Source organism: Sparus aurata, chromosome 1 (genome assembly GCF_900880675.1).
Source record: "Sparus aurata chromosome 1, fSpaAur1.1, whole genome shotgun sequence".
NCBI classification, from domain to species: domain Eukaryota; kingdom Metazoa; phylum Chordata; class Actinopteri; order Spariformes; family Sparidae; genus Sparus; species Sparus aurata.
Window position 1 is genome coordinate 26,867,588 of NC_044187.1, and position 121,039 is coordinate 26,988,626.

At 42.7% G+C, this 121,039-nt stretch overlaps 3 protein-coding genes across 4 annotated transcripts in view; all 3 read right to left on the reverse strand.

Moving 5' to 3' along the window:
* Window positions 1-1,890, reverse strand: part of smc3 (structural maintenance of chromosomes 3) — a 30,152-nt gene extending 28,262 nt beyond the window's left edge. The window contains exons 1-5 of the mRNA XM_030413522.1: window positions 1,688-1,890; window positions 899-974; window positions 664-702; window positions 499-566; window positions 123-194 (exon numbers count right to left, since the gene is read on the reverse strand). Coding sequence (XP_030269382.1) covers window positions 123-194; window positions 499-566; window positions 664-702; window positions 899-974; window positions 1,688-1,702 — 270 coding nt within the window. The 5' untranslated portion in view covers window positions 1,703-1,890. The remainder of the gene's footprint in view (window positions 1-122; window positions 195-498; window positions 567-663; window positions 703-898; window positions 975-1,687) is intronic.
* Window positions 1,891-2,676: 786 nt separating this feature from the next.
* Window positions 2,677-7,998, reverse strand: dusp5 (dual specificity phosphatase 5). Its single transcript, XM_030413534.1, has 4 exons — window positions 7,516-7,998; window positions 6,521-6,663; window positions 5,683-5,902; window positions 2,677-3,500 (listed from the first exon to the last, which is right to left on the reverse strand). Exons 1-4 carry the CDS (start codon window positions 7,877-7,879, stop codon window positions 3,094-3,096), a joined length of 1,134 nt encoding a protein of 377 aa, XP_030269394.1. The 5' UTR covers window positions 7,880-7,998; the 3' UTR covers window positions 2,677-3,093.
* Window positions 7,999-60,084: 52,086 nt separating this feature from the next.
* On the reverse strand, window positions 60,085-91,002 carry mxi1 (max interactor 1, dimerization protein). 2 transcript variants are annotated; one of them, XM_030420226.1, is made up of 6 exons: window positions 90,628-91,002; window positions 87,932-88,034; window positions 82,479-82,508; window positions 66,349-66,463; window positions 65,102-65,300; window positions 60,085-64,237 (listed from the first exon to the last, which is right to left on the reverse strand). In XM_030420226.1, the coding sequence occupies exons 1-6, from the start codon at window positions 90,854-90,856 to the stop codon at window positions 64,074-64,076; spliced, it is 840 nt and encodes a 279-aa protein (XP_030276086.1). In that variant the 5' UTR covers window positions 90,857-91,002; the 3' UTR covers window positions 60,085-64,073. The 2 variants fall into 2 exon arrangements, with proteins under 2 accessions (XP_030276086.1, XP_030276095.1); XM_030420235.1 differs by lacking the exon at window positions 90,628-91,002 and adding an exon at window positions 88,312-88,868.
* Window positions 91,003-121,039: the final 30,037 nt, after the last annotated feature.

Here is a 121,039-nt window from a genome sequence, read left to right on the forward strand (position 1 = left end):
ATCAGGGCAACAGAGCATTTGTCACATACAAATTGACAAGACTTTACTAAAGTCAGAAAGAATCAATAAGTGTGTGTGCAGAAAGAGTAAAGGGATTAATATGAACTGTTCGCCATTCCTACCGGCAGCCGGTTGTCAGAGTTGTCAAATATAATCTCCACAAATGCCGAAATGACACGAGGACCAGTTCCCTCCTACAGTGACATGGGAGGAAATACATGTTCAATACAAAGAAATTAATGTTTACACGTATGAATAACGCTTGCCATTTTTTAAAATCTCAAACTTCTATACAAACAAACTCATAATTTTAACAGAAATGCAACTAATCATGTAAAGAGTTTTGTAATCCATTTTATATCATCAGGAAGTTATGAAAGTCTTCGTCAACGTAAGCATGTCTGACAAGGAAAATAGAACACATTCACTGCGTCAGGGGGGCACTTCATTTTCAGTCACTGGGATCTGTAGTGTGTCTGACATTTGCCCTTTACTTACATGGAGGAGGGCCAGGCGCTGTTCAGGTCGCAGGTGACTGAACTCATCACTGAGCACAAACTGGATGGCTAAGAAAACAAAGAGGAGACACAGTTTTAGAGAACAAAAATGCTGAGGGAAAAATGTCTGACAGTTGTGTTGTATAATCATTTGAGGCTATCTTACCGTAGAAAAAGTTACTTTTTCCTGACCCATTTCTTCCAACTGTAACAGAAAAGAAACACTGAATGAGGATATCATAAGGTATGTCCACAGCCACCTACATGAGACAAGTCTTTAGCGCACCAATATTGGCTGACAACTTCAATAGGTGCATTCAAAGTACATCCAGATATTATTACAAAATAAATATATCACATAAAAAAACACGAGTGGACAGTTGAGGTGAGCACATACACACCAATGACATTGTGCTTTGGACTGAAAGGGTCTACCACCGTTTGGTCCCTGTAACTTCGGAACCCCTGGATGATGACCTGCACAAGAACCCAGAGACCACCGTAAGTAAACAGTCATTCAACATCCTCATATTTGGGTTAAATATACTGTACCAAAGACGTGGTCATGTGAAGCTAATAGAGAGGAAATTTTCCTTAATGCAGCATTATAACAACCTGTGCCCCGTGTATACAAAGTCGACTCGAGCTGTACAACTTGTGTGCTAAGCGCCGCATCACATAAATCATACCCGGTGTACGACTTCCACCAGGGCCTTTACTGTCGGCTACTGTACGGGCCACTTTTCATTCAGGACGTCAACGCTTTTGCATACTTACTGACAAAGAAATAAACAATTTAACCAACCACAATACTATCAACGCTCATATTTACATGTAATGGAATTGTCTGCTAAGTGTTATTGTGCAACATTAATAGAAACGAGACAAATCCGCTAACAGAACGTTAGCCTTGTACGTTAGCGTTAGCTTAGCATCCTGAGAAGGAGAACGGGCTGTCCAATTTAAGATAGATCAATGTAGCCTTAGCTAGCTTTAGCAAGCTAGCTCTTAACCTAGTTGTCGTCTTTGGTGCGATTTTTCTTAGCTATGCATACATATCAACGTTAGAATGTGTGCAAGACCTCGTTATTCCGGTCCCAATCGCTGTCTATGATAATGTTAACATAGCCTTATTAACGATAGGCCAGTGATAGCCTGCAACAAGCACAAGTCTGATGCCGTTAGCTTACCTGTTTGATGTACATGGCTGTCTATGCAGGCTGTCTCCTTGGCTGAATTTGGAGATAAGCTCCCCTCCTCCACTAAATTGGAGAAGCCGGGTGTTTAATAACCCAAACTCAACAAAATATTCGAAATAAATGCATTCAAATTTGGTGAAACCCTGTGTGGCAACAGAGAATAACATGGAAAATGGCGGCGGGGGCGGGATAAAATGGGCAATACCATTGTGTGAAAACAGGGTTGTAGTAATAGATGTATACTACATTATATGCAATAGTGAAATTATTTAGACCGAATCCGTCAACGAAAAAGCAGTATACACATTCACACATGAAGTTTACACTTTGGTCATTATACAAATTTACATAAATAATATATTTGACACGACGTTATGTTTTGACCTCCCTATTTGTACAGTTGGTACAGTCTTCCTGTCTGTCTTCTAGGCGCCAAAGACCGAAAAGAGTGGATGGCACACTGCGTGCAATCTGAAGGGAAGTTAAAAAAACAAGCCGGTCAATAGATAATGGTAGCTTTATTAATTATTAACAAATGATACACTTTATTATGTCTGTGAATTGTATTAGCACACTGTGAATCTGATTCTAATGGGAATTTTGAGTGGTTGTTTTTTTGTTGGGTTTGTTGGGTTTTTTTCACCTGAGGCTGGTTTTCAATAATCTAATGCATTACTTTTCAATAAGTTTTCCACTTAGTCACACTAACTTGTTGACTGATAATCTTGAAATGTGCATTCTGACTGAATGGTGCTGTTCTATATCTGCTTATAAAGGCCAACTTAGTCACTGCAGGTGTCACTGTTGCCCCTCCAGTTGTATGTGTGCCTGGTCTGCTAGAAGTTCTACTCTAAATGCAAAGTATATAAAGTAGGCTATAGATTCTGTTCTGTCTTACTGTTTATGGGAACAGGCTGTGGTAACTTACATGTAACTTCTCAATTAAAGACCCATCGACTAAAATCACAATGCTAGAATGATTACATGACAACAGCTTTTATTTTCATGGTGAAAACATTTATTAAACACATATTCATATCCACATTATTGAAAAAACATCAGACAGACAGTAGTTTTCAAATAAATTAGGTTTCAATGCCTGACTGTATTTGTGAATAGGCAAATAAATCACAATAACAACCTAAGGCATGTATATTGCAGTTTATTACTGTGCTGTGTTGTTTTATCACTGCAGTTCAGAAGACAGGGAAGCAGCATCAGACTGTGTAAGCCCATAGATTTCATGGGCCCATGAACTGAATACTATTATCTTTTCTCTTTCTGTTACTGATCTCAGGTCTATCTGCTCTGCTGATTTCAACACAAGGCACACAGACAGCATTATTTTTTCTTTTTCTTTTTCTTTCAAGTAAGACTACAAGCAGTCACAGTTCATTTTAAGGCAGTGCAGTTATTGGGCTCAGTTTGAACTGGTGGTGGACCGGGGCCTGCAGGCAAGAGGTAGGGAGGGTGAACACAGATGGCTCAAAGTTTTTGCTGTTGAAGGTAGTGGTGAAGTCGTTGGCAAAAAAGCAGGCGGACTCTGGGGCGCAGGGTGTGGCTGGTTCAGGTGTGGCCGCGTGAGCCGGGGCCGTCGAGAGGACCTCGGATTCAAACTGCAGCAGCTGACCCATGAAACTGAAGTTGGGTGAGACAACTGCCCGGCGCTGCTTGATGATGTCGAAGGCCGCATCTAGCCGCAGCTGCTGCGTCCTCATGATGTAGGCCATGCAGATGGTGGGTGAGCGTGAGATGCCTGCCTCGCAGTGGACCAGGACCTTTCCCCCTGATTGCTTAACGTGATCTGGAAAGAGAAGAAGATGAGGCAAAACCAACGTTAATGATCCGTGGGGAGAGGGGGCAGGTGATTATCAGTAAAACTGTGACACAAAATCAAACAGCAGTTTAATTATTGTAAATCAATTTAAGCCACATTTCATTTATTTGTTTTTATTTGTGTTTATCTGTAATCTATGTTTTTTTTTTTAGGTCAAGTTATATGGTGAAGAGGTTCAACAGGGAGGTTTAAACAGAATAACAACAAATATGGAAAATCACATTTTCACCGTGTAATAATTGCCTACTCTTTACTCCCACTCGCTTATTTATATGAACACTTTTCACATAATATATTCTTTTCTTTCTCTCTCACACCCAGACAGCTTATGGACAAACAGGAACGCCAATCTTGTCAGTACATCTCATTTATAAGCACAGAAATGTACACACATCCTATACCAGTTTCAGGGGTGAGACTTGTCTGAGTCACAGAGTGCAGCTGCACATGAGACTTTCTTTCTCCTACACGTCTGCGGAGGCACTGGGTGCACAGTTCAATTTGTATGTTCTGAAGCCCACACAAAAATCTCCTCTCTGTCATCTGTATAAGTGTCGCTCATGACACATTTCAAGATCCTGTTAATTCTTAGAACTACTGCCAACACCTACGTGTCTCCATACTGTCTGTCTCGTTCAAGTTTGATCTACCTACAGACGCTTAATTCCACCTACACCTGTGCCTCTCTCTATCTATTAAACAGAAACATCAAGGGCCACTTCTGCCTGCTCCCAAGAGCCATTGCAGGCAGGGACCAATGATGATTTCTGATTTCATGAACCTCCCATCTGGAGCGGAGGATGCAACAAGAGAGGGAAGAGGGGTGAAAAGAAGGAGTGACAGCAGCCGTGGGTGTTTTAATAACCGACCTCAAGCGTTGGCTGGAGATGTCATGACACACTTTGACAGCTGCTTTCATCCAGGGTGTCAATAATATTTATTATCTCCTCCCTGACTGTACATCAGCCACCAGGTCAGATGAGTTTTCTGACTGCTGATTGATTTCCTTTTGGGGAGCGGCTGCAGCTCGCTGAGGATTTGTGTGCACCACATTTCTAATCGCTTGGCATGGTTGATGAATTTTGGAGTCCCTCTTTGAATGTAGGCTAAACCTGCCCCTGGAACAATTTTCGGCCTTATGTAATCGTAGACGGGCTTTACACAAAAGACACCCTAAATGTGGGCTGCATCCCCAAACAATGCATAATACCAACAATAGCAGCCACTCAGTACTGGTCAGCCAAGCTGCTCGTTGGTGAGCTTTGTCCTTGGTTATGCCTGGCTATAAATAGCCACCAGCACATTGTGTACATCTTTTGCTAGCTGCTGCTATTATCCCGCACCTCTCTCCTCTCCCACACGCTCTCTGTTCCTCTCTAACACATTAGCCTACCTGCTGCCCTCAGGCCCATCAATGATTTCCACCTGCAAGCAGCCAACAACTGTGCTTTCTCACTGTGTGTCAGCCAGCTGGCTTTTATCTTCATAAACAACTGTGTTTGTGTGTGTCAGTCAGCCTCCCCCCCCCTTCCCCAGCCTCCTCCACCCACCCATTACTGAACACGGACAGCTCACCCAGTTGTCACACTGGCCACACCCGGCAGAGTAAAGCCATTAAGATTAGGCCTGGGAGGCGATGACCGCATGGGAGCGTCTTTTCTAAGTTAAGATGCAGGGGGAGGGATGGAGAGAGGTCGGAAGGGAACGGGGGGGTGGGGGCAGTGAGCAAATCCTGAATGAAAGCAGACTGGCTGGATACGTTGGTGAGGGATTGGAGGCAGGCGATCAAGTTAAACTGATTACAGCTGGGTTTCTTATAGTCCTCTATTTGTGAATGGTAGCAGGTGAGAGGCAGCGACAAGGGGGGGCTTATTCCGACATGCAGAAATAAACCCACCTATGTTTAGGTGACTCAGCTTAGGGAGGTTTGGTTTTTTTTAAGACTCCTTGGGGTGATGTTGCACTATAAATATAGTGAATACGGGGATTCATGGTATCCCAGAAAAAGACACTCTATCTTAGTGGTGGTGTATTTATTTCCCTCACTGGCAAACTGGCTGACTGAACTCCATCTTCCTAACCCCGTCACGTTTTAGATTTCAGATTCAGTCAGACAATAGTGAATTGAGAGCCATTCCCTTCAACTCACCAATAAACTCTATGGCCTCCTGGAAGTGGGAGCTGATGTCAGCCATGTGGCTGTCCTCCACCGGGATCCACTTGTAGTCGTAGTGGCCCTTCGTCGGCTGTAGGTCCCTGCGTGACACGTTGAGCAAGGCCGTGATGTGAAGGTCGCAGAGATAGTCCTGTCTGGAGGCATGGTAGGCACTACCGAGGTAGAGGAAAGGCAGGATCTCTACAGGTTTACCCTGAAGGGCAGAGAGAGAGAGAGAAAGAGAGGTGGGGGTGTGAATTCATGTAGGTAAGGAGCACAATATACAAGATTTCACAGCCACCTGACAAGATAAAACACTGGATGACAGATTTTGTTGCATCAGCTTAGTAAGTATGCACTCATCGGTCCAAGCCACAACATCCAAACACCTGTCAGACCCACAACATTACATTCATCTGCAGACAAAACGCATGGTTGCACACAGCTGCAGGAATGACTTTACCCTAGTGAATTAACTCATAATATGTCAGCCACAGACACAACACAGCATGTGCTGTCTATCTGGGCAGTGGAGGAGATAGAAGAAAGGTCAGAGATGAAAGAGGGTTTTTCCTCTCTGTGAGGTGTCCTGGTGCTCTCCCCTCTTTTGCGAGCCACACATGAGATGGCCAGGGAGCAGCGAAGGTCACAGAATATCAGAGTATGTTGAGAAAAATGTTTTGATGCCAAATATAAGTCTGTCTGATGCCAGCAGGGCTCGTCAGGATGAGGTTAGAAAATAAAATGAAAAGAAAACTGGCTCCCTGTGTGTGTGAGTGTGTGTGAGAGAGAGAGAGTGGGAAGCACTGTGTTGTGAAGGGTGTTTCCATACCTGATCGTAATCTGGTTTGTGGTGAGAAAGCTTCTCGCTGTGGCTGCTGTTGACTCTTTTCTCGGTTTCACTTCCGCTCTGGTCGACGGTTTTCATCTCAGTGCAAAGTTCAGGGTACTGAGAGTGGAAGTTCTCGTATCCTCCTGAGAGAAGGTGAAGGGGGGGAAATAAACCGTGAGCACGTAACCGTGATAAACAAGCTTAGAATAATTCTCCACACACACACACACACACACACACACACGTACAAAGTACACTTCTTGTGAAATAGCAGTGTTTATGAAACAGTCTCAGCACCGGATTATAACCTTTATAACCTGATTATAAGCGCGTAATTAATTAGACGCAGTGGAAGGACCGGTAATCCTTTTAAGAGCAACATCCTGAGGACGCAGAGGTGACAGACGGAAATGGATGAGTTTCAAATACATTAACAAAAACACCTTAAAGAAACGTCTCGGGTGACGTGTTGTTTTTAATTTATTTTATATCTTTATATATATATTAATCAAGTCACTGCACCACCAATTTTACTTGCGTTACTCCCGCACTGACTCATCCGCTCCGTTGACGCACGCAGGACATTTATCTCTCCAAGAAGTGAGAGAAAAATGTTCCCAACGCGAGCGAGGACGATAATCAGAGGAAGGTGACTTGGCCTTAACGGATCCGGGTAATAAGGAACAGTAAAAAGAAAAATGTATATAGCCTACTGAGAAGGCCTTTCTTTATTCCCAGTCTATGAATCACGTGAATACATTAGACCTGTTCATTGGCTATAAGAGTGGCCTATATTTTAAGTTTAAGGGGAAAAAACAAACACAAAAAACTACAGACTCGTTCAGTCAATCCCAAGACATATATATACATATATGAAAAAAAAGTTTACTCAAATGTGAAGCTGAGAATTTGTTGTCACAGTCTATTTAATGAAAAACAACTAGATTGAAACACTTTATTTTCTGGATTTAAAAAAAAAGTCCCAAAGCTCTCACCTTTCAGGAAACAGATGTTCGCCCCGCTCGCTAGATGTGACAGAGTGTTTATTACTATTTGTGCTACACTGTCCTTCTTCAGCTTCTGCCAGTGGGACGTCCGGTCATCCAGAGCCACGATGGCCGATATGCTCCCCTCCCGCAGCCGAAGCAGGGCTCTCTCATCTGGGATGACAAACTGCAGAGGCACCGGACCCCCTCGAGACCTCCGGACCACCACTGAGTTGAGATTGACATTGACAGAGCCTCTGATGCTGGAGTTCGTGAATGAGAAATAGGGTCGGCAATCCACAATGAGGCAGCTCCCGGACTCCTTCCTGATGATCTTCCTCAGACGCCGGCAGTCGATGCTAGACACCTTCATCTTGAGTTGTTGTTATTGCCTAAAGAATGAACTGGATTACTCCTGTGCGGCGGATACGGGCGAGTGAGGAGTCCCGTGCGCGTCTGTGCCTACATGTCCTCTAAGGGGATTCCGGCCCATCAGTTTTATGTGAATGGAACCTCCGGCGCGTGACGTCAGGAACCATATATGGACACCGGCGAGGTGTGATCGCAGCAGAAAAACCCGCCCACTGCTATGACTGGACTGTGGCTCCGCCCCCGGTGCTGCCAAGTCAAAACCACACTGCAGTGTGCTCGATTCAGCTATTACTCACTGTGTGTCCTCCAGCAGCACCAGGTTCTTTCATTTTCAGCTTCCACTTTGTGTTCAGTGGACACCTCTGGACATTTAAAAAAACACAGTTTTCTCTTTCTTTTGTGAGAAGAATGACTCCAGCTAATAGAAAACAAATCCAACAACACCCTGGCTATAAAAAGAGGCAATGTGTTGGAAGGATGCTGTCAGCCATCACAGGCTTATCATGATGAACGATGAATAATGCAACACAAACACATCTCTATCCAAAAGGAGGTATTAGAGGAACATCACAGGGAAGTAAGGCTTCAACAGTAATGTCATCAGCTTGTGTTAATCTGCTGGATTCTTGATTACAGCAAGTGATTAGTCATGTTGTTTGCAAGATGTAAGAAGATAATAAGAAATGCTGTCACAGTTTTACAGACTCCATGGTGACATCTTCCAATGTCTCATTGTGTCCAACCAAGATGTCCAAAGCACAGAGGAAACCAATTTTAAGTGATAGAAAAGGGGATCAGCAATGTAATTACGGCAGGTTTAAACTGCATTTTGCAGTAGCTTGCTCGTCAGCAATTAAAGTTAAATTAATTTTGGACATTTTTTCCCCATTAGTGGGATGTAACTACCAAAGTGCATTCACTCAAGTACTGGACTTATGTATGAGTTAGAGCTGACCTACTTGTAACTTTCTTGATTATTTTTCATTTTATGCAACTTTATCTTGTTCTACATTAATCTGTCAACATTATATATTTTTTTTTTACTTTTCGGATTACAATTTTTCATACCTTTCTTACACAGTGAAAAAGAATTAAGCCAGAGAGCAGACATCCAGACAGATCTAGATACAGAAAAATAAAATACAACACAACAGAATATAGTCTGATGCAGTTGGTTCCCAGGTTGAGAATAATATGTTTAATAAAGGCCCAATTCTCCTACTTTGTGAGATAAATTACTTCTTGGATTAGATGAAAAATATATCATCACAAAGCTGATGACTGATAAAGCATGCTGTACAGCAAATACATATGAATACATGCAATTTTGGGTAAACATTACAGAAAAAATTGCAATAATCTTGCACAGCGTGTGATATTATATACTAAAGGTAAATTTTAATTGCTGCCTGGAAGTTAAGAAATTGTATACAAATACAGTAAAAAAAAATCTGAACCCTCAACTCTAGCTTTAGTAGAATAGTAAATGAAAACTGCCTCATATCATTTAATGTTCAAAAGCCATAAACTCATCAGTGAATTCCACATTCACTTTACTATAATGGCCAAACTGTTAAGGCTACTTCTGAATAGTCTTTCTTGTAATATTCAGTATTGTGGGGAATTTAAAGGAGAGCTCAGTAGCTGGGCGACAAGAAGCTGACACAAGCAACCCCCTAACTTCCGCTCGGTCCCATGTATAGCCCAGTGAACCTGCCTTATATCCCTCAGCATGTAAGCCTAATCCCTCAAATGAATTAACAGGTTTAACGTCATACTGCGTGTGCTCACATGACACGACAACTAACCCTGACACAGGGCTCAGGATTGTGTTTGGGTTTTGTTTGCATGTGTGTGAGTATGATTGTGTCTGAAATGTAACTGTAGCCTTTAATCCCACTGATACCGCACCACCTCAGCACACAGACTGTCCTTTAGCTTCAGATGGCCAGCTGGGACGTTAACAGCTAGTTTGCTACGTTCAACAAGATCTCTAAGCTTTTGCGGTCTAATAAATACAAAAATAAATAGATCAGTTGAATGCCAGAGCCAAATAAATACAGGCAAACTTACCTCAGTCTGTAAAGGTCGTCCGGGCAGTAACTGCTGTCTGCGGTGGTGGTGTGTATTGTGCTAGCCACTCAACGGGTCTGTTGCTGTTGCAGCGGCTCTGTTCTTCAGTATGGAGGCTGTGTGCTTTGTCCTACTGGGTTTAGCTGTTGAATAACACTGTCTCATGTTAGTTTTGGTTCATTTTGGCTGCACGTTCTCTGTCATTCTTGTCCGCCTAACTAGCTTAGCTTTAGCTCATTCAATATGTATACAAAGAAAGAAAGATACGCTGAATAAAAGAATAAGACATAATGTGTACAAAATTAAATACATAAAATACGACGTAATGTCACAGTTGCTCCTCGGACTACTTTCACTGTTCACTGCCTGTGCGCGCGCATTTAATTGAATAACATTTGTTTCGTGGGTAGTTTCCCACCCAGTGTGATGAAAGTTCAGGGTTTAAGGGCAAAGCCACGTTACATAAAATGTTGCCTATACGTAATGTAAACAGCAGGCCCTGAAAGCCTCTTTGGCCAAATGGATCCAACAAATATGTGTTACATCATGTTGCGTCTGGTGCATGAATGCGTGGGAACGATAGCAGGATCAAAACAGAGGGCGAGAGAAAGAGAAAAATGAGACGTGGACAGACAGAGAAACAGACGTGGTGACAGACACAGATGGACAGACACCAGCCGACAAAACACTAAACAAAACAAAAGATATCTTCACCAGTGTCATTGAAAAAAGTGGCAGTTAAATGAATGTCCATTGAAGACCATTGAAGACAGATAGATAGATAGATAGATAGATAGATAGATAGATAGATAGATAGATAGATAGATAGATAGATAGATAGATAGATAGATAGATGCACTGGAGGATGAATTGGATGGGTTGAGGTTGGGTGGAGACATGCCTGGATGGCGGCGGAGGATTAGAGGGACAGCAGGCAGCTTGCCATATGGTCCAGTCTAATCTGGGCTTGTGACATCATGGCTGATGAGCGGGGAGGCCCACCATCCGTTTCCGTGCTCTCATTTCATTATGGGGTTTGTTGGTGTCAGCTGTAAATAACAACAGTAGACCCAGACGAGCCGGATAAACAAGACCTGGCTTTCTTTTCCACTCCAGTCTATTATATTCGCTTTCCTCTTTTCCTCTGTTCCTCTCTCCTCTGGTCTCCTCCCTCCCCCTCTCCCCTCCCTCTCACATCAATGGTGTGAGTCCATACACATGTGTCCAACAGGATTGCTTCAGGGTATCAGTCTCTCTGTAGTAAAGCTAATATGTTTAGGAAGCAGACAGGCAACTTTTAAGACACAGCCACAATCCTGCTTGCACAGAGTCCTGTCGTCAGCTGGTCAGCTATTAGGACTCTGTCGTATCGACCGTGACTGTGTCTAACCAGTGTTTCCACTAAGTGTGTCATCTGTGTGCTGATGTCATCAGGTCACAAGTGCAACAAGTCAAATTGAATTGCCTTAATTTGTTATGCTTTGTTCGATGTTTGAGCTTCAGTCAAAGTGGCAACGTTATGCTCAACATGGTTTAATGAGAAGTTTTCTGCTGGAAAACCTTTTGATTTTATAGTAAGCACTTCATGGAACTTATAGTTTTTAGGTGTTTTAAACCAATAGTTCCAATTTTCAGTCGCAGTTTGATGAGCAGTAGGCAATAAAAGTACTAGGTTTTTGGAAGAGATCATGGTCCGTATTAAATTAATAACTCAGCATTTGCTTTTGGTTTCACAAGAGACAGGAGCAGCATTGATGAGTAAAGAGTAAACATCATCTCTGTTTGACTTTACAAGTGATGAGACACCCAATGCCAGCCACAGAGGATGTGCATCAGGCACACATCTCTAAAAAGTCAAGCTGTTTATGCCAGGGATGAGCAGCCTCACAGTTTATAATAAGAAGATGGACTGTGAGAAAATTTGTGAAATAATCTTTGTTGTGTCACTGGTAACAGAGACACCAGTCTCAGCATACACTTGACTTATAAGCAAAATAATTGTAGAGTAACATTAGACTTCACGATTGAACCAAATCTCTATATTGTGAAGACACTCTGCTGAACAATTCAAATGTTTGGTTTCTAATTATTTGTCACATGGTCCTCAATGTTAATTCAGGTCAACTTGCCACCAAAAAAAATCTCTCCAAAGTACTTATTTTTATGTGATTTTATTTGATGTTTTAAAACTAACATTTTTTATTCTCTCTTCTCTATTTTAGATTTTGTTTATGTCTCTGTACATAAACACAGACATCTGTATTTCATTTATATTCTAGAAACAGCAAATATAACACAACCCAATTTCTTTTGTTTGTCAGGGATCATTAAAGTCATTCTGATTCTGATTTGCTCTGAGAACTGACACACTTGGTCTGCTCATTCATTGTAAATGTATAAATGCATTAGTTCTACATCTTTTGTCTCAATATTTCCTGCAGTCGAACTTCACTGCAACTCTCTTATATTTTGATGCTGTCAAAATGCCAATATCTAAATCAGTGAAAGGTGTTCGACTGGATTATTGACAGGATTATTGATGCTGCATGTAACTCGAGTCAAGACTTTTTATGTTCACCAGACAATAACCGCTGGCCACACTCCATTAGTACGGTATGTGAGTGCGTCAAGTCACTTCCTGTCCAGAATGTCCCCTTTTCCATTTGACTTATAAAAAGCACCCAAACACAATAGGTCGCCTTTGCAGGGACATGCACCTTCCCTCCCCCCCTCAGCTGCACAGGTGCTTCCTGGTTGGCTGACAGGGCCTCCAGATGATGATGCTGTTTCCCAAGAAGGCCCACATTACTCATCTCACCTCCCTCAGTTCACCACTGAGTCCAGCTTGGAATTCCACTCGGGGATCAAAAGTGACTCAAAGTTTCACTGCAGAACAACGATTAATAGTTGGCAGGACATTGATTGTAATATCAGCAGCAAATCATTTCTAGTAATGTCTCCCACAGAATGTAAACTCAGACACAGAGAAAACTATGATGTGTTCTCTGCTCGTAAATGCACTTTCTGCTGTGTGCTGGTGTTGGAAAACAGGAAATACCAGAATAAGTTCACTCAAACTCCCTGCCATCACTGTTATTAATTTATGAAAAAAAAATATTCGATTTGGGACGATGACCAACCCGACCTACAGTCCCAACCTGCCACAAGATGGGAAGGAGATTCAAAAATCAATTTTTCTTACAAGTAGGACCTTTAAAGATGATTTTCATCCAGCACCTGCACTCGTAGAGGAAATGCCCTCCATCAGACAGTGAAGTGATTGTTTGTTAAATTTGAAATAACTATTAACCATAATAATTATAATTACAAACTATGAATTTAGCATTTATTAATGATGGTGTATTATTTTATTTTATTTCTATTTCTATTTTTTATTTATTCCGAATATGCAAAATGAAACATGGCTTCCTGATTGCTATTTAACAAATTATTTACACAACATAATATGGAAATGAAGATTTTGAGGAAGCAAAATAATAATGATAAAAAGTAAAACAAATAACATATTCGAAAAGGAGTGATGTTATTTGTTTTACTTTTTATATAAAAGTGTTACCAGGTTATTCAACCCTCCAATTGCAAATCTTTTGGGCTTGATTTATTTGTTCATATTCATATATTTTGTTTTATGTTTTCTACTAGTATTTCACAAGTGTTTTATTAATATGTTGGTTTTATTAGTATGCTGTATTGAAGGTTTTCCTGCAATCATACAACTTAGATGAGAAGAGGGGCTGTTTTTTTTTTATATAGCCTAACTTTCCATTAGTGGAAACCTACCAAGTACAAAGAGTACTGTAGCCTAAATCATCCCAACCCACCCTAAACAATAGTAAAACACCCAATCAGACAAAAGTAGTTGAAATGGGTTGAGACCCTGATGTGGCAACACCTGTACGGTGTAGAAAAAAGAGGCACTCATGGAGAATAACAAGCAAAATATTGAGTGAACATTACATATCATAACATAAGGACTGCCAGAAGTGCTGTCGGCAAAGAAACTCTGCTAACCCTGAAGCTATTCCCAGTAAATTCAATCAAAAAGTATTGCAGGGATTGCTGATGACATGTAGTCACACGCCAGTTCTTGTTGATGCCGTGTGCGAGCAGAGACAGCAAAAACAAACGTCAGCGTTGTGAGTAACCGCACAATCAAATCACATCACATCTCACGAACTAGTCAGCCAAGCCACTGCCAAATTCATTATGGAACAAGAATGTTTGGTATTCCTGGTTTCAAGTCATGATATGATGGCCCCAGATGACACATGCTGAACACACACACTCATTCACACACACACACACACACACACACACAGAAGAGCTTCAAAGTCTTGACTCACCCCCCCATTTCCACCCACTGCTCACCGTCATGTCATGACTCTTCGAGGAAAACCGAACTCTTAGGCAAGACCGTTAAGGAGGGAAGGAGAGAGAGAGAGAGAGAGAGAGAGAGAGAGAGAGAGAGAGAATGTGTGTGTGTCTGTGTCTGTGTGTGTGTGTGTTTTGCAGATTAAACAGAGTTACCCTTTCTTAGCCCCCAGTTATTGTTCCAAAGAAAAGTCATTCTGGGTCTATGGGTGAAGTTTCCACTGCGTAAAAATAGTCGAGGCCTCGGGTGGTGATAAACTTGGCCCCGTCCTCTTCAGGCTGCAGAGGCAAGAGTCCTGTGGGAGCTGACTGCGTAGCTCGAGGTGTTGTATGTGTTGGCTATAGAGAACAACAAACACCTCTGATTATTGTTATCTTTTTAATCTGCCCATGTTGTCATTCAGTGTAAGCAGACAGCAGTCGGGTTGACAAGATGTAACTGCAACAATAGCTGAAATCCATTCTGTGCTGTACTGTAGCCTGAATCACAGCATGACCTGGTTATCAAGGAGGACGCTTATAGAGGGGCCCACATATATCACACATGCCTTAAAATAACACAAAATGCGCATGCAGAACTGTGAAAGCTGCCATGCCAGATGCCTGCATGCTCTTCACCTGCTTTACATTCACACTTACGCACATCCATATCTAGAAGCACAAAGCTGCTTTAAGTCCTCTGTGTCCTTAATTAATTCCCCTTAACAGCGGGTTATTAGAGATGTAACAGAAATCTTCATAAATAACAGTCTAGTCATTTCCTATTTTGGCAAGTTAAGATGTTTTTTGGCCTTTTGCACCTAAAATGTGACCCGAAACAGATACAGTGTTGGAGCCTGGCCTCATCAGAAAAAACGATCATATATGTCAAGAATAAGAACAGCTTACTACGACCCAAACTCACATTGGTTGGTAGGCAATGATGTCTTGCGGCTGTAGTATAAGTGCAGAGAAGTTGTATAAAGAGGGAAAAGTCATTTTAAGATGGAGGTAAAGGATGGACGGACAGATAAAACAAGTGTAGGACTTTCATTCAGGAAAGTTACAAGTTACTGCACATATACAACATGAGGTATGTAGGTGTATGTAGGTAGTTAGACTTGACGTGTATTCTCCACAGAGCAGAGCGGAGAGGATGCTGCTGAAACGTGCAGTGGCACAGCCAGGGAAAACTGCTGACCACATTGCAGCCGTAACATGCCGGAGACGCCCTGGTGGGATCCAGGGATTGGGCTGCAACAGGCGGAGCGGTGATATAGGTTGTTTTAGGAGACGCTGACAATCAACCATGTGTGACGTGTTATGTGTTCTATGTTCTAGAACAATACAAGCATTCAAGAAGGTTAAAGGCTAAAGCTGGTGATTCAATAAATGTGTGTTAATCCACAGCTGAAAAAATTCCCAGACAAATATTCCATTTCCTACTACTTGGGTAACATTTGCTAAAATCTACTCTGCCCAACTGTGAAAAAATGTACTTATATATGCGTGACCTCTTTTTTAAAAAGTTTTCTAAGTTAAGGGGGGATGGATTAGCCTGCGACAGACAGGATGAAGTCAGAAAGTGTTGAGAGATGAACTAGCGCATTGTTGTTTTTTGTTATATCATGTGAGAAAGGTGTAGACCGCCCCCCGCCAGGTCACAGTTGTCGTTTATATCAATCGCCAGTGCTATGTATTGTTGGTCATTTTGTGTCATGTGAAAGATATATAATTTTTTTGTGCTAAATTGTTTCAATGGATGTGTAAAACACAGGCTGAAAGGCATCCTGACAGCAGCCTCACGGCCTCAGTGATGAATCAAGTTGAGAGTATGAACGTTTCGATACAGCCACCCGTATGTCTGCCTGCTCGGCATTATTCCACCACATCCTCAGCATTATATGTAACAATGCCTCTGCAAAGCTGTGCCTTCCTCTCAATGTTGCTCTCTAACTCTTTTGAGTGTCTATAAATACACATATATGTCACTATATTGTTATAAGTCTACACTTCCGCTGAGTACAGTGGGTCACAGAGGAAATGAAGAAGGAAGCCAGAAGGTAAATAAACAAAGTGGCAGTGCTGAAAAATGTAGCTGGTGTTTGGCTCACTGAGGGTGTCAATGTTACTTTGAGACAGCAATAAATATCACTCTTAGCCTTTGCTGGTGAGTCAGCCAATGGATCATCAGCTTCAGAGCCCTGCAGAATAAATCCCGTCATGCACTGAGTACAGTTGTGTACGTCAAGCTTTTGTACATGAAGAACCAAATAATCCGAGTTGTATGAATGCAGCGGGGCTTTTTAATATCAAGGCCACCGTGGAGAAGCCATTACAGCCGCAGTGGCTGCATGTCTCAGTTCTCCTTTGTTTGTGCATAAAATGATGAGCAGCACAGTTGATGAATATACTTATACACAACGCAGGAAACAATCAACAAACAAAAGGCCAGAGGGGTTACACATGCAAAACTTCCCAGGACTTTCACTGAACAACAAAGTTGGAGAACTGGTTTCAAGAAGCTTTGTAAAGTGGGTGCAGTACTTCCTTCTTCAAATACCTTTGTAGACACTGTCACCTGCCAAAACCCCCAGAAAAACCTCAGTGATTTACAGGCCAAACAGCTTCTGGCTTCAACTGAGCACTTCCTGATAGCTGGCACCCCGGCCTTTGTTGTTCAAGGAAACGCGCTCTGTTGCGAGCGCGAAAACATTCCTGTAGACAATTGAATATTTGTATCTGCAGCTGTGTGTGTGTGTGTGTGTGTGTGTGTGTGTGTGTTTTGAAAGGTGAAAGTGTGCAGTGAGCTGTGTAGCCTATAACCGTAATAAACAATAAACCAGGCAGTGACTACGAGTAAATTAGGAGAAGGAATTATAAATGTCATTTCTAAGAGACAGGATCGCGTTAACACAGATGGCCAATAATCAAACATGGAGAAATTCAGTAGGTCACTGAGGCCACTTGATATGTGAAAGCACAACACATGTGACCCAATCCAGGGATGCCTTATTATAGTATTATATTAAGGTCCTTGTTATCATAAGTCATTATAAGATGCTTATTAACATCTCAAGTGCTAATAAGACTAAAAGTATAATAATGGCATCATAAACATGCTTATTGCTCGATCATAAGGCATGTATAATTCATCACCGACATGTAATCAATGCTTTATGAGTTTCAAGAGTGTTCAAAATAGCATTTCAATAGCCGTTGAGTTTGAGTCATTGAGAGAAGCTGGGAAAGCAGTGTAGTTTTTCAGAGTGACGTCAGCGGAGGCACAGCACTACTTTTGGTATCCACCTCAGGGACTGCTCGTTAGATAATCGCCCAAGGGGAAGACATGCAGCACAGGGCTCCAGGCTGGAACTGAACATAAAACCAAAATATTTGACCATAAAATCAATTATATAAGTAGTTGGAAAAAAGGATATATCAGCAAATGGTAACAGTGTATTTTTCCTTTAATCAGCTGCCAGCGACAGGGAAATGATGTGTGCATTATCTCTGCATATCCAGAATAACTGCAACTTCTGCGGAAAAAGTTTACCCTCTATGTCTCTGACACACTGGCACCTGCTCCCAATGATAACAGTTTGTGTGTGTATGTGTGTATTTCTCTATGTACTGTGTGTAGATATGTGTGTGTGTGTGTGTGTGTGTGACAGTGATGTCTATACCTACTTCCTATGACGTGGGCACTCCCCAGTCACTGCCCGCTCCCAGTGCGCCTATCTATTACATCTTTCCATCCCTGCCTTGGTCTTTCCATCCACCGAGTGGGAGAGCGTCTGTGTCAGTGTGTGATTGTACTTGGTTATGTGCAGGTGTGTATGTGTGCGTGCGTGTGTGTGTGTGTGTGTGTGTGTGTGTTGTGTTTGATTAAAGGGGAGCAGTGCAATCTGTAAGGTCCAAGTGAGTTTAATTCCAGCTGAGTGGTTTTGGCTTTGTGCCTCCCACACAGGTGATGAGATAGGCTGGACAACAATGGGGTGAGAGAGGAGGGTGGAAGTAAAACAGAGAAGGACAGACAGACAGACAGACAAGAGGGGGGTATGGTGCAGGAGTGACTCTTTACTTCCGGGCTTTGATAAAATAAAAAAAATCCCTTATCTGGGTACATCTGTGTGGGGGAGGGTTTCTGTCACGGCTTCCCGTGAAGGTCGCACACTATTCGTTTCCATGATGAGCCACAGTCCTGTTGCCAACTCTATTGTGTTCAGACTGTGGAGTAAAGCCCCCTCATAAGGTGAAACCCCAGCTGGTTTGCAGCCACAGACCTGTTTGAAACTAGACACCTTTTGCTGTTTCATAATCAAAGTGCTGTTTTTGCTAAATTGTCACCTCATTATTCTTCACTGCTTCAGTACCCCACAGTACTCACCGACTCACAGACCTCACCGTGTTAAACAACAGACAAAGATCCCTTCTCTGGACTGTTCAGGTCTTGAGCCGTATTAAAGTCTGAAATACTAACACATCAGTCTTGTTTACTGTAAACTGTCAGGAGCTCATGGCACTGAAATGATGTCTATTGTGCTTGCTGAGTCAGTTGATTTCAATGACATTGAAAAACAGCATGCTCTGATGTTTCAAGTGATGGGATGCCAAATGATTTGGTATTTGGACTGGCTGTACAAATGAATAAAGTGGTAAATGACCTTAAGTTATATTGTGGTTGGGGTGGAGGATCTGATTGTAAGCAAGATGTTTACCTCCGTAGCCCGCTCCTCTTCTCTGACCGAGGGGAGAGGGCCCAGGTGGGTTTATTGGTGATCGCTTTTCACGAAAAAAGGGAACTTTACGAGAAAAAGATGTTTGTCATGTATGTGGAGCATTAAAAATATTTGTTTCAGTCATTTTGAACTATACCGACACGGTAATATTTCCTAAGGTAGGTTAAGAAAAAGGGCAAGCCAGTTGGCTAATGTTAGCTTATTTTGCTCTCTAGCTTCCAGTATTTACCATTAGTGGCAGGGTATCTTGTTGTCTGCTAACTAGCTAACTTGTATAATGAATCTTGAAAGACACCACAATGAAATGCTTTGGAACTTTGACATGAACTGTCTTTCGCAGAACAACAAAGTAAAGGTGTGCGATGATGAGTTGGTGAGGAGCGTTCTAATAGAACGTGTAATGTGGGGGGGATATAACTTTATCCAATCTGTATCTGCTGCTGCAGATTTATAAACATGATCTATACATCTCTGGAGGACAGGGTTGGTTAAATCGTTGTTAAACCCTTCTTTTCGATGCTTACCTTCTCTGGCCACTTTCTTCCTAGAGTCGCAAAAATAAGAGACACACCACCACACAACAAAATTGAAAGTAAGAAATCAGGAATGTAACCTAAAGCTGTTGTCAGGGAGGATTATTCCTGGCTGTACAGAGTGAAAGCTACGCACACATGTGCACATACATGACGAAAATGACACCATTAAAATCGACACCAATTAAAATCTTGTCGGCCACTGTTCCAGTGTTTGCAAGTGTGTAATCATGGTGGTCGTGTTCGAGATGATGTGATGCAGCGCAATGAATCAGCGGTGGGTTAATCAGGCACGCAGACAATCAGCTGGGTTATAACATTTCCTCTTTCTATGCAATTCCATTGACAATCACAGGAGCAGAGGGAGGGGCGGGGCTGGTGACTCATACGTTGTCTGTCTCCATCTAACTTCCCCCAATCAGTGACAGGGAGGGAAGGATGTGGGAGGTTTGACTCTCAGTTTCTTCTTCATTTCCCTCCTCATATTGGCATTAACTCCTCTGGCTGCCACCTCGAGGAAGAGTTTGTTTGAGAACAAACGAAGGTTACGCATCCTCATTTCTGGAGGCATCCCTCCCTCTCTCCCCTCATACATCCTGCAGAGCTATCAGATAGAATGAATGAGGGACTAATTTTATCTGGATAACCCACTGCCTTGATTACGAGGAACCACTGATTCTTGATAAGCTGATCCGTGGGTGGGGTGATGTGTTGAAGTGGTGCAGGGAGGGGCAGAGGGGGAAAGACACGTAACAGAAAATGGACGACACTAGAAAACCAAGCTGTGATCAAGTGGCCACGTCCAGATCGTCAGTTCTGGACAGGTTGGATTACAGAGTGAGAAACATGACATGTTCTTATTGATTTTGCTGACAAACCAAAAGTTAAGGAGCTCTGTACATTCATTTTAGAACTGTGTCCATCTTTCTGTGAGTAAGCACATGTCAGAGATGGAAGAGAAAACAAACTGTTGGGCAACATTTTCATTGTTGCAGCACCTCTATTCACCCTTTGTTTGGTGCCTGTCTCTTCAAGGAAAACGTATCATTCATGGTGGACAAACTGTTCATAAAATGTGTTTCTTCATTTTTAGTTTAGATTTCACAAAGGGGCACATCGACCTTTGCTCCATATTTCACCAATATCTGAGCCAACATGGGTTGGTCTGAATGATGCACACTTCAGTAACACTCATGTATGACTGAGTCACAGCTGATAGAGCTGCTCGTGTGGGCAATGGACAATGTCCAAAACAAACCACATCAGGGCTGATCTCAAAAACCTTGATAACAAGCCAGTGGTGTGTGTCCCAACACATACTATAAGCCTAATGTCACGAAACCGGGGTGAGAGGTCTGTACCTGCTGGTGTTGGGAGTGTCTTGAAACATCAATTGGAGGAAAGTTCTTTTTGTTCCAGGGTGGTTTTGAAAGTTAGTTTTGAAACGAGGGGATCTTGGCTCGTGGCGAAAGAAAACGTTGAGTCACCTATATTGACCAATATGCCTTTAATCACAGAAAATACATAAATCATATTTATTTATGAAGGTTATTTTGCACCACCAGGAAGTACTTTTGTTTTTCAAACCTTCATGATAAAAACAAAACCTCAAAAGCACTGACTGGTTGCCATCTGTATTCATGTGAGCAACCCCCAATAATGACTCATTCATGTGAGACGGGGACAGAGAAGTCTGTATATATGAATGTGGGGATGCGTGTGTGTGTGTGTGTGTGTGTGTGTGTTTGTGAGATGGGGGGGTGTATGCGGATGTGTGTAAGTGTAGAGGAAGACTGACATTAAGCTGCAGTGCCGTCATCAGTGAGAATAAGACATTAATCCTTCAGAATCTTGCAGGGGCAGAAGAGGGCAGACATGTGGGTCAGAGATGCTGGAGCTGAAGGAGCATGGGCTATACGTGTGTGTGTGTGTGTTCACGCATTTGTTTGATGGCCGATTTCAGTCACTCTGCTTCCAGTTATAAAACAACTCTCACTGCAGCTCTACGCATAGCTTCAATAGCCTCCTTGACCTATTAATATAGAGTCAATACAATATGCTCACTCCTTTTTAATATAATATAATGATGACAGCGTACTAGGGCTGGGAAGAAGCAGAGTCGATCAGGCTAACAGTATTTTACTAACATCAGCTGATCAGTGGCTACCTGCTGACCAATAACATACAATCATATTCACACATCTGTATCCCATGGCCTGTCGTTATAACTTAAAGCTTCCTGCTATCTGCTGAATCTCCCCCGGAGACTATATTGCCCGAGCTGCCTTCACCCCCCAACATTGTCCTCATGTGCATTAGTTTTGTTTTTGTTCAATTAATGCTGTCTGACTGAACTTTTAAATGAGCAACTTCTAATGTATGGCCAGGATTTTAGTTGAAAAATGGGGAGCAATGGCGTTGATGTTATGTCAAAGACGTCTATGTGTTGCAGAGTTGTCTCCTTAAGTTAGCATGCTAACCAGCTAGCCCTGGCCCGTCCTGTTTATCAACACCACCTAGTACCACAAAAGGCGATCGTCTGGGTCTCACGTTTGAAACTCCAAATAACGTTCCAAATATGCTTAGCTCTGTGATTTTTCTAGGGTGACAACATTTGATACAAGGACATAGTTGTCATCCATCTGCATCAAAGAAACAATGGGTCAATCCATCGATCCAACGCTATTGATCTGTTCACGCTGATCAATAGGTCATTTGACTCCAATGCAAGGTTAGTTCCTTAGATTAATTGTTGCACTGATGAATGGATGTCAATTGACAAACCAATACACGTTAGAAAAAATGAGTGTGTGTTACATCATGGGGTTGAGGGACAGATGGTCTATGTTGTTCTGACTATTGAGCCCATTGAAGCAAGTTTGTGATTTTGGGCTATATGAATAAAATCAGAAAAAAAAGAAAGATAGCTAAGATTAAATTGCCTTGAGAAATACAGACTTTAAGATCTGTGTCATGAAAAACGTCCTTGCTCCAAAAGCTCACGTACATTAATGAGAAGATTGTGACCAAATGTGTATTGGGAGGCTGTTAAAACGAACGGAGAGATGTTACAAGAGAGCGAGAGAAAGAGCAGACTCATACATAAAGTGTGAGTGTCAGAAAGAACAACCTTTTTCCTTCTACCAATAGATTATGACGGTTATTGAGATGGTGATCAAAACAACCTGGATGAGTCAGCCTCCTGAAAAATAAATCTCATTCCTGAGTCACTGAGACAGAAATGAGCAACAAAAGTCCATCACAGGCTATGGATAGGACCCACACAAGCAGACACATATACAGAGCAGTCGAGAATCAGACAGACATCATATCTTCAGGGAATACCCGCACACAGTCATTTCCGTTTTTGCTGAGGGACAGCGGGCAGAAAGCTCCCTTCAGTATTGAAGCAGACCGAGGGGACCAGTGACATATAAAGAACATACATGAAGCTGCAGTCCATCTGTATTCACAGTGACACTATCATGAAGCTGCTCTCTGTGATACACCTGTCAAGTCCTTCGCCCAGATTCTCGGTTTGAGGTGAAGGTTCGGTGTTAGCCCTGCAGAATTAAAAAATCAAATGCCTTGACTTGGGCCGACTTGACTTCGACTCACAATTTTGCAGCAACATCCGACTTCCATCTATTATCTGTCACTGCTTATACTTTGCAGGGTCCCAGGGGGCTGAGACAAACCCAGCGGACACCGGTTGTCCCCCGTGGACAGAATGCCATTCATCACAGGGCTGACACATAAACCCCTGTCACACTGGGGGTAAAATAGGCATCGCATGCCATAACATTATCAGCTGTGAAGTTTCCTTCTCAAAATGAAGGTGGAGGCAGGGTTAGGAGCAATTGTCATATGCAAGTACAGCCACAAATAAATTTTTACTTGTTCTAAATGAGCTGCAATTTGTATTCATGCTTGTAACACCCGTACAAACTCTAAACTATATTGTCAATTTGACTGCTGAAGAATGAAAGTTCAGTTTCTTAAGAGCTGAGTTTTCCAAATCAATCTTGTCCCCTGGTAATACCAATCCCACGGTAATAAGGCTGCAGACACAAGCAGAACAGTCAAACTTCACGCTGACCTTTTTCAGGCTCAAACTCAACTCAACTCAAACATTCTTGTTGCCGACCACTGCACCACCGTGCCGCTCTAAAAAAAGACAAAAAGGATGAGAAGGATGGTTCTTTCTAAAAGCATTTTGATGCCTCAGTTGACCAGGATGAATAAAACATGTTTCATGTTCTCAGTTTCCTTTGACAAACACTGCTTTCCCCTCCACCCACTCATCCTGAACAAGTCCAGGCATGTTCTCCCGGAGTTTTTGATTTTCATTCTGTAGAAAAATGATATGAAACCAGTGAAAGACAAGCCCATGCACACTTTCAACACTTTATTAGAAAGTAACTCCTGGAACATTATAATGGGATAATGCCAAAGAACTTGCCAAACTGACAACGTATTTTTTCTTAAATTATAACGAGGAACATCGCTTCCTTTTCCAAGTAACATCCATGTGATGTTTTACCTCCCTCTTCCCCCGTCTCATCTCCCTCGGCATACATTATAATGAAATCACATGGAGGACTAATGTGCACTCTCGCTGTGAGTCATATACCGTCAGCTGGATCAGAGAAGAGCATCAACAGACCGGTCAGCTGTTGTCCTTGAATTGCTGGTAAACTGTTGCTTGGGGTAATATGTTTTTCCATCCTACCAGCCTCTCAGGTAGCTCGTAAGTCATTGTCTTGTGTTTGTTTCCATGTTGTAAAAACCGAGTTGCCTGGTAAAACAGGTAAAAGATCAGAAGGTAATTTCCTGTCTCCTGAAAGTCAAGCCACTGACGCAGGTTAATGGCCATTTAATCTACCACTGCTACGGATTCCTTTCTTGATACACTAAGTGGAGGGCAGATCCACTCTAAGCCAGGTTATCTCTGCTCTTTGTTTGTCTGAGTTTTACCCCTATAAATGTAAAACTAGGAGTCTCGATACAGAAGGCTCCGTGGTGTCTGCTCATTAAGGAAGCGATCAATGCCCTGGAAATGAGCCCTCCTACCTGAATTCAATCAGTGACGGAGCTAAAGCTTGTTATCATGAAGTACCTCTGGCACTGATGAAACGGGACGAGGCAGGCAGACGTCTCCCAGCGGAGGGGAGCCGGGCGGGGCTGGATGCTAGTGAGGCATTTCCCCTCTGAGTGGAATTCCTAGAGAGGATCTGTGAGCAGGAAGTAACGAGATGGTATCCTATAATTCTGCGCTGTTCGTTAAAGGACTTTTGCCTGAAAGTTTCCCAGGAAAATGTCATCTGTAATCTGGCGATGACCCAACTTCAGTATGTAGTATGTGTCTAGTTACAGATAGAAACTTTGTTTGTTTCACCTCATTAAACACCCGTCACAGTTTGAACAGCCGTCTCGTCTCAAGTATTTTAATCACATCATTTTCCTCGATAAAGAACAGATATAAATACTTTTTCTTTATTTTCTTTATGTTATATGATGCCAACACACCAAGCCCTTTTAACAAGCAAGGTAAAAAAAAAAAAACTCTGTTATTAAGCTAATTAGTTGGTTGCCTATGAACATTGCAATTGTGTGACCCCGGCTTAAGTTAAAAAGACAGCATTTTAAAAATCCGTGCATCCTCAATATGTGGACTGGTACGATTAAGTTGAGAGCAAGACTGTAGTTATGGCAAATGAAGGATAGTTAGTTAATGGAGGTATGGTTAAGGTTAGGCAACAAAAACACATATGGTTAGGGGAAGATAATCGTCACGGTTACAGAAACCAACACTGACAGCTAGTAGGAGACGTCATGGAAACAGTGGTTTGTTCTGTAAAAAGGCTTTTTTTTGGATGCCAAACTAGCCACCCTGAACCTTCTCATTAGAGGGTTTGTGGAGCGATAATGTTTTGTTTGTTACACCTTTGTGCCCGAAAGAGGACCTTCATGCATGGCAAGAGATCCTCGTCAGGTAAACCAGCCCAGTATCCTCAGTAATGGTCTTCATATTAGACAACCCTGCACCTCATGATTTATGGATGTAGTGCGACCTCCATGTAGAGAGGTGGAATTTGTGGGTGTCGTGGTCAAGGTGTTAAAATTGGTGTATAATGTGTCTGATCTTCATGCAGTGGACTTGTAGTAATGAAGTGTTTATGTCCTGTCGCAGAACAACATTGAATGTTTGCATTTTTATTACGCGTGGCCACAATCTTTCCTGAACCTCCACAAAGTTGAATCCAATCAAATCTTACCAAACCTGCCTCAGAGGGGAATTCTGCTTTTTTTTTTTTTTTTTTTTTTTTGCACTAAACCTGGGCCCCATGTTTTGATGAGTAGATGATTCATACTCATCAAAAGCTTTGGAATTAGTCCAGTTAATCAGCAATGTCTCATTCAAGGATAAGTCTTGCCTTGACATCTTGCAAAAGGGGGGTCGTTACAGTAGTTGCCTCATCTAGATCGTCAAAGTCAGTTAAATGCTTAGCAGTGACTTTGAAAATAAATTCTTGCTGACAGTTCCTCGAGGAAAACTCCAAACTCCTCTCTCCATCTTTTTTCAGCCTTTCTGGGGGAGCATTCTCCTTGAACAAGACTTGTGTTTCTGGCTACAAAGAAGACGTTATATTCAAAAAAAAAAAAAAAGGTTTGTAATGTTTACCGACACTAAGAAATACAACCTCAGTCCGTCAGTCTGACTTTTAGTTGATAACTTTGACGGTCAGAGTTACCCCAAAGGATCGTGCTGCAGCTGCTGGACCAATTCCAAAACTTTTGGAACCATTCACACACCTAAACAGGGCCCTGGTTTAAAAATACCAGAACTCCAGTTTAACATTGTTAAACCGCCTTTGTCATTTAGGTTGGGAGAACTTGTTCACAAATTACCAATTATTATCTGGACTTCTGAGTACATGCCCTCTCGACCAACATACAGAAGCGTTTTAGATTTGGTGCCATTATTGGCAGGTCGACATCATCTGTCTGTGCCTTCCAAAACAGAGTGGCTTTAATTATGTGTCAAAACGGTGGTCATGTTATAAAAAAAACGCTGACTGTCAGTTGGTATTTTGGTGATCCACACATCCAACCCAACCTCCTCCTTTCACTGACTTTATATGTCGACAACAACGTCACCTGACTTCCTCCTTTGCACCTGCCAAAATTAATACGAACGCTCAAGGGATTTGCCACTTGAATGTGAACAAAAGTTGTTTTGGGATACTTTCTGAAACAACTGATCCTTGTTGGGAAGACAGTTTCATGTTGGCACACTTTTACTTTTTAGCCATACGAACGCCACACTACTTCCTGGTTTGCCACTGAAGGTTTCTGTAGAATGTGAATCAAAGGTGCAGAGTGGCTGCATATAAACGTATGTCGTAGGAGACAAGGTGGAAACATACAATTTTAGCTGATCACAAACACCCCCCGACACACACACACACACCTAAAGAGACGCATGTGATATTCAGGTTGACTAATATGTGAAGGAGGTGATTAGAAGAGCCTCCACATACACAAGCTACAGTCGCATGGATGAAAAACCTCTGTGAACAAGATGAATGAGTCAGAGGAGTGACCACCCCCGCCCCCACCGACACAGCTGATGCCTTAAAAGCTTATTTCATCTCATTTGATGGCAATTACCTTGCCTCTTGACTCATCCTCCCATCTTGCACTTTGTTTCACCCATCGCACCCACTGCAAACCTGGTAAATGGTAAATGTCAACTCAAATAGCTGTCACTCTGCGCTCACGACCCCCTCTCATCCTCCAAAGTCAACTTCACCTGCTGTGTGCTCAACTTACCAGCTTACCCATTCTACCTGATGTCAAAATGCTGAAATTAATTGTCTATCCCTCTTGGCTGTGAATACACCCGTGCAAGTATATCCCTCTAGCTCTCTGGCTGCATAAACACACACACACATTCCCTTATAGCGTCCATTTTGTCTGGCTGTGGGGGCCAGGCATCACCCGATGAGTCACCACCATGCCGCCACCCGCCTGCATTCACACTCTTATTAGCAGCTGCCATCATCAGCGTGGTAATGATGTTACTGACCTCAGTGACGATGACTGTCTGAGGTCACGTTGAGACTCCGCTGAGCTGATTGCAGTGTTTTTGGTGTGATTTCAAAGTTTACGAGGAGGGGCTGTGTGAGAATGTGGTGACACGTTGACAGCATGCAAATATATGAGATGGAGGAGGTCAAAGTTGTTGATCCATAATGTGACACTCATATAGTCAGTTGTTGAGCATCTGTAACCAAGACCACGGTTACAGTCATGAGCTAAAATTAAACTTGAGATGAGAACTGTCTCGTAAACCGAGACTCAAAAAACACCAAATGTAAATATTTTCTCACAGCTTTGTGAGACCCATTCATTGTGACGTGTGAAAGTGGGAGTATCTAGGCCTGTCTGTGATTTTCCAAACATGTTGGCTTTTTTAACGATTTAGCCACAACAATCATTTTCCTCTCTAGTTTTTATACTTATCTTGTTTGGAGTGCCTGTGGTGGATTTGGTTTCATATTTCAGGATGTATTGCAAAAAAATGTTGTCAGAATTTTAATTATAAATGTTATGACGTGTTGTTAAAATAAAGATTTTTGACAGACGTAACAATACATTGTAGAAGCACACACAAAGTTCCTGTCGAATTTCTGTTTATGGTTGATAAAACTGTCTTCTCTATAAAAAAATGGCAACAACTTGACTTCAAATAGACAGAGGAAACTCAAACTACATGCCTGTAATATGAAATAGGAAATTTTAACTTTCAGAGCTATACATGGTCAGGCTCCACCTTACATCAGTGATCTGATCCAGCCTTACACCCCAGCTCGGGCTCTGAGGTCTGTGGATCAGAATCTGCTGATGGTTCCCCGCACTCGTTTCCGGACCAGAGGAGACAGATCCTTCCAGGCTGTTGCTCCCAGGCTTTGGAACGATCTTCCGCTCTCTATGCATTCGATAGAGTCTGCTGACTCCTTCAAAAGGCAACTTAAGACTTATTTATTTGTGCAGGCTTTTGCTTAATTGTCTTGGGGCTGCTATGATTGCCACTGAGTTGTCTTGGCTTTTTAAGTTTTAAATGTGTATGTACTTTTTTAACTGTGTATTGTTTTTGTTGTTAAAGCGCTTTGTGACCCTGGTCTGTGAAAGACACTGTACAAATAAAGCTTACTTACTTACTTACTTACTTACTAAATTAAGAAATAACACCAATAACAAAACATTTTTAATAAATACAAGAATTCATTTGTTTCATAAATCTGGCTTTTTGTTAAATACTTCTCTGACATAAATTACTGATTGAATCATTGCACTTAACACATTAGAACAATGTTTATTTTCAACGCGTTACATCATTTCGATTGCGGTAGCGGAATGCACCATGACAGAAAAAACAAAAGCACTTTTTCAGTTTCGGTGCTTAAACTGTATTGTGGTTTCTGTACTTCCCTGATCAAATGAGGTGGCCGTTTCAAAGTTTAAATTTCCCTGAAGTGAAAACAGGTGTAACATCTGTGTCATGACCAGAGCATGAGAAACTTTGTTGAACAAAAGTAGTGAAAAGGAAGCTCTGAATACATTTCAACACATTACACATGTGCTTTGTTTTTGGCCTGGAAACAGGAAGGTGAAAAAATAGTACTGCTGTAAATCATGAAATAAAACTATTTTGAAATAATTCATTCTAATCAGTTCAACTCTTCACAACTTCCAGTGTGACTTCTGTTTGTTAGGTAACACTTCACAAGACACGACAACAACAACCTATTAAACAAGTCTTGAAATCCTGAGGCTTCTTTAAACCTGATCAAAAAATCTGATCTAAATAAACATGATAATAACATTTCCCAGCATACAGTGGTGGCTGTCCTTTCTGGGAATCTTCTCGTTTTCGCTATGGAAACTGTTTTGACTTTTCCCACAAGTTAAAAAAGCTCTTTCCTGTGACGATACTGAAAATAATACAGATTACGGAGATAGTAATGTGAGCATCTGAGTGTGTACCACCGAATTCCTGCAAAACTTTGGTTATTTTAAAAGCCAAAACAACAAAAAACAGTACCGACAAGCTCAGAAGTAAAACAAAAAACTGTGGATTCAGCACAGATGTAATTAGAAAGGTCGTCCAAACATTGCTGTGCACAATGTTTGGCATGCAGTAGGGAACAGTTTCCTGTTGGCCAGCGAACTCTTCCTGTCCCCACTCACGTAAGTGACACACAACCAGCCATGTACTTCCTCTACAACAGGAAATAAGATCACTTTTGTTCGGAGGTCTGAGGCTGGGTAGCGAAGCTTGGATACCGAGCCAAACGCAACATTTATTTATCTAGAGACAGGATTTTGCTGCTATTTTAACTTCATATTTACAAAAGATCCTTACTCTGTTTGGCTTGTCTATACAGTAAATATATGACATCATTCAGCCTGATCAGCTTCACTGTGGTAACTGGTGGTCAAATGTCTGGCTCAGGCAATGTTGATGCTGAAGGAGGAAAGTTACATAGTCATCCATTTCATCACATTTTTCCAAGCATGACCATCCAGTTCCAGCCTCTCCATTATTTTACTGTACTGCCTGTCCAGGCTTATAGCTAAACTCTTTTCAGTTTTAAAAGATGAATAAATCAGGTGCCATGCCATTCTTACGACAGCCCAATTACCGAAAACAACAGTAATTTTGTACATGTTGTAAATATATTTAAAGGCTGATGGCCTTAAATATCTTAACATTGTGGAAGAGTGAAAAATTATTGAACATTCTTGACTACATGTGATAAAATGATGTACCCCTCATAAAAGTGTTGGATTACTGCTGTATATGTATGTATGAGTCAATCACTTACTGCATCATCACCCTTGTGCTTCATGGAGGCAAGAAGTGTAACACCCGCTTCATTAATGCTAACAACTATACCAGAAAAAGGATGATTACCAATAAACATGATGTCCTGAACATACACATTACAAACACTCACAAAAGTAACTTGCAGTCTCTGCAAGAGAAGGCTGTCGACAGTATCAAATGTCTTAGAAAGATCGTTGAGTGATGGATACAACATCATTTCAAACCAAAGTGATCGCCTCCTCTGCAGTCAGAATGAAATGGGCTGTAGAAATGCCTTCAACTGATCATTCACTAGAGAGTCCAGGATCTTTAAAAAATACAAAGAAACAGATTATTTGTGGACGTAATCTAAAACGGTTAAAGAAGCATTTTTTTAAATTTCCACTTAAAGTGGATGTGGTCTGTGGTAACCATGAACAGATGAATCTAACCACCACAGGGTGTATTTGTGTCATCACCTCAGGGCCTGTCAGCATGAATGGGGTGCTTCAGTTTCAGTGAAACTTGCAACAAAACTCAGTCCTGTCAATGACTTCACATACATCTGTGTGTGTCTTTGTGTGTTTGTGTGTCTCTGTGTGTGTCGTGCGCATGTGCCGGAAATAAGCGAGATGAGGAAATAAATGAGAAAGCCTTTGCATATTACTGTTTATATTCCATATAAGCCCAGTATGTGTCAGTCCGTGGATCTGTGCAGGATTTACGGCCTTGTTTAGCGCTGTCCAGTGAAAGACAAACATGTCACTGTTGATCTATGATGAGGAAGGACTGTAGTTTCCTGAGGCAGATCCTGTTTCTTTGGAAGAAGTGTCACTTCCTATTGTACACTCTCTTAGTCAAAGAAGTCTGTTAGGAATCATTTTAATATGCAAATTCTCACAGTGTTAACCAGGAAGTCACAGACGTGGTCACGAGTGTGTGAGAGTTCCTGAATGAGTCGCGCGGCTTTGAGCAAACATGGAACATCACATGACCTGCTCTTAGTAACAGTTAGCATACTTTTGCTAAATATTTCCATGTTTAAGCCATCAGGAGCTGTATAATTAAAGTTTCCGTCTCGTGTTATGATCTTGTAGAGTCCTCTTTCATAATACGCACATAGTTCAGTTATAGTTAAGCACTTAAATCCATACCCAGTGTGTCTAACTAACCTGTACAACCACAGCAGTGTGCTACAACAGCACAAGCACAGGTGGCTTTTCCTTCACACCTTTTAAAAACTGAATCTTTAAAAATAAAAGTTACACACAAGGATACAGTCAGGGTGGTAGAGTCAAAGCGTGATACACCAGAGATCATGGTTCACAGCCTCTTCTCGTCTTATTGGTTAGGTTTGGTTATGTTAAAGTAAAACTCTGTTTGAATGAATAGTTTGACATTTTGAGAAGCACACTAATTTCCTTCTTGCTTTCTTTTTTTTCAAAATGTCAAAATATTCCTTTGGTAAAAATCATTTTTAAAACAACATATGTCACTATCGTTTTGTTTTCTTCCGCTTTTTCTGTGAGGGTCGCGGGGATGTTACCGCTTTTATCCCCCTTTTTCAAGGGGTCGCGGGATTACTGGGGCCAAATCCAGTGAACTCTATGGGTGAAGGCCAGGGTACACCCTGGATGAGTCGCCAGCTCATTGCAGGACCCTTACTGATGGCAGCCGCACAAGGTGCCAACTGCACATCAGGAGCAATTTTGGGGTTCAGTATCTTGCTCAAGGATACTTCGACATGTAGCTCAGTTCCGCCCCAGGGGAGCTGGGATTCAAACTAGCGACCTTCCAATCACTGGTCCACCAGCTCTACCCTCTGAGCTACAGCCGCCCCTCTTATGTCACTATTTAACCTTAAAATAACAAATCATGTTGATGGTGCAGTGTCTTGTAACAGGGTGAATGGTTTCTCTATCACTTGTTTCTGCACTATGTAACTTCAGTGAGAGCGTCGGATCACAGCGTTACATACATGTTTACTTCAACAAACAAGGTTTTAGCACGTAACACTGTCATGACGTCACAAGTTTTGTTTGTAGTCAGCACCTACATCACATCTGACAAACTGTTGCAGACCTGGGATTTGTATATACCGACGCGTCACTACACTCAAATTGCACAAAAAGGCAGTTCCTACATTATGTTGCTTTCAGTTTGCTTAAATTAAAGTAACACTTTGGTTAAATGAATAGTTTGACATTTTGGGAAATACACTCATTAATCATCAGCACGCTCATGGGAAAGTTAGCATATATTTCCAAAATGTCAAACTATTCCTTCGGGGAAAATCATGGTTAAAAATGAAGAACTGAAACAGGCCCTGTCCTCTCTCACTGCCTTTTTCCATACTTTACAAAGACCGTCACCATAACCAGACATTGAGGGTGTCTATCAAAATGATCAGAGTTCAAAATTAACATTTTACAGCTTTACAGAGAGTGCATGTTGATTAAACCTGTTTCTTGATCAAGTAGTTGCACACACACAGACATTTCAGGACACAGGTTTGAAGTCTGTTTTACCACAATGTCAGTCTATAAGTGTCTAAATATTTGTCTGACAATATAGGAAAAGTTGAGTTTTCTAATATCTATGACAATAAAGAAAATTCAGGCAAATGAAGAAAGGACCAGGCTACAGTTAAAGTACTTTAAAATGATTTCCATAAGGTTCCTTTACACTAGGGACATAGTGTAAAGAACATCTAGAACATATCTTCGCCAGTGTTGTCCCTGTCACTTTTCAAAAGCATAATTTGGTAATAAAACTGTCCTTATAAAAGCCCAAACTAAGAAATGTTAACATATACATTATGCATTTTTTCCCCCACTGTAGAAATCCTACTTTGACTTCATAAGTAGCGTTGCCTTAAACTGTAAATGTTTAAGGCAGTTTAATAGACCCCATCACTTTTGAACACAAAGTCACGCCCTTGATTTTATCTCAACTCTTAAGATCCTTTGGTTGCTTTCATGAACAAAGACCTGTAGTTTTTCAAATTAATAGCATCAGCCCACCAAACCACACAAACATTTTGGGTCCCGCCATCTATGTGTCACAAAAGGACATCTGTGAGGGCTCATCCCACCTAAAAGTGTATTCTAAGCATTTTTACCTGTCTACAATTGAATAGATTTTTTTGAATGTGTTCTATAGGTATAAAAATCAGAATCATATTTTCAACAAACTTGTTAAGGTTCTTTTATTGTTGCTTGATTGTGTTTCCCTCTGACTTGATTCTATCTCCTCTCACACGGCGGACACCCCCGTCAAATCGTCTAGATTCTAGGGGGAAGGAAGCAGACGTGCTGCGGGGTATCTAGGCCTTAACACTCTAGGCCTCTAATTCTCCCTGTTTACCCACCAACATCCTGCACAAACAGGCCTGCCTCAGACTCAGACAAGAGTGAGTAATCCGGTCCAATCTGTTCCTCCACTGCTCTGGCTTCTGCTTCTTCCCAGCAGGCCGCACCCCCGAGCCAAGAGCTCAACCCGCATCACGCAGAGCCGGACGGTGCGCACGCAGCCGGCCGGGGTGTTAAACCAGGCGTGATCCATGAGGACGATCATTAACAGGGAAAAGTGTCGGTGAGGGTGAGGATGACAAAGCTGATATACAGTAGCAAATGGGATCCCATATGGGGAGAAGTGCTGATAGAGTTAGAGGTGGCCAGCTGCCTGATGCTCCAGAGCTCTGGTTTTTACAGAAAACAGGTTTGATGACATTCATCCCGAAACATTAACTATTGACTTTGGGTTAGTGACTGCAGATTGAACATTAGCATGTACTGAGCAGCTGAGTGGTGAAAATGAAAAGGGGATGTGGTTGTCCAATGACAGCTAACAGGTGTTTACTGAATGTCATTTTCCCATGAAATAAGCTTGATATCTTTAAATATAGAGCATGCGTTGAAAAGTCAGAGTGATACATGTGGAGACACAAGTTTGAAAGTGAAACACAATGTGGAAAGCACCTTCAAGTCCCTTTTCCTAAATCGTTTATTCGCACTTTTCCAGGATTGGTCGGGCCTTATGTGTTCCATGTGACATTTACCTTTTGATATGTTAAAGCAAAACTCTCGCCAAAATTCAACCTAGGCTTTTTTTGTGAATGTACCTGAGTCAAACCTTCGTATAAAAGGATAATTACGACGAAAGAGGCACTTTTAAGATTTACTGTATTTTTGTTTTCGGGGCAAACTCATTTTCAGTGGAGTGCTAGGGGCATTTCTATGATATCATCAAAAACGCTATTTTTAAAACACTAAGAAGGCTCGACACAACATGAAACTTTGCTCTTAGTATCACCAGGGTCTCTACACATTGTTGAGTTGTTCAAAAACGTTTTTCTTAGTAAACTCTGTGTTCACAAACAATGTTCTCAATGCTCGTGTTCATGTGTAGAGACCCTACGAGCAAAGTTTCATTCCTTCTTAGTGTTTTAAAAATAGCGATTTTGATGCTATCATAAAAGTGCCCGTAGTACTCCCATTGAAAATGAGTTTAACCTGAAAACGACAATACAGGAAATCTTAAAAGTGCCTCTTTCGTCGTAATTATGCTTTTATACGAAGGTTTGACTCATATACATTCACAAAAAAAAGCCTAGGTTGCATTTTGGCAAGAGTTGCGCTTTAACATTTTTTCCATATAAATTACAATTTTAACACGAGGAAAGAAAATAATGAAAAGGGTGTTTTTTTCCCCCCCAAAGCAAATTTCCACATGTGGTAACAAACCAAGGCACATAAAAATCACGTGAAATTTCCAAATTCCACATCTTCACACGTTATTGGTTATTTTCACATGTGAACCAAAATGTTAACATCTGAAAACAAAGCATGCCACGTGTGAACTGGGCATTTACACTGACCGCCTTTTTTCCACATATGAATGAAAATTTTCACATGAGAAATTTGCATTTTCACATGTGAATTACACATGATCACATGTTTTAGATTCACATGTGGAAACTTGCAGAAGAAACTTTTCAACCCAAACTTCAAGTCCGACAGGTTCTAATGATGACATTATATAACATTATTCTATGAGTGATGTTTTCGAGGCGAGTCCTTCTTACTTAATCATGACCATAACTCAACAGTTTGGGTATTATGCTTATTTGATTTCTTGCAGGGAGTTAGATTGATAGCACTCTCATATCTGTCCCTTGGATGTAAAAACTACAGCCAGCTGCTGGCTAGCTTAGCTTATTTTAGCTTATGACTGCTACACAAGTAATACTCAGGCATCCTGCTCTGTAAAACAACCTGCGGCTTAAACAAACGAAATGTAACTTGTTCACTAGTGAGCTTTACAGGTGCCATTAGGCAGAATGTTGAACAGAGCTCTAACAACGCAATCAACCTAAGAGGTTGGATGAGCAATTACACCACTATCTGTATCTGTTCAACCAACTAAATGATCTGTATCTGTACACATACTCGAGGTGGGCGTGGCTTTAAACAGGAAGTGGGCAGAACCAAACAGAAGTTGATCATTTAAGTCTGCAAACTGTTTATAGAAAGGCCTCAGGACTGACCTTCAGACATTTCTGATCACCAAAGTATGATAACCATTTAAAGAGTATGTGTTTTTTATGAACTTGAATAAACTTTAAATAAACTTTGACACATTTTACTCAGACAATGCATGTTGAAAGTACACGGTCAACCCTTCGTATTAGAGTATTTCCCCAAATGTCACATTACGCCTTCAATGATTGCCCTATAATGCTTTCACAATAAAGTTTCTCCACTTTTTTTTAAGCTCGTTTCACAAAACTTTCAGGACTTTTCTCCGGTATGATAGTGCTGGAAGAAAAGCGAGGGTGTGCTAGGCAAACATCCGAAGTCAAATAAAGATCGAAGAAGTATTTAGTTCAGTTTCACATGAGACATCTACTTTCATAGCCTGCAGGCAGGAGCGATGACACCTTCATTAACAACACAGGGAGCACTGCTCATAGGCGAGGCTGAGATCTATGACTCAGCCGTGACAGCTCTTTGCCATTAACAAGACTCCTACAAATTACCTCTCTTCCCCAATGACCTATTACATCTCATCATTGTCTTTTTGCTTAGAATTTGTCACAGCTCCGCTATTTGAAGTAACTTTGTAAACATACTGCTTACATACTGTACATACAGCTGTGAGTTCTCCCGATGGAGTCTGAATACTGGTGGTGGTCGATGGGGAAGATGCTGTTGATTCTGGGTGTGCCGTGTTATTGTATTTCAGTCTGGAAGCCTCACACGGACCAGCAAGTGTAAACAACTCTAACAGGTAAGGTGGTTTAGTGATTTATGATGTGACACACATGAACTGACTCAAGTTTGCTGACATACAGAAGAGAGAGCAGGGGAGTGTCCACTAAACAACACTCGATGAACATGCCCTTTGCTCATTCACACACCAACCTTCAAATACTCATCTGGACACGCCCGTTGTGTTGTGTACGCACATGTCTTCTTCCTGAGTCACATGTGTTTGTGTTTTTGGGCGATTTGTTGGGTGTCACATGACATCACTCCTTCAGTCATTCAATCTGTCAGCAAGTTTGTCCAAACACTGCTGTCATTAATTCAGATACAACAGAAGATACAACACTGAAACATGCAGGGCTGTCACGCACCAATCAGCAATAACAATGTCACGTTAGCTTGCTAGCTACCTAGCTAAAGTAACTTGCTTCAGAGACGCAAGTAAACTAGTAGTGATTGTTATATGCTTGATATAAAACAAAGGAACATAATACATAGAGACCAATACTACAATAATACATAGGGTCATGTAGCCTTAAGACTTCACCCTCCCTGACTTTCCCAGCAAGATCAAAACACCCCAAGGGCTAAGTAGTAGCGGTGTAAGGGCAAGGAATGTAATGACTTTTCTGTTATATGTTGACATGATGAAATTGTTTGTTAGAAAGCTGCTTTGAATAATATTCAGAAGAAAGTGGGTTTATCTAAAATGTTTTATAGATGTCATAGAACAACATAAGAATGGCCTTTAATTTAGATTATGCCATACAACCCTAAGATACCTGAAGGGTACGTGGACTTCATCCAAAATCTTTGCACAATTTAATTCAAAAATCTCTTGTATATGTGCCAAAAGGTAATTTTCTATACAAAGGAAAGTTACCAAAAACATGTAACCACAACACCTCCAGTCTGAATCCAGCTGATGACCTTTGTTGGATGTTCATATCCTTCTGACTCTCTCCCCACATTTCCTGTCCTCCCTTTTGAGTATACACCGTCAATTTATGACTAAAACACCCAGAAATAATCTAAATTGAAGGCCTTTTCATGTGGTTCTATGACATTTATAAAACCTTTTAGATAAACTGACTTTTCTTCTTTAGTCCTGGTGAACCAGAACTCCGTGAAAGTTAAACAAACACCTCGTCCACGGATGTTGTGATATCTTTATAAGTCATCACTGTGACGCTGCTAAAACACCTGACCAAAACACCTAGTCATTGTGTGTCAGATACACACCCTCAGATTCCGATGCCATTCTTGTTCTGTGCTGTCTTTGGCAACACTGACGACCTGCCCTGACTCCCCAAGGCAAAAAACGTTCCACCGTAAGTCGTTCGATGACTCAAACCCAGATAGTCTTCAGCTGGGGAGAGTTTTGTTATCTCAGCCTCTCCTGGGAGCTGGCTGGTTAAGGCCGCAATCGTTACCACCGCTGCTTTGTAACCTCCCGCGAGCCCTTAGGGATTGGACCTTTGAGGAAAGTTGGGTCTCATAGCAGGAGATGAAAGGCAGGGTGTTATTTTGAGCTCCTTGCTTGCGTATGAAGGTGTATCATCACGTAAAGCCGGTTTTCGCTGGTGGTGTTGGGCGAAGACAAGGAGGAGGGCTGTATTGACATATGCGGTGCTCTTCTGCACTGATGGCTGAATCATATACCACTAAACATACGCTTACCTCTCCATACGGTTAACGCTGCTCTGCATGCATCTCTATGTGCGTAAGAGAGCGGGCGAGAGGCAGAGCCTCAGTGTGTGTGCGCATACACCTCAGAATATGTGTGACAGAGATAGCGAGGCATGAGAGCAGGAGGGTGTGTGTTTCTGTGTGTGTGTCTGTGCACATGTGGGTGCAATTGCTGCCTCTTTGTCAATACATGAACTGCGTGAGTCTTCAAAGGGTTCTTGGATGACGCACATAACAACAGGCAGCGCTCAGCTGAGGTGGGGGGCCTTGGTGGCATCTCCACACATGAATTTACAAGCTGTGAAACCAATATACTGCATTGTTATGCTCGTGGAACCACATTTGGAGACTCATGTTGAAGGAATGTAAATGGATGCAGCCTATGTGAAATACTGAAACACAGTGTAAGTAAGCTGATCAGGTGATAGGAGTGTCAGTGCTCTCTGTGTTTTAGTGCATCTTTGTTTAACTCGTAAAATCCCAAGCATTACAACTTTAATGTCCTGATCAGTCAAATGCTAAAACAAAGACAGAGAGTTAAAGATGTCTCAACTTTACCAAATGTTATGCTGAGGTTCAGAACTCAGAGCTCCAAACTGAAGGTAGCATGCAGCCAAAACATGGCTTGTCATTGAGTACCTGTGTTGTGAAAAAGTGTATGGCATTTATTCATTGCATAAGATCCATCACACAGGCACAAAACAACATCACACTGGTTGGGCAATTTCATACCATAGTAAATGACTGACGAAGAAATGTCACTGTAATGTGCTATAGACAAACACACACACGCTACTGTGTGGAAACATCCGGCAAGGCTGAAAACGTCTTACTTCACTTCAGATACCATATGCCTCGAGATATGTGTTAAACAAATTGAGCAGAACTCAAAACTAGAGACTAGAAATCGCAGAATAAGAAACACTTTGATTCTAATGAGTCCTCTTCATGCTCTACTTTCCATACTCAAATTATCATGAATGTATGAAGTGCAATTTCATTTCACTTGATTTATTTAGGATTGCATCGTGTTTATGTCACCCAAGCCTCAACAGATTTGTGGTCCTTGAATTCTGTGCTAACTTCATCCATTAGATTTTTTTGACGAGACATGGAGAGAAGAGCGGTAATGTTGAAAATCTGAAGGAGATTTTTGTGGCCCTGGTAGTCTGCTGAACGAGTGAGGGAGTCCTAGATGAATTTACTATTCGTCTTACCACAAAAAAACAGAAAAAAGAGTTAGCTATTTAGCCTCTAATTTTTATGTTCAGTGGCTGTCTGGTGTTAATAGTTTGTGACTGTGTTTTTCTCACGGGTGGTTTGTAAAACAAACAGCGAGCTGCAGAGCCTGGAAGAGCAGCTCTGGAGGATGAGTGACCCTGAGAGGAGCAGCAGAAGACCGGGAGAGAGGTCGAAGAGGTCGGTGTGTTTACCTAAAAAACTACAGCTCCTTAACCATATATCATATCAGAGCCGCAAGGAAAACAGATACAGTCGGAGATACTGTGTGAGTGAACAGCTTGAGTCAACCATAGAGAATGAAACCAACAAAGCCAACCAATCACAGGCGAAACAGGGCGGGTCTCACAGGAAATCCAGAGGGATCCACAATAACATGTTTGGTAGGTGTTTGAATTTAGTTTTGCTCCAACCAATCAGATGGCTGCTTTTAAGGCCATGGCTCTATTTCACACCTGGGGGCATTGTGAGAGTCATCTTTTTTGACTTCTCCAGTGCTTTCAACACAATCCAACCGTCACTGCTCAGGGGTAAACTGGAAGGAGCTGTAGATGACTACCTCACAAACAGACCGCAGTATGTGAGGCTCTGCAACTGTGTGTCTGATGTGGTAGTCTGCAGCACGGGAGCTCCACAGGGTACAGTGCTCTCTCCTTTCCTCTTCACACTCTACACATCAGACTTCAGTTATTACACGGACAGCTTCCACCTCCAGAAGTTGTCTGACGATACAGCCATCGTTGCACGTGTGGCAGAGGGGAACGATCTGGAGTAAAGGAAGGTCATCACCAACTTTGTTGCCTGGTGTGAACTGAACCACCTGCGCATCAACGCAAGCAAGACAAAGGAGGTGCTGATTGATTTCAGGAGGAAGGCTCCTCAAACTGCACCGGTGAAAATCCAGGGTTTGGACATTGAGATCGTGGAGGAGTACAAATATCCTGGTGTTCACATAAACAACGAACTGGACTGGACACACAACACAGATGTCCTGTACAAGAAGGGCCAAAGCCGTCTCCATCTGTTGAGGAGACTGAGGTCCTTTGGTGTGTGCAGGATGCTGTTAAAAACTTTTTTTGACTCTGTGGTAGCATCGGCCATCTTCTACGCTGTGGTCTGCTGGGGCTGTGGAAGCTCAGAGAGGGACAGGGAGAGACTCAATAAGCTGGTCAAAAGGGCTGGCTCAGTCTTGGACTGTCCTCTGGACTCCATTGAGGAGGTGGGTGAGAGGAGGATGTTAGCCAAGCTGACATCAATTATGGACAACCCCTCTCACCCCCAACATGAGACTGTGGGGGCCTTAAGCGGCTCCTTCAGCAACAGACTGCTTCACCCACGGTGTAAAAAGGAACGCTACCGCAGGTCATTCATTCCAACTGCTGTCAGACTGTTCAACACCAATAACCCTTTATGTAGCACCATAAGCACCTACTCATCTTGCACTACTTACCACTTCTACCTCTGCCATCTTGTGCAATTATCCTGTGCAATAATACTATTTACTACTACTATTTTTTTACATATTTATATTCTTACATTGAGCCTGTTTATTTCAAACACTGTATTTATTTATGCATCCAGCCTTCAACGAGGCAATACTTTTACACTTTATTTAAATGTATATAATGCACATTGTTTCCTGTATATAATGCACATATCATATAGTCCTTTCCATATTGTATCCTTATAACATTGTCTTATCTAAATCTTTTTTAGTATTTTCAAGTATACTTGTTTAATGTCTGTACTTGTACTTATTGTATGTCTATCTACCTGCTTCTGTCACAAGTTAATTTCCCCAATGTGGGATGAATAAAAGTCTAAAGTCTAAAGTCTATTGCTGTTTTTCATGCATGTAGCTAACCAGCTAGGAAAATAGGGAAAATGGTGTCTCTATTCTTAATCCTACAAAAGTTTGATTGGTCGTTTCTCCAACCTGGTAAACAACCGTCAATGAGCATAACATCACAAGTGTTTAAATTGCTAAACAAATGGGAAATGTGTCTGGTAATCCAGAGAGTAAGGGAACAAAGGCAAATTAATATTGTATTATTATATCTAATTATACTAGTTATACATGAGATATTTTTATTCAATCAAAAAGGAATTTACAAATGCCCCAATTTATTGTATTTGGGGCAAAAAAAAGAAAACTACTTTTTAACTATCAGAGGTCAAATGTCACTTGTGTTTTAGAATCAAAGTATCTCCATAAAAAATCTGTTCCGATCCTGAACTTCAAATGTTGAGGCAGTGCACATTTTCTTTGGAGTCTTTGAAGAAAACCCGGCAAACACTTCAAAGATGTCAGACTGTGGGTCAAGCCACCAGTGGCAGGAGCCCTGCAGCCATACATCAACATCCAGCATCAGACAGCATAACCCCCTCCTTTGTCTGCTTCACTATGCCTGACGCAAGGTTGCGAATGACATCATCATTCGACACCTGTCCACTGGCGTCACTATATACGAAGTATAATGACAAGTCAAGTAAAAAGCGCCAAAGCCCCGCCCCTAAATTTAATTTCATCTGGTTGACTCAGAACATGTCATGGCTCAATATTTACGTCAGACAGCATTAAGATGAATGTTTGAGTGTGTGTGCTTGAAGAATAGTAAATTAACCATTTTAACACAGATGACGTGTATTCCCATCACACAAAATGAGCAACACTAGTCTGGAACAGAAAAGAACGTATCATTAAAAAATATATTGTTTAATATCATCAACTGACATAAAATACCTCATGCTGCGACTCACATTTGAGTCATGACACACTGAAAGGCACACACACACACACACACACACACACACACACACACACACACACACAAACAGAGCAAAAGAGAGGAAGAGAGAGACGGGAGACAAGAGAGAGAAGCCTATGGGCAAAAAACACAGACACTCAAGCAAAAAAGAGAGAGTGAGACGGATGGAGTTGGCACAAACACACATCCAGAGAGAGAGAGAGAGAGAGAGACAGAGAGAGAGAGAGAGAGAGAGAGAGAGAGAGAGAGCACAAGTCAATTAGAAAGAGAGAGAGAGAAAGAGAGATGGGCTGCGGGCACAAACACAGGGTAGAGGAAGCAGAAGAAAGAGAAGCAGCACACACAAAGAAGAAGCTTTAATATATAATCAAGTGGTGACTCATGCTCTTTTGTCAAAACACTCACATGCACATGTATGCACACACGCACACACTTACACACACACACACCAAAACACAAAGCCCTCGCTGACTTTCTCCTCCAGTTCTTTTCATGCAGCAGAAGAAGGAGGCAGGCCTCTAGGGACTGAGATGGCAGGGTGACCCACCACCCCAAACTGGCTGATGTAACAGGGAGTGACCCTCGAAAAATCAGGGCCCGCCTCAGAACGTCACCCACAGGGTGAAGAACCTCACTTCACTTCTGCACGTCTTCCTCTCTCCTCGTCACATGTTGTGTGTTTCCCCTGCCTGAAACAAGAAATGCCCCCCAAAGTCAGGCCTACTGGCTGCGAGATGTGCTCGTTTTTACTGGGCAGTGCGTCAGCTGATTGGCTGCTTGGGTAGGAACAAAGAGCTGCTAACTCTTAATTTGCTTGTTTGCTCTCACTTCCTTCTACATTATTGTTTCAACCAAAGCATGGTGTTTGTTAAACCCCCCATGTTGAATTATGCCGTAAATACCTTGATTCTGGTATTCACACTTTTGTTTCAATCTGAAACATGATGGTGCTCTGGTTTCAGCCACGTTTCCTCCTGTAGGTATCAAACAATGAGGGTAAAATAAAAGAGTCCATTCACTGAAATGAAAGACTGTCATTCAGTATGTGCTGTTGCATACAAGCTGTCACTCACTAATGCATTTAATTCAGTGGAGGTCTGACAGACAGTTCATGAATGATGTGAGATATTATCAGGATATGATTCTTGGTGGTATCGCTTCACATTTTGATGAGCTACTTGGATTTAATCTGGCTGACGAACCAAATACACCTTTCTTTGTTTTGTGTATGATGCAGTGTCTAGGAGTAGACTGATTCTTTGTTATTCTGTGTTTTGTATCTACATGGGGTCATGAAAGTCAATACGCTTTATCAAAATGTGAGCATTTTGCTCTGAAATGTGGCTTAAAGACGGACAAATGTGTGGACAGACAGTTCTATATCAACCATTCCCAATTTCAGAGGTGTTGCATTCCATACGAAGTCAATAGCAAGACACGATCGGTCATGATGAGAATGAATTTAAAGAGAAGTTGAAAAGAAAAAGGAAAGAGACTGGAGGAAAATACACAGTCTCTGCAAATGTTTGTTGCTTACATCTGTACAGTTGGTTGTTAGTAGCGACCAGCATCTGAAAACATATGAATTACACGGGCATGGCCGTACATTTTGGCCATATTAGAAAGTAATAGAGTCCCTCCTCTTCCAGAGTCCCACATAGGACCTTGTTAATGGCGTTCATCAATTTAAAACACGGGGTTTAACTTAATTTATTCTTCGTAACAGAACAGAACATATCTACAGTAAGTAATATATACATAAACACACAGTGCATGTTTTGAATCTGTGTGAGGGTGCATGTAAGCAGCAGCAACAAGATGGGGATGATAATGTGGTCTGCACCTTCATAGTTTAGTTTTACATCTGGGAAACACTGTCCATCAATGTTCTGAACACAGTGTCCAGCTCACCTCGTCCGGCTGTAGTCCTGCACTGTCGGCTCGGAACACGGTCCGCCTGTCGAGTGCAACTTATGTTTGTAACATAGGTATTTTGTAACCACGCTACCAAAACCACAATGTTTTCCTTATGCTAGCCAGGTAGTTTTAGTGCCCGAACCTTACCAAAATGTGACCGAATTACAAATATTTGGTTCGCCTGCTGCTGCAACGGTCATGTTGTTTTGGTAACAGTGACATTTTTTTGTCACTGGCAATCAAACTGTTCCGTCATTCGGGTATGAGAATGTGTTGAGCGTACACAGCAGTTTAATTTATTTTCCACCTTGTGAAGTCCAATCTTCACTAGTCACCAACACATCCAAGTCTTATCACAAAGGCTTTATTAAGACGTGTGTTGAGGACACTGCAGTGTTCCCAGTGTGATTCACCCCTCCTCATTTCCTGTTGACCACAGTCAGAGAGCCGCACCAAAGAGATCAGAGAGCAGGCCGCTGCAGATCAGGGGCCGATAGAGCGGGCGAAAATGTGACTCCTTCATCATCATGAATACCGTCACCCGGGGCCAACCTCTTATTAGTGTGCTATGATAAGGTGTGAATGACGTTGGGTGTCAGGCGTACCAGATCTTACACTGTCCCAGTCTCATGTCTAATTGGATGGTTGGCAGCTTTACCCATGTTGTTGTTGTTGTTGTTGTTGAAGGAGATGCGGCTGGTTGGAGGATGCTCTGAGACAAGTAAACATGAAATAACAAAGGAATGTCTGTGATACTCTTTCACACAAACGCAAAACCCACACAGCCTCACACACACACACACACACACACACATGAGTAGAGCTCTAGTTTTTACAGAACGGCTACACAGCTATTATATAAACATGCACACGCACAAGTGTTCCACGCACAAACACAACACACTCACGCCCTCACACTTTACCTGCAGCACACAGAGACGACACACTGAATCTGAATTCCACTCACAGTTTTTCCTCCTCTACTGCAGGAGGAGGGAGCGGGGCTGCCGGTGGTGTTGACGTAGCAATTATCCTTCTCGTGCTCCAGTATTATAGCCAATCCTAAAGGATTAAGGGAGCAGCAGAAGAAGAAGAGTTAGTCATTATCCTCGTATTAGCGTCATCTCTATCATCACAGCAGTCATCTGGTGTGCAGATATGTTAATTGAGGGGTCGGAGCTGCGATGACGCTGAAGAGAGGCGGACACCTTCACTTACAGGAGCTGTGGGAGACGACAGTGGGATGAAAACTTTTAAAGTGCTTCCACAGCAGGTGTATTCCTTTAGCTTCCTTCGTCCCTCCTGTGAGGTATAATGCAGCTAGGCTCACAATACCTCTGAGCAGCAGATCCATCTAATGATGTATGGAAATGCAAGTAGGTCAAAAGTAGGCCCCAAATTAAAATAAAAAAAAAAGAAATGATGAAAAATTAATGATGGCTGCTACCGATGATCTGAAGCTATTTTTGTCAAGCTCATGGATGCCCTTTTTCCCCTAGAGGGACAAAAATTAAATTCATTTGTGAACAAGCCCTGGTCTTTCTGATAGATAAATAGAGAGATTGAAATATAGAATTCTCTCTCTCTCTCTCTCTCTCTCTCTCTCTCTCTCTCTCTCTCTCTCATCTGTCTCTCTCTCTCTCTCTCTCTCTCTCTCTCTCTCTCTCTCTCTCTCTATATATATATATATATATATATATATATATACAACATATAATTGCAATAATGTGATATGTATAATATGACAGATGAATGTGTCTTGGAAAAGTGAGCTGATGTTTGTTAGTGACTCTAAAAGCTCCTGTAGAACTAAGTAGCTCCAGTTTGTTGCATATTGGATATGTCTAAAATATCTTGTCACATAATCCTCCCAGACTTTGAATAGAAACCTAAAAAAGTATATAATAAGTAAAAAATAGTTTGCAATGCTCCACAAGGCACAGGCCAGAAATTTTGGGTTTCACATGAACTGGATGGATCATTTGAAATCTTTTGAAAGACATATATTGGCTGAGACCTAGCCAGAATATTTTACAATAAGAATTAAGAACAATAAAGTGGGTGAATGTAGCACACAATGGACGCCATATCTATTACTACTACTCAGTGAAGACAACCAAACCCTCTCTCTCCGTCATACGGCCTGGGGCTCGGTGCTCTGTTGTGTCATGAGGTGGTCCTGGTAGCTCAGATCCACACCTGGGAGAGAGGGAGAAAATACTGAGAGCGAGGGAGGGACAGGCTGTTGGAGACATGACTGGGCCAGTGCTGTGTCTTGTCATACATACCAACAAAGCTGGTATGACTAGTCAGCCCCCTCTGTGTCTTTCATCGCACCAGTCACTATTGCATTTTCTCAGCTCTGGGCCTTTTCATCACTTTTCCCTTTTTTATGTGTCATGTTGATCACTTTCAAAATAATTTGGACGCTGCCTTCACAAACCAAAATTATAGCTGAATTCATGTTATTAAGTAAACTTAAAGGAGACCTTTTATGCTTTTAATTCCCCCCCCCCTTCCCCTCAGTGTTTTAAATGTTCTTGTGCATGTGAAAGATCTTGAATGTTAAAAATGATCAAAGTCTGCAAAAACAGAAGCTGCGCTCTCCCACAGAAAACACTGCTCCTGAAATGCCTCGTCAGTAGTCCCGCCTTTAAGTCTGTGACTTTGTGACATCACACTATGTCACCATCTCAAACATTTGCATCATTTATGCCTCATGGCTAGTTTGGTGCGTAAAAAATGATTAGGCAAAGCTGCTGTGTTGTTGTCAGCAGTGCTGGGTCAGGCATGTGTGAGCTGACCAATCAGAGGAGTACTGGGTATTCAGGAGGAGGGGCCTTAAGGAGACAGAACAGAGTATACAGAGTATTTCAGACAGAAGGGAGGAATTCTGCAGCACTGGACAGTTTGAGAAAGGTTATGTGTTTTTTGAGCATTAAGGCATGTAAACATATTCTAGCAGTAACACAGTAAACAGAAAAATTATGAACCTGAAAATGTGCATAATATGTCTCCTTTAAGTAAACTTCAAGTGCATTTCCCAAGAATGTGGTTCTTCTTATTTTTTGTGTGACAGGCATATAATTCATAAAACCATGACCCTATCCACAACTTATTTAACCTAAACCCTAACCATAAACTTAAACACTTCCACAAAAAACAGCTGGCGATTGAGGACACAGCTGTCCAATAACTGGCCTTAAGTCTAAAACGTGTCCCCAAAAATAGCCTAAGTCAGACCCACACACAGACACTTAAACATACACAGACTCAGATGCCTGTGGATGATGTGCCGCTGACACTTTCCATGATGCGATCTTGTCTCAGCACTGACTCATTGGCTGTTGTAATCAGACCGCCATGCTCTCATTCCCTGTACCACAAACACAGTGCTACATTCATAAATCTGCTTTCATAAAAACAAACCAGGTGCACCACCAGCGAATCAGCCTCAGCAAAACCAGGTGTGACACACAGCAGCGCTGTTGCTCCCCTAGAAAAAGGATTTGCATGTTCAGTTAGTCCTGGAGCTGACTCAAGTTCATAAAAAAAAGTCTCTTCTGCTGAAAATAAGCAGGAACAATTGGGTAATTAGCATTAGCAGAAATTAGCCATCATGTCTGGATGACATAGCTGTTAGATTCCCACTTATATCATGTATGTTCTTTCATAAGGGAACAGAAACTCTGTGACATGATGCATTTGACAGAACGCTGTTCTCTCTCCAAACAGGCTTGTGGTTGCACACATCACCTGCCAAGCCCTGGAAGTCTGAGTCAACAACATGAGTGTGGATGATTATCATCTGAGACATCTCCAGGGCAGCTGCTGCAACTGGCTCAGTCCCCTCTGCCTGCCGTGCCCTTTTAAGCTACAGGAGTTTCCTCTACCTCAGCAATCCTATACACAAAAAGTACACACACACACATACAGAGAAATACACACAGATAGGAAGTTAGATTTCTGTTATCGTAGAGACCATGAACCATGTGTTGGAGGATATCCCTGCATTGAAAGTTACACACAAAGGAGACAAACATGACAGACACGTTGGCCAGGTCTCTCATGTCACTAATGAATAATAAACATAATAATAAAAATATTTAAAAAATAGATTAGGCAGAGAAAAAATACAAATAAATTGTTGAAATAGATGCTTTCAGATGTAACACCACCTCTATGTGTACACACTTAGCTCTTAAAGCATGTAAAACAGCAGAGCCAATATGACATACAAATACAAATTACTGAATACTGACAGGTGGTTCAGTCTTTTATATAGTTAGCGAATGCATTATGCATCTCGTGCTTTAAAGCAGCATTTAATTGAGTTTTCGAGCACTTCGATCCAGCGGAACAAGATATAAACACGAAATTGGTATGTGGTAGAGTGAATCACAACGTTTGTTTACAAAATTGTTCTTCCTTCCTGAAAACCCCTACATCACGCATTAGCTTAAATGCAATTTAACTCCCCTTTTCATGCTTTAATTCAAAATGCATGTTTGATGCTTTCATATCATATGAACATATCGTATATATACAAACACAAAAACAGATCTTAGCTCTTTTATGTTTTCCACCAACTACTGAAGAACATATTTAGCTGTTTAGCTGCTAATGTTCAAAACCTAGTTGCTAACATCAGCTGTCTGACACATGGTGCTGTCGCTACAGGTGGTTCACAGTCGGGTTGTAGAGCTATTGTCGATGACACAAAGCCGCTTTGACGATAAGTAACATGATGTGAACAGTACGGGTTAAGGAAGTAGTGGACTGTAAAACAAGAAAACAATTAACTTGCTAAGAGATGCTAAAACAAAACAAGAACACCATAGTGCTGTGGGGATCTGCAAAGTTTGAGAGTTTGCTATAACCAGCACCGTTCATATCATACACATTCATTTCATCAATTCCTTCCTACCCCTGCACACTGTTTGACTTACAAAAACACAATTACCTGCAATGTTTCAGTATCGAGCCTTCATCAGGCAAGTAGTTTGTTAAAGTGAAAAACAAAAACATTAGAAAAATATGAAACTGCATAATACATGGCAGTTCTTTCAACATTCGGAAATATTAATGTATACATGTACATATTGATCAATCAATATGTGACCGAATTTGCATGTTAATAAAGTATGGATCAAGTTCCCACAATGGAATTTGAGCCTAGACAACTTTCTGCTGATACAGAAATAAACCCTTAATCTTTCAGACATGTAAATCATTGTTAGATCACAATGGTGGGGATTCACAAGAGACTGAAATCCCATGAATTAATTCCATTCATTATTATTATTCTTAGCAGAAAGAGTTATGCTTGTCAAGTAAAGATGCCCACTGGGAAAATGCCTCAAATTGTTTCTGCCATGCATCTTCATTTAAAGAAGGCAGTAACTATTTGACATTTATTTGGCCTGCTTGATGAAACATGAGATGCCAGGACTTCCCCCTGAATCTCTCTTCAATTTGTTATACTTATATAATATCCCTCCATTCAAGATGCGCCCACTGTCATACTTCACTGTCACACATTCATTCAGCGTGAATGAGGAGTGTTGGAGGGACGATAGAGGAGGGGAGACACATTCAAGGGCAAGTGACGCGAGGAGGATGGATCCCTGCAGCCTTCTTCCAAAAGCTGAGCGGTCGTCACCTTTCCAGCGGCTACCGACAGTGACACTGTGTGACACAGAGAGGGAGAGAGAGATGGGAAACAGGGTGAGGGGAAAAAGAGGGGAGGAGGAAATCAGAAATAAACAAGACGACTAACAGTCACTCCTTACAACATTGTAACGGCAGCTGGACAAAAATGCTCACAGCCAACCTTGAGTGTTCAACAAGGGCAGCCTGTCTGTGTGGTGGGTGACATCGTGACCAGAAGTCAGCGCAATGGTGTGTGTGTGTCACCCACATGTGTCAGTGGCTGTTATCTGTGTGGATATGTGTGTGTGTGTGTGTGTGTGTGTGTGTGTGTGTGTGTGTTTGTGTCGAGCAGGAAAGTGGAAATGACATGTCACTCCATCAGCAAAGTAGCACTTCCCATTTTTACAACAATCACAGTTAAAGAGACGAAGCTCAGCACAACAGACAGGAGGACGGCAGACAAAGACAAATTTGTCATGGCTAATCATCTGTCACGCTGGGAGGGAGGCAGACGGGAAGGTTATGAGCACTGGGTTGTTAGTCATATGAAAACCTGTTGATTGTCTCAAGACTGTAAGAGCGGATCTGATGCCTGACATGAAAGAAACACAGTACATAAGAATCACACACCTGAACGCTTGTGAGGCTGAAACATGCAACCTCTCACCTCGGCTCCCCTCCCCCACACTGATGACACACCCGATGTGTCACTCAGGCTACCGTCGGAAGTGACTGTCAGATGGCAGAATCGCTTCAGAAACTCTCTCCTCCCACACATTTCCAACGATGGTCGCAGGTCATTTTTCTGTGACTTTAACAGCCACCTCACGCCGTGATTGGTCAGCTGTGCAGGGGTGAGAAGGGGTTGAACTCCTCTTTGTCGTTTGTTACACGACCGCGGATGTCTTCCAGCAGAGACGTCTCATCTGCGAGCCACCGTATTTGAATGATGTCACAGCTCCCCCTCTTTACTCCCCTCCATACTTCACCTTTAGAGAGTCCTATGAATTCACCATGATGTCACGTTTACAACAGTCACTTGCTGTAACTGTAGCATTTAGAGAACTATCTAACTGCTAGTTTCTTTTTCTTAAGCATGTGACATGAAAGTTATGTTTAAAACCAAGAATTAACAGTGAAAGTGTTGAATATTAACTTTGAAAGCATCAAACACGCATTTTAGATGAAGCCGATGCATACATTTTGAAATAACATCATGAAAAAAGACGAGCTAATGTGTCATGCAGTGATGCAGCAATTAACTAAGCAGTGAGACAACTCGCTGCGACTGGCAGAAATCTGAAGCATAGCTTAGATTTTTGAAGTGTCTTCACAATGTTAATAATGTTTGACCGTGCGCCTGAAAGCATGTTAGGCATCTCCATTCTCTGAAGGCTTGAAACCCAGCTAAGGCAGTCTCTAACGGAATGTCAGAGGGAAATAAGATGAATACCAGCATTCACTTACAAGCCTCGGTGTCGATGAAGAAAGACAGAAAGTGATGTATGATCATGTCTCTGCTGGGATATTAAATTGGTGGCTGATCTAATCATCTCCAGCAGCCACAATCTCTGCTTGAATGAGGCTCAGATGGGTTTCCGGTGATAACTGGAGCAGCTGTCACTTCTGGTTGTCCATGTATGTCTGTCTGTTGTCTGTTGAATTACCTGGTAAATCACAGAAGAGAATGTGTCACCTGGCTTGTCACTTGTGTTTCACACAGGGACGAGGTGAAAAGGAACCCGTTAATTTTCTTCCTCAGTCTAAATTTGTCACCTCTTCACAAGTAATGAAGTGGCTGCAGGGAGAGCTTGCGCACTGAAGGTGGGAATATACCTAAGATATTAGTGAATCTTCCTATGGGAGGCAGCAAGAATAATGTGTTTGATCTATATGCTCCATCACACTCTACAGCCTTCCCTTCAAAATGTCACATCAAAGCGCACCAGACTCTTCAGGCTTCCTCATCTGCTATACAGGAAACGTATTTATGGGGATATAAATGGGACACAGGGACCAGTTGTTATGTTCTTAAGCGGCGCTGCACTTCCCCTCAAATTACAGCAATCACATTTATTCAAGAGGCACATGGACCATGGACAGAAGTGCTGCTGCGTCACCTTTGTATCAGCCATCAACACACTACAAAGACTACAGCCAACTGTGCGAGAGGAAAGTTCTCTCAATGCCATCAGGTAGTCTGTATTGGTCATTCAGAAAGGGAAAACCTGCAGGTGCAGATAAATGTTGACAAATCAGCGTTTCCTTGACACTACCCTTACTAATAACAGCCACATCTTATATAGCGAGTAGGTCTGAAAAAAAAAGTTGCATATGGCATGGGACTAAGAGGCGGAGGCAAAAATAAGGTGGAACTGGGTGTAATCATTGATACAACAGCAAATCCTCGAAGAGCGTTCCCTTTCTCTTACTGTTGCCCTTCACATTCACTGATTCAGAATGATTTGTCTGGTGCCAGTTCTACAGGCTACAGTACACTAGCAAAAAGCCGCTGACAAAGGCCAACAGTGCAGGACATACCACAATATCTAGGGCCACAGAGACTCACCGATGGCCCCCACAGCCATCAGCCTGACACGTCAACCATAAACAAACTGTTGTCAAGATTCAGTGAGATCAGAGCACAAATTGTTGAGAAAGTTTCCTGCCATGTTTGTCCTGTTAGGAATCCTAGAGGACACAGCTCACAAGTGGCGCTCGGCCAAGCATCCAATGCCCTTGCATCCAAAAATGCCCCTGCGGACAAGTACTGTACCATAAGTGTTATCAGTAACGCTGCCCGGGCCAGGAGTTGTTTTCCTCGGAACAAGAATGGTATGAATTTGTCGTTGCTGTGGGCTCTGGAGCCAAGTCAACAAAATATTCTGTCATTTAAGCTCAGCAAGTCATTTTGAGATCTGTTTTTAGCATAAATGACCTTTTCTAGCTTCTGAGTCACTGTGGAGAAATCTATTCAAACTCCCTCTCACACTCTGTGTTAAAGCGCCGCCTCGTCCTGCTGGATTAGCCACTTGAGTGCAGCTGGCAAACAAGCTGCTGAGGAGCACCTCGCCTGAATCCTCTCGACGATCTCCCATGTCTGGGTGACTCACAGGTCACAGCATATCCATCCAGACTCTTGATATTGTGCTCGCCAAAGGACTCCCGAGGCTGGACTATGTGAGGTGAGGGAGGGACCTACGTGCCTGCTGGAGCGCCGCTCATTGACAGCATGAGTAACCCCCCAGCGGAGGGATGGAGGGGGCTGATTGGGTGCTCCGGAGCCTTGTCGGGGCATGACGTCGGCCAGGCTCTCCAAACCAGTTCCTCTCCCTGCAACAACAATTACTCTCACTGTCTGTCACGCTGATACACACAGACACATGGCCACACACACGCACACACACCCACACACACACACATACACACACACCTACCTTGTCATTTCAGAATAACAACACACCTCAGGTCTTGACTACATGCTGCCAGTCACCACAGAGACATGATGCATAATTTGTTATGCTGTGAGGCCCCCCCGCCTGTCTCATCCATCAGCAGTGAAGGACATTTGTGGGGAATTGCTTTCTTCCACTGATAAGGCCGCTGTGATGTCAGAAGCCCAGTCGCCGTGGGGACGATGACTCATGCGCATCATTGGAGGAACCCCCACCGCCACCCCCCAACCCCCAGCATATCCCCACACACCCAGCCCCACTGGCCCGCTTCATTTCACCTCCTCATATTCCCCTGTGGACTCCCACTATGGAACTATCAGCACAGTAATTGGTTGCATGGGTTTGCTTCTCGGCAAGTGAATTGGAGGGGGGCTGAAAAACAACAACTACAATATGGAGATGAGGTCCAGCAGAGTATGAGTCATGAAGGGAGTGAAAGCGGAGCAGAGCTCCTCCTGTGACATTCCTCACAAGCAGCGGAGCCGGCCAACAAGCCAACAGTCACTGTCTCTTATTTCAATCCAGGAAACCAAAAGCATGCCAGAAACATTTTAATTAGGCAGCAGAGCCGACTTTCTCTGTTCACACACAAAACTGGTAATTCCGTTGTCAACGAAGAGCACACACGTACACACACACCTGACCGACGTGACCGCTGAAGACCATCCTCAGTCAGTGGATCTGGGTGCTCTAATTCAAGCAGAGCCGATCCAAAGCACTTTGTGCAAAGAGCTGCATCAGTATTTATAGAAACCCGACCAAAGAGTAATGCTTTTCAGGCCATCCAGAGGACTCGAGGACGTCTGGTGTTGAAAGAGGTAACCTTGACTGAAGTGTAACCGCTGGGAAATAAAGCCATGCTTTTAAAAAAAAAATCACACTTCTATTTTTACCTACAAACACATGATGCAGACTTCACATCAGGCAGGGTTAATGTTCGGCTATTAGGTGGCAAAAATAGATGTTACATACTTTGACTTACATATTTGAATATACTGTTTTTCACATTAAGGGGCCGCAGTGACACAGTCTTTTTTGTTAAGTTTGCAATGTCACAAAATGTAATGAAAGCAGCAGCTCATTACTTTCAGCTGGTGTTTCAAGTGTGATCAGTCTCTGATTGGATGGCTCCACCACAAAGTGCCGCTAAACTACCTGTATGGAATCACTGAAAGTCGACAGTGTTGATTTGTGTTGTGATGGTGTTGTTGGCCTAGCTGAGAGTCCTGTAGTTGCTGCAGCAGCTCCCAACTGAGCAAGAAGACGGCGGGGAAGCAGCAATTATAAATGACATTTCTCTGAGCTGATGGCAACATCAGCGACATAATTAAACCGTGATCAATTAAATTCATGGTTTTGAGTGTCTTGCAGCTCTTACAATGTTGCACTAGAGTACAGTACAGTGTGTTGATTATCAGACAAGGTTTTTTTTTTCAAAGTTGTTGCCTAATTTCCAATTTTTTGACATTTTTCCAATTTACTGACAAGCCTGGACATGAAAAAGTGGAGCTATGAGGTAGGGGATTCATTTATTTATATATATATTTAAATTTCTTAGGAAACTAGCATTTTCCAGGAAAGCTCTGAGTGAGTTTAGTTCCGATGAAACTCAGACAGGCCTCACTGGGATTCCTGCGATGTTCAGAGCACTCGGTCCATTGCATAACACAAAACCCTGGGCTTCCTTTGACATTAATAAAACATGCTTATTCAGAAATGTGGACATTTAATGTGACAATGATAATGTGTCAAACTTCAAACTCTGTAACACATCTTACTCTCGCAAATAGGTTAAAAAAAAAACGTTGTATGGACTGAACAGGCTGATGTTTGTTTTCTTTTTAATGGACGGATGGTTTTCTGTTCAACATGACAGTCGTCCTGGACTGATTTCCACGGCGATTCTGATTGGAAAACATTCAAACACAAACTTAATCATAAAATATTTGTGGCTGCTGTTTGTTCATGCTCTCTCACTCAGTGTCTTTGACGTAGGAGTCACAGTTTACCCCAGGCTGCTCAGCCGTCATATTCACGGCACATTTGTGCAGCCTGGTGGTGCAGTGGAACAAATCACTCAAAGACAACTCCTCGTGTCTTTCAGGTCGTCAGGGTCAGTCCTGCAGGTTTGGATGTCTTTTTTTTTGTTCCATTTAATTCTTCAAGTCCAATTCTTGACAATAAAGATACAGTCAAATTAAAAGTGAATATAATTACTAAGATATAGCCCTCATGAGACCACTATGGAGACAGTCATCGCATTAAAGTCATCAATTGATAATCGGCTACTGCAGCTTCTTGTACGGAGTCTGTAGCTTCTAAATTAGGGCTCTTTTAGTGTTGATATTGGCTTCTATAAGCCTTTTATATGTTCAGACTATCAGATAGCGGATTGATCTCATACGAAATCAACCCCAATCTAAAGACAGATTCAATCTGGTTTGTTTAAGCTCAACACTGATGTTGTAAAAATGTATACATTTAAAACATCAGCAGTGTGATCAGCGAAGAAATCACTGAAATCACATCGTATTGCGTAAACCCAGTGCAGGTGTTGGTCCCTAAATTATTTAGCTGGAAGGCTGATTGAGGGGACATCTTTGGGGTCATCTGATCGGCCTGATGGAATCACTGTGAGAAGAAAAAGAATCGGCGAGGTGAAGTGTACAGCAGTATGTTCCGCAGACTTCTGTCTGTGCTGGTTAAATATAAACACAGACAGTCAGCGGTGACGGATCAGACGACACAGATCATTTCCAGGCTTCTTGTGCCTCCTAGTGGTTCATGCTGCGTTGTGTTTGGAGTAATGACGTCACCTTGCCTCATTTTATTTGTTAGGCCCACAGAGTGTTTATGGGGAGTTTTAACACTCGGTTGGTAGAATCTGCTATTCTTCTTCTACCGTTCATCTCATAAATACAAAAATTGTGATTCACAGAGCTGTAAGAGACTGAAAAAATATACCCCTCAATATCTGTCTAAATAATAAATCATCTTTTTAGAAAATATGCAGAGGGATTTATTGGCATGGAGAAAACAAACTGAATAGGAGGAGATACTACTGTACTAGCTTTTGTGTCGCTTCATAGGATGTTCCCCATTCTTTGAATACACTATCTATATGTTGATTATCTCAATCTATGTGCAGTGCTGACTGGCTTTGAGCTGTAAATTAATACGTTTTTACCTACATTTCTGGGGCTTAACATCAAAAACAGCCGTTATTCTAAACAACACAAGTAAATGGGGACTTGTTTTAGAAGATACGAAAAACAACTGAAAAAATACATAAAAAGATCCCAAATTGGTTTGATGAGATGTTTTCTATATTTTTTTCTGTTGTTTTTTTACATTGAAAACAAATCCTCTTCAACTCACCTTCATTCCCGCTGGCATGAGGGTGAGTAGATGAAGACTGAATTTTCATTTCTGGATACCCTTACTTATCCTTATCATACAAACAGTGAATGCTCTCCTTCCCTAAAAGGATCAGAGATGTGAGCTCAGCTGATCAGCAGGAAACGCTGTGTGTTTTTTGTGCTCTAGGTGGCAGCAGCATCTCTCTCACTGTGACAGCCTAATAAAGCAGCCAGGATGTACCTTGTGTCACCGCTGCCCACAGTTACTGCACAGTCTACAGGATGGCTTTATCTTAATATTCCCTCTTAAAAATAGAAGTTCAACCTCTTTGGAGAGGACAGAACCGATAACACTCATATATGAAACTATAACTTAACTGAAAACATTGACTTAAACATAGTTTTGTCAGAAAAAAAATAACTAAACCTCTGCCTGTATTTTTACTTGAGATTAACTATGAGACCAGAGGATGACGTTTCCGCTCTGACACTTCATTTCAACATGTAAATTGAGTGTGAGCCTGCACAAAGAGACACTGTATTTTACTTCTTTGCTCATGTGACATGCACTTCTCCTTCCATTCAGAACAGTGTGTGCAGTCCAACACATCCTTGTTTCTAGTTTGTCAAATTATTTGTAGTTACAGTGAGTTGTTCATGTCACTGCGGGGTTAAACATGTCCGTTATCACTGCGTCTCTCGCTGCGGTGTAACACGGTGGTTTTTCCAGCTACAACTTGGGAGGTCGAGCCTCTCGATAGTCTTTCACGAGCTGTGATCACTCGAGAAGAGTATCTCATGTGGTGGATGCTCATGTGTTCTGTTAAACGAGGGGGAAAAAAAGAAAGAAAACCTGTAAGTCTCCCCACAAGACTGCTTTGATCACACAGACATCATGTGATCTCTGACAGATTTATGGCACGTTCATGCAGACTGCTGGAGGAGGTGTAACATGCAGCACACTGCGTTGACTAATGTGACACCTGAAGACAGTCAAGTAAGACACAACGCGCTAACTTCCACACCGTGTTCTTTCAAACTGTGTAAGATTATCAGACACACTTCACAGTAACCATCAGTAAAGGATAAGCTCTCATGACCCCCGACCCTCCGTAACTAGCTGCGTGTTTTTAAATGTTAAAAAAAGAAAAGAGGAGGAGAATTCAGTATTACCCTTGCACATTTTTATTCTTTCCCGACAGGGGAATCATTTGAAACAGGACTGAGATGTTTAACAAAAATAAATCTCAAAGGTGCACTATGTAGTTTTGGGGGAGACGATGTTAAACAGAAGACAAAGGTTCTGCATCGACTGATGCTTTATGCCTAAACAAACTAAGTAAACAAACTCTCGTTGGTTTCATGACTGAATAAACAAAGTGAAAGGTTAAAGGACACAATTTATACTGGTTTTCTTTGTTTATATGTGGCGGACCCTGCCACCTTTCTAGATTCAAACAGTGCTCTGGGGACCTTATGCTCCTCTGAGAACAGCTTGTTTATACATCTATGGAAAAGATACATATGTCTAAGTTTGTATTATTACCTCATTAATATTGTGTATATAAATATTTGGAGTCTCAAGTTCTACTCCAAATTTACATAGTGCCCCTTTAACTTAACTTACCACATTTCTTTCATGGGCTTTCAACTGCATGTCACTGTCTTCATTGATGGATGGAATTGGCTTTGTTGTCAAACGTTGTCGTCTTTGAAGACTGTGTCATGTGGACGAAAAGCAGTGATGAAATGTTTACTACTGTAAGTACATTAACTCAAACACTGTAATTAAGTTCAATTTTTAGGTACTCGTATTTCTATTTTCTGCGTCTTAATACTCCAATACATATTTTGGAGCTAAATATTGTACTTAATGTCTTTAGATACTAGTTACTCTGCATACTGCATCGGAGCTAAAGTGGTGTATTTTTAAATATAGTTTATCAGCAATCAGATTAATAATAAACAAAAACAAAAACTGATTCCGATAATCAGAGAAATACTGAATCAACCAGTAGACAGCACTGGCGGTCTCAGAGGGGGTGCCCCTGTGTTTGAAAAAAGACTGCAAACAAGCCGTCTTGGATGTCCATACTGTAGATAAAAGGTGAAAAAAAATATCACAGCTTGGTGCACGGGGTGCCCTTCTTACTTTTTCCCCCCTGCCCCTCAAATACCATGAGTCCACCACTGGTACATATGGACATGTAAATATATGTATGGTATAATTTACTTTGTGTGCAATTTTGATACTTAAGAGCATTCGGTGTCAGATACTTTAAGACCTTTTCTGAAGTACTACTCATATGGGTGGTTCATGTTTACCAAAGTAATATTTGAACGTGGTATCTTTACTTTTACTCAAGTACGATGTCTGGCTGCTTTCCATAACATCGGTCATAAAAGAACTTTAATGCTCAGAATTTAGATCATAATAAAAACATTTTCTAGTTAAGACTATTGACTATCTAGTCAATAATGCATGCTCTATGACTGCTGTTCCTCACGTTTTTTCTTTTTAGGGCTGGACAATGTTTTTCTTCACTGTACAGATTGTAAATCCAACTGAGGCAATGTGATTGTGATTTTGGGCTATTCAAATACAATTCGACTGAACTGAAAATTGATTTATGTCATCACTAGGACGTCATCGTGACATGAGACTATATCATCTCAGAGTTATGTCTATATTTCGTGATATGGTGTAAGTGTCGTCTTTTCCTATGCTGTAATTTTCTGAACTTACCAGACTGGTAACTTACCTAGTCATTAAATCCATTTTACTGATTATATTTCAAACATTTGATGGTGTTAATATTTGGTGAAAGTGACAATAGTCCGTACAGTATTGTCACAATATCAATATTGAGGTATTAGGTCAAAAATATCTTAACATTTGATTTTGTGGCTAGGAGAAAAGATCACGATGAGAGAAAACTGGGAGAAAAAATAATAAGTGTAACTTTAAAGAGAAGATGTTTTTTTTCTCTCCAAATATCATCTTGTGACTCACTGAAGGTGTCCTGACCCCAATATTAGGAAAGATCATTCTCTAACATATTAAGTCCCTGGCAGAAAGATTCTTGCAGCAAATAGGGAATGAATAAAAGATGAACTTGTTTATGTGCCTTCTGATCAGTGGGAATCATTTGGATAACAGATAAGCTAATATAAAGAACCCGACAATACAAGTTGAAGTGAAAGAGTGAGTCGGTACATTCAGCACTGGAACACCACACGGTATAAAGGAGTCGGCTGAGTCCTTCAGGTTTGAAAATCTTGGTGTTTTTATTGTAAGTATTGCATCTTCAACTTACACAGCTAGAATCATCATCAGACTGCATGTTTTACAAAGGATGGCCACAGGTTCGGAACAACAGGAGGACTCCCTACGCGGGACTGCTCGATTGTATTTGGGCTGACTCGACCCACGTGGACCCATTTGCTCGAACTCGAGCTCCTGTGAGACCGACGTCTGAATGGAGTGCGGTTTACAAAAAGACAACTTCCACTTTGTCGGGCTGGTGCACTTTTGGCCAAGCTGCAAAACTGGAACTCAACACTCAAGGAAAAGTTAACCCTGACTTGAACCACAGTCAGGACTGCATGTCTAAAACCTAAACTTTAACACAGAGGTAAAAATATAGCTTTGTGATCACCAGCTTATGAAGATATGCTATTGTTTTGACTCTGCAGCAATGCCAGAAACTCTTTGTCAGACCTCCCAGCTGACTTAGGCTGATCCAGGACCAGTTTGCACTGAACTGACAGTGGGGCTCAGTTAACACACTCGTATCTTACACTGGATAAACCTGTCTTTTAATGACTCTCCAGAAGTCTGATATTTATGGATTAGCAGGTGGGAATCAGTCCAACTGAGATCAGTGCATACTAGCCATGGACCGGGTGCCTCTCTAAAGCTCAGCCTTAGTAAGAACATGGAGCACACGCGCACACACCCACGCACACATTCTCTCACACACCACACTCACATGAGAGGGCAGACCTGGCTTCAGCATAATCAGTTCTTAAAGTTGGTTTTATCCCTTCTTGGAATACAGGACCAGAGTAGTTTGCCACATGAGACGACACAAACGCCAGCCAGTTTTCACACATTTTCATTAGACTCATCCCAGTGTAGTAAAAACAACTCCGGAGAGGGCTGGACACCACCAGCATGTGACCCAGGTCTGCACAGGGAGCAAAATACATCTTGTTGTCAAACGTGGGACCTTTTTTTCCTGTCAGCAGTGCAGGTTCATAAAACCAACAAATAAAAACAAAAAGGAGTCGAAGGTTAATAACTTAAACAGGGGAAGAATAAATGTAAACTGTCCCTCAGAGAGAGAGAGAGAGAGAGAGAGAGAGAGAGAGAGAGAGAGAGAGAGAGAGAGAGAGAGAGAAAGAGAGAGAGAGGACACTGAGGTGTTCTGAGGTGGTTTTGGCATTTTTTTTTTCAATAGTCAAGCACCAAATGTGGTGACTTTCTGATTCAGTGCCAAGTCCAACAACCTCATCATAGCTCTGCAGAGAGCTTTACAAAATCTACACCTTAATGATGTCTTTCAGAGTAACCAAAGGATTTGTTCTTTGTGGTTATTTTTTTTTTTTTTGTCTTGACATCCTCACTCAGAGGCCTTGTATTGTAAATGTAAGACACATTTTGTCATCTAAAACACAAGTCTAATAGAGACTACGATCCTCCTAATGGAGGAAAGTGGAGTTTAGACCCCTTTTATTGTGTAGTAGCTGGCTCAATATTTGCCAGTAAAGTCTTGGCTAAAGATGAGCCTTGTGCAGAGATGACCCCCGCCAAAATAATAAAAAAGAACAACCCCCAAAACAACCGGATGGGAGAAATTATAAACAAGATGGCAGATTTTTCACCTTGTGTCAGGAGGCAGGGTACGAAGGGAAGCCATTTTGTCATTTTATCAGCCGATCCGGTTGTTTCAGGTCTGTGAACGTCAATGGTCGGTGGGGGTCGACTCCGGACAAGGCTGGAGACTCTAAACAGGCGAGGCTCAGCACTAGGAGCAGCTTAGGGGCCGATTACATTTCAAGTGTCCATTGAATAAAACATCAGAAAAAATGAAAACGAAATGGCTACATTTCTTTTCCCCTCCCACCCCCAAAGCCCCCCCAAAAACAATAACCCATAAAATATACAATTCTTAAAATAAGGAATGAGGAATAAGCATCAAAAAGAGGAGTAAAATAAGACAGAACCAAAATAAGTTAACTTCTTTTTCCCCATTGCTTTGTGTTCTTTGAGGGATCGAGAAATAAATATTTAAAAGGCCGGTGTTTTTCTTTTTCTTTCACATACAAAAGGATTCTTGAGAGCTTCGTGAGAGAAAATGACAGCAGAAAAAGAAAAAAAGAAAAAGAAAAAAAAAAAAATACACAGAACTGTGGCTGAAGTGCAATTCTTAATGCCAGTGGAGTAGGGATGGCGAACATTGACATCATAACACCCGTTTACTTCTCCAAACACTTTTCCTCCACAGATCACCTGACCACCGGTGGAATGCCATATACAGCGTTCCCCTCCTCCCCCCTCCCATTCGTGAACATTGTACACAAGAGAGAGAGAGAAAAAAAAAATCAAATAAATAAAAAGAGTGCCACTCAGACTCAGCATCCTCCAACAGAAGTCCGACTGGGTCGCTTTTCCGCAACCAGTTGAGAAGTTGTTCTATCGTTCTTATCGCATCGTTGAAGAGTTTTCTTTTCTTTGTCGGTGCAGCAACAGATTGAGTGACGTTCGAATGTTTCAACCAGCAAAATACTGAACAAAACAACAGTGTCCATGCTGCCTCCCAGGATAAAATCTTTCCAAAAAATCAATTTAAAATGCACGATAAACACAGGTCAAACAGTAACAGAGGCAATAGTTCTATCCATGAGCTCTACCTTTTTTTTTTTTTTAAACTCATTTTTAAAATTTTAATTTATTAAACTATTTATATGTACAAAAAGAAAAGAAAATTTGCTTTTTTTGGACGGCCACACAAGTCTTTGAGGGGAGAGAAAAAAAGTGACGAGACAAAAAAAAAAAAAAAGACTACAGGAGTTATTGCTTGTTACTGCTGGAAAGAGGATGGACATCTATTCCAAAGTTTGTTGTTGTCTGGACTTTTTTCTTGTTGCTGTTTCTTGTGTTTTTTATTTTCCACTTCTTGGTTTGTGCCGTTTCTATGGACAGCTCTAAAGTAGGCAAGTGCAGGATAGCTTTGTTGTAGCTGCTTGTCGAGGGGCGGAGGGAAACCAAAACAAAATGCACACACACAAGTTACAATATCCGCTCTTTGAAAACGCACTGAGCACCCACATTCGGCAGGAATGTTTTTTTTTTTCCTCCATTTTTAATTCTTTTTTGGTGGTTGTTTTCCTCCACGCTTGGTTTGAAACAATCTCGGCGGACAACACTTTGTTCGCTTTAAAAGCTCAGTGGTGGTGGATCTGATCTGCTTCCCCCGCTTGGTTTGTTTCACAATAGCACCAGTTCGAGTGTCTGAGCTTGTCGCAGTGTCGAGCAGAGGTCATGAAAAACACAATAAGACATAAAGGATTAAATTCAGGGCTGAAGGGACGTTTATCAGGGCCGAGCTGTGTTGATATGGCAAGGTTCACCCACAGTGTTCATTATAGTCCAGATTAGATGTGCTCCCGTTATCTAGGCCCAACACACGAACGTTAGGACCATCTCAACGCATGTGCACACACACGCGCGTGCCCACAGGAGAGAGACCTGAACAGAAACGCAATCTAAATGATTTAAGTGCATTTTGGATCAAATTAGGGGTTGTGTATCTAAAATTCAGACATCTGACAGCTCGAGGAAAGAAAAGTAAAATCAATCATTCAAAATTAAGATGGTGTACATTTGTAAGTCTCTGGTCTCCTGTTAGAGGAGGATTGAAACCGATTGGCAGTCTCACATCACTGCGTTTGGGTCCCTTGTGTTGGTCAGAGCGGCTCAAAGTTCAGAGAAAAAAACTCTGAGTGGAGCTCCTCCAGCAGCGCATGAGGAGGAGGAGGAGGTGGGGTGGGGTGGGGTCGGGGGTAACTAAAGGCTAGGAGCAGGAAGGGGCGCTGCTTAAGAGGAAGGAGCTATTAGGTGGGGCCGTGGCCGCCATCTGAGGTGACTGGGTGTACGTACATTGGCATGGCCGGATGGATAAACGGATGGGAGGGCAGGTGGGTTTGGCAGGGAAGGACATGGTGGTGGTGTTGGTGGTGTATGGGTCTAGGAGGAGAAGGCAAGTTTGACACTGCAGGAGGAGTAGCCCTCGTCGCTGGCCATGCTCTGCAGGCTGCTGTGGTCGTCCAGGTCGCTGGTGCTGGCTGTGCTCACACTGTCCAGCTCTCCATGGGAGAACTCCGTGCTTTCCACGTCCACCTCGATCTCCTCTGCAGCCGCGGATGTAGAGAGATGGAGAGAGAGAGAGAGAAAAAAATAATTAAAACATTTATTGTGAGGACGGCAAAACAGATTCTGTACAGTACATCTATGTCAAAGACGTTTGGAAGCATACTGGGGTTGTTTCAAGGATAAGGCTCACAATATTCAATTATTCTCTTAATGTTGAAAGAAACCAAATCCAACGATGTGTTTGTCTCAAATATTTTCTGATCCAGTCCCTGAATCTGTGGAACTCGAACTGCGAAGCCCATTTATTGCTACTGACAGAGAAAGTTAAAAAATCTAATAATTTTTTAATCTGTTCGAGTCTTTTTAATTTTTTTTTCAAGAATTCTCTGAAATTCTCTTCTTAAGTGTGAATATTTTCTCCTTTCTTTACTCCTCAATGACCGTAAACTCAATATATCTTTGGGTTGTGGACAAAACAAGACATTTGAGGATGTCATCTGGAGCTTTTTCGAACAACTGAGTTCTATACGAATAATTCAATAACTATTTCATATTACTGTTACATAATGTACATAAATGTGTATCTATTTAACATGACTCAATGTGACTCATTAGAAGCCAGTTGGAATAATAAAAGAACAGGTTTCATGTTTCGCTGTTGGTTGGTTCAACTAGGTTTTCTTTATTCATTTTACTTTCCCTTGAGGGAAACCATTCAAACCATTATCCTGGAAATCTGTGTTGATTATTTTCGGCAACACCTCGCTTCGCACGCGCTCCCAGAGGGACTGCGACCGGCACAACCTCAATGTCGTAATAATTAGCCCGAGAGCAGCTGGAGGGTCTGATGGCATTGTAGTGGCCAAATTTAAATCCTGTTTAAAGACCGCGGCCCCACTCACCTTGGTCAGAATCAGAGCGGTCGGAGCAGAGGGTGGAGCCCACACTGTCCATGCGTATCCTCTCCCCCTCACCCGGGCTGCTCTGGGCTGAAGCGCCGCTGCCTCCTCTCAGCAGCTCCAGCTGGCGCTGGAGGTGCCTCTGCTCGCGCTCCAGAGACTCCAGCTGGTACTGGCTCTTCCTGTCTGCCTCTTCAAGTTTCTGGTCATAAGAAGGAAGAGGAGGAGAAGGAGGAGGAGGAGGAGGAGGAGGAGGAGGAGACAGAGAGAAGGTTAATTGTGTGTACCAGGGACCAGGGTCAGTGTTTGTGGCAAAGAAAAAAGGTAAGACAAGAATAGTGGATAGAAGGAAAGCTGGAGGACCAACTTCAGCTGATACACTGAAGACATACATGTCAGTCTGTTAGGGAACTCCGCAGCAGCAGCACCAGGCAGCTGTTTTAGCATTCAGCCTCCGAACCTGTTGTGTCCCTCTGATTTACACCGTGTCGCCTTCTTTACTCACTGCCTCTGTTCACGTCTTATAAAGCGAGGAGCCGTGAGGGACTGATACAGCTGTGTTGTGCTCTAACCTTGTAGCCTCATGTCACGGTCACCGATATAACAAGCGTGACTCCCGGCGACGGATCGCAACAATAGGTCGTCAATAAGCGATGGAGAGACTCAAGCTGACAGGAGAGTGGTGGTGGTAGTAGTAGTAGTTGTAGTTATGGGGGGTCGACGACAACAATATCAGCTTTATGCCTCCCCTCTCTGTTATGTGAACGCACGCTACACCAGGCTCCTCGCATGCACAGTGCTCAATCTCAGGCAGTCACATGTCTGGGGGTCTTAACGTGCTGTATACTCTTCAAACTGTGCGATCAGCCAGGAAAATGATCACCACTGACCAGCTGGATACTGGTTCGTTTGGTGGTTTGTTTTTGTTGCAACATTTGGATTTAAGTATTTATGCGTGTACTTGTTATTCAAAGCGAGAATTAGGAGCAAAACGTTTAGTAGTAGATAGATCTGTTCCACTTAGTTTCATGAACTAAAACAGTCATTCCAATGGCCGTGGTTTTGTTGCACCTTTTGCTTTTATTTCTTCAGGGTCGAATGTATTTCAAATGTCTACATTTCATTTCATGCTACCAATGTTTTTGCTAGATTGATGCTTCATTTCTTCTTTTACCCTGTGGTGGACATTTAAATGTCAAACTAAGGAATCCAGGACCAACTTAACATCTGGGTGGGCCACTTATCCTCACCTTTATGTGTGCTTTGGCTTTGTTGAGCAGGCCCAGGGTGGTGTGGCGGTTGCAGTCGGGTCCAAGAGGTATGAGGGCCTTCAACCGCTCCAGACACAGCCGCAGGTGAGCTCGTCTGTAGGGAAAGACAAACAGGATGGTTAGATGCATGTAGAAGAGAGAAGGGTGGAGGTCTGGGTGGTGAAATGCGAAATGTGTTGCATGCTCGTCGATCAGGTTTATGCATTCACTTCTCTTGGCTGGATTCGTCCTGCCTGTATGGTGTTTTTAACAAACACCAGCTGGTTACGAGCCAGTTTCTCTCATTTGGAATCCAGCACAGAGGGTTCTTGAATGGGAAGTTCACCCCTTAAAAAACTGTTTAAACCAGCTATCGGTGATGCAGCTTGCATCACTCTGCCCCTCATGCACAGATAACTGGCTAAACACAGCTGCCGAGCTATTTATATAACTTTACACCCACAACAAGTAACAGCAACAAACGTACAACTGTTCTTGGGAGCGTATAGTCGAGGCATCAGAGGAGTGGACTTCTCCTTGCGGCAGGCAGTATTCTGTCATCCTGCGATGTAGGCTCATTAAGATGCACCGTGTTCTTACTTTGTGTTGCAAATCTCCAGCTTACAGTTCAACAACATAGCAGGTTACATTATGATTCTTGTGTAAGCCTCAGGACGTTATCCTGTGCTGGTATTTGTTTCACTTTCCCTTCTCGCCTACATTACAGACAAGTTTCAGCTGAAGGTGGGGCAAGGAGGAAAGGTGTAATGGCATTTCCTGGACCCTGTTCGCCTCGCACACTCCATCATCCTGACAGTCCCTTATTCTGTGACTGCAGACAGGCCTCAGGTACTATCTATCCTGCTAATGGCCCCGAGTTGAGAGGTAAAGAGAGATAATTGTGGCTATAACACAATCAGCGCTCCATTAGCAGGAGCCGGCCTTTCAGCCAGCCTGAAGGGAGTGGAGAGACATTAAGAGTCAGTGGACTCGACGGAGCGACCCAGACTCAGGAACTGCCTTTGGGGGGAGTCTAAAGGAGACGATCCCAGGGGAGGAGAGCAGGAATTCACCACCCTGCTCGCTGCTATGCTCTGCTGCTGTTAGACTGATGGAGGCATGTGAGCGCTTGCTTGAGTGTATCTGTCTGTGTGCCTGTCAGTGTGTATGTGTGGGGAGGGGATGTTCAGCTATGCATGGATGGGGCTGATAAGAACACAAGGGCAGAGCGAGCATTACACCAGAGTGTGTGCGAGTGTGCGCTTCAACTACGCGAACAAGACAAGAGCTGCATGTCTGGGGGAGTGAGAGAGGAGACGTCCTGACTCCCTCCGTAGTAGGGCTGCAACTTACAGTGATTCTCATTATTGATTCATGTGAGGATTCCTTCTTTTGTCCAACCAACAGTCCAAAACCGAAAGCCCCTTCATTAACTTTCTTACATGGCAAAGATAAGCAGCAAATCCTCACATTTAGGAGCCCGGAAGATACAAATGTCTGACATCTTTGCTTGAAAAATGCTGAAGGGCTCGAGATCGGCATTTAATGTATATTAAAGGACTCGGATCGGGATCGGAGTAAAAAAAAAAAACCTGATCAGCATCGACATCCCGAGTTTCAGCCCCTCTGCAGTGCTAAAGGTATGGGAATCACAAACACCTACAAAACACACGCTCTCAGTTTGAGAGATTGTGCCCATGTCTCCCAGTTCAGCTCAGGTCATCCGTCTGTGCAATCAGTAGACGGCAGAGTCCACCTTTGCTCGTTATCTGTGAAACGTCTATCTGTGTTTGTCTCATCTGCACCCGTACACCAGCGTCTTTGCCCTTCTAGTCCACACAAACACACGCACACACACACACAAACACATACATGCGCGCACACACTCAGCTGGCAATTAATCACATTCGACTCTCTAAACTCAGCTCTTGGCCTGAGGAGGGGGGGATGCACGCAGCTCCACCTGGGAGAGGTCTGGGCCACGCTACACCGAAGACGATATGTTTCAGAATACGCGTCTCATTGATTTCAGCTCAACACTCTAATTCAGATTTTTTTTTTCTGATCGTGTGGAAACGGGGCATTAAGTGTATTTTACTTCACTTTGCTGCCTACCCATTTTCAAATTAAGTAGGCCACGCACAGGGAACATTTCAACATTGCTGATACGGCGATAAAATATTTATAGTGCAGCTGTAGCTGAAGAGCACGAATACGGCTTCGCATTAGATGCAAAGAACAAACACATAATTCATAAACATCCCCATTTTTGTGCCTTGAACTTGCACACCACTCACGCATGTGCACACTGGAGGATATCTGGTATGCTCTTACTTTCTCCGCAGTCACAAATGCGCACTGGTAAAGTATGGGCTTGTCCGTCTGTCTGTCCTGTTAGGGGTCTAGTTAACAAACGCCAGACACAGGACGACACGATCTTCTCCTCCACTCCCATCGAGATTAAAACAACCATCTCAGCAGACAACCTCAGATAACCCCTACTTACAACCACTCGTGTCCGTCTCCAAACCCTCCGCTTCTCCCTGACCCAGCTGACGTGACGGATGTGCAGGGAGGATGGGTGAGGAGGAGGAGGAGGAGGAGGAGGAGGAGGAGGAGGAGGAGGGGGGGGGGGGGGGTGACTCTGACCGCAGAGAGTATCACCGCATTTCTGGCCCCGGCTAAAACATCCAATTATGGTTCTTAGCGTTAAGACTTCTATTAGTGAGTGCGGTGTGAGGCGTCACTTGTCGAGGCAGCTGAATCACCACTTTTTGTCTAGGCAGTGAGAAACCACAAGCACCCCTCCACACCCACATGATGATGATTATAAGAAGGAGGAGTCCGTCGTCTCTCAGGACTTTAAGTCCCGGGTTCTGTCGTTTTCCAAGCTACTCAGTGTTGTGTGACGTGTGATCTGCTTTTAAAGCAGCACATGCTGTTGCCGCTGCCCTGCCGTGCCTTTCATTGATAAGACAAACGGACATGTGAGATGTCTGCGGGACATTTTGTCCTGATCTCTGGATGCGGGACGTGCTCTGATGAGTACAGAAGAGTGTCCGAGGAGCAGTGTGAGTGTGAGAGAGTGTGTGCACTTTTGAAAAAAAGTATTTCAGAATGATTGGTCAATTGTGTCTTCACATGCAACTACAGATAATGTGGGAGACTGGTTTATCTTGTTAGTGTGCACCACCAGCACTATCTCACGTTGTCTCACTAGGGGGTTAAATGTCATGAACTACTGGCTACTGGTGATGCCCCCAAGACGGGTCATTAATCTGTGAAAAAGGCTTGTTTATCATGTAGACCCGCAGCCAAAGCGCTTAAACCGTTTGCAGCTTACTATATGAGTGGCGGCTTGTGACCACAAATACCTGCCTGCCGCAGCCAGGATCCCTTTGCCACGTAACACAGCAACCAGCAACAGAGCCTACTTTTTGCCCCGGGTTCTTGGAAAAGACCGGTGCCAGTTACATAAACAGCTATGGATTTACCGTGCAGCCCCGTAAACTTCATGCCCTCGACCGCTGAGGCTTAGGATTGTTTTGGTACACTATGTGAAAGGAAGTGACATCACAGGATGACAGGCGATGTCAGTAGGTTGCTGTTAATGTGGCTTTCATCGGGGGGGTTACGGCTCTCTTTGGAGGAGTGCTCACTAGGAAAAGCATTTTAAAGGGCCACAAGCTTTCAGATTGAGACAGAACTGGAAAATGATCCACAAAGTGACAAATAAGTAATCGAAAATCAAAATATCCCTGAAGCAGACTATAGAGGTGAAGGCTGTTGCTATGCACTTTGTATCTCCAGTGTCTGATGAATGACAAAGAGGGCTGCAGGTCGCCTGCATGGGGGACTCTTCATCTGTGGCGGATTACATAACACGTGGCCAGTTGCTACCAGGACCTGCGCTCCAAACTGTCACGCACAGCAGGGATATCAAATCCCTCGCTGACAATAACACAGCACAGGCAGAAAAGCCAGTTTTTTTCCTTGTGTTGCGCAGAGGGGGAGATTCCAGGGAAACTAAGCAAATATAACTGCATGTTTCATGTTGTTTTTATTTGTTTTGTTTTAGTTGGTGCCTTGTGGGCATACCTTAGGAAACAGCTGCTTTTGAAATCCCACGATCTCTCCGGTTGTGAGGCAGTGAGCTCCTGTTGACTCGAGTCTTAATACAGATCGATTAATAATGGAGCTGGCTATTCAAAGGAAACCACATCTAAAGCTGCTGCTGATCTCCCACGAGTTCACGGGAGTTACCTGGTGCTCAGAGTGTAAATATGCACAGTTTCTAACAGCATTTATAAAAGAGCTGTGTCGACACAAGCTTCGGAAAAGGTCAGTTTATTGTCATGCATCAACACAACGAGGCCTCAACTATTGGTGGCTTGGTTCAGAAATGACCCTAACACAGGGCATCAGATTAATGTTTCACACTGATGCGCCTAACTTCTTTCGCTTAGGTGCACCAACACATCATTTTGCAATGCAGGTGCAGATAAATGTCTTCCTTCATTCAAAATGCAACACATTCATTTTTTTTTTCTGACTTGCTGACTATCAGGTGCTCCGGTGTGACCGACTGAAATGTTTAGTTGCACTCTGGAGTCTTGTCGAGACGTAGAGGAATTTAAAATATCACATGTTCAGCATTTCAGTAGCATTACATCTGTCTGCAGTTCCTCATGATTACTACTGTCCCTTGTGTGGCCTTTTTTAGTTAATTGATAGTAACAAAAGCTGATTCTTTACTGTCCTTTCTAGAGCATTCATCTATCAGAACAGTCGGTTTGTTACTTAGTTACATTCCAGGTAGTCAAAAGAATCGATACTTTGATTTTGCATTCCAGCACTTTCCTTTTTCTCTCTGCCATGGTACTTGTATGAGATACTGAGTACTGTTTTTTTATACTAGTAATGCATCAAAGATTAAAATTCTGTCATTGTTACCACCTTGGTAACCCTCTTCACTGATTTATTACCTGCTACACACCTCTGAAAACAAGGAGATTTCAGGTGTGCCAAATCCTGATGACACAACTTGCAGGCTCACCACAGACACAGCCGGCCTTCCCTTTCCTCCTGAGACAATGGGGCAACTTCCACTGTACCAGCATGTGCATATGTGAATGTGTGTCTCTTTCATGCTTGTGTGTGTGTGTGTGTGTGTGTGTGTGTGTGCGTGTGTTCCTGTGGCTCGTGTTCCTGATGGGCCCCAGATGGGTACGCAGGCAGGCAGCTCCTGCCTTTTTGGCTTTGACATGTGAGCGAGCAGCCAGCCGGCCCCGGGTCACTGCACCACACCTTTCCCCCTCATCCACCCTCCTTCCTCATCCAGACTCCCCGTGAATCACGTGCAGGACTCTGCCTTTATCTCCTCAATCTAACAAACTTCTGCCTCATTTATACGGTTAAATACCACTGAGAAACACAGAATGCGGTTAACAATCGCCATCATAATCGGTAAGTAGATATTGAAACAATTCTGTTGGGATTTCAGTAGCACTCCTCCTCTCACCATAGCTGTTTCACTTGTTGTTGAAATGCGTCAAGCTGCCTCCGATGTAATTGAAGCACAGTCCTTTTTAAAGAAGCACTTTGAAGCTCTCCCTGTTGGTCTGGGAGAGCTGCCCACCACAGCTCTTACAGAACCTACGCACATCATATGTACATCTCTCGTCAGTGCAGCGAACAACAACAGCTCTGCACTCGACCTCACTCGTCCTTGTATCATCCATGCACATACACATACAGCAACTTTGCCTTTGCATGGAGGGTACACACACCTCAGCATACACGCACACACACGCTGATATCCAATATCTCTTGACACCAGCTGACAAATACACCTTTAAATGTCTGTTAATGTGACGAAGAAGTGTGAAGGCAACAGCAAAGTGTAATCCCAACATCATCAAGATGACACGAGCAGCAAGTGCATGCGGTGACTTGAAATATTCCAATGACTCTGGAGGGATAATGTAGAAGAGAAGTGTGAGGATATTGTAAACAGGCTGTTGTGTGAGAGATGAGTGCAGACAGCTTTTAAATTCTGCTGCTTCCAACACATCCTCAGTCCTGTTAAAACACTAAAACGTAAGTCGTGATTCCACCACAGGAACTTTTCCCCGGTGCGAGAAACCCTCAGAGAAACTTCGCAGCAGGGACCAGGATCTTAAGGAAGTTCTGGGGACATTATTTTGACCCCACAAAAGTAATTTCAAAAGTACAGGAACTTATTGGTGTGGGGCTTGCTTTACTGTGCATGTCTGATTTTTATTTTGAGTTGTTTTGACACTTAATTGTGGCAACTTTCCTTTTTTTTTTAAAAATGAGAGCGAGTAAGAAAAACAAGATGGAAATTTGTCTTATTTCTCAAAATAAGCCGTACAGTTTGCATCCATTATCAGCAATTTGTCAAATATATTTATTGGCACATAAATACAGGTAGGACATTCTTGTCTGAGAGATAATTTAATTTTTTTGAAGCCTAGATTATGTGCTGTCAACAAAAACTAATTTTCCAGTATTTCCCCTTGTTCTCCCTTTTTTCTTAATCGGGCAAACATTACATGGTTTTTCTTTTCGCTGTGCAGTGATGTTATGCTGAAGGTTATTCTGAGTAAATTACATGAGACGTTATTTTACTTGCTCTGATGCATCCTGTTATTTTGTAAGCATAACTCAAAGGATATGTTTACACCTAGGGAGCCATCCAGACAATTGCCCTATTTTTTCTGTAACTGCACAGACTGAAAGCCTTGTTTTATTATCAGACATACATTTGTACTAATCTGATACCTGAAGCTTCTTGTGGGCAGCGGAAATTGAGAGGGGACAGCGCAGAGCAGGAAAAAAAAGGAAATGCATATTCATGTGAATATTATAAATGGCCGTAAAAGAACACCTGGGCCTGAAGAGTGACACGGGCTGAATTGTAGTTTTTCTTCTATTCTGGAAACTAAAGCAGCTGAAAGCAGCACTGACAAAGCAACCCGAGTTTCTGCTTATTTCTCATTCACAGTCCTCTGGAACCAGCACCGTTAGTCAAAGCATGAGCGATGGAGGAAAAAAAAATGGCTGCCCTAGATTCCAAACTTGTGAATACATAAATAATGGATAACTTCTCAGGCCATCCAAGATGTCTGACATAATTACTGGACGTGCTCTAAAAGGGGAGGGTCAGATTTCCAGCCCAGATACCAGTCAATACACTTCACTTTGGCAAATCCCACGCCCTCTCAAACCCATTTAACACACACACACGCACGCGCGCACGCGCACACACACACACACACACACACACACACACACACACACACACACACACACACACACACACACACACACATACTTTGACCTACTTCTAATACGTGTAGAGGGGGAGGAAATTTGACCCTTCACCCAGTTATTACACTAATTACACATCACCAATGACTGTCTCGATGGTAAATCTCCTAAATTGACATGCAAAAGGAAATTAAGACGTCATTACACGACCCTCTTAGGGGGAAAAAAAATGAAAAAACTTTGCGAGGGAGTTCTTTTGTTCCTCTTATGCCCGACTCCCTCTCCAGTGCCGAGGCTCATTTAAAGCAGCCGCAGATCATGACTCAAAGTGATGTCAAAGATTACTGGAGTGATAAGACTGTTTTGTACGGTGAAGCCTCATTTAAAGTCGACTTAGCTGTCGATGTCCATTGAGCGCCACATCACATCAGCAGCAAATTATCTCAATTATCTGTTTGGTGGAGGGGCAATTAAATCAAATGCAGGCAATGTGGGCACAGATGTTTTTCTTTCCATTATTTCACAGTTAAAAAATAGCAAGCAGTGAGATGCCGGTCGCTTTAATGGCCCGGACCTGTCAGGAGAGGCAAATCACATGTGGGGGCTCCATCTCCCAGATTAAACATAGTGAAACAACATGTGAACATGTGGCACACTGATCCATACTCTGCAGATGGGGACATACAATATAGATGGAGAGGGGCAGGGCTCAACACACATGGTAGCCCATACATTCGTTCCCCGTGATGCTTTGCTGTGGCTGTGGGAATCGCTGTTGAGCATATTCAAAACTGTGTCAAAATTTTCTGACCAGCAGAGAAGCACAATGAAATGAAGTACTTGCATTTGGCTTATTTAATCAGGAACATAACCTGACATGCGCATTGTACGCAAGAGCGCATAATGTAACACAAACACACAAAACGATCAGGAAACACAACGCTTCTCTGTGTTTGTTTTCCACCTTTTGTTTACTGGCTCGCTGAGCGAACACAAAGAGCAGGGCTGTTGTTTCTGCTAAAGATGCCTCTTCTAGGATTCTCTGCTTTTTATGCCCCCCGTGTCTTTCTCTCTTTCATGAACGGGGCGGTGGTGTCGTTCTCCCTCTCACATGACTGCTGCCGGGTTACACAGTCAAAAGTCACATGTTTACCCATACAGACAGTGGCACCTGACTGAATGGGTTATTTTCTTTTTTTTTTTAATAGGGGAAACTACCACTCACTAGGTTGACTGCTGGAACAGTCATCAAAGAGCCAACAGCCTGACTGCAAAACTGGCACCCGCCGTATGTGCTTAAGCCAACTACAGCTTTATTATCTGAGCTATAAATGGCAGGTTCAGGAAATGACAAAGGCAGATGGCGACTTATATGCTGCATCGGTCTGGATTAGGACGGCAAAGTCATTATTCTAGGTTTGCCGCCTAGTTGAAAACTCTGTGCTGATGATTTATGATTTGACAGATGGTTCTTACATTAGCCCCTGGATGGCACGTGACGTGTAACTCGTGTTGTAGTGTCATTAAATTGGACTACCACAAAGTGTTAAAACCTATAGGACTTTAAATGACATCCTCAGACGAAGGTGAGCGAATACGGGCGCTTAACATCTAAGCTTGATATTTCATCAACTGCTGATGTTTCACAGTCCGTCATGTTTCGACACGCACACACAAGATTAGAGCAATCTTTGCCCTACGGCAACTGTAGGCTCCCTTTTTCTGACAGACTGATGCTTCCCTCATCTCTTTTATGAAACACGGACAGATGGGATGGATGCAGAGAGACAGAGAGGGTGAGAGATATAGAGAGTGGGGGAGGACGGGGAGTGTTCTGCCTGTGTAATCTGCCCAGAAACTAGCCACGGGCACCATGCGAGGCAGTCTGTCAGGAGTTCCACTGGGTTTGGAGATGGCACACGACTAAAATCTACTTGTCCATTTCAAGTTCTGACTTCGAATTTTATAGCATTGTGACATGTTTAGTCAAATACTACAAACTACAAGAAAACACAATAAAGACACGCATGCTACGCGTCGAGCGTATTCATCCGAAGAGCCACGAGTGTGTACATTTTATGCATGGGTGGCACCAGTGGAAATGTAACCTCTAACCGTGACAGTTAAGAGCTATGCACTACTCACCGAGCAACAAAGGACACTGGACTAAGTGAACCAAGCCAGTAATATTATGTTCTTTGTTATGACAGTTACAGCAGGCAATGAAGCTATTTGACTGTAAGATTTGTTGATCTCCACCTGACAGTGAACATGAAATGAGGAAGAAGGATGGAGAACTTTGCATCTATTGATACAAGCACACTTAAAAAATGAGAACTCTTCAGAAAGAGAAAATGCTTTACACGGGGTATGATAGTGGCCTACGTCCTAAACCGCTCAATCATCCACTGAAGGTTTTACTACGCTGGTCGCTGGTTGCACTTGCTGTGCAGCAGGGCCAAGAGACTCTGGGGCTGCAGCCCATCACTAACACACAGATTAGTTCACACGTGCACACTGCCTTTTAATCTGCTCCACCGACAAAGGTTGGAAGAGAGGAAGAGAGAAGAGGTAGAAGGCGATAGGTAAAGAGATGGAGTAAACGAAAGAGATGGCCAGAAACAGAGTCAGGGAGGGGGATGGAGTTAGTGGGACAGAGGGGAATAGAGGTGAAGGGGGGGGCATGGCTTTAGCTGTGCTATACAAGAACTGCAGACTAGAAGTGAAACAACCTATGTAATCAATACAGCCTGACAGATCACGTGAATTTCATCTGTCCAACCCATTATTTTGAAAATAATTTTTTTTTTTAACTTTCATTTCATTAGTGGAAGGATGGCGTGCAACAACTGACTTGAACTGAAACCCTTACTCTCCCCTTTAGTCCCGTGTGACCTGAAGGGGTCAGGCTAGAAGCTTTGGATTAAAACTCCAATATGGCCTGGCTCCTAAAATGGGCCTCGTGTAAAGCCAGGGAGCTACAGCCAGATGTTGACTCTTGGGACAGGGAGTGGAGGGGGTTGCCCTGTCAGAATACATCCTCTTCACAGCTGTGGATGTGTTTTAATATATTCAATAAAGGGTGGGGCGAGAGTGTAATCCAAATATTCTACATCAACCTTTAATGCGCAAACACACGTTCATGTGTCCTTAACACTCACTTTCACACTCCCTTGGGTTAAACTTGTTAAGTTGGGACGTTACTGAATCCAGTTGCTGCTGGGGTTGGACTTCACAGAAATGGCATTCAGTGTGCACACTGATGATGAGAAAGGATGTGAGGTAGCTGACGTGAGAGTAAGGGGTGGCGACTTCTCTCGCTGCTTCTCCATCTCGCTGCGCTCATTGGTGAAAAGGCTATCCTCTATGATTGGTCAGAATGCAGTTGTATTTCCCCCTTTTTCCCCAGCTGTACGGCTAAAAATAGAAGCCATAGTCAGATTTACCTAATTGAGTCTGTCTTGTGTCTTCAACAAGCTCTCTCTCTCTCTCTTTCTCTCTCTCTCTCTCTCTCTCCTTAAGGTACAGATTAAGTTAGCTCAGCTGCTAACATGGCAAGCTGCTACAGGGAGGAGGAGGAAGACAGAAGTGTTTTTTTCCTGGAACGGTATGTAAACACAGCCTCATCCACTTGGCCCAAAGTGGGCTTATCACCCAGCGCAACACAATGCTGTTAATGGAACAGGTCGCCATGTGGGAAGAACTGAACACTTTGCAGAACAGTGCATTACAGCCTGAACATGCAGTCCCCGTTTCAGGTTGATCCGTTTGAACACCTATGAAGAGATATCACTACAAACTTTCCTTTTTAGACATTTAAAATGAGAACATGGCTTAAGCCTGCTGACTAAGCCCGTATGCCCGTCTGTCCTTATTCCGTTTTGCTTCCCTGTTCCTCCAGAGTGCTGTCTAGATGCACTTTTGCAGGATAAGGGCACAACAAGAAGGCACAGAGATAAAATGAGTCAAGGGTCAGAAGAGCGAGACGAGACTGGAGTGATGGGTGAGCCTTAAAGAGCTGACATCCAGTCCCCTGTGAGGGGCCTTTCCATACCTGTCTACAGAACATCTGTGTGGGGATGGATCCTAAGGCTGTGAGGCAAAACAATGGTGACTTCTAATATTACCCCGTCTTCTACCATTTGACAGCAAACCTGAAGGGAATGCAGGGCCTGTATAGAGATGCATCTTCTCTGGGAAATGCTAAAGCAGCTGATGCCAATCTCAAATTAAAGCATATAATAATGAAATTACAGCAAATAAAAACTGATTAGCTGGTTGTAGGTAATATTTTTTTTTGATGCATAGCAATTGTCTTTTGAAAGATTATGTCTCTATGCATGGAAGTCAATAATCTGATATCTAAAATCCTTTTGCCGCTACGATCTCCCATAAAAATTTTGAAGGACCAGCAAGTTGGATGGTGAAAAGTAATTGACATAGAAATGTGTATCACTTAAAAGCTTAAACAAGGTACCTGGAGCATCCTAGGGGCCGACTCAACTTCACCATCAAACAAAAAAAATAAATAAAAAATATTTTTAAAAAAATAAAACAAGCCTCCTCATTACAGCTAGACACCTGCTACTGTACATTACTTGGTAGAAGAGGAAAGGTGGTAGACTTCTAGCCACAGCCACAATTTGTCAAAATCTAAACGTTTGTACTGGCTCATGTCTTTCTGTGTTAATTACAGAGCGGAAATGCTCACCGTGCACACACTGACACAGTGGGAGTATGGATGAGGCTTTGCGTGCTGCTTGAGGCCACCTTAGTCAGGTGTGTTTGACTTATCCCTTTGCTCATCCCATCAGCCTGTCAATTACTTCCTCGTCCTCTGACACAGTTGTTGGCTAAGCCAAAGTCAAGCTAGGCTATAAGGCACCAGCACCGGGTGGCCTGCGAAGGGGGCTGGGGTGGGGCGCGTGCCCCAGCACGTGTGCGTGCTCTAGCTGGGCTCACCAGACCAAAGATCAAGTCCCTTAAGCTGCTTTTCTGAGCCAAGAAAAGCTTACAAGTCGTCACGTTGGTCAGAACAAATGGTCCCAGTTTTAGGCCCTGCAGCAAAGCCTGTGAATAGGTTGTACTCACTGGGAAGACAACAGAAAGACTGGTGAAGCAGTTTGGCTTTCTTTGTGAAGCATCAGCAGAGCCAGAGAAAATATAGCCAGGCTTATTCATGTTTGACTGCTCATCCATCCCGAAGGCTGGAAAAACAGTACTGAGCTCAAAGCCCAGTGGTTAGAAAGAATGGAAATACAGGAAGGGCTTCAATCCCAACAGAGATATGTACCATTTGAAAAATGTGACACCTACAGTATACTAGTGATATGCAGTGGTGTGTTTCACTGTCTTGCCTGAAGTACGTTAGTAAAGCTAGCGTCTATCGCAAGGCCCATAGTCACAGGTACAGTCAATGGGATATTTTTCAGTCAAGTAAGAAGAGCAAGCTCTAAAATCTGACCACATATCCTCCTGACAATAGGGCTGAGCAAGTCACCGCAAGCCTTAGGTTTAATGTGCCCTGTGACTGGCCGCCACTGCTGCAGCAGCAAACAGTCTGTGATGTGGTAAAGTCACGTACAGTGTATTTCACAAGAGTTGGAAGTTCAGCATGCCAAATTGCTAACCAAAAGATCACTACGTGCCTCTGGCTTCTGATGAAACTAATTGCATAAAATGTGGAAGTGAAACATTATGTTAGGAAAAACTGGGAACATGGGTAACATGATAAAACACCTCATCAAGCATGGAGAACACTTCAGGGTGGACAGCTGCACATAGTTCACAAGGACAGTGTCTTCTTCGACACCAGTGTGTTGCCTTCAAATCTTAATTTGGGGAGGCTCTGGCAGCCAGGTTTGTGTGTTCTTTTATGGATTCCCTGCTAACTTTACCATAATGAGCAACCCTCCTGCAGAGTGAAACACAGTTTTCTTTTTGTATCGGTGTAGCTTTAAGGGTACAAACATGCATACAAAAAAAACCCATGAGAAAACCCACACCAATCCAAAATGTATCGCAAATGAGGCTTGACTATCTTCATTTACCATTTCACATACCACTGGGCCAAAACAAATCCCAAGAGGGCACTGCGCACGGACGATCATACATGCCACCCAAGGACAAGAGGCTTCCCAGTCTAATGGGCAAGCCTCTTTAATATTCCACAGGCACACACTGAAAGGTGTTTAACACACACTGTTTGCTCGACCCCCCCTCATAAAGAATCAAGCAGGAAAGCTCATATTGCTTCCACTGCTTGGGCACTGGGGGAAAAATAATTTGTTGTGTGCATTAAAGTCTAGACTTGATAAACAATATCAAAATTAATAGGTCGCAGTGGAGGAGGTAAATGATAAAGCAACGATTCTTGTTGATTTACTGTAGCAAGTAAAAGCCTGCTGTATTGATTATCCATAAACAGAGCCATCATCCATAAGGGAGCAAAAAAACAACTGGTTGAATAACAACAGATTAAACTCTGAGCCATGCAATACCTTAGTCCTGTACTGGAACAACACCATCACAAACAAAGATCAGCCAACAGCTAACCTGAGCTGGGGAATTTGTTATCAACATTTCTAAACTAATAGGCTGAAGCTGTGAGATCAGAGCGGTAGAACGATGGCGTGCGGGCATACCATACTCAGACAGTGCAATTTAGTAGTGACATGGGGAAGTAAAATAGGGCTGTTAGAAGGTACATGATCAAAGCGGCAGAGCTAACGCGTTATCTGGTCTCGCTGCACAGTGTGAGCATCTGGAATGTGTTTTTTCCCCCCCTCTTGTGGTCCCTTTTATCCGCGTCCTGTGGTCTCCGCTGTCACAACGGGTCTACTTGTCACAGAGGTTATCAAGACCTGTGGTAGCCATGCAAGGCAAATCAGCTTGCCAGCGGCAGATAAACAGGGTTGATAAGTCCTGAAAAAAGGACCATAAGGGAGCTGCCTCCAATTTACAAGACTTGGAAGTCTGCTGAGATGGAACGAAAGCTGCCGCTGCTGCTGTTGTAGAATCATGGTATAAGCCTGACACACTTGGGTGAACAACTATGCCTGATACATATAGCTTACAGTGAGGCATGTGCTTAAGGGAATTGGATTAACTGCTGGCAAAAAAAAAGGGGGGGGGGGGGGGGGGGGATTATAACCGATTCTGACTTTAAGAGTGCTTCTAAAAAGATGGATTACCATTTCAATTTTTAACCTCTTTCGTTGCAAATGGAAATTTGAATTAGTTGTCCTGCTCAACAACAACAACAACAACACTGAGCTCACTGTGTCGAGCTGTAAAATGAAGAAAAGAGTGGGGGGGGACACAGGGTGTCAGTATCTGGATGTGGTACAGTGGTGAGGTACAGGACAGCCTGTCCTCAGCACACACCTCCCTGTTACAGCTCTCTCTGAGTATGCACAGGCCAGCAAGGTGGAGCCAGGAAGAAGAGAGGGCAGACGATGCAAGTTTCAATGGGTGGCAGGAATGAAAACACACTGATGCAAATCTAAAGCTGTCAGAAGCACAACTGATCGGCTAGTCTATTTTTATATTTGGCTGCATCAGTTTTATTATGCATGGAGTTTCATTTCCCTTAATTGAACTATCTCTCTAATGTTTAATACATCTTCAATAACTATAATTAGGTGCTATTCCACCATCTCAAACTAACTAGGATCCCCTCTGTTCTTTGATAAGATAGATAAGTAAAGGCCATAAATGGCCGTAGGAACAGGCCATACTGTAAGTGGCTGGCTGCAAGAATGTGGAAGCAGTGACGAGAACAGCCTTCATGCTGTGTTGTAGGAACAAACATCTGAGCCGGCACCTCTTTTTGAAATTTATTTGTGTGGGTGGAACACTGAAACCACAACCCTGCATGGGTGCTGCAATCTGCCGAGGCCAGTCAGCCGACCGGCTGGCCTTGTGTGGCATCGCATATAAGCACCGAGATGACACATCGACTCTTGTCTATATTTAACTCACTGGACGCCTCTCCTTCCAATGTTCCCATCCTTTTAGAAAAGGCTGCCAGGGAGAATGGGCGAGAAAAACAGGCTGAGGTGATATGTAATTACACTGAATGGATCCAGCCTCCCACATCCTTTCATTGTACCCACACCCTCAGAGATAATGAAATGGAAGGCTAGTTTTTTTTTTTTTTTTCATTTACCATAAATCCTGCAAGTCTAGCCACTCTTATTTATGGTGTTGAAGAAAACCCCTTACAGCTCGACTCCGCAAAGTCACGGAGCATAAACACCAGCAAGCACCCTATGTGGGTGGTGAACTCAATCTGATAAGGGCTTCTAAGAAACCAGTCTCTGCTCTCTTCAGAGGACGGTCTGGCAAACCATCACAAGCAACGGTCTCCATGAATACCCCACAAATCCTCCACCACAGATGCAATCTTGAGTGCAGAGATATAACTCAGTTTGGACCTATGTTGAAACTAGAAAGCTACTGAAAGGACATTTTGTTCAGGTATCGGGCTGCCATTGTTGCCACTACTAGACCAATCAAATAAGTATCTTTGCATCAAAACAAGCAGTGAACTTTTGACTCCAGTTCCAGCTCTGCCTGCATGTACCCTTTCCTGCCTGTTCAAGTAACCCAGCAACCAAGCGGTTGCATAACCCCACATAGGTGCAAAGAGTGTGTGCACGACAGGAAGGTGAAAGGAGAGGGGCAAATGTCCTTCACTGAACATAACTGGGTCAACCCTTCTGGCTTTAAGGACCTGTTGAAGAGGAAGTGCTTTCTTGAACAAGATAAAAAAACATATGGGGCCAAATGAAAGTAAGACATGGTGGAGTTGTCCACTTGTAATGCTGACTCACCTATTCTTCTCCAGCTCATTATGTGTGGACCTGCAAAGACAGAAAACAGAAGTGGTCAGATAAAGAGCAAATGTAGAGACTGACAGTAACTGTTCCTCCAGAAAAGGCACACTGCGTTCAGTTTGGGGAAATACGGTGCAAGATAACAAACTCTATGAGCCAGCCAAACAAGGGCGGAGGGGGCACAGTGAATTACCTTGTCGAGTTACGATTTATGAATCTATTAATTAATTCAAAATGAGACCAACTTTGGGCCCAGTGCACTGATGCCTTAACACACACAAAAGTCACTGTGACAGCCAGGCATTTCCCTGTGGCATTACACAGCCTCTTCTTCAATAATGCACAGCACAACTCCGGGAGGATATGTGTATATGTATGTGTATGTGTATGTGTGTGTATGTGTGTGACAGTGCAGTTACGTATGCTCACTAAAGTCATACTGTGCATGAGTGTGTGTGTGCATGTGCTGTTGGGCGAGCGTGAGTAGGGGCGCACGTGCGCACACACACATACCCACACACACACACACATACCCTGCGCATGCAGCCATCAGGGTTCAGTGCTCTGTTAATAATGTAAAGTGAATCAGCTGGATCCTTAGAGTCTCTTTGTGTGGAAACATACTGAAGGGAGACAAGTCCTTCTTCTGATACTGAAATGGGCACATTCCCATCCACACACACTGCACTCCACCTCGCCTCAGGGGGCGAAGGTTTGAGGGGATGGGGTGATGGACTCTCCTGAATCATGTAAGCAGCACTTCTTTATATTGCGGGTTATCAATACTGCAACATCTTTTTCCTATAATCATATAATTTCCTTGTGCTCAGCTGAAAACCAATGTCTTGTTAATAAGGAAGCAGGAAATAGGATGGAGGGACTGTAAAAATTTGACCCCGCCTCCAGAAAATTATTTATTCAAGTTAAATTATTAACACCTATCAAAACTCCACATGTCTCTATTTGAATACATTACTCTTCATGTAGTTGGGTATGCAAGACTGAATGTTAATTCAGCTGTGGCAGTGTATTTGATTTAACATGACATGGTGTATGGCCAGGTTGAGTGGCTGCTATCACAGCTCAGCACGGGGCTCACATGTACAGCCGGTCCCGGCAATTTCCTGAGAACCATGTGAGAAGCTAAGTGCTCATATGCGCTCTCCTGACAGGTTTCAACTTACATATTCTACAGCCCTGTAGTAGTCATGCATGGCTGGGCTGTGCTGTGCTGTGCATCAGCCAACCAGCCACCATTAAATATCTAAAAACAGATAAACATACACTGGCTCCGTCTCCTCATACATGTCATCTTTAAAATGGGCTTACCGTGCCAAAAAGCTTTCTTTGTGGAGAAAATTAATGGTTGCAGTCTTGTGTTCAATGCAGGATTCTGCGTACATACATAATTACTGTCTAATGGCAGTGGGTCCACTGATTTCTGTAACTGTGAGTCAGAGCAATAGTTTTGCTATCAGAAGATGAATACTTTGGAATGCATAGTCTGCGTCATCAGCTGTCACTGTGCTCACACCGTGTCTTTGTTGCTTGGAAACCCTCATCCCGATCTGTAATCTTTTCCAAATTCTGAGGATTTCAACACAATCTGATTCAGTGTGTTATAATGTCAGGTTTTTTGGCTGATTATCAATCTTTCAGAATGATGACAGCAGGAAATCCAAGGACAGAGATAAAAATGATGGTAGGTAGTAGGTTGGTAATAATATAGACTAGAGCTGCAACAGTTAGTCATTAAGTTGAATGAAAGAAAGTTCATTACTAACAATTTTAGCGATCAATTAATTGTTTCAGTTTTTTTTCCAAGGAAAGATGTCAAATAATCTGGTTCAAATGTCTTAAATTTAAGGATCTGCTGCTACTCTTTGTTCTTAATGATAATGAAAGAGTCTTTGGGTTATGGACTGTTGGTTGGACAAAATAAAGCTATTTGAAGATGTAGCTTTGAGATCTTGGAATTTGTGATGAGACATTTTATAGACCAAATGATTAATTAAGAAAATAATCAGTGGATTCATCGCAAATGAAAATAGAGAATAGAGAATAGAGAAATAACTTCGGAACTGGAAGTTGATTTTAGGGCAATACTGATTTCACTTACACTATCCATTGCTCTGAAAATGAGGTAGGTCTGGGATCAACCTTGGTCTAAGCTCCCCGTAGCCCCCCATTCAGAGAGATAAATCTAAGTCAGCTTGCTTTCCCATTGGCTTTAATCAAAACCCATTCTACTACTGCCTCTTGATCAGATATCTGTTTGTCTGGAGCTAAGCAATAATGCAATACAGATTATAAACTGGATCAAGGCCACACACATACACACACACACACACTGTTGCACACCTCCTTCTGCGTAGTTGTGTGTATGCCTGTGTACATGGATATGCATGTACATACACACAGGGTGGGTCAGGGAGATAAAGAAGCCCTGCTATAAACGGTAGGCAGGAGAGGACAGAGTCAGATAAGCCCATCACTTTAAGCCTCAACACGCCACCGAGAAGGTGGCTGCAGCTGGAGCAGGCGAGTGCGTGACCGCGAACTGTGTTCAAAGGAAATGCACAGTCACAGGTTGATTAATCACTACAGTATCAACATTTTAAAGAAGTCAGTTTAACACTCATTTTTGGAGAGTCCTCGAAGAGAAATTATTAGCCATGAATGAACAACATCAGCACCAATTCACTTTTGTATAGGTCCGATCAAATTCTGCTGAATCTGGACATCTGCTGACTCAAATGCTTATACTGAAACCAGAGTTTGTTTATCTGAATTATTATTTCTATCATTATTAACATGCTTTTATGGTTTTAGCTCCAACGCTATGAAAACTTCCCTTAATATCAGATCAGCTGAGTAAGTGCCTCAATTTAAAAGGTTTGAAAAAACACACTTGTACAGACAAGTATTAGGAATATGTCTATTCGAAGTTTTTAACTAGAGAGGTAAAGACGTGTTTTTAACTTTGTTATTTGTTAGCTTTGCACGTACATTGTATGGTATTATGTTTTGTGAAGCAACTTGTACCTCTGGTTTTAAAAGACACAGTAGACATAGAGTTGATTGTCATTATTATCGTTTCATTATTGTTGTTGTTGCTGGAGTAAACCAGATAGCACTTCTTATTACAAGAGAAAAATAATACACAAAACATGCAATACATTTAAATATATTGCAAAACAATTCATTTTAACTGTGGGTTAAGCAGTTTTCACATACTAACAGGTGTAGGGGAACAAATATCATATATATCCACTATAAATCAATCAATCAGACTATGGAATCTGAACCAGTACATGGAAGGGAATTAGGTCAGTATTGGCAACCAATTCCAATATTGGATTGGATCAGTTCAAGCTCTAGTAGGACCGCACACATCGAAGATGACGTAGATGTGAGTTGTAAATGTTTGTTTTAAAACTGTTCCGTGGTGCCATTACTTGTGTGGACATTGTTATCGTGCAAGGTGGTAAAACAGCTCAAAACTTTGATTCATTACAAGATTTCTCACCTGAGTCAGCAGACCTTAAATAGGGCTGTTGAATAAATTTAGACCACTAATGGTGCCAATCAGCCGGTAACCGTGACAGCAGTAGGGATGTCCAAATAATGCTGTTTCTTTGTTGTTGTTGTGCAAGGTGTGCAATTCCAGTGGGAATGAAATAAAACTGAATCACAACTTGAGACAGAGAGATGGTGTTAAATGCTTAATGGTGTTACCTCACTGAGTAAGTTGTGAACATGTCTCTGCAGAGAGCAGGACCAAACACCATTCTTATTGGTGCCATTTTCTCTTCTGAAAGTGCACCCTGCTACTTTAGAGTTGTTAACATTAGGAGCAGCATTAAGGGACAAAATGTTCTGTGTATTTTTATGGGGATTTAATGGTACTTTACATTATTACAAGTGAAATACCTCAAAAGACTTTTGCAGCGCGTGATATTCTACTGCTTTTCTGCACAAAACAGCTCTGCGTGGACGACGTGAACAGGAACGACGGAAGAAAAAAACAACTGTTCATAGCTTGTTTTATGGGGATTTAATTGAACATTGAAGATAATGTTGTTCTGATTCATTCATTATTCTATGCACTTGTGAAAAATGTTCCTAATACGACAAACTCTTTGGACGCTTTTTGACCGTGGCCTCAGACCTATATATGATCATGGCTGTTGCCATGCAGAACAGGCAGTGTTCTGCGCTCATGATGAGTAATGCGCAGATCCTGTTTGTGGCCCGCTCTTACATTAATATTAAAAGGCTCAGAGACAGAGAGAGAGAGAGAGAGAGAGAGAGAGAGAGAGAGAGAGAGAGAGAGAGAGAGAGAGTATGGCTTGTGTTTGATGTATGACTGTCAATGGACAGATTAATGTAAGCAGCCTAGCACCAAGAAAATAAAAAACACAATGCCATTGGGTCTTAACTTGGGAGATTCTCGTTTGCTTATCCTACATGTAAATGCCGGTTTCTGTTGTCAGTGAGAGCATTGTGCTTGACAAGGGCTTTAATCTTTGTGGCAGCTAATGAAGTGATTATCACACAGTGTTGCATACAGCCACACAACAGAATGGACTATTAAATAATATGCTCCATCAAGCTGTTGATGTGTGTTGTGCACACAAAAAGATAAAGCACATGAATAGTGCATACATGCGCTGCTCTCTGGGATGTACTTGTATTTAAATGGTGAAACAGTAAATTACTGACTACCCTAAACATCATTAGTCCTGAAAGAAGCTCCACGTATTCACCTTTGGATGTCTGCAAACAACACCAGCCATAAATAGCAGCTTTTCACCCTTAGGGGAAAATACAAAACTCTCCCTCTCTCCCACAGCGTAGAATACATTTGGCAGAGGGACAAAACTAACGTGACCATCACCAAAACCTACACAAATAACTCACTTGAAATGAAAGCAAAGGTCTAAGGGTTTATTAAACCGGGGGTGAGAGGAATACAAAAAATTACAAGTGAATGTTTTCGTTTCAGCGCCGTCACTTTTGCCACGGTCCCTAACCTCAGCTACCGCAGTCCGTTTGACAATCAGCTGATGAAAAGCTCGCAGAGCTGTTGGTGCTACCCCCTCCCCCAGGCCGACAAATAAGCGGTGCGGACGGTCATAATATGTGAACCCATTTATTACATCTGTTTCTACAAGTTTTGGGAACATCCATTCAAGCGTATTTACGCGAAAAAGAAGTGGGTTCACTGCACCGTGGCAATGCTTCCAGCAACTGTACTCACCCTTGGGTGACAGCCCGCTTGTTTACCAAACGTTGCAATAAAGCGTTGGCAGCGAGTGTATAATCACATGCTGTCTGCAACACTCATTATCCGAGTGCATCGCATGCAAAGGGCAGTTTAAATGACGAACATGGATCAGTAAAAGCAAAAAGATGCTTACACCATGAAAGAAGGGGCAGTGTCTTACCTATTGTGGTTACTGCTGAACTTCTTATTTCGGAATTTTCTTTGCCTCTGGTAGTTTGTGTTCTGACTTGACGGAAACGTCGAAGCATATCCGTGTTCACACTCTGTTGAAAAAAAGATAACATTTGTGGTGAACAACTAGCCAAGTTTGGACACCGCTTTACTCAACACATCTGCCACATGTTTGTCGTGAACGTGCAGGTAAACGTTTGTGATTCTCTCCAACACAGACCACATCAAATTAACTGACAAAAAAAAACAACACACTTGCTTTTTTAATGTTAACTGTAGAAATTCCTGTTACCAACAGTCAACAGTCAGCACAGCATAGTTTGTTGATAATTATTCCTCTGCTCCACACACTTTTGAGTACATATTCACCTCGTTCTCGTCTTTCTAGATATTCCGCAGCTTCCAGTAACCTTTGGATATTGATCAGCTGAACCGCCGTCATTCTTCCCTGAGGTTGGCTGCCGTTGACGTTAGCTATGCGCTCTGCAGTTTAACGTTAGCTTGGCACACAGCAGCAACGGCAGGTCGCGTTCAAATACCGGGAAGACTGTGCATCGGTTGTCACTGCACTGAATAACACTTTAACAAAAACAAAACAAAATAAATCGTCGTGTTGTTATCTTTTTCGGCGTCTTCGCTGGCTAATAAGCAGCCTTTGTCAAAAAGAGGGGAGAAAAAAAAAAATTCCAGTGTTTCCAAGCTGGCAAGCTACAGCCAATCCTTGCCAGGCTCCGCTGTTAGAAAATGTCAAAACCCGTGTATCAAAGTATTAAAAGTTCGTAGGAAACACGATATTAAATTTCTACAAAAAGGATTATAAACAATATAAAATTTCCCCGAGGGAGCCCGGAGCCAGCAAAGTGCCTGCTGCTGCTCGTTTCCACTCCGCTCCTGTTTGTTTACCTAGCTGCACAGCTGAGAGGCGGGCACCCAGCGGAGGCCGGTCTAAGCGCGGTGCATCCAGGGAAACAGAGTCTTCCGGTGCATTTATGGGATACTGTCAAACACGGGCATTATTCATCATTTTTCACAGTGTAGCCTGCCTTTACGGTGACGCATTAAGCCAGACACTGTTCGTTAATACATTATGATTGCACTGTATTCATGTCAGGTCAATTCAGTGTAAATACATCTGTGGGACAGTACTATAATCCACAGGTCAACAGAAATTATTTAAAGATTATGTGGTGGTTGTGGTTATTCCTGGATTTAATCTAAATTATTGCTACTATTAATGACAGTAAATAATGTTGCAACAAATAATACTTGAATGTCACCATATTTAGATCATGTGCCTGTAATACAATTGTTCATGAGCCAATTTTTGCATTAACACGACAAACCAAACGGAAAAGAAAAAAAAAAACTAATTCAGGCTCATTCATCGATCGATTATAGCGGTTATTTTATGTGTTACTGACCACACAGAGGTTCAATGCGTGGGAATTCATTCCTCTAGCAGCCACTCCGCTTCTCTCAACATGAAAAGCCCTACAAGTCCCATGATTCAACAGCATCGGGGGGGTGTGCCTGCCGGCTGAAGCCAGGCCCAGCAACACATGACGTCGCTACCGACCGGGCGTCTGATTGGCGGACGGCTTTGACAGGCGTCGAGGGTTGAGCTCGCTCCTGACCAATCGCAGAGGAGCTTTGCGCCATGTGGAAACCAGCGCCGCACGCCCACAAATAGCAGGAAGCAAACAATTGAGAAAGGAGAGCTGTGCCGCTGCGATCTGCTGCTGCGAAATTCCCACGTTACATTATAATGGGTGAAATATCTCACAAGACTTTTGCAGCGCGTGATATTCTACTGCTTTTCTGCACGAAACAGCCCTGCGTGGACGACACGTACTGGAACGACGGAAGGAAAAAAACAAACAAAACAAGCCTATTTCATGCTGTCTTTACACCATGACTCGTTAAAAGAAAATCGATGACATCATTTCTAGTTGTTTTTAAAAAGTCGTTTCTGATTCTGTATTTACTGAAAACGATCTTCCATCAAATTATAGACGGATCTATTTGCAGTTTGAGAGACCACGTCATCTGCAATCAAGCCCACATCGACTTTACCTATTTCTCAAACGCTGCAAATGACAATTAATCGAATTAAACAGCCAGGTCAGACACTGCTATGTTGTATAAATGCACGATTCACCATCAAGTTGTATCCTGTGCGTATCATCTATATAAAGTTTTAGGTTTTTTTCCCGATCGAGTCGGCGGGGGCACAATGACATCATCCTAAACTGAGTTGGAGGGCGCTGCAATGTGGCCAGATTTATCATATCGGATTGGCAGCCAGCATGCACACCCACACACCCCAATCATTATGTCATATTGCTTTATCTGTGCTGTAAGGGAGAATCGCAGCTTCCTGGGCTGGGAGTTGTGCAGGCGCAGAGCGAAGAAAACATTCGCATAATGCAGGTGGAAGATAGTCCAGAAAACAGTAAAAGCCCAATCTTTTCCTACTCTCCCACAGCTGCAATGAGCACACCACTAACATGTTGGTCTGCTGCAGGCACGGGCTGTGCTTAAAGCAGGCACTGGTGCTTAGTTGAATGAACTCAGCCCTTTGTTGTCTGAGTCTGTTGACAATGAAGTCTTGTTTTCCTGAAATTCAGAGGCAAATGAAAAGGATCAAACGCAGCAGGGTGGGGGATAAATAAATTATAAACTCACTTCCGTCCTTCCTGTCGGCGCTCTCGAGAAACCTAGCAGCCTCCAGCAAAACTTGTACATTTTTCAGGAAAGTGTTGATCTGCTCCATGTGGGAGTCGTCGGAGTTGAAGACGTCATTGAAAGGGCAACTAGACATCTCGAAATCCTGCTGATCCAGGAGAGACGCCTCGGAGTCAAAGTAGAACTCCTCGCTCTTCAAGCCTCTTCTTTGCCTCTCACTTTTGGCCATTTTTTATTTTATTTTTGTCCTCTTGAGTTTGTGCGGTTCTGTCCTGGCGACGTGCTGAGCGCAGTAAACAGCGAGGCAGCTACCAGTGGATGCTGCTCTTGTCAGATGGTTCCTCTTTTCTTTTTTTTTTATGAATGCGGGGTGTTTAATGTGGAGCAGTGGCCAATGTCAGTAGATGGTGGTGCATGGGAAACCGAGAGCCCGGCCCCCCTCTGTCTGAGGTGTCCGCATGGTCCTTATGCCCGACTGCGCAACAAAAAACCCCCCAAAACTTTCTGTTGCCTCTGCGCAGAATAAGTAACCACAAAAACACCCAGCCGTCCACATGTCAGCGTGGCATTGCGATCACTGTTTTATTATTTTATACGCATTTGGTATCTATTCATCCTTTCAGTCAGTACAATGTAATGATGGTGTAATAATGACAGAGGAATAAGTAGCACACTGCAGCAGTGGTGATGGTAGTATTACTACTGCTCCTACTCTGCACAGGTAATTCATAAAAGTGGATCAAAAGTTGCGTAAGATGTTTAATATATTAATGAGTAAATAACCCTGTTAATGACTCAGATGTTTTTTTATTGATATGGTACTGTAGGTGTGGTTTAATAAAGTCCCTCCTAAATTTCCTCACAGAGAGTCACACAAACAGAATATGAAAGTGAAGGAAAATCAAGGTTGCAGTGAAGGGTGTGACCTGTTTGACATCAGAGGATGAGTGGGCAGATTTCTAACTCGTTACTTTACAGTTGAAAACCTAGACATTACATTTGAGTGTGAAGCCATGCACTGATTGCTAATTACTGTTTATTTAGATCCACCTCAGCTGACCGCATGCAGCAGCCACTCTTCTGTGTAAATTGATCATTTACAGCAAAAAGCGCCACAGGTTTTCTGTATGCTACGTCAACTGGCAACAGACCTTTTCTTGCTTCTACTTGCGATTCTGAAGTAAATACTGATACGATGTAAGGGCTGTGGAAAAATCACACCATCCGCGTGTTGACTGGTTCCCTATAAACCTCGCTTTTGCCCACCAGGCCTGATCTTTCCCACAAAAATGAAGGTCGCATTACGGCACAAAGGAAGTGCGTCTGCTAGTGTGTAACAAAACAGGAAGAGGAATTGTTTTCACCGGTCACTATCCCCAGGTTATGGTGCAAGAACTGGAATAGCTGTGGAAACTCTACACTCCAAAAGAAAAAGAAGCTAGCTGAAAGAGGAGGAAGAGAAGGCAAAGAGGTGGAGGTATAGAAATGGAGGAAAAACAAAAGTGAGCAGATGGATATTCACCTGATGAAGAGCACCGGTGTCGTGTCAAAGCTGTGCCAACATACCACGGGAAAACGCAAGGAGGGGGAATGTTGAAAGAGTTGTCTATTTCCGCTTCAACTACAAATGTATTTTCTGATAGACATACAGGTGCAATATGTAGAATTTTAGTTGACCTAAAGTAACTAAAATTATCAACAGAATGTCATGTTTTGATGTTGTGCCATTCATGTGTTGTTGCAGATTTATCTCCTGAAGATAGCATGCTAACTAGCTAGCCGTTGCCCAATATAGTCAAAAACTCCTGATTCATTTGGAGTTTGACTTCGCTAATTCTTATTTATTGCATCTTTATAGGCCCAGTTTGTAGGATGTTGTGACCTAGCAGCAAGATTGCGGATTACAACCATCTTAATAGGCACTGTCTCTGTCTTTGTGACAGTAGCCAGTTGAAAGGTGAAAGGCCCTCTTTAGGGCTACTGATAAGCTTGTCTGTTCTGGGCTACTGTAGAAGCATGGCGGTGAAATATGGCAGGCTCTGTGAAAGACGATAGCTCCATTTGTAGATATAAAAGGCTCAAGGTAACCAAAAAACACAATGATTCTTAGTTTAAGGTGATTAAACACTAATGAAAAGACAATCATATATATTGCATTCCATTTCTTCTCACAGATTCACCTAAATCCTACAAACTGGATCGTAAAAGTGGCCAACTAATGTTTTAGTACTAGCGGCAGTGGCTAGTAAAGGCAGTAAAAGCAGCTGTGATAGTTGAGTGTTTGCTTTTTTGACATTTTAGTCCTGTAAGACATCAAACACGAAAGGGCTTTTCTGGAAAAAAAAAGAAAATACAAAAAACACTGATCTGAGCCTTGGAAGTGAAAGAGGGGGACTTTATTAACTGTGTGTAGTAGGCCACTATAGTGAGTCTATAGATCGTGTATTATGTGACAGGAATGGTGACTGAGAGATAAGGCCCTAGCCTTGATCTTGTGCCATTCTCAGAAGACCTTTAGCGGAGCTGTTTTTACACCGCGGCAGAGTTGGTTTTGAACCGTAACATGTCGAGGCAGCGGCCTGTATTCTGCTCTGATACCCCCCTCTCTGCCACTTCAAAGAGCCAGCAGCAGCCCGTGACCGTTTGATGTTAAGTTCACAGAGACAGAAACTTTCAAGTCCAACGCACAGGGGAATCTCTGAAGGTTCCCCCGCGCCCCTGCTCCCACCTCTCCACCCTCACTGAGGGGTGGCTGTAGAGGAAGGAAACCCATTTGAAAGCGGCCCTGTTTGGAGTTTAGAAGGTGCCACGGCCAGCACAAAATGAGTCGATTTTGGGAAACACTCGGCCACATCCTCTTTAGGATTTTTAGAGCGGCTTCCCCATTTTAGGTTACCGGGGGGCTGATTTGTAGGCTGTGCTTTTTAAAGTTGTGTTTTCCCCCTGTTGTGCACAGCTTCAGAGCACCTTTCCTTCCAGGCACCGGCATTAAATGTAGCAGCAGATATGTCGAGTAGGCTATAGCGTGAGAAGTTGTTGGGGGCTTGGTCGCAATATTTTCATTTTCAGTAAGGGTCACAGGAGGTCACAAGCTCAACATTTACAAGTCACCGTTGAACTGATCGGCTCACGTGCTGCTGGGAGGGAGAGAAGAGGAATGATGAAAAGCAGGAGGGAGTCATGCATCCCAGTAGGAAACACTGGTCACAGTATGAAACTAAACACTTAAGAGAGACTATTTAGCTCAGGGGTATGGACGTCCTACAGACACATTGTTGTAGCCTTTCCCTACACAAGTAGGTCAGACCATTTCTCTACATGCTATCATTCCAATTTACGGACTTAAAAGGCAACTCCACTGTTCAAACAAGTCGACAAGCTTAGTCATAAAGCGTTAGAAAAAGAACTCAGGCTTTCAGAGGAGAGGCAGGGACAGAGGTCAGACATTTTCAACAAGGCAGTCTTAATTTTTTTAGCCTAAGGGGCAAACCACCAGCAGCTAAGTGGCAAAAGGAATCTCTCCCAAACTCAAATTAAAATGATGTACTGCAACAAGGTGACCATCAGTAAAAGAAATCAGGGCTGCAACTAATGTAGCTGCTGCTTAATTCCTTAAAAAACAAAATGATGGTGAGGAAATGCCTGTCACAAGTTACCAGAGCCAATCAGATCAAAGCAGATCTTCGCTTTATTTGTTCGAGCAACTCTCTAAAACAATTTAAAAAAACACAACAAATTACATTTAAAATAGTACAAAACATAAAATCAGTGAATCAGCAGCTGGAACCAAGAGATATTTGTCATTTACAGTCAAGTTAGCAACATGACTTAAGGGATGGTAATAATGTATTGTTGATACGCCAATCCGTCCAGACTGAAACATCCATTGCTATTGAATGGATTGTGATATGGTCACCAAATCATTGTAGTCCTGCTGACTGGTGATCCCTCCAAACTTTTACCTGTAGAGCCGCCATGAAGTTAACATTTGTCGTTCAGACTGAAATATCTCAATATCTTGACCGTCCTCTATTTCCAAACCTTCAATAAGGATTTCTTTAGAGCTAATTCACATTTTAGCTGACTGCAGAACTAGCTGAAGTGATTCTGTCGAATGACATCTGGAGGGTTTCAATCAGGGGTTCCTCAACGTGCAGCTCTAAGAACCTGACATGAGATGCATACATTATATTTTAATCATTAATTTACAATATTCTATATATTTAACAGACCACTCAGCTACTGGGCCAGTCTACACTCCCCTAACAAGTGTCTGTCAGGTTAGGAATGACATCTTGTGGAAAGATGTCATTCAGCTTGTGAGCTTTGCAGGCTTTACGCTTTACGTCATCAATGCTAGTGCTGTTAGCTAAAGCTAACTATTACCACTTTAGCAGTTATTGTGGAAGTGAGATGGAAAAGCCACCACGGAAAAATGCTGTATGGTTGAGAAGGCAAATGGGTTTAAGGGAATCTACTTTTAAAAACATACTTTGCCAGACCACAGGAGGCTGATGAGATCAGCTGCATTTTCTGCAAACTGCTGAACACGGCACTCAAGGAATGTTTAAGGTTAAACAAAGGCCAATCCAAAAAGTTCATAGGTTTTCGCGTGTGGCCCTGAGTTATATACCTCATCAGAACTTTGTGAACCCCTGGTGTCAGTGGAGAGCAGTAGTAATATAGCAGATGTTGCAGCTGACAATGATGAAAATGATAATGTTATGCAAATGACAACGCTAGCCCATCATTGAAATGATCATCAGCAACAATGTGTTCAGACAGAACATGCTGAGGCTTAATGAACACTGATCTTAGCATCCCCAACATTCCGCCTGGGAGAAATCTCAGAGTTTTTTTTTTCTTTTTCCCGGAGCCATTTTGCATCATCCCTGAGTCAACACCATCTATTCAGTCTCTGTGGATTGAGGATATATTAGAGCACTCTGCAAAATGAAACCCTCAAATCTTGTGAAAGCGGTAACAGAGGGATGGGAGACACATTGACACAATAAAAACGCTCCGCCGTAATGGGTCTCTCTCAGCCGTTATTGCTTCCTCTGAAAACTCACTGACATTTTCGTAAATGTCACAGATTTACATCATTCTCGGAGGACCACTTCAGCTGCTGGTGTTCATGGGTAATTAGGCAACGTCCGCCATGTGCACCTCCGCACTTTGGGGAGGTAGAGTGGGAGGAGAGGGAAATGTGTGGCTCTGAGTGATGAGGAGCGAGAGGAGGAAAGAAAGGGCGAAAGTGGTTTAAAGAAACGGGACGGTGGTCGATGGAATCTCGTCGCGATAAACATGCGCGGCCCTCCAGAGAGAAACCTTTGTCCTGGCAGCGGGTAGGAGAGTATTGAAGGGTGGCCATTCATACTGCTGACCTTTTTACAGCCCTGTTTGGCTTTCCAAAACACCAGAAGCACCCTTCTGCTTCTCATTCACCCACTTGGCCTTTTGACCTCGGACTGTGCTGTTTCCACAAGGTGTATGAGCAGAAATATGAACTTTAAATGTAACTAAAGGAATCACAGGTGGAAAAGACATATTAAGATATATTAAAATAGAGCATGTGAGAGTCAGCTGCAGGGTAACACCGTCCTAAATCAACCTCTCTCTTTTGTTTAGGTCTGTGTCCACTGGTGTGGTTAACCAGGCCGCTGAAAGAGACCCTCATCCTTAACCTTTATGTCCTCTCCTCATCAGCCACAATAGGTATTTGTTCTCCATGGGAGGTCAGGCCTGATCACACAAACAATGAATACATGTCCTGCCTGCTGTTTTTTCCCTCCCCCGCTGATCAATTACGGTAATCATTGGCTTACATGTGAACCTGCTACGGTGTTTCTTTACATCTACGCACAGACACACACACACACACACACACACACACAGATCTGCAAATCCCAGGTTGAATTGTCTGCAGCCACACAACAAATAGCTTCCACTGAGTTTCAGTTACATCTTATTTACAAAACTCGCTGTGCAAACTGGCAGCAAGCTAGCACAGGTGCCTGAGCGTAATTGCTGCCTGCTCCAAACACCGTCCATCAGACAGAGGGAGCAGAAAATGACTGGGTGAGAGTGACAAAGCATTTTTTCGTGGGAGCCTCTTCATCTGACCTCATGTTGACACCGCGGGCTATGCTACTGTCAGTGCGCTTATTTTCCCAAGGGCCCCTGAGCTGTGTGGTTCTCTGCTTTGTCAGGGCTTTCTGTCCAAGATACTAATCTGTCTTCCATCAAGATTGCAGTCAGGCTTTTCTTTTGTTTGGCTCGCACCGTGCGGCTGCTGGGGGAAAGGCTTCCTGGGTATTATCTCCATTCCAGGATATTCTCAGCCCTTCCTTGTGATACAGTATCAAAACAACACATTATACAGCTGCACCCCGCCCTGTTCCTCAAATCAGTGCTGCTGATGCGACTACTACTGCACCTCTCAATCTTAATTCTCACTTCCTGTCTCAGCACTCTCCCCCGGTGCATTTCGTCGCAATTTTTCACAACAGTTTCCTACGGTGAGAGAAGACACCCGAAACACTTGCAGCACCGGCTCAGTGGCATGCTGATGTAATGAAAGTGTGGGTGAGAGATAAACCTGTTAGGCGACAGACTGGTGTTGCCCCTCCCCAGGCGATTGCCCTTTGGCTCTTGGTGACCATTGTTCATCTCCGTTCCCAGGCACTGACATCTGGTGACAATGGCCACGGCGGGAAAGAGGAAAGAGAGCCTGCGAGTGTGCGCATGCACAAATATGTACATGCAAACACCCACAAACACGTCAGAGAGACAAACAAACTCGGGTGCATACAGAGCTGAAACAAAGGGCATGACTGAGTGACACACACTGGAAAGAAAGAAAACTGAATCCCTGCACAGAAATGAACTCGAAGACAAGAGCTCAACCAAAAATGGCCGATAACACAAATAAACACACTTAACATTAGCAGACGATTACGCACACACTCCCCACGGCATGGGAGGGCTGACAGTGACACACATACACAGAGAGCGCTATCAAATAATTCAGACAAGCCAGAGGTGTAAACACTTATTAAGAGTTTAAAGGATCACATTAAAGCAGCACACACAGTTACAGGGGAAAGTTAGACAGATTGGCAGAGTTGGGGGGTGGAGGGGGGGACATCCAGCGCGTCCTTTCTTCTTCTCTGCCGTCAGTGGAACCAACAATGTCACACCAGTAGTTTTCTCCAGGTCCCATCCTAACCTGTCATTTATCCACGGGAGCCTCAGACTGCTGTCTCCGCTGCCCCACTGGAGGTGTGGCACCGCGCTCCCCTAAAATGTTACAACAACCTCCCCCTCCGGCCGCCCGCCTCTACCCGGTGTCTCTGATGTGGGGATGCTGCCAAATTAGCCAGGAGGGCCTCGGGGCAGTGTGTCTCCTCTGCAAATTAGAGGGGAGAGAGAACGAGAAAGACCAGAGAGGGAGACAGAGGGTGTGCATGAGAGACAGCACGAGAGAGAGAGAGAGAGAGAGAGAGATTTGCTAACTCCTCACAAGCCTGGTTGCTGCATGAGATTCTCTGGCATGGCCCCTGCGTTCAATATCTGGGCCCTGCAGCTGCAGAACTTCATGCCTGAGGATCTCAGGCAGGCAAACTCAGTATCCTACTTTAACTCTTCTTTAACCTCACCGATGTCATATCACTTTTTTTTCCTTCGCTGATGGTATTTATTGGTTGTTGTTTTAGCTAGCCATTTAACAATTAGCAGTTCCCACCCTCTTCTCTACCTCACCACATGAGCATGCAGCTTGGTCTTGTTTGCTTTCACGATATGTTTTTTTATTGAAAGTTGCAAGTATTTGAATGGTGCAATATTGATAAAGTTATTATTACCATTATACCTTATTAAGCTGGCTTGGCATTTATCAAATGTAAAAGATGAATATGCATCCCATGAAAAGACCCGTGTCTCAGTACTTTCTGACTTCTCTGGTCTGTTAGTTCCCACCGGAATTCCTTCAAAACAGGTCACAGACATGAACTTTAATCTGTAATAAATGCCAAATGATTTCCTGAAAAAGCTGGGCACTGTAGTTTTCAGTAAAGGTCAATCACACAGTGAGTATAGTGCATCTGTTGGGGACTTTACTACCAGAAGCAGATGAATACACATTTGTTGAAGTGCAGCCATGTCGGCCAGTGCAATGGTGCTGCTAATTAACTCGATGGTTTTTCTACATAGACAGTAGTTGTTTATAGGATAAAAATATTTGCTGGTTTAGCATATCATTTCATATTTAGAAAGTTTAAAAGCTGTTTCAAACCAAATGTCCTTCTTGATGATGACGGCATTGTGCTGTACAGTAAATAGCTTTGCATTTGCCTCTGTCCAGTAGGCTAAATAGCTCTGCAGGTTTGGTATGGTCTGCATCACAAATGATTCCACTTCTTTGTTCAAAAGTGGATTTTCTGGAATGTCTGAAAAATGCCTGTCAACCAGAAGTACAATTTGACAGTTGTGGTGCACAGTCTTCAATTTGTACATTAAAAAACTGCAAGTAGTGAAGTAGTTGTAGTCTTAAATCTTCAGATGAAAGTGCTGAAGTTGGCTGATATGAGCTGAACCTCAGCAAACATCACACGCTAACACAGAAACATGGCTTTTGTGCAGGTGCAGCTGCACTCTTGCTCTCATGTTTCTTGTAGCTGTAGATGAGTAGCCTCAAACCCCCGCAGACAACACACTGTGATGATTGTGTGCACTTAGAAACACTGAGGGGAGGTGCGAAGAGGAGCCAGAGGAGAGGAAGAAAGCGACAAGGAATCAGAGGCGAGGAGAAGAAAGGAGAGGAGATGCTGTGGGAATCCTCCCTCTGTCGTTTTCACACTGGCTTCCTGTTGTCACTGCTCCCGTTTCCTGTCCCAGAGGAACGCCTCATTCCTCTGCACTCACTCCCACAATTCTCCCCTTTGTTTGTCTGCTAAATACATTTTTATTTCGGGTGGTGAATACCTGTGGTATTCCTGTCTGAAGTCATGTGTTAAAAAAGAAATGAGTCACGAAGGAGCGACGTTAATCACAGGATGCATATGTTCAGTCTGACCTTTTTCTTGTTTAAAATCCTTGCCCTGTTAACCAATCAAACGGCCCGATTTGATTTGGTTAACACACTGAATAACGCACACACACCCTCTATCTTCTCTTCCCCTCATGTACCTATATCCTCCCTGCCTTTACTGTTTTTTGTTTTCCCAGTTACCTCTTCCTCTCATAGTCCGACACCCTCCTCCCCCCAGGGTCTGTCTGCAAATCTCCCCCTCTCCTTCCCCTCCTTCTCGTGTGGTTTTCTGTCTGTTTTGCGAGGTGAGGCGATGCGGGCAGGGTGGGTGGGGGTGGGAAGAGCGTGCAGTCTGGCTGGGGATGCTGCCTGCGAGAGGAGCAGTAACCTTTCTTTGAGTCCTTGCTGATTTCATTATTTTCATTATTGGGAGACTTCCACCGTGGCAATCCCATTAGGATAAGACGAGGCCCAGCAGGAGAGGGTGGCTGCCTGGGGGTGTTGGGTGTGTGTGTGTGTATGTGAGTTTATGGCGTATAGATCCTGCAGGACAAGAGACTAAACTTAAGCATGGCTGCATTTACCCAGATTGTCAGGGGGTCTAAATTGGAAATGTCTCAGTTGTGAGGTTGTCCTGTTCAACTTTAGTAACTGTGTATGTTATTGATCATATGTGGTCAATTAAACAGGCTTAACATTGCTGAGTTCCCTCCTGCATCACAGGTTGATACATAAGTTTGAATTGATCGGATCTAATCAGATATTACAGTCAATAGGGTCACAACATATGGGAGTGATTGCATATGTGCCGTCATTCAGTAAACCCTCAGATGCAGTTATTAATAAGCAGAAACATCAGCATTAAACATGTGCCTGTTTGCACCTGGTGTTGTTCATTGGCGTGTAGGCAGATCAAACATCTTTGCATCCTGTGGCTTCAACTGTATTTACCCTGAGGTGAAACTGCAACCACAGGCTTCACTGACTTCTACATACTGCTCCCTCTGTGTCTCGGTGAGCTACTGAGATAACGTGTTGCTTCTCTGGTCAGTTATTGGTGGAGAGAATGACCTCAGCTGCAGTTATGAGGAAATCCTAGAGCTGCAAATCAAAGCTTTTTTCTTTCCTTTTTTTTTGTCAATCACCCTATTGGAATTAATAAACTGAATAGTTGTATTGGTATCAATTGTATCTCATTTAATGAAGAGGAAAAATGAACTAAAGATATTGATCAAATTGCCTGAGAGGTCATTTGTTTGCTCAGGTTGTAGTTTGAGGTTAGAAAACTATTTTCAAACCATCTATTCCAGCAACAGGTTGCATAGATTTTACAAGATTACTAAGGGTTGATAACAGTAGAACTTTTTCACAGGAAGACATTAGAATGACTTGAAAAGCAGGAAAAGTGCAGCTGTAGATGACATAAACTACGGCTCTGCCAGCGTGCCATTGTGCTTGCATAACTGTAGGGACTGCAAATTAAATGTTACTAATTACACCTGACTCTGTCCTGCTATGATAAGTCAAAATGTCTGCTGGGAAAAAAATCCATCCCTCTTGGCAGACAGTTGACTTCAGTAAGATCACCAAAAATACTTTTAACAGGAAACAAACCAAAAAAAAAGACTTTGACTTTGCTCCCTGTGTAACAAACAAAGCAGCTGTCATGGCAACTTAAAACCAGTTGCTTGTCTAATGCAGATGAGAGTTGGTCAAACACAGAGTTATGACACAATATTTCTTTTCCAGAAGTTCTTTATTGCTTGCAAGCAAGAGCCACACACCAGCAAAGCAGATGTTGACTCAGGAGAAGCACTTTTTCCTCAGCCTTTAGAATAATTAGGAACAATTCAATCAAGTGTAGCAGTCACAATAATATGTTCTCTTTCATAACACTATTCCAATCATCTCCACCTCCATCTCATGATACACATACACTTCTTACACACTTCAACCATTGTTGTTTATCATACGTACACCTAAGGTGAAAACACTCATACACAGAAGAGACTTCACCAACCCCCTTCAGGATGAACTCCTTACCTAAGTTCCTATATGTTAATTTTCACGGCAACCCATACACAATACATGAATACCTCCATTTACATTCTGCAACCACATAGCTATCACAAGACAGAACTCATGTTGGAAGCCCACAAACAATAAGATTTGACTTTACCTTCAATAATAATGTTGTATCTATTGTTAAGTTTCATATGTAAGCACAATATATCAAAATAAGAGGGGACATTTGAGAATTTCTCTCACACAGCCTACACTCAACACAACTTGTTCTTGCCTTTTTGTGACCTCTGCACATACAAAGTGCTGAGGTCATGAACGAGGCTACAGCAGCCCACGTGTTGACTGAACTGCAAAATGGAAAAGAACATGGAAGTACAATGCCATATAGTCTGGCTGTCTGTTGATGTCTGAGAATGATAAAATGCTGGACAGACAGCATTTCTATAGCACTCTACAATGTTGGAGCTGCCATTTAAAGCGCTGCCTGATCATTGGGAGCTCAAGGACTGAGACATACAGACAGGAGCAGTGGAACTGCAACCTCCTGATCCAGTCGATTGTGTTCAGCTGTGTAATACTTTATTCTATTAACCAGCCCGAGGTGATTCACTCTGTTAAAAGGGATGAATGGACTGACTTTTTCATTATTGTCCTAACTGTGTGCCTGCATGGTTAGAGAGACAATATAGTTACATGTTAAACCCCCATATTACTCAAAGCGTTTATCCTTATCTTACAGAACAAACCCCATAAACTGGACCAGGAGTTGTGTTTGTACATGTCGATTCATAATTCTAAAGCCACTGAACTGGGAACTTACTGAGTATTGGCCTGGTCTATTATCTAAACAAACCTTCAGTATTTTACCAATTACTTGAATCAATGTTTTTTTGTTTTTTTTTTCAATTTCAGATAAATACTGAAGTGAAGTAACTCAAAATTGTAAAAAGGGTGACTCCACCAGAGTCACTGTGAGTAAGTTGCATCATGGCACCAGGTTTGAAAAAGCAGTTCAGTGGTCTCACATTGCAATCCAATAACACTGTTGGACTCATGGACAATTGATACAGCTGAACTGGCGATATAGATTTTTTTTTAAATTCCACACATCCCATTTCGAAAAATGTCGCCTACATTACCCACAACGCATCTGAGCCACTGAGTGACATCACTGGAGGCAATTCATCAGATCACAGGCAGCTTCCTCTGCAGCCACAGAAGGGTTTGATACTATTTTTTTTTCACAGCACTCCTTAAGACCTGAAAACATTCAATTGTGTAAACTTGGTGGAGTTACCCTTTAAGTACAGTTCCTCATTACATTGTACCTAGTTAAATTCTGTCATCATTATTTGTAATTTGTTATTTTGACCCTAATATTTTTATTTTTGCTGCAAATGTATTCCACTGTGAAATATTGATTTTTGGTCTCCATAATTACCAATAATCTGAGAAAACCACTTGTCAATCTACACCACACCTGTGCAAACACAGGTGTCTTCAAGGATGTTGACTGATTAGACCTTTTCTCAGGACTGTGTAGGTGTGTGCAAAATGGGTGGCATCACATCATTACCTGCATGGATCCACCCACCTTAGGTCTAATTACGCAGACCGACTGAAAACTCCTGCTGGGGCGCGCAGGACCTTTAACAGAAATACCAGGACAGAGTCTAAATCTGTACCTCCTGCCACCTCTCAGCCGCCCTGTGCTTCTAATGAAGCCCTTCATGAGCTGGTCAGGATCAAGTATGCTTACCTTTAGCAGCTCCTCGTGAATCACTGACGGCTAAAGCACAGCTTGGTGTTCATGGACACTGTGGAAGCTGCACAGACATGGGTACAGTCTCTATAAAACTAATGTGTTCCTGTCAAAGTCTCTCCCTGGGGTACACAAAAGGAAACAGAAAATGAGGCACAAACATTTTATATATGGCTGCAGGTGAAAGGTATTGAGGTCGATTTAATAAGACTGGTGTGAATAGGTCAAATTCAGTTAAACCGGACGGAACTTTCACCTGGAGCCATTCAATAAAATGATTGTGAATTGCTATCTGTCATCCAACAAAGGCCCATAAAGAGGCTGCCCTGTTTATCTGATACATCTTATTTGATCAATCTTCATGCTGGCTCATATTTCCTGGCAGCAAGCTGTCTAATTTTACACTAAAAAATAACAAACTTCTCAGTTTTATAACACAACTGTAGTGCTCTAATTGTTATCCTTTCTGACAGAAAATGCTAATTCCTCGCTTAGCTATCATTTTACGGCCTCATCTTTTAGCTCACTCGCGTCCCTGGTGAGGCTGAGAACGAGCAGAGGAGCGTAATAGCCAATGAATCATCATGAAAGTGAGTGGGTGTGAACCTCCGTGGCCTCCTTACAACATCATCATCTGGAGCCCAACTCCCGCCCTGCACTCATCACCCTGACAGCTTTAGCGCCCCCATTTAGTGCCCTTTTTGTTGGCTGTGTGTGTGTGTGGGAGGGGAGCCGGAGTGGGTGAGGCGCTGTGAGGCCTCCCTTAAACTTAAGGGAATGTGGACACATATACATATACAACATGAATTCATACATACCAAGGATATACTATATAGCTACAGATATATACAGAGCCCAGAGTTTCCTTTGGCACAAACAGACCCATGCTGGCTTAAACTGCTAAATCCTTATAAGTCTAATACTTGAATGTTCCTGTCAGCAGAATAAATGACCCTTCTGCCACAAACATGGTATTACAGGCTGCCTTAGTCACGCAAGTGGTAATCAGAGGAAATGTATGTACAGTGTTTACTTTGGCGCTCAATCTCCAATCTGATATTTGGCAAAGTCCGAGAAAATATACTAATAGGACAGAAAAGACTAGAGGAATCGCATGCAGATAAAAGCTCAGTAATGAAATTAGGGTTGAGACTGCAACATGCTGTTTGTGATCGTCCTGGTAACCATGGAGATTAAGATCAAGTGACAGCACTACGCGCACTCACAAGGACAAACAAACCCATGAATGTCTATCCTTATAAGGAACCTTAGCATACACAACCTATTCCGCACACGCCCTAAATCTCAACCAACAGCTCCACATGTAAAACCTGAACACTGGATGGAATCCTAAATTAATCCTGACTCTAAATTAAACCATGAACCCAAATCTGAACTGGACTGAAGGAGTGAGCCACAACTCTGAACAGAGTGGGATCTCTTTACAAACTGAATTCTGGTGATCCACAACTTAGAGAGAGCTTCACAGAGGGTCCAAATTACACAGAAACAGAGAAATCCTTGATTGGAAAGACAATGGCCGAGTTTGCGAAAACAAACTGTAGATTTTTGTTTTTCAAAAGCTGCACGTATCAATTCAATATGTCAACAATAATTAAAATAATTATGTGTAATGGGAATGGGATCACCCATAGTGATGAACCAACAACTTCTCATCCCCATGGGCAGCCTCATTTTTGTCTCTCTGTCACATCATTGTATTTCAATGTCTGTTTGCATCTCTTAATACAGACAAAATACATACGACATCCATTCCCCCGATGCATGAACCCTAACACTTCACAGTAAAGATCCAAGCTTCTAAACAGTAAACTCCATTTAGATGCATTTGAAAGGTCAAAATGCTAAGAGAAAGCTACGTAGACAGGGCTTCAGACAGCCCGAAAGCATGTGATCAGTTTTACGAAACTGTTGGAGTTTGGTTAGGTTTAGGTACTCAAAAAGTACTTGGTATCATTGTTTGGGTCAAAACACGTACACAATGTTCTGTAGGTTAAGTACGTTATGAAAGTGAACTTGTATACACTGGTGAAAATCAGTCAACGCTGACTTGGTTTCACACAAAGGACAAAAACAGCAGTCTCTTGTGTCTGACCCACTTTCTCCACCATAACCTTCTCCATACATAGACTTTGACCCTCTTTGTACTCAATCACCTGACTTGCTCTGATCGTCTAATGTTGCTACTGATGGTTTTACACTAAAGTTAGTGAAATGCCTGGTGCGTCACATCCAGACCTTGTGCAACTGTATGAGACGATGTGAGACGTGACCAAACCTCGGTATTTGACGACATGGGATCTAGAATGGTCTGAATGGACCTTCAGTGAGGTAGCTCCCAACTATGCAGTTACTCTCAGCTCTACGGAGTGTTTTAGCACCTAAGTGATGAACATTTAGCCTCTAAAGAGAAAGATTTCCCTCAGCTGGAGACCAAACAGCTAAAAGTCCAAATAAATTAGCCTAATTGTGCTGCCATTACATCAAAGAGGAAGAATAAACCCACCAAGGCAAGCTGTAATAGCAATAAAGTCAAATAATCTGACCTGAACATAACAAGAAACCAATAACTATTTCTGAAATGATGAAATGTGATAACTAAGATACTCTCCGTTCTCCCACTGACCTACAGTGGAAATGGGGTGACCTTAGCAGTTGGCTGTTTCTGGGTAAGTAGGTCCAGGATGGGCCTCCAGCGAGGAGGAGGCCCAGCCAAACAATAGGAGCCAAAGGGAAAGAGTGGTGGAGAGGGTCCTCCAACCTCTACAGCCAAAACTAGGTCTTCCATTCACTGAGCCCTTCTCCGCAGACAATGGAGGCTGTATGGGGGTGAGCCAGTGAATGAGTGAGCGAGGACTTTGTGGGCATGCTGAGATTGCCGGTGCCAAGGAGGCACATGTATAAATGTTTAAGGCATGTGTGCACGTGTGTGTACTCTGCTTTCTTTAAGAGCCACTAATCTACATGAGCTTCACTCACACAAACACAGACAGAGAGAGCCCCTCCAGTCGAGCCTCCTCTGCAGTCTAAATATGTCTCCCTACCTAACATCTGTGCTTTATCATAAACAAACGTCTCTCCTCCATTCATCTCCCACTCTTATAGCCCCTGAATGGTGATTTGATGTGTATTGTTCGGCCCTCTGGTCATGAACTCTGCTCTGTGATATTTTACTCCAAGGGAGGTTTTAAAAAAGTGGAATGGGCCTTTAGTATCCCATTTCCATGGCTGATTACATGTCAGATGTCACTTCTTCGCGCTATTTCATCCATTCTGCTCCTCGGGACATTAAAATGAGTTATGCGTTAAACCGCGGCTGTCACTAGAGAGGCGTTTCTTTTCTCTTTTTTCTTCCTTTTCAACATGCTTGATATTTAAGTGTACAAATCGTAACCCACTGTTGCTCAAAAACCACTCTGTCGAGAAGTTATTGCTCCGTTGAATAATTCAGAGAGGGGGTGTCTGGTCTTTTTTTCACCCCGAAAATGTCTGGGCAGAGACAATGAGCTATGTGAACAATTTCGGCAAGTCAATCGGCAACTCCCAGGAAAACACTGCCTCTCATTGTGTGCCAGTGTGATGGGAGAGACCAAGGAGAAGAAAGAAGAGGGAAAAGTTGATATTTCATACTGAATGGTGAGAGGAGGGGCAGAGCTGGACACAGCCAGCAGCAGAGGAAAAGAAATGCTGCCTCAACATAAATCCTTCCTTTCTTTATCAAGGTGGAAAGAGATGGAGACAGACAGACGGACAGACAGACAGACAGAGAGGGGTGGGATCTCCTCCACCTTGAGGAAAAGCTTTCATTCTGCCCTGCCCTTGCGAGCTGTCCTTCTTGTAGTTGTGCATGTGTGTGTGAAGGGGTGTGTAGAAAAGAAATGGGGAAGCTATCCCCCTCCTTAGACAAAGGGCGCAGATGGCTGGCCCTCCTCAGCTTTGGGGTGGGGTGGTGCAAGCAGACGCTTGCGACGGAGCGCCGTGCCCTCCCATGGAGTTCATTTCAGTTCCCCACTGAAAGAGACGGCAGACAGGGGGGCCCTGCTTATAACAAGAAGGGTTTAGAGACCCTCACCCCCCTCTCTCCTCAACACCCTGACGCCCCCTCACCACTGGCCCATGACCCTTGCTCCTCGCCAGGTCACATGCACAGTTACCATGGTAGGAGAAGTGCCAAAATGAGACAGGCCATATGAAGCAGGACAGTTTAAGAAGTTGTCTAATCTTCTTCTAAAAGCAGATTATGCATCTGGTTATAACAGAAACTAATAATCTCATTTTCCAAAAATGTAAACTAGATAAGAGCCTGATGAATCAGTCAAACCCAGGCTACTTGTTTCATGAGAAGATCCTTATACATGGGTTATTGCTAAAAAATAAACATATTTTTCAATCTAATGTAAAGAATAGAACAGTTTTGTTGAATTAATCCCATTTCTCAGTTTTTAAAAGAGGTGCAGCAGTTAGTGGGCTACACGAGGAAGTTTACAAGGCTCCAAAAATGCATCACTATGAGATGTTTTGAGACAGTTTGATGTTTTGGTAATGCCACGATTCATTGAGTTCTACAGAAATCATATATTTTTGTAGGGTAATCCAGAGGTGATTGACAGGCCTCAGGGATTTTTACATTGGATTCAGGCTATTGCAAAAAATAAACTCTGTGGAAAACACAGTTTATGATACTTACACGGTCTGTTCAGGAAGATAATCTTCACTATTAACACCACTCTTTGAGCTTTTGAAGTGTAAGCGCTGTTGGCAGAAGTATAAAAGTAATGTTAGGCTATAAACAAGCTACATTGCAGTCGCATGACTTCAGCACCACCACCACTAACCTTATTACTACACTACACTGTACACACTATACTATAAATTGATCAGTCCACCACTTGTAAAGTTAGTGGTGTAATTGTTTCCACCTTAAGTCCCCTGTAAAGACAAACTATTGGCGTAATGATGTCTAATGTCCCCAACAACCTCTGAAGTGTCATTTAGCAACAAATCTATTTAACTAACAAGATACAGCATGCTAGCTGATGAGCTTCAGCTGTTTCACCCTACTTCCTGTATGTATGGTCAGCTAAGCTAACCGCTATGACTTTATATCAGCTGGATGTTTAGGCTACTGTACGAAGCTACATGATCATGGTATCCATCTTTTCATCTAACTTTCGGCAAGATATAAAACATATTTACTCGAAAACACATTGGGAGACAATAAAGTGAGAAAGATGGTAAAAATGTAAAAAAGAGGACGAGGACAAATGATGGAAAGTTAGAAAAGATTCCTTCCATGTTTCTACTTTTTGTCTTTGGGGGAGCTGGTTTGTTTGCGTGCCTATGTTCACATCACAGCCATCCCTCCCCAACTTGACCCAGAGCACTCTGGTGCCTTGTTTTGTTAATTTAACCCACTTCAGATAGCTTGTTCATGTTCCGGGAGATCTCCCAGGTCAGCTGCGATAACACGGTCAAACTGCTTCAATGTGGCTGATTAGCCGTGATCCGATCCCGCTCTTGTTTAGACTACACCAAAACATGTCAAAGTACAATGTCTACTTTCCCTAAGCGGAGTTTGATTAAGGGCAGCATTCGATGAGGGATAATCTGCAGGTGATTATCTGTGGTAGATAGGGAAGAGGAGTGGGGAGGCACGTTCATAATTCCTATGTAATACACAGCACTTAGTCCCTATGACCCAATGACCCATATCCCGTCTTGTAGAACGGGGAGCCTATATTGTGATACTGAAAGGCTTACAATGGCTTATCTGGAGGGACCTCGGGCACAGTGAGGCGCTTGTCAGCCCACTCCTGATCCAGGGGGATTTGACCACAATGTGTGCATTATAATGGGCAGTGGGATGTATGTAGGCGCCCTGGCAGCTGTCCCATACACTGTACAGAAAGTATAGTAGTTGTGTGTGTGTGTGTATGTGTGTGTGTGTGTGTGTGTGTGCTCTCATGAACGAAGAAAAGGAGGGAGGGCAGCATGTTTGCAAGTCTAAGTGTGTGTGTGTAATAACGACAGAAAAGGCGGGGGACAATATTGTTTGCCAGTCAAAGAGGGCATGTGTTGTGCAGAGCATACATGGTGTGAATGTGTGCCTGTGGGCATCTGTGTGTGTGTGTGTGTGTGTGTGTGTGTGTGTGTGTGTGTGTGTGTGTGTGTGTATGTGTGTGTGATGTAAAGAAAAGGGAGAACAAGTCTTAAGTGTGCAAAATTCGTCTAAAAGCTAAAGTGTGCATTTTGACTGTATGTGTGTGTGTGTGTGTGTGTGTGTGTGTGTGTGTGTGTGTGTGTCCAGCTCTTCCATTTACAAGATGATCTACTTGTGTGAGGTCCATGAACTCAGCAAAGGGAGGACACGGACATGCATATTAAACATTTATACATATGCACACCCAGATGCTGATAGTTTGCAATTCTGAGTACATACTATACCATATACGTATGCCGGTGTGTGTTTGTGTGCACATGTGTGTGTGTGTTGTAGAGTTAGGGGGATAAAGGAGGGATTGTTGTCAAGGCTGTGTGCATGAAAACACTGTGTGTAGCTGGAATGAGAGAGGAGGAGTGCGTCAGAAAAGGTTTTGTGTTGCAGTTGTACAGTGTGTGTGTGTGTGTGTGTGTGTGTGTGTGTGGAGTCCCAGAGTGTAGCGTTACAGTGAGTAGGGGTGGAGCCCTCGTTAGTGGCTGGTGAATGGAGGTCAGTGTGACTCTTGAATAGTAGTGAAGAGAGAGGAAAACATGACAGATAGAGGATGAATTAACAGCTTCTCGTCTCTCCCCCTTTCTCTCTCTGTCTCCCCCTTTGACTCCCTACTCCCTCCATCTCCAGCCACAACCACGTCAGCAAGAAGTGCAGACTGGAACTGCACCGTAACCAACAATACAACCATGTTAATTTCTTACGTAGCTGTTACCCCTGAATGTGTCTAACTTCATGAGTGTAAAGCAGGACAATGAGGAAACGTAACCTCAGCTAACTAATCTGAATTAAAGGTGCAATGTATAAGTTTTGACCTGTCAAATTAATATTCAAAACAAATGGGGTGGATCTTATCACCACTGTGGATGTAGCTTCTGTTAACTAGTTAGCTCAGTTAGCCAGGCAGTTAGTGGTTGGGACTGGGATCTCGGGGACCAGGCGAATGCTGTGAATGGTTGACAGAAGGCTAGCTGGTTAGCATGTTAACTTCAGTACAAATCTCTGTGACAGGACACATAGACATCAATATATCAAATATCTTGTTTCTTCCCATTCTGTTGTTAATTTTGGTTTTGGTTGATTTCTGAATGTTTTCCACCAAACTTTGTACATGTTGCCCCTGTAAAGTAACAACAGTGCATGATTGTAACACAGCAACTTAGACGGCACTCACTGCTGGTGGAAATCATCAGCTGTTGTAAAATATCATTAACTATTTTATTCAGAAAACAAGAGAACTTTATGTTTCTGCAAACCACAGACATGTTAAAACTGTTGTTGGATATGTTGAAACGTTTCTTAATGTTAGTTTCACTTTCATGGTGTGACGACGATGTGATTATAGGTTAAGGCACAAAAAACACCTGGTTAAGGCTATGATGATGTCTTTATCAGAAAAACAACCGTATAGTTCGAGAAAGCAACTTACAACCTGTATGTTTTTTACAGGTGATGTTAAGCAATGACCTCTAGCAGCTATAGAAATTATTACAGCTAAAAAGGAAGAAACAAGGAGAAGTGGCGTAAAGAGTGAGAAGTAGATGACTGTTGTTAGCGTCCAGAGTGAAACCAGAAGTCAAAGGTAAGTTATTTTTACTTACTTGCATAGTAAAGTTACTCACGTACATAACGCGACGGAAGTTAAAAAAGTAATGTAGTGATTTTTAACCCCAAACCACGTTGTTTCCTAAACCTAACCAGGTAGTTTTGATTGCCTAAACTGGACCAAATTCAGACCGTAAGAGAAAGGTTATGTAGTCTTGAGAACAGCAACTTATGCCTCTTTGGGAGATGCTAACAATCAATTTACAATACAATCTATTCAGTCATTTAATACTAGGGTGTGTTGGAAAAGATCATGCTCCCGTCATTGTGTTAAAAATAAACCCCCCAAAAGTCAAATCTCAATTTCAAAAACATCCAGCTTTGTTACAACGAACATGGCTGGAAAAAGTTCCACACCCCTTGTTAAAAATATCTATTGGTTTACTCAGTGGTATCACACACACATTTGAAACACTGTCTCCAACAGCAGACTCGTGCTTGGCAGCCGTCTTGTCTAGCTGCCATATCACCACCATGCCCTCCTTCTCCTGACATGAAACTCAGCTTACATGCAAGTGATAAAACATGTTTCGTAGAACTCTTGATATGATATACAATGTAAAAAATGATCGTAGGTTTGTGGAAACAAACAATGCTAACATTTTATTCTGGGGACTGGGCAGATTTTACAATAATAACCTCATGATGAGCAGCACAATAACAAGCACAGTGTATATAATTGTGAGATGGATATTTTAATACAAACTCAAACTTACCCACCACAGGATTAGCATATTAGCTTACATTTATTATTAATATGTGAACTCTGCGCTGCACAGCAGAACGTCAGTACAACTTCCAAGGCAATCATCAAGGACCTAATGAAAGTCCTGCACACTCTTATACCACTTTCAGGTCAGAGCAAGTGACCCAGGATGTTTGTCATTGGTGTGAAGAGGTCAACATCTAAAGTGACCCATGGCTGTGCTCCACACCTGTGTGTGTGTAATGTGGGTCACTGACTGCTCAGCTCCGGTATGAAAGGGTCAAATGAGGGTTGAAAGCCTGTGCATGATCCCACATCAAACACAGTGTTTTAGTGTGAAAGTGGTGCTAGTCTCATCGGCAAGTGAAGCTGATTTCCCTTGTGGGGAGCATGAAATTGTGCAAATTGTGCACACAAATGTGATTACAAAAAAAAAAAATCTAATCTTTAACCTTCTGATCTCTTTTTTTGTATGATGTGCATTTTTGGAGCACAGAGGAAATGAAAGATACTGCCTATATGTTTCCTGTTTGTGTTGCCTTCATGATGTCAGCCTGGATATTTTATTGCATCATGACTCTCACAATATCCGCTCTATATGAGTGTTATATACATGCAAGTGTACTGCTAATGCATTAATATTAATGTATTTGAGTCTTTGGCTGTCAAAACTAGATATCTACTATTATTTTACTTTTTACAGTTATTGTTTTGGATATGTTTTGCATTTCAAAGTGCAGCTTTTCCAGAAAATGTCGACCATTTCTCATCCTCTCCCCTGTCAGCTCGCTCTCTATACCGTACTCCGTCATGATGCCTCTCACATTGCCAGTGGGAGCTCAGATTCCTTTATAGCATGAAGATACAACCGAACAGAAAGTTTAACCTGATCCTCAATTTCCCCTCGCTGTGGCTCTTCTCCACGTCTCACATCGCTCCCCTGTCTGCTACACCTTTCCTCCCCTGTGCCCTTCATCGCCTCCATCCACCTCTCCCTCCTTTATTCCCCTCTTTCTCACCTCTGCAGAGAGATGGCCACTGGGGAGTCACATTTCTGCCCCCCCCCCCCCTCAGAATCCCCACACTGTTGTTGCTGTTGTTGTTGCAGGCGATGGAGAGAGCGAGATAGGCAGACAGAAAGAAATAGACTTCTGCCTCCCCCCTTCTCAAACCCTCCTCACCCTCACCATCACCATCACCATCCCCCCACTGTTGTTGTCGCCCCTCCAAATCTCTGCTGGCAGGCTATAGCAAGATAGAGAGAGATAGAGAGGGAAGGTAGGTGGGAGAGAGAGAGAGAGAGGTTTGGGAGTCTTCTCAACAGGGGGAAAGCTCTCAGGGCGGCAGGAAATTACCCATGTTGTTTTTCAGTAATCCTTTTTTAATATCAGGTTTTGGGACAAGGGGGGCCGGGAGAGGATAAGGAGGCAGGAGTGGGGAGAGAGGGAGAGAGAAGGAGGGAGACAAAAGAGGGATCCAGGCCAGACAAAATGATTGGCGGCTCCCAGGGGGACGATATGGTGTCTGTGTGTACATAACACATCTCAAGTGCTGGAAATGAATAGCATTATGAGACTCACACAGTATGTCTTTCTCTGCCCAGTAATACCACCAGTGCCCACAGAAATGAATAACATCAATGAGTTTAGAAGTTTTTCAGGAATTTCTCCCCCCTTCTTTGAACATTTACAAAGCTCCTTTCACAAGACTTCAGCTCCAGCAAGACACATAAATCACTGAAGTAAATACAGACACGTCCTGTTTCTTGAACATTTTTGAGATAGAGGCTGTTTCCTGTTTGTTTGTTGTCGTTGTTGCCATTGTTAGCATTCCACAACTTAACCAAGGTACAGAAGTTTAAAGTTGCATCAGTCCATTTTATTCCATCAGCGGAGGAGGTCGTATTTTCACCAGTGTCTTTTTGTTGGTTGGTTGGTTTGTGAGCAGGATTACTTGAAGACTACTGAGCAGATTTCCTCTAAACTTGGTCGGAGGATGTGTGTAGGCCAAGAATAGACCCCCATCAACTTTTGGTGTGGATCTGGAAAAAGCGAGGTACCCATGAATGTCTTGTAGCCAGCAGTCCAGACTGGGAGTTCAGGGCACCGGAGAGAGTAGCACAGAGGCAAGCTGGTGAGCATGCTTACCTGAGTAGATACAGAGAAATCACCCTAGCCCAATGTCAGGAGCAGTAGCCACAGCATTAGACAAACAAAGTCAGCAGCCGGTAAAGAAAATCAAACATGGAGCTAGTAATGACAAAGATATTCTCCTCAGGAGTTGGTCACAACAGGCTCAAAAGGAGAGAGAATTTGGGTCATAAATGTATTAGGGGGCCAGAAGTACGACTCAATGAATGCTAATGTTGTTCTCTGTCTGTTGAATATTTTAAAAGGCAAATGTTTTCTTTTTGTCTCCATCCCATGGAGTTTCTCTGCCCCGAGGCAATTAACATTCAGATTAAAAAAAACTAGCAGAAACACTTGAAAATTAATCTGTGGATTTCCTTTTGGTAAGATGATAAACTCTTAGGAACAATTTAAACCTGCACTAATGAATATTTTCATGCAAACAATAGATCACATGAGTGTGTGTCACATGAAAGACGTCATTAGAAGTCACAAACCCTTAGATAACTATGACATGACGCTCCAGTTCCCCTCTGCTCTATGAAGCGTTTTAGCATCAGCTCATTGTTCTGTTCTTTTACGGCCCACAACTTTACTGTTTGAGTTCCGCCTTGCAACTCTCATCAACCTGTAAACAACGGGAGGAAGGTGTGCTCAACAACAAAGCTCTGATAAACCCATTGTACGCTTTCTGCTCAGCTGCAAACAGTACATATATAAAGCTAGCAACAAACATTTAGCAGCTACAACTACTTCCCTTTGGAGTTGGTGGAGAACAAAATAGAGCTAAAAGGAGAGTGAATGTTGAGACCAAATGAACGCTAATGTTGGTCCATGTCTGCTGGCGGTGTAAACAGATAGCTATTTGCTAAATTGTTTGACACAAAAAACATCATGAAGTGATAATTAGTCAGTTGTGTGTTTATAGCTTATTGCGCGGTGCCAGAGTGGCAAAAAAGGGTGAATTTAAACGCTTTTAATTTGCCAAGACATGTTTTTCTGCACTAAAAGAAATTTAATTCAACTTCCAAAGAGTCAAGACATTCCTTCAAAGGCACACTTCACTTCATACTTCAAGGCTAGATAAGGACTGACCTGCACTGATAAGGGGAGAAAGATCTGCTCTCATTCTCAGCCATTAATCAGTGTCACTTAGGGAAATCCAAGCCTCCCATTAGCGTCTCATTGTAGAGATAGTGGCTGACACAAAGGAGGAGGATCAGCCCACAAGACACAACTCACAGTAGCCTGGTTGTACCTTATTGACCCCCTTTATGGCAGATGCACCCCTTTTGTAAGGGAGTTGGGCGTCTGCCTTGGTTGTCTTCCACTCCTCTCCCACCCCATTTTCTTCAGCTGGGTGTGGTGGATAGAGAAAGAAAGGAAGGAAGAAATGACAGGAGAACAGAGGGGGAAAAATTAAATCTATACAGTGTCTCTATTAAGGCATTGTCAGCAAACATGTACACACACTTTTCAGGACGCCGTGTGACCCTGGTATTTAGCACAGGGATGATATATACACACACACACATACCACCAATATTTATCTAAGAGAAGTCAGACAATTGCTGCAGTTCCTGGGGTCGAGGGAAGGAAGGGTGAAAAGAAAAGGAGTGGTTCACTCAACTGAGTGCGACACAGGTCAAAAGAGGATAGCGAAGTGAAATCCAGTTCATCTTACTAACCCTGTGGGCCTCGTTGGTTTGAAACTCTGCCTCCTAACAACCTGGAGCGGCTTCGACTTCTTGTGTTAACTGACGTGTCCATCTGAAAGGGTCTTTGCTGGGGTCAGATTAGCCAACTTTCATTTAACTAGGAATTTCTCCTTAGTTATGTCTCACTTGTTGAAAGGTTCAGGAATTTGGAGTCTTTTTGGGAGAGAAACCTAAATGTTATACACATTTACGTCAGAGTGGCTCAAAGCTAGTTCTGATCATATTTGTTATATTGCTTGTTTTTAATAGATTTTGCTTGATCTAACCAAACTCAAAAAATCATCTGTGGGTGCAGTGCAAGGTCCTTGTATTATCCGATAAAGGCAACATAAATAATTCTGTGACTTTAAAGTGATAATCCTGAGCAATACTTATAGAGACCGACGGAGTCTCCGCCAAACGTTTTTGTTTCACTATTTGGTCGCTTGTATTAGACCCTGGATTCACTGACTACAAGTGTCAGTATTTCTCCTTCCTGGCTAAATAAACACGGTCAGTCCACCATCACTGAAAGCCTTTTTGTATACTCTGATTACTTCTTTTGTCCAACCCTAACCCTCACACCACAGGTGCCCAGATATATAAGATGAAAACTACTTTATAGAAATTAATTACAGAGCGTAAATATGTTTAATGGTTATTGCTTTAAAGTGTAAACCACAAATAGTATAAAAAACAATGTTTGTGTGAAAAAACAACGTATAACTTTTTAGCAACATTATGTAGAAATTCGGAATTTTGTGCAATCTGGCGCCCCCCACAGTTTCAACACCACTGTCATAAATTCAGGGCCAGTGACAGTTTGTCAGATGTAATATAGGTGCTTAAAATAGTTACATTATGTTGTTTTGACATATTGATATCTAATCACGCGTGCATGCGTGCATGCGTGCATGCGTGCATGTACCTCTTTGAATGTAGTTTATCTCACATGAAACCAGCCGACATTACTTCTTTTTATTTAATTCCATTCACATAGATTTCAGCCTAATCTCACTCACTTTGAGCAAGCTTTCCCCGGTAAAGTCCAGTCAAATCCAGGTCAGCTGTTGACAGTCTACTAGTCCAGTCCAGTCCCTCTTCAGCTCAATTTTATTGAGTGGAGTCAAGCCCAGGGCAATCAAACCACGCACAATTTAGCCTACTTTAGCCCACTCCAGTCCAACCCAGCAGTATGGCCCAGTTTACTCTAAAATATTTCTTGCCAGTTCATCCCGTCATCTTAACCTACATGACAAAACAAGCACCGCTCTGCCGAAACCCCGCTTAGATCAGCACACTTCAGGCCCTTCTCTGTCTCTTCCTTCCTGGATCCCTGGTTTCTGGCGATAAGGAGGTTAAAGGGCAGCATGTGTGGTTGACAAGGGACTATAGATCACACTGAGGAGCCATAGTTCTTCCTTTTTCTGCTGAGGATGCAAAAACATGTCCTTCCATCACCTCCCTTGTAAAACAACATCGATCTCTGAAACAGTTTATAGCAATATTAACAAGCGATCAGGCCGGGCTGATTAAGGTTATGTGGTGCTCTGGTCTTGAGAGCGTAGCGCGCTCAAACACATCGAGGCTCACGCATTTACCAAATGACATATGTTGTAAGAGCACTCTGCTGAACTGACAGTAAATCCTGCATATTTTAATTATTGAGCACAAGTACAGTCCACGCTAGTATTGAATCGAATCCTTCACAAGCAAAGAGGAAATAGGATGCTATTGATCCCCAATGCAGGATTAGATTTCCAATGGCAAAGGGATACTGGTCTCATTCTACAATGGGAGGAGCATGTGACAGAGTGGCCTATATAAAACCCATAGCAGGGAGTCAATAGCTCGGAGAACAAACGATACTGTGGCTAAAGGCAATCTATGCGACTAATTCCTCTCAGCAGTCGCTGCGTTTGTCACATGGATCTCTTGATTGTACTAGAGCATAAAGCAGCTTTCCATCTGCTTCCACAGCTGAAGTCAGTGGGAGCTCCTGCATGGTTTTTGTTTAATGGCACTTCATGTTGATCACTAATGGCTCGCTCTATGTGTAACCACTGCTGGGAATTTGGTTGTTTTATAGTACTGGTACTTTGTAGCATTGTTTTGTGTTCAGTGGTCGATTGTAACCATATTTCTTATTTTTCTACTTTGTAATTCTGCCGCTGATCTACTTTATACAAGCAGCACCTATTTAATGTCTCTTGCTCTTCCATTCCCCCCCCCCCACATTTTTCCTGATCTGATGATAGTTGATGGATGGGATAGGTTTGTTTTTTTTTAATCTCATTTCACATCTGTATTATCTAGTACAATAGCTTAGTTCACTGAGGTCAATTGCCTTTCACAACCCTGCATTGTTTTAAAGGGGCATGAAAAAAAAACTGCCTGCTTGTATTATGCTCGTTGCTCACCTGACTCTGGAGCTCTTCCCCTCTACTGAGTGTGTTTTAGTGTCTTTCAGCTCATTGTTACTGTATTTGTTTAAAAAGATGCCACAGTTCTGATTCACTCCCACCTCTCACAGCTTCATTTCAACCATAGCAGGCAGCAGTTATGCTACCTGTCCAGCAAAAAACGACAGAGGAGACAATCGTTTAAAGTTAAGGTCGACCCGGTTTTCGTGGGCAAAAAGCCTATAGGATTTTTTTTAAATACTAACTTATTTCCACGTTTTTTAAAGCCATTCCTTATTAGCAGCCAAAGACAAGTGCATTCTGAAGTTAGTGAAGACTAAAAATAGAGTTTAAAACAGAGTGATTGGTGGACTTAACATTTGTGGGGTGGCCATTAATGGACTCTTAATGAATGCTGATGTTGCTCCGTAACTGCTGAATGTGTTCATTGACAAATACTGTCTACTAGCACATTCACAAAATGTGTTTACAACGTGTTACGATGGCATAAAGTTGCCCAAAAATATCTATAGAAAGAATCAACACCGAACTAACGGCGCTTCCTGGCGACCGGTACTCGATCTTCAAGCTAAATGATTATAGGACAGTGATGAAGGCACAGCCCAGTCATCTGTGGATTGCACTTACCTGTGCTGTAAATAAAGACGACTGAAAAGAAGACACACTCTGATGGACCTGTGCACACAGACTCTATTTGCACTCGCTGGAACATCAAAATTGAAAAGTGAAATATCAGCAATATTTGAAATCTACTGGTGTTTGTGGAATGCTCAGCTCGACTTTCCCAGCCAATATATGTATTTTTTGATTTATTCAATCAGGCCCCTGTCATATCAATCACGAGCTCAGTCAGCCCATTGTTGTGGTCTCCATTGTGTCCCCTGTCCTTGAATGTCAACGCTTAAAAAAAAAATGGCACTGGATTGTCTGTCTGGAGAGGAATGATAAAACACTGAGATAATGCTGCTGGGCAGATTTTCTTGACTTGGTTTCCCAAACAACATCTATAAAGTCTGTCCAACAGCCTTGATGATTAAAGATTAAGGGGCAATATGTGAGAACCTTACTGCCCCATAGCACACAATGAATATCATATATCTTCAAGGATGTGATAGAGCAGCTGATCGATAACAGTGACTCCCCAAAATGATCACCCTAGCACACACACACACACACACACACACACACACACACACACACACACACCAGCACACACTCTGACTTGCACTTTTCACCTGCTCCGTGATGAGGGGCAGCGCAACGAGGGGCCCATTATGTGCTCAGGCCCACAAAGCTAATAACACAGCAGTACTATAATCAGAGTCTATTGCATTGTGATTACCTCATCACCAGACATTTTTTCAGGAGTGCTGATAAGTTGGCTAATGTATCGCTGCTGTGAAAATTTGACTATATTAGTTCTGTTGATTGCAGGCCACTGGGCCCTGAAACGTCCAAGCCAATCTGTGTGCTCACAGAGAGAGGTCACTACAGGTTATCTAGCACTTAATACGTTATTGAACCTGCAGTAATACAGTGCGAAGCCAAACCGGAACAACCACCTCACATTAATATAATTCAAAGACTAGAGGTAGAATCTGTAGGATTAGGAGTATGAGTATTAGTCATCAGCTGTTCCTAAGTGCACCACAAAAATAAGTGATTGTTGAGTCACATTCCCAGAATGTGAAACACTGACATTTTGGTTGGTGAAGCGTGCCGGGCACAAATGTGTTAATAAAGAAAATCCAGGCGGAGGGCAGCAGGGTCTCTGTAGAAACAACACAATAGTGCGTCGTTTCTCCCCTAGTCTCCCTCTCTGTCTCTGTCCATGTTTTTATATTGTTTCATCTTGCTATGTCTGCCGTGTGTGATGTGCACTGATAGGCGTGTGCAATGACACAATAAAACACAGATCTCTGTGTTGAAATTTAAGGAATAAAAGTTAAAAAGTTGTATAATCCTCCAATAAAGTACAGGTACCTGAAAAAGCACAGTAATGGAGTATTTGCACTTTGTGACTTCCCACTTCTGCCAGCTAGTTGCTGACTATCCTTCCTGCTGCAACTGGAAACATTATAGCAGCTGTAATTTTGCGCTATGATAGACCTTTGTGGCTGAAGGCATAAATTGGAGTAGAGCACGGATCAAGGCTTTAATCCGTACTGAAACCACCCTGCCAAAGACTCATGTACTTGTGGGGATGCATGTTGGATAAAAGCATCCACACCAAACAGCTTCTGCTCTGTGAAACATCATCATCATCACTCTGGTCCTTGTCATTGACGACAATCTGAGGATGGTTAATTTATGACCTGTCAGCCAGTCGAGATCCAGCCTTTACTTCTTTCTTCACTCATCTTGCTCTCTCTTACACAGGAGGCAACATTTACCACCAGCCTGTTGTGTAACTATGTGTTTGTGTGTGTGTGTGTGGGTGGGTGGTCCCATGGGGTGTGCATTTGGGCTCAGACCTAACTGACCCCTTATGTTGTTTATCAGTCCCTAATTCATCCCAGTAGCATCTGGGCATCACTGCAGTCTCTGGTGGCTGTGAAGCTTAGAGTGGTGGGGTGTCTAGTCGGGTATGTTGGGGTGGGGCCGGTGCTTGTGTGTGTGTGTGCGTGTGTGTGTGTGTGGAGGAGTGTGGGGGGTTGCCCCGGAAAAAAAAAAAGGCCTATCATGGTTTCCACACACCCCGAGCAGAGCATCCATCTGGACGCAAGTAGACTCATTGTTTTGACACTCACAGCGTGGTGCTGTCTGGAGAGCAGAGGAGAAACCCCTCTCCACCTCGACTGT

What these genes read in the sequence shown, in the direction of transcription:
- dusp5 (XM_030413534.1), bottom strand. Translation starts at nt 7,879, where the DNA reads ATGAAGGTGTCTAGCATCGACTGCCGGCGTCTGAGGAAGATCATCAGG. An exon ending in GAACATCTGTTTCCTGAAAG is followed by an intron (nt 6,664 to 7,515) that starts GTGAGAGCTTTG and finishes ACCTTCTCTCAG; the next exon opens with GAGGATACGAGAACTTCCAC. An exon ending in ACAAACCAGATTACGATCAG is followed by an intron (nt 5,903 to 6,520) that starts GTATGGAAACAC and finishes TCTGCCCTTCAG; the next exon opens with GGTAAACCTGTAGAGATCCT.
- mxi1 (XM_030420226.1), bottom strand. Translation starts at nt 90,856, where the DNA reads ATGGCCAAAAGTGAGAGGCAAAGAAGAGGCTTGAAGAGCGAGGAGTTC. An exon ending in TTCAGCAGTAACCACAATAG is followed by an intron (nt 82,509 to 87,931) that starts GTAAGACACTGC and finishes CTGTCTTTGCAG; the next exon opens with GTCCACACATAATGAGCTGG. An exon ending in AATGAGCTGGAGAAGAATAG is followed by an intron (nt 66,464 to 82,478) that starts GTGAGTCAGCAT and finishes CTTTCCCTACAG; the next exon opens with ACGAGCTCACCTGCGGCTGT.